We start from the raw sequence: 114,474 nt of genomic DNA, 5'->3' as shown, positions 1-114,474 counted from the left end.
CAAACATGTCACGTTTTTGTGAAGACATATTTTTCAATAATTACATTTTTTAAACGATGTACAAAAACATTTCTACACAATTTCCATATTGATTTTCAAAACACAATATTTTTTTTTTTAAAGTCTAAAAATAAATATTTGCATTCTTATGATTTACTCAAATATTTCAATTTCAGGGCCATTTTCAACGAGTTGTAAACTCTAAATTAGAAAATGGAAATCATATTGTGATAGAGCGGGGTGTGAACCTCGGACCTCTGATTCGTGGGTCCGCGACACTAGCCACGGGACCACAACCTCGGTTTAATGTTCCTAAATCCATTTCACATGTTTTTATCGGTATTCGCAGTACGCGATATTTCCCTATCCTCAAAGGTTAAGATAAAAATAAAGGCTTCAGCTCTTTAACCTCACAAAAGTCAACAGGTGGAAGAGTCGAAGAAATTTGGATGTTTAAACATAGGCAGAATGGTGAATGTTACACAGTCCAGCCTAGACTTCCGTATTCCCTTCACAGAAATGTTTTCCCTCTCTGTTGCAATTGATTCCAATCTTGATAGCTCCCTAGGGAGTGGAATCCAGCCGAGTCTGCAGACATTTGGACATACTCAAAATACTGTCGAATAACCTCACTACTAAACTCGAATGATTAGAAAATTGACGTATTGTCTAGAAAATGGCGCCCGGAAATCAACAGGTTTACGATACGCCAATAAATATGGTAAAATTAAAGTAACTCATGTATTCGAGACAGTGTATCGCTTAAAGAACTAGGAACCTATCATTTAAAATAGTTACTTTACAAATTGCAAATTGTTACTTTAATATTACAGGCAAAATTTACACATTTTTAAGACTTCATAATGAGTGATAAAGAAATTTATAGCGGGATATCAAACGTCCAGTTCACCAGTTAGACAAGTCCAAACAACCGCATAGACTCTTAAGCTGTCAGTTTTCAATGTCAACTGCATTTAAAACCCTAAAACTGGGTTTTAAATGTACCGAATAATTCCAAATTCAATGGGACTAACGCGTTAAAAATAGTCACGCGGCAGTCATTTTGCATCTTCTGATTAATAGGTTTAAATCATAATGACAAGCTTACATACAACACAATTATTGTTGACTTAATCATTGACATATTAGATGTTAACATAAGTTGTGTCTGTTTTTTTTTTTTTATTTAAAAATGAGCACTAAAAATAAAACAAAACAAAAGAAAATTTTCTGCCCTCTAGATATTGTATGTCAGCGTGTTTGCCTACCATGCGAGAGGTCTCGGGTTCGATTTCCGACATTGTTTATATGAAATATTTATTTATTTAAAAATGGTGTTTTTGCACTAAAATATTTTATAATCCCTGATTGGACTGGTACCTGAAGTGTAAGACTGAGCATCTTACCTTCATGTAACAAAAAAAATATGCTGCGATTGGTGTACCAATGCAGTGCCCTATGCACCATTAGGTGCGGAAAGGAAATGATGATGAGATATTGTATTAGCTTTTAAGTTACGTATATTATTTTATTTGGTCAAAAGCCTTCAAAACGTAATGTCACCTTTTCTGTTTGCATTCGATCAGAGGAATAAAGCTGCTCGCGATATTTGATATTTTATTTGATATTTTCGAATCTTTCTTTTTCATATCATACTGACTGCTCGCGTTTCTTCAGCTTTGCCCAAAATTTAAAATACGTTTTGCCAATGATTGGGCGTATATTACGATATTTTGATAGGACACACGGGTGCATACTGTAATTAACTTGGCATATTTAACTCAAATCTGTAAAAATCATTACTCAGCATGTTTCTTCCGCCTACCCTTCATATGTAGAACTGCGCTTGGCCTAACCTCTCTGTAACTACTCACTTTGCAATGTAAAAAAAGTATCACTATAAAAAAGATTATTTAAAACTTCATTACTGCTAATTCTGGTACCCGATCATAATAAAATGCCGATTATTCAACTCTTCTATGATGCCAATACTCCTGTATGGGTGCGAATCCTGGCACCTTACCGAAGCTCAAAACACCAAACGGCCGAGTTTGAGAGTAACTGTTTGAGGAGAATATTAGGTATAAGATGATTCGATTTCATTACCAAGAGTAAAGCCCGAGAACAACACAGCAGACTCCTATTACAAGCGTTTCGAGGGTGTGGCAGTGGACCTGGCTTGGACACGTCCTACAGATGCCTTGGGAGCACGAACCCTAGTTCGCTTCTAGCCTCTTCTTCAAACCTACGGGCTCCCGCCATCCTCGAGAGCCGTTGATAACGATCTTTCGGCGAGACAGAGGGATGCGGATTGACGTGAGAAGATGGGAGAGTGCTGCTCCACTTGAAGCATTGCCGGAAAAAGAACAATTTCTAAACTTATAACTTGGAGATGTCTGATTATTGAACTGGACAATCGCATTTGTAAATTTAAGCGTCGTAAATAACATATCTCTATAAATTACAATATCACGCATGTATGCGAAACAATTTTTCTAAACTTCTATAAGTTTTGATATCACCATTTTGTATTTTACCCATGTCGTAAAATATATTATCATATTCGATTGGAAGATGTGAACAATTTATTAATGGTACAAAAGAACCATTTTGGGTACAAACTAAGCTTTGTACCAAAAACATAAGTTTGTCACAATTGTAATGATAAAAGTTAAATTTTTGGTTATTCGCAGTGCAGTGGTTAGCTCGTTTGAATTCCATACAAAAAGCCCAGGGGACGATAAAGATCAGAAGATATAGAAGCCGTATTACAGTACAGTTGAAGATAAACTCTCTGGAGCGATTACAAAGACACACTATTGATCCAGTACATCCCAGTTTTGTGGTGAAGACATTGATAGCTATCGAGAGCATCAGTACCTCGTCATCATCATATTCCTTTTAAGCACCTAATGGTGCATAGGGCACTGCATTGGTACACCAACGCAGCATATCTTGATCAATTTTGTTACATGAAGGTAAGATGATCAGTCTTACGTTCCAGGGACTATGAAATATTCTAGTGTTAAAACACAATTTTAAATAAATATTTCACATCAACCGAAACCTCTTGCATGGCAGGCAAACGCGCTGACCACTAAACCCGAGGCCGATAGCTATCGAGGGCATCCGTACCTCACTCGATATTTAGCTACACACTGGAAATGACAACAATCACGTTTGATCGAGCAGTTTTCGCTTTCATTGCAATTTATTTACACTTTAAATCGTTTCGAGATGGCTACTTTGTATCGCAGAAGCCTATTTAAACTATGAAAAAGAAATAAATAAATTTTAATTTGACATTGAGGGCGGAGCGGTTAAGAGCGGTTAAGCGGTTCTAGCGGTTAAGAATTGAAAATTTGAGATGGTCACAGCGCATGCATCAGATCATTCGACGTTTGAGATTACATAATGCGCATGCGACGTGTGCCATTGGGCAACACTTCAAATGAAACATTACCACTATAAAAAAATTATATTACCATTTCTTTTATACTTTCAATAACCATAAATACAACGTCCGCCTTGTGGTCAAGTGATAAGTGATTCCTGACAGGGTTGAAACGAAATATTTATTTAAAAATTTGTTTTCACACTAGGGTTTGTGCACTAAAGCAGTGCCCTATGCATCATTAGGTGCGGAAAGGGAATGACGATGATGAACCACTAATATCTTCCTGAAAACACGTCTAGACATGTTAATAGAGCCGGCTTCGTAATACCTCAGTAGACAGAGATAGAAAAATTATGTATACTGTCTTGATACATATCGATTTAGAAAACATTTGTTATCGCCCACCTGGGAGCTGAACACGGGACCTATTGCATGATGACTTTAGCCCTAACCACTACACGGCGTGCTGGACAAAACAATTACACTAGGAAGTCATGTTCACACCATGTTTCTGCTGTTTGGAGTCATGTCACAGTGGAAGTTCCGGACCTTTGTTTATGATGGAGATTAGTCTAAGAGTCGGAGTTTCGTCCTTGGAAGCCCTAGCCAGAGTCGTAACCGGGGGACGATCGGCCCCTCTCAGCGCTGAGACTGCGCCGACGCGGGGGAGATGCTCCTGAGCTGTTGTCTCCCGAGTCCACGGACCTGTCTACCACCTGAAGATAAAAAAAAACAAACACAATTAAATTTTAAATAAATATAAAACTACTTTGTTTTTAACCACTTTTTTATTTTTATTTTAATTTTTCTACCGACCGATTTTATATTTTTTTATTTGCATAATTTTCAAATGAATCTCATCATATTTTATTTTAACGGTGTTTACCAAATATTAAATCTGAATATATGGCGGTAATAAGTAAAGACTTTTTGTCATGTTGTTCTTGTAAAGATGGGAGGTGTGGAGTGAGATGGATACGATCTTTAAAATTAGACAGGATTGGACAAAAGAAAATATTGTTTATTTAATTATTTATAATTTTTTTCTTAATCGCTTTTTTAATTTCTAATATTTCAAAATTGTCTCATTTGAACATTTTATTTTTAAGAAGAACTTTTAATCCATTGTCTTTATCAGATGGTTTGCGAATTCAGAAAAATTATTATTATTTAGACAACAACGTTTTGAGTATGTCCAAATGCTTGCAGACTGGCTGGATTTCTATTTAAATTTGTTGCAGCAGAGAAGGAAAACATTTTTGAGAAGGGAGAAAGGATGAAAGAATTTAAGGAATATAGATGTTCAATGGGCAAATGGTGAATGTTACACAGTGTGTAAAGTGGTCACTTAAACCAGCCAATGACAGGTCATAAGCCCTGTAAACGTCTAGACTTCCATATTCCCTTCTCAAAAATGTTTTCCCTCTCTGTTGCAACAAATTTAAATTATTTAGACACCTTAAGTGTTTTTTTTCTCTAGTTTTAAAGTTTAGTTTTTCAATCATTACAATTTACTTGGTATATGCCAGATTTATTATTTCAAGCGACTTTATCTTTGTGATAAAAAAGAAAATTTACAATTCAATTTATTTAATTTTCACAATATTTAATTTCATAATTTATTTAACTTCATAATTTATTTAATTTCATAATTTATTCGATTTCATAGTTTTATAATTGATTTAATTTCATAATTTATTTGATTTTGTCATTTATTAAATTTCACAGATTTTCATGGCCGTAAATAAATAATGTAATGTAATAATAACTCGGAGAGGATTACCTTGAGGACATCGTGAAGGGAACTCATACTGCCCAAGCTGAGCGGTGTTATTGAGCGATCCAGCAGAAGGGAGCCACTTCCTTGAGATCCGCCGCCCATAGATCTAAAATATTATCCATATTTATATTATAAATACGCATTTAGGTTTTTGTAAAAGTTCCATAAACAGTTCATTGTCATCATTCTCATCAGTTGCGCATAGGGCACTGCATTGCTAAAACAAATGCACATTTCAACGATTTTTGTAGGCAGGCTGGATTTTTTCCTTGGGGAGTTTGAATTTTGAACCGTGAACAATCCTTGTTTTAAAAAATACACCTTAAAACTAAGCCTAAAAATAACCTAATATATATATATTTATAGTTTATTATATTTCATTAGTAACCAATATGAATTATTGAAATTAGGGAACAATATACACTTGTTTTACTGTTTATGCATCGCCTCTGTTACTTCAATACTTTTTTTATTAAAACCCTTTATTTATTTTATTATATAAATAAAAGACGAGTGATACTTCCACAAATTTGGAATATCCAGTGACCGGTTTCATCGCTTTCGCGACATCTTCGAGACTGGTATCATTTTTAAGGATAGATACTTTGTTTATTGTTTATTTGCTGCATACCTATGTTATAATTTCTTATTTATTTTTCTTTATTGTTTCCTGCCGATTTTACTTCATGTATCTATATTTTCTATACTTGTGTACAGGTGTTTTGTTTCATTATAATTGTTTTTCAAAATTATTTTATACTTTGTCAAAGGCGTAAGCCGTTGAAATAAATAAATAAAAAGAGTATTGTGTTTTAAAAAAATTATAAGAGGTTTTTTAGAATTTTTAAAGCTGGTTTTTACCATATTTTGGAGTTTTTTTTCAGGTAATTAATGCGACTAAATACTGGCTTTAATTATTTAATTTAAAAATGATCCTCAATTCAGATTATTATCATCATTATTATGACGCCTTTCATACAGCATTCTTCAGCAGTAATTCTAGGTTAGTATTTTGAAATAATAAGGAGCTTATGGTGACGTACCTATGGTCAACATACCTGTCCATGTTGTCTCTGGAGCCAGCGGCCGGGGGACAGTCGGGGGTGGCGGGGGGCTGCTCCTTGGGCCGGACGGGCCCTACTCTCTTGGACCCTGCAAACCCCCAACAAACATCGCCATTAATTAAGTTAGTTTTGAGTGACATCCAGAGATGGCGCCGATGCATACAGCTCCAGTTCCGACCTTACCCCAGATAGCGCACAGTTTTTGCTACATATAAATTCTCTGCACTGAGGAAGTTCAGTGCTATGGAAAATTAGAAATACGGAGAAGTTTCTTGAAAATGTATGAAAAAAATAACAAAAATGATTTCAATAAAAACAAACTACTTTGAACGACGTCGCTAGCTCTTTCGAATCAACCAATGATAGTTGTGATAGATTTCCGGTTTAAGGTAAGCCAATTCACCATCAGCTAAACTCACCGAAGAGAATGTGCGATGTCACATGCGGAGTAATTTAAATTATATTGCGATAATACGATTCATTTCAATATTAAAAAATAGATAAACCTCGAATTATATTTATATTATTTGTAGTGACTGACTGAAATTTCAGTTTCGGTTTTGGACAGTTTCGGCCGAAACTTCGGTTTGGCCGAAACTTCGGCTCAGCTAAAACCTGCAGTCGTGATGGTCGAATTACGTCGGTATGGTCAATAATCCTGAGATTATGATGAGCATCGATTTGAATGTTCCTGATAATTACCTAAGACAGCGTCAGCATAGATTGTTTCATATTTACACTAAAAATGCATTATGTAACTTAGTAGACATTATAATAATGTATATGTACATCTCCCTCCCCCTCCTTATCCTCTCTTCAAGCATCCTTGTCCTAATCCCGCCCAATTTACAATAACTTACTGTTCTTAAAAAAAATCTTTAAAAATTCTTTGATTATCGAAAAATATTTACGAGTACATGAAAATAACATTTTTATACGTATAAACTTATATGTATTTATTTAATATGTAATATATTTTCTTTACTAACTTTGTATACTTTGTGGAAATCTGTTATTGGTTCTGAGTTTATACACTATATCTGTTTGTTTACTATAAATATGTATGTAAAACCGTTGATTTCCCAAATAAAATAAAATAAAATATTCCGATATGCAGGACCACCCTGCCGTTGGAAGGGCTGAACAACATCGCTCTGGATGCTGATCTGTCCCACGTATCTACACTACTTTGATTTTCCTACTACTTTGACACGAGTCTCTTTCATGTATTTTTTCATTTTTTATAACATGTACGTATTGAATGTACATTTGTAATGTATGTGTTATTTTTAAATAAATTAATTTAATTGAAATTAAATTCAGCTGTACTCGGGTGCATCTTACGGCTCGTGACTCGGCCGTGCGACCCGTAGTTTGTTTCGGCTCTCAGCCGGTGAGTGGGGTCAATTGTCTAGTTAAATTTATACCTTTTATTTAATTGTGTATTTATTTAAAACCTATATTAATGAACTTGTAAGGTTTAATAATAGAAACGGCTAATTTTGGGAGTTTCGAAGTGACTTTTAACTGTTTAAATTTATTTCAACAGAGAGGGAAAACATTTTTGAGAAGGGAATATGGAAGTCTAGGCATTTACAGGGCTTATGACCTGTCATTGGCTGGTTTAAGTGGCTACTTTACACACTGTGTAACATTCACAATTCTGCTCATGTTTGAGCATCCACATTTCCTCAACTCTTCCAACTGTTGACTTTTGTGAAGTAAAAGAGCTGAAACCTTTACCGTTTTCCCTCTCTGTTGAAATAAATTTAAATATGAATAACTCCCTAGGGAGGAAACCCAGCCAGTCTGCAAGCATTTGGACAAACATAAACATTGTTGACTTTTAACTGATTTAAATAATAGATTGAGTTTTTCTACTCATATTTTTTGGTGGAACTGCATTTTAATTATAATAATAAAAATATGTATATAGTTTTATTCCACTTTTATTTATAATATTTTATTATTTTATGTCGGTCATGACGAAATCCGGTCACTGGTAAAATATTATAAATAAAAGTGGAATAAAACTATATACGTATTTTTATTATTATTCTTTATTTTTTATTTTTTTTAATAGTATAATTATACATTTTTACAATTAAAATTTTTTTTCACTTGTTATATTTTTACTAAAACTAAAATCCCACCAAGCCACTTTCTGTAGCTTGTTGGTGGAGATTATATTTATACTAACTTAAAAATATTATTTACATTTATAAAAACAATGAATAACATGTATAAATTAACAGCCGGAAAGATCAGAATAAACATGTTTATACAAATAATAATATATAAATTTATTTTTCAAATACAAGAAAATATATGAAAAATTTACACCTAAGCTACTATTCATATATAAACTCTTGATCGAGTAGCCACTCTCTTATTTTGCTCTTGTTACAATGTAAGTTAAATTTAAGTTCTTTTGGTAATAAATTAAAAATTCTAGGTACTAAATATTTGAGAGTTCTATTTCCATACTTATTACATACTTTTGGTACTACCGAGCTATCATTAGACGTGAAGCGTGTATTATGGTTATGTTTGCGAGGAAACTTGAATGTATTACTATTAAATTGTTCCAAAATGATGCAAAGCCACAGTAGTCCTCGAACAGGCAGAGTTTTGATTGTTTTGTACAGGAGATCATTATTACTTTGCAGGTACAATTCGCTTAACTATAGAGTACTGTAGACCCTGAATCATTTTAATATTATGTATAAATATAATTATGATTTAAATAAGTTTTGGTTTCAGCCCAAACTAGGACCGAAGCCAAAATTCAGTTTCAGCCTAAAATCTTGTTTCAGTCGGTCACTAATTTATGTGTGAAAAATTTAAACTGGGTATACGTAATTTTATTAATAATTTTTGTTATTTTTTCAAATAAAATAAAATAAAGAATAACCATAATCTTGTTAAAAGTATGAATATTCAATAAAAATAGAATAATATAGGAGATTAGTATCATGGTGTTACCATTATAGGAAGCCAAATGCTGGTTAGGGTGTGAGATGTGTGAGACGGTTAGAGGGGATGTCCGCTTTTCTCTGTTGGAATATATCTGAAAACATAATGTACATATTAATGTTAGTAAGTCCGTGTCTTGTCCCTTTACCCTCTTCTCTATGATTACCGAATGGAGCGTCTCGCTACTATCCGTGGCCCTGTTACAGGTCCTGTCGGATACACAGATCCGGTGGCTTCCAAAAAGAATTTCGGGGCTTTTAAGAAGTTTTGTGATCATTTCCTAAACCTGTAAATGAAATTTGCTACCAAACTTTGATGTCCGAGTTGAGGTTACCATCGCTCTCCACCAGAAGGACGATTGCTAACCTCACTCTAATGCGCAAAGTGATATGCACTATAATAGATTGCCCAAAATTACTGCCCCTGATAAACTCTCGTGTACCCATGATGACCACCAGACTCCGACACATGTTCCAACAGTGTTAATAGTTTATGGGGGGGTGTTTATTTTATTTTATTGAAATAAACGGCACTTAGTGCCTTTTGCATATTAGTTGCAAATACAGTTAAATATAAATACATACAAATTAAAGTATTGTAGAATCTAAAATAAATAAATTTATTTGCAAATTAAGAAAGCCTAAGATAAACGATATAAAATTTGTATTATCAGTTATAAAAATATTGATAAAAAATAATTATTTTATAATAGAAATATTTTGGGCCAGTAAAAAAAAAAGAAAATAATATATATTAATAAAGAAATTAAAACAATTTTGACTAACACTAAACGATAAAAATAAATAAATTATTATGTGTATTATTATTTAAAACTGCTACTTAGATAAATAGTATATATTTATTTATAAAAATATATATTGATTTTAGGCTAAACTAGCAGTTCACAATGGAGTTCTAGTGCCAACTCTAATGTATGGGAGCGAAGTATGGATTTGGAAAAATGATGATGAAAGTAGGTTGAATGCTGTCGAAATGCGATCCCTTAGGCGAATGTGTGGTAAAACGATGTATGATAGGTGCACAAATGTCGAGATCCGTGAAGTGTGTAAGGCTGAGACATGCATTAACGACAGAATTAAGAAAGGGGTGCTGCGTTAGTTTGGGCATGTAGAGCGAATGGACAGCAAAAGAACGGCTAAAAGGATCTACGATGCAAATGTTGACGGATGCAGAAAACAAGGAAGACCGAGAAAGACATGGCACGATCAAGTCCATCAAATACTTGACGATGGTCATGTCAAAAGTAGGAATAATCGGCGTGCGTGCATGAGAAGATGTATGAATGTAGAGGAAGCGAGGTCCGTATGCTAAGATAGAGTGTTATGACGTTCTATCCTCTCTGCCTACCCCTACGGGGAAATGGCGTGATGGTTTGTTTGTTTGATTTTTAAAAATTGATAAAGATAAATATTTTAATAAAAAAACATTAATAAACAATTTTGCACAATACTAAATGGTAATACAATCCATTTTACAAGTATTAGCAAATAAATTTAGCAAGTAATGAGGATTTCCATATAGACAAAGAAAAGTAATTAAAAATCAATTAGGGGAATACTGAGAACATTTTATTGGGTACCTATATTATGGGTATATTGGGGAAGCCTTAAAATTTCAGTATATAAAGAAACTTCGTAAATATTTAAGCTAGTTTAATAATGTGCTGACAAGACAAAACGGGTCACATTATAGACTCTAGTATATTTAAAAACTGAAAGTAGAATTAAATCTAATAAGAAAAAAGTGAATGAATGCACGGAGAAACCCACGAGCTAAAATGTCAACTGATTTTTCCTCATTATATCCGAGATCTCGCCATTTCTGTGATCGTTCAACCGAGTCCAACTGTGCCACATACCTTCGGGAATTCCGAGTGCGTACGGTTTCAGTAAACGCAGGAAATATGATAACACCGCAGGAAGTGGTCGTACACAGAGACATTTTAAACTTCATTAGACCCGGGCAAAAAAATGCCAATATCATTTATATAATAATGTTTTGAGTTTGCCCAATTTTTGTGCACAAGGATTGTGGATTCAACCCCCTAGGGATCTGTTAATATTGACATATTACAACAGAGAAGAGAACATATCTGTACCGCAGAGGCAGACGGATGCAAATCCAGAGTTTGATGAAATGACATTTCGATTTTCTTCTCCAGTTCATGATCATGTCCATTGATTTTGAAAAAATGTAAGTCTTATAATGAAAGAACCGATGAATTAAGATACTGAAAGTACAAATGAATGTTCTGAATTATTATAAATCACTTGGAGAATGTAGATTCTTTAGGCTATTGTTGAACATTTGACGTTTGGATTTGCATCCGTCTGCCTCTGAGGTACAGATTCAAGTCTAGGCATCCACCGGCTTATGACCTATCATTGGCTGGTTGAAGTGACCACATTACACACTGTGTAACATTCCCCATTCTGCCTATGACTGCAAGCCATAACATATCATAATCCCTATAAATGCCTAGACTTCCATATTCTCTTCTCAAAAACGTTTTCCCTCTCTGTTGCAACAAATTTAGATCTTAATAACTCCCTAGGGCATACATCCAGCCTGTCTGCAAACATTCGGATAAACTCAAAATATTGTTGGTAAATCCACCCGGTCCAAAATGTACCAAAATTAAAAAATATTTTTAAGCGTTGCCGTTGTAGGTGTAATAATTCAATCGGATGAATTTCGCCCGCATCAATAAAGGTTTCAGCTCTTTAACTTCACAAATATCAACAGTGAAATTACATTTCACCACATACATGAAAACGTTTTAAAGACCGTGGGTCTTTCTATCGGTTTCACTCATTATTAAAAAAAAAAAACATTTTTTTTTGTCAATAAACGAGCTACTCTTTTCCTCAATTTTAACTGTATTTAATTCTACTACTTTCACTGCCCCTTTCACTGAGAGTTTGGCAAATTATATGGAGGGCTTTTGTCGCATATCATTCATCCTCATGACCATATTCCACAAACATCAACAGACGGAAGAATTTAAGAAATACAGATGTTCAAATATAGGGAGAATGGTGAATGTATTTTTTTTCTTTAATAAAGGAGTTGCCTATGTTTTGCCTTGCTTATTATGTACAAGGCTTATATTGACTGCAAAATGTATGTTCCTTTCAATTTCTGACTATGGTGTGAGGATCTGGTGGTGGAAACTCATACAGGAGAAGCCGGACTATTGACATGCATCAACAAACCTTCCGTTCCACTTTGAGAGCGTTCGGCATTTTGTGTCCCATTTTGATTTATTTCAACAATCACCTTTACTATTTTTACCATGTATGATATTACCTCTGGCGATCAGTCCTTATGAATATACGATATCTTAGAATGGTGAATGTTACACAGTGATTAAAGTGACCACTTAAATCAGTCAATAGCCCTGTAGATGCCTAAATTTCCATATTCCTTCTCTAAAGTGTTCAACATCTCCTTTGTAATAATGTTTAGTTAGAATGTTAAGTTTAATAAACTACAGAATTATTGTGAAACGCCCTTGAGGTGATTTTCGACAAAGGCGGCGCTGCATAAATTACCTGATGAGAAGCAGGGCGGTGGTTCCGGCTCCTCCCGGAAGCCTCCAGAGCAGCGGGCAGCTCCAGGAGTCGCTGCATCTGGATCCCCTCACCGGGACCCATGTGCGAGATATGGTTGAAGTTGGATGGCCCGGAGATCAACTTAGATCTGCGTTCCGACCTACAAAATTACACTTGAGATATTATATTTTATTCCTCACTGTATATATTTTTTGTTTATTATTCATGTTTTAAGTATGTCCAAATGTTTGTAGACAGGCTGGATCTTGGGATCTAATGTTGCGAATATAAATGTTGAGATCCGGTACATTATGTAAGGCTGGGATAAACATTTGCGACAAAATCAAGAAAGAAGCTCTGCGTTGGTTTGGCCACGTAGAGCGAATGGACAGCGAAAGAACGGCTAAAAAATATTTACGATGCGAATGTTGATGGATGCAGAAATAAAGGAAGACGGAGAAAGACATGGCATGACCAAATCCAACAAATACTTGAAGATGGACATGTTAAAAGTCAGAATAATCGGCGTGCGTGCATGAAAAGATGTAAGAATGTAGAGGAAGTGAGATATGTATGCAAAGATAGAGTGGTGTGGTGTTTTATCCTCTCTGCCTACCCCTACGGTGAAACGGCGTGATGGTTTGCTTGTTTGGAAAGTTTCTTGAAAATTTACAAAAAAAATTTTTTTATAAAAACCAACCACTTTTCATGGAATTGTTTTTGTCTGTATGGGCGACTCTAGTAGCCAGTGGCGTGTTATTACTCTGAGGTATAAACACTCCTGAAAAATTGTTGGTGACTTGTGAAAAACAAAAAAAAATATTTTAAATAAAATATCGAACCCGAGACCTCTTGAACGGTAGGCAAACGCGCTGACCATTACACCGCGAGGTAAATGTTGAAGATGGACATGTCGCTGAAATAGTTGAAGATGGACATGTCAATATTAAGCAATAAAATTGTTTATAAATATTTGGACGTGCTCAAAATATTGAACAGTATCTCTAAATGAAATGAACACAATGTAATTTGGATTTTTTCTAACAGTAATTTAAAGATAAACTCAATGATTACTTTTGCCCTATGACATTATAAAAAACTTTAAAAATTATGTATACATAATACATTAGTACGTTTTATTCATAACATTCCATTTAGTTACTAAAAATTAACATTTAACCCTTTCACGCATTAATATTTTCTTAATAATATATATATTTTAAAATTTTAGCTTTTATTTTTTTCATTCTTTTTTCACATTCTACAATAGGTATACACAAGTTACAAATACAAAAACAACTATTACATAAACACAAATAAAAGCCCACAAAGGCATGGCCTAATTTCTTAATATTGTTCTTTCTTCAACAATGTTTGAGTTTGTCCAAATGCTTGCAGACTGGCTGGATTTTCTCTGCTGGGCAGAATGGTGAAATAAATTGTTTTTTCTTAACAAAATTTTACTATTTTTTTATTTTTTTTACATATCTCTATAATAATACGGACTCGTGGTGTAATAATCAGCGCGTTTGCCTACTATGCAAGAGGTCTCGGGTTCGATTCCCGACATGATTGACATGAAATATTTATTTAAATGGGTGTTTTTACACTAGGATATTTCAAAGTCCCTGGACTGGTACCTGAAGCGTAAGACTAATCAATCTTACCTTCAGGTAACAAAAATGATCAAGATACACTCTGCGATTGATGTACCAGCGCAGTGCCCTATGCACCATTAGGTGCGGAAAGGGAATGAAAAAGAAAGTGACCGACTGAATTTGGTTTCGGTCAGAAATCAGCCGAAACCTGCGGTCGCGATGTGTAGGATTACGTTCAGCTTTACTCGGGTGCATCTTATGGCTTGTGACTCGGCCGCGTGACCTGTAGTTTGTTTCGGCTCTCGCCGGTGAGTGGTGTCAATTGTCACAGCAAGCAAACCGGTAATCTTCCATAACTCTCTCATCATTGGTTGATTCATATGAACCAGTGACGTCGTTCAAAGTAGTTCATTTTCATTAAAATGTTTTTTTTTTGTACACTTTTAGGAAACTTTGCTGTACAATTTAATGCTACAATTTTAACTGTGCGCAAGAAAACATATTTTGAATCCAATTTCCCGTAGGGTTGAAATTTATCATTGTATACAGTAATATGTTTGTTAGTCTACATATTTTTGTCAAAAAATATCTCTCGCTACACTATTTACATGTGTGAAGATCTTTGCGACAGACATCCCATCGATGATAGGTGATAGGTAATAAAGAACTCACACGACAGATAGTACATGATCAATTTAGTGCAGGCAATTGGTAAAATAAACCAAAGTAGGAAACAAAATGCCCAACACTCCTCTAGTGGAACGGCAGGCCTGTTGACTGCTGCCAACAGGCCGGCTTCTTCTGAAGAGTTTTGAGTTGTTGTCTCTCCACATGAGCAAATGCTGAGAAGTTCCTGATTGGCCCACATTAGTATATCCCTCCTGATCCCAACAGTTTAGATAAATTTAAAGAAATTTAATTAAAGAAAAATCCACTTTTCATATATAAACCTTGAATATTATGCTGCCGTCATAAGAAAGAAGGACGTTTCTACATAAAACAAAAAACGGAGAAAATAAATATTTTGTAACTCGGAGATTGAAAAATTCGCTGTTTGAAAAATACTACAAAAATTAAGTATATTATTGTGCGACAGTATATATTATGGTTTGGCCCAACGGAATATTTATATTAATTTTAATAAATTTTGCGTTATATACATATTTAAAAATTGACATTTTGATCTTCTTTTTAGTAAAAAAAATACAAGAAAATATGTTATACTGCAATAAAAAGCGTTTCTAGCTAGAAACGCCCTTTTTATTTAGTTATTTATTCTATTTATTTTATTTGTTTTATTTGTTTTATTTATTTTATTTGTTTTATTTGTTTTATTTATTTATTTTATTTATTTTATTTATTTTATTTATTTTATTTATTTTATTTATTTTATTTATTTTATTTATTTTATTTATTTTATTTATTTTATTTATTTTATTTATTTTATTTATTTTATTTATTTTTTTTATTTTATTTATTTTATTTATTTTATTTATTTTATTTATTTGGATAACCAACAGCAAATGTCATTAGGTAAATGTCTTTCTTAGGGTTAATATTTACCGCTTTTCAAACTAGTAATGTCGATCTAATAATCAATTAACTTCGAAATTACTATCAGATCTTAAATTTAATTGAATACGAGTACCTACATTCATTCATTACCTACATTCATCAGTCAGAACAGCCGTATTTAGTAATCTTTAAGATATTTTGCAGTTAAGTCTTATTTATTATTGAAAATAATAGGGTTGTGGTTATTTGAGGAAGATAATTCAAGTACCAGTAGATGCATATTTTTTCCTGATTCTGAATATGTATTTAACTCATTTTCGAAAAAAATGTTAAATGCATTCTGCCTTCTTATGGCGGCAGTACAAGGAAGGTAAAAAATAAAGCAACTCCTATAAAAAAAATAATTAAAAAACTATTTGTATGCGTGCAAGGGTCAAGCAGCGTTAGGCTAGCAGGTAGTTATTTGAATAATCAATTAAAAAGATGAGAATAAATTGATATGTGAGTCATTTCGATTTGTGATTAATGAGTCAAACCGGTTTCTTAACACAGGTAGAATATTGTGGGAGCCATTAGTATCGTCACGAGCCGGTGAGATTAAACTCGTCTTGGTAAAATCAACATGGAACGTGCCCATCCGCATACATATCGGTTAACAAAGAACACGAAGCCAAACATAACACTTGTTCAACCGTGCTTGTAATTTAAAAAAATATTTATAACGTTGCGTTTAATTAAATCAGACCTGAATGAGAAAGTTAGGCGGTTTTTTATAATTTTTTTATTTGTTTGTAGACTATTGACTCATCGTCATCATTCCATCCACACACCTATTGGTGCATAGGGCACTGCGTTGGTACACCAATCACAGCGTATCTTGATATTATTATTTTTTGTTGCAAGAAGTTAAGATGATCAGTCTTACGCTTCAAGTACCTAATATAGTCCTTAAAATATAGCTTGATTAAAATGACAGCTTCCAAACTAATATGGCTAGTGATGGGAAAGTACTGATCACTGACCATTTACCGATCAAATTGATTTTATCAGTGTATTCATGCAAACATAATACTCTGTTTCCGAAAATCGATATAAAAACGCAAAAACAAGCCTATTATTGTGTGTTTAAGACAATTATTCACCAAAAAATAAGACATTTTATACTTTTTTTCAACATCAAATAAATGTTTTTTTTATTCGATCGATTTACATTGATAAATTTGTCCCATCTCTAACATTTTTGCAAAATGATGTAACCTTGTAAGAACGTCGTAAATAATTAGGTATATTTTAGTTTTGTTTTAGTTAAAAGGTGATTTTAAATATTTATGTTCATTTATATGTCAAGCATTGTATTAAAAAAATTAATGAACATGCCAGATATTAATGATTTTTTGTGTGTCAATATAAACCACTCCTTAGACGTTACAACAAAGTTATGTCGTCACTTTTGCTGACAACTGCCATTCTAATCAAGCTATATTTTAAGGACTGTAAAAAGGTGTAAAAACATCCTTTTAAATAGCTTTTTCATATCAACATTGTCAGGTTTTCACTCTATTAGAGAGGCAGCAGTTGTAGCCAATTGTAGGGTATCTAAATCATTTTTGTTACATGAAGGTAAGATGATCAGTCTTACGCTTCAGGTGACAGTCCAGGGACTATAAAAATATTCTAGCATAAAAATACCTCTTCAAATCAATATTTCATGTCAACTATGTTGAAAATCGAACCCGAGACTCGACTCTTCTCACCAACAGGGGTACACTTTATACATAAATTTAATTTTCAAAAATGTATTGAATGTCAGTGAATATTATTTAGTAATAACAAAAAAAATCAACATCCTTCCTTTTTTTTGTACATGCATTCTGGTAGGTCGATGAAAAAATGATTTGTGATTCTAACTATTTTTTTACACATTCGATTGAAAATTTGAATATCTACGAACACGCGCAGCGCAAAGATCTACATTTTGCTGAAAACCACACGTTAATTGGTTTAGTCGTTTAGGAGAAGTTCGGTGCCATGACAGAAGAATTATATATATACAGGGTGTTCTTTAAACCCTGTCACATCCGAAACCACGATGATCAGTATGTGCAAGAAGACATATTAGCATATTTAAAAAAATATTTAAAACAAAGAAAATTTAAAAAAATAAAATATTTAAAAAAACAAATGGTTGCTTCCTTCTGCAGGAGAGAAGTAAGGGGAGCGCGGCGCAGTATCAGATTCCTTCCTCCCTCTTCTCGCTTCTCCCCTGCAGAAGTTAGCAACCATTTGCTTTTATTGATATTTTATTTTTTTAAATTTTATTCATTCTAAAAAATTATTTTTATGTGCCAATATGTCTTCTTGCTCATACTGATCATCGTGATTTTGGATGTGACAGGGTTTAATGAACACCCTGTCTATATAAAGATGAATAAATAAAAAATAAATATATATTTTTAGCCGGGTTCCAATGTGTTAATACATGTTTTCGAGGCGTACACAAAACAAGATTTTATCTTAGTCTCGTTTAAACATTAGATAGAAACGTTTGAACCAGCTAACTCGATACATTAAGGATATAAGTATGAGGTAGGTGATTTATTTGTTAGTTTTTTATCAGACTGAGATTTTGAGTTTTGTCCAAATTCAATAATAAAGTAATAAATTTAAATATCTTTTGATCTTGACAGGGAGGGGTGGTATGGCCGGATACCGGATATCGGATATTCGGCAAGCCCCTAGAGCAGATATCTCGTTCATTGTTTAACTCTTGTGTGGCTGTGATGTCACACTAGGCTACATACAAAATAAATAAATATTTATTTATTCATATTTTACTCTTACAAACTATAAACAATAATAAAAATAATGTGACCTCACTGGGGTTACCCGTGCCGAGGACACTTAACTATATACTTTTTTTAAATGTTTTTACTTTTGAGAATAAACAAGAAGACTAACTTAATAAACAGAGATAATTAACAAAATATTCAGACATCTATATTATTTATATTACAAAATGCACAATGAAAATAACAAAAACCTAACATAAGATTCAATATTGGTTTGGGCGAATGAGACAATCCATTTTACTTCTACCTAGCTCCACTATACATTTTTTTATAGCCTTTTTAAACATTTTCTCGTTACTAATTGTTTTAATGGATAGTGGAAGTAGGTTATAGATTTTAATTGAATTTTTTTTTTTTAGAGTCTTTATTCAATAAAATATACATATTATTACAATATTAATACATTATAAAGAAAACAAAGTATTAAGATATATTTTGTCCCAATAAACTATTCAATAATAGTTTGTCATCGGGTGCTCAGACATTAGTTTTAATTAATAATCAAATAAGAAGAGTACAGACATAATACTGTATATGTATAAAATAATAAACATAAAAATAGTTTAAAGATTAATTTTTTTTTTTAAGTAAGAAAATAGAGTAAAATAGTACAATTAAAATTGAAGAATAGTAATTTACTTAAATATATTTTAAATATAAGAAAAAAAATAAAATAATAGACACATATATAAATAGTGTGTGCTCATAAATGTAATCAAAACAAGATAAAAAAATAAATTAAGTAAAGTAAATCGAGAATTTCAATTCATATCTACAGAAAAAAAAAAATTAGTAAGAAAATTAAAAGTACATATTAAAATTAAGATCTAAAAAATGTAAATGAAATAAGAAAGTAAGAAAGTTATAAAAGAAAAGAAAAGGTTAACCCAAGAAAATAACAAAAATGTATTCAATGAGGGATATTTTTTTTTTTTTTTTTTTTAAATGTATATATATGTAAAAAAATAATAATAAATAAAAAATTTAAAAAATGTATTACATAAAATAATACTCAAAATCCCTTTGTGCGAAAGTGGTATTAGTTTGTATTTGTTTAAGTTATCTTTGTATTGAGGATCTAGTGATTATGATACAAGACTTTATTAATGGGGGTATTAGAACCAAACTTAGAAATCACCATTGAAGGAGTTACAGAGATATTTGCAAAAAACTTTGAAAAATAATTGTGAGATTTGTAATGATGCTTCACCAACTCAATGGAGAATGCTAAGTTTGCGGTGTCAAGTAGTATAATTGAAATCTGTTTTTGCAAGATTTAGAGACGGTTTTGAATTACGCTATTATTTAGGTAGATAGGTTTTTATGAACGGTTTATTTTGGTATCAATAACTAATGTTCAGATTTCAAACTTTGCTTCTAGTACCCAATATTTTTTTTAATTAGTGGAAAAATTAATTATTGTTTCACGTTGCAAGGGAGCGAGCGACTGACATATTTTTTAGCATAGGGAAAGCTGGAGGGGTAAGAAGTAAAAAAAGATACTTATTTTTCACCCCGAATTGAAAAAAATACATATCAACGATGAGCAACATTATTTGCATTATAAAGTTTTTCTCAATTGAAAATGTCAGTTTACGAGTAAAATTCTCGTCACTTGCGGGAGGTTTTAATTTTCTGCTTCAATGTGAAGAAATCTGCGGGTGGAGCTCATATTATGGTCTCAAATATATATGTTATTATAATTAGTATGAGCTCACCAGCAGAGATGTTCATCCATTTGTACTCCTAGATTGTTTACGGATTTCATGTATTGAATATTATTACCATTGACATTAAGAGGATTAAGTGAAGATACGTCTAGCTTACTAAGCAATCTTTGACTACCCGCAAACATAATTTGTGTTTTAGATGGGTTTATTAGTAAACCATACTCTATTGTCCATGTTGACACGCATAATAATAATGTCTTTAATAATTCAAATTTGTTATATTTCTCAGATTATTTTTGATGTGCGCGATGCTTTGCGCAATCGCACAGAGATCATCAGCCGACGACAGCAAATGCATCTCGGAAAAGTTCAAAAACTCTTTCTACAAAATACGGACAATCCGCCAGTTCTCCGGAGGGAATATAGACTGGGTCGCGTATCAGAACGGGACTCCATACTACAGTCTGAACGGAAAGACATTCAACGTCGCCGACGCGTCCAAAGATGACGTGATGCAGAATGATATACGGCCGAAAGGACAGAATCCCATACAAATAGACGCAATTACCGCAGTATTTAAATCTAACACCGACTTGTTCATCAGCAAAAATAATAAAGACATAAAAATAATCGCAAATAATTACAGTGACGATTATTTGTTTGTGTATTCGCCGAATCAAATCGTGTTCATCTTGACATTCAATAGTGGAGTCCAAAATGATTACCGGGGGAATCTGTATTGGTTCGCGACTAACAAAGTTCCGAGAGGCCGCGATGCCATTGACGCGACGTTCGTCAGGCAGTTTGCGGGCAGTTCGCTATCTTCTATAGACGTGGACTCAAAAACGAACAACATATTAATCGGCGGAATTAAAAACGGAATCGGTAGCATTTATCTGATGGAGCATTTCGATTCGGATCCGTGCACGCAAGAAGAAAAGAAATGGCAGAAGATAAACGAAAACGCGGAACAAGACGCGATGAATTTTATACAACAGGCGCACAATGATTACACGGCGAGGTCTACGCAGTTACGATGCGAAAGCAGTTTGAATCTACAGCGGAACTCGAACGAGACTAAAAGGGGGAGCCAGGGTGGCAAAACAACGACGCGTACATATACCGCGCAGTTCAGCGATCCGAACAGAGCGGAGTGCATACGACTCAAGGCGCTCGACGGGTTTTTCAGGAAGGCTAGGAGAGCCGTGATGTTCCTCGTCGACGAGCAGCGAAAGGCGAAGACGCATCTCGAGAATCAAAAGATAAAGCTGGAAGAGTCGTACCAGAGACTCAATGGGTTGTTCAACACGGCACTGCTGAACAAACAGTTACCTACATCCGTTTTCAGTGTCAAAACTCCGCCGGACGAGGTGCCCGGCGACTTGGGCTTCAGATATATATGCGTCACGAAGGACGAGCTGGAGAGAGGGGAGAAGGAATTAGATATAGGAGAACAACTGTCGTACCTCAAAAGTGCTCTCGAAGTGGTGAAAGGAGATTTGGAAGACATTCAAGATGACAATTACAAACATGAAGCTGAGATCTTAGGTCCAGCGGAAATCGATGTCCGATTTTCAGCGTCCTAATATACAAAGTTATTTTAAACAATAATTATTAATATTAAACTTGCTAAATAATACTTCACAAAATATTCGACTCTTTATTTATTTATTTATCTCGATACATTAACCGATTAAGTGCTATAACGCGCTCTGTTTTCGAACTCGGAGGGCCGGCCATACAAAAATAGCGCGTAGCTATATAGTACTAGACTACGTGACTGACTGAGAGTATACTTTTGATGATATTTGTAATTTATCCCCGATTTCCGATTAAATGTTTTTTTTGTAACAAATTATTTCAGTCGATACATAAATGTGTAATGGAGGAGTACTGAAAATCTAAACCCAATATTGATTATATTCATAAAGATATTATAGTCATTAGACGCAATGTGTACTAGCTACACATCACCGGGGAGAGAGGGTTGACAAATAAAAAAAATCACTGAATTTTCACTATAATATTATAATTTGAATCTATAAATTGGACTAAGCAAAAGGGGTGCGGTGTGTGGATGACGGGCAGGAATATTTTTAACGAGCTCAAAGGGTCAAGAATAAAATAATGAAGGGGTACTCACAAACGATGGTGCGCACTGGACGCTGTGGAAGCCTGGTCTCGAATGGAGAATCTTCTACGCGGGCGACCGCCGCGCGCACTCTCGGCACCGTCGCGCACCGTGCCTGGCATCTGGACATTCAGCTCTTCCGCTAGATAAAAAAACACCGCATTTCAAACACTGTTAAAAAACATTTTCCCTTCCGGGCCCAAGGGGCGTATTTAGGGTAGCATATTTTTCCAAAAACATTTTTTTTAATCTTCAATTTGATTTAATTTTTTGCATAATCCTATCCTATAATGTTAAGAATGTATCGTAATTAAATCAAGATTCGTGAAATTGTTCTACACAAATTTCATTGGCAGGAACAAACGAACATGAATCGTGACGTATTATGGGCGTGGCCAATGGAATGACCGTTTTTGCGGGAATTCAAAATTACAAATTTAAAGGTATTTTTTATGCTACTAATAATTATCAAAATAATATTTATAGACCTTTATTGCTTTAAAAATGTTTTTAAAAAAACCTGATATTCCCTTATTGTTTAGACCTATAATCCTTAAAATATAGCTCAATTAGAATGACAGTTGTCAGCAATAGTGACGACATAACTTTGTAGTGACACATGAAAAATAATTTTTATCTGGCGTGTTAATTAATTTTTTTAATACAATGCTTGACATGTAAATCAACATAAATATATAAAATCAGCTTTAAAACAGTTATGTGGTCAAATTTGGAAAGATAAATATAATACATACAGACATTCTACAATCATTCCAACTTATGAAGCATTTCAGATACGAGTATTATAGTCCTTAAAATTTAGCTTGATTAAAATGACAGCCGCCAAACTAATGTCAATAGTGATGGGAAATTACTGATCACTGATCACTGATCATGTACCGATCAAATCGATTTTATCAGTTTTTTCATGCAAACACGAAACTCTGTTTCCGTAAATTGATATAAAAACAAGCCTATTATAGTGTGTTTAAGACAATTATTCACCAAAAAATAAGACATTTATACTTTTTTCATGAACAAGATCAAATGAATTATTTTTATATTCGATCAATTTACATTGATCAATTTGTCCCATCTCTAAAGTTTTTGCAAAATGATGTAACCTTGTAAGAACGTTGTTAATAATTAAGGTTTATTTTAGTTTTTTTAGTTTTGCTGATTGCTGAAAGCTGATTTTATATATTTATGATGATTTATATGTCGGGCATTGTATTAAAAAAATTAATTAACATGCCAGATAATAATGATTTTTCGTGTGTCAATATTAATAATTCCTCAGACGTCACTACAAAGTTATGTCGTGATCGTGGCACGTGTCATGCGTCATATCGATCGACTTTCATTACATATCTTGCGATCTTACCTCTCCTGTTGCTGGAGACGTAGACCAGATGCGGCTGATCGTCCAGGGTGCACAGGCACAGGGATCCCGAGGAGTTGAGCGGGCGCGCTCCTCTCAGGTTCAAGGTCTGCACCCACTCCCCCGCCTGGCAGTCGAACACGTCCACGTGCGTCGCAGAAAACACCAGCAAGTGGCCGTCGTTGTACGCTGAGAAAGAAGGAAGAAAATTTAAATCTTTTTATTCAACATAAAAAAATATTTTTTTTGTTCATGGACACTTTTCGTAGATTCCTAGACTATTATAATTCTATGCCCGAAATGGTGAATAAAATCAAGGTATAAAAAAAAGGGTAAATTATTGTCTCAAACTAAATTCAAGGTAGATGCAGTGTAATTGACCTTTTTGTTTAAGCCTATAATTTTATTAAAGTCTATTTTGCATTGTATTTTGATACATTTTTCGAGCAAATACCACCTTAGTGACATTCCGATGTCCTTTGTGGTTAATTTTTCATTGTTTCCTTGTACGTTTTTTTGTATTTAAAACCAAAACGCCATATCGACATTTTACCGAATTGTGACAGGCATGTTGAGGAAGAATAAAGTATTTACATCAATAAATTATGATGCAGAATGTTTAAAAATGTAGTAATAAAAATATTATTTGAAGTTATAGACATAATGTGAAAAGAAGATAGTTTAAACAGTAATTACAAAAGTGTGAAACAGTTTTGCCGCGATATATATGACAGTTGAAATTCTGTGGTGCCATAGTAAAAAAAGTGATACCATATAAATAAAATTTCCCAACATTTGGGGAAAAAAATATTGTATGTATTTTATGCAAATTCAAATTTTCATTTAGTCAGGTGTTTTTGAATCTAAGTACCTACTTAAAATTATTCAAACATGTTTATTTCTTAATTCAATAAAAAAAAACCACCTTATAATTGCTGTACCTCAGAGGCAGACGGATGCAAATCCAAACGTCAAATGTTCAACAATTGCCTAAAGAATCTACTTTTTCCAAATTCTAATAATTCAGAACATTAATTTATATGTTCAGTATCTTAATAAATTGGTCAATTCATTATAGGACTTACATTTCTTCAAAATCAATGGACATGATCACAAACTGGATACGAAAATCGAAATGTCATTTCATCAAATCCTGGATTTGCATCCGTCTGCCTCTGAGCTACAGATATTGATTGATAAACATGAAATATTTTTAATAAAATCCTTTAAAATAGATTTAAAAATATTAATAATTCCCAATTATGACAGTTTTTAAAATTTTTCTGGCAGTATAATGTCTAGCACATAATTTTATTTTCATGTAATTCCATTTTTTCCATACATTTTTCATTTCCTCACTTAAGCATTTTCCTCATTTTTATACATTTTTTGTTGCTCCCTTGAAAAACGTAAAAAGGGGTTATTACAGTGTATTGTCTATATAGGTGCGTTAGGACTATGGAGTACAGTGAACAGAAGTGAGAGGGAGTGATAGTCTCTCCGCTGTCTAATTTTGAGCCATTTCAGTTGCCTGCTAAAATCAGAAATGTGATCTTATTTCATATACCTCGCATGTATTCTGAAATTGTTCAAGTTCATTTTGATCATGTGGAAAAGACTAAATCAAAGAATGAAAAATTAACAAAAATCTAAACCCTATCTGATAAAGTGGATTGTCAAGTCTGGCGATCCACTTTATTACCAACGAAGTATACATACCATGATGAGTAGGCACGGCCGGATACATGAGCTCCCTGTCTCTCGCCTTGAGGCCTCGCCGCGTCGCGTACACTGCCAGCGTGTGGAAGGCGAGCAGGCACTCTCCGCGAGCCAAGGGCACGGCGCGCAAGGGCACCGCGCCCGAGTAGCCCAAGAACACTTGCACCTGGTTGTCCGGGTGGACGAGAGCTGGAAACCAACGGGATGTTGAGATATCACATCGTTAGCGCAGGGCCAAAGTGGGTTCCCTGTGGTACCCCGTACGAAAATTGCAAAAGCCTCTAGGGCATTATTTTTACTCTGAATATTGCGGGTCAGTGCTATATAAGCCCCTGACGTCACTGCGACCTGTGTAGATCTATTGTGATGGGTCCCTGTAAATTAGTTCTTGCCCTCTAAGCCCTGGTATTTAGAGAGCCTGGCTACTGAGTGGAAGGTGTTCTCATATTGCTACATCTGCCCCTCCGAGCCGGACAAGCGCTCTCCGAGGATGCGGCATCCTTTGTATCACAATAAAGCATCAACTTCACATAGAATGTGTGTAGGTGTTTCATCATCTGCACTCCTGAAAGGACTCTAGTGATAACCCTCCCTTGGTTTTGGCTAAGTTTCATTAGATAGAAAGCAAACCTTTGTGGGTTAAAAATTGGAAAATTAATTTAAAGTATTTTTTTAGATTAACAAATTACATCAGGGATGGAGATCATTTAAGAGAAGTCAATATTCCCTTTTCTAAAATGTTCTCCGACACTGTTGTTATTTGTTCATCTTAATGACTGTAGAGTCTTTTGTCTACAAACATTTGGATAAACTCAAAATATTGGATTTTTTGGCATTCAGAATTTTACTCACAGACAGGAACATGTTCTCCCGTGAGCGAATACCGGCTGAACCCGCCCTGGTAACCCACTATGAGGGAGCCGTCCTGGACCTGCAGCGTGTGGGCAGCGCACGGGAGCACGAGTTCGCGCAGCCGCTTGTGGCGCGTGCGCGTCCGCGTTATCTCGTACACTATTATCTGGGACCCGTTCTGGAAGAAAAAACATTCGATTGATGCGAAGCTTTATCTCGTGGATAAAATAATTAGCTGATAATACGATACATACAAATAAAATCATTATTACTGTGATAGTGATATTAACAAATTGAAAACCACTGAACTTCTTCGTTGGCTTTCCAATAAAATAAAACATCACCTGTCTCTTGAGGGCGACGACGAGGCAGTAGACCCCCTGCTGGACGCAGCCGGTGGCTAGGGTGACACAGCCCTTGGTCTCCGGAACCTTGATCCACTCCACGTCGGGACTCTCCAGCGCTCGGATGGGCACCAGTCGTACCTGACGATGCTTGCCCGACAACACCACTGAGGAAAAAGTAAAAGAAGTGAGAAGGTTGTTGATAAAATTTAAAAGACAAAAGTAAGAAGGTTATTGATGAAATTTAGGGGAAAAAAATAAGAAGGTTTAAAATAAAATTTAGAAGACAAAAGTAAGAAGATAATTGATAAAATTTAGATGACAAAAGTATAAAGGTTGTCGATAAAATTTAGAAGCAAAAAGTATGAAGGTTGTTGTTGAAATTTAGAAGAAAAATGCATAAGGTATTTGATGAAATTTAGAATACAAAAATAAGAAGGTTTTTAATAAAATTTAGAAGACTAAAGTAATAAATAAGGTTATTGATGAAATGTAGAAGACAAAATTGTTGATGAAATTTCTTAGATTTTTACCTTACCGAAACTCAGCATCAAACTTCTGAGTTTTGCATGAAGAGAATATTAGGAGTAAGGTGGTTCGATTTTATAACTAAGAGAATGGACGCAACAGCCTCCTATAACGAGGGTTTTGAGGATGGGGCGGTCGACCTGGCTTGGACACGTGCTGTGGATGCCCCGGGAGAGCTGTAATCCAAGTTGACTCTTCTTCACACCTACGGGCTCCCGCCGTCTCGGAAAGCCATCGATGACGATTATAGTATTTAGCGGTGCTTCAGAACGCGGGATTGACTTAGCGGGAGGCGAGAATGCTGGCTACTAAAGGCGTCTGGTGTTGCCCACATGCTTCACTTAGGAACGAATGCGAAAGAATAAAAAGACTTTTAAAATGGCTTCTATATGTGGAGAGACTGGAAATTCTCGGTCTCACAACGCTGCAGGAACGTCGAGAAAGGGGTGACCTGATAGAGACATACGAGATACTCAACAATCAATTTAGCTGCCCAAATTTGGATCCCATGTTCGAGCTTAAACAAGATGCTCGGCTTCGAGGCCACAGTCTCGGGCTGGAGAAAACGAGATTCAATCGAAATCCACGGAAGCATTTCCTGAGCAATAGGGTTGTTGATGGTCGGAATAAGCTGCCACAAGAGCTGATCTCAATGTGTAGTCTCGATGGGTTCAAAAATGGACTAGATTTGTTTGGGAAAAGTTCAAGTGCGCCAACAACTAATTTTTGTTCAAATAGATTTAAGCATATCATATAATAATAATAAGAAAGTATGATATTAGCAAAGCATAGAATGAATAGTTACCGAGCAACTGCTCCTCAGCGACGAACTCCATGCGGTGTATGCGCTTGGAGTCGGGCGCCGGGCAGCGGGTGATCTCCCCGCACTCGAGGTCCACGCAGCACAGCCCCTCCTCCCCGCCCAGCGCCAGGCGCTCCGCGTCCACGGCGCATGCGGCCGCCGCGCCGCGCACGCCGCCGCCCGCGCCCTCCACGATCGTGCGCACGCGGAACACCTGCCGGTGGAGTAAGGGAGATTGTGAGAACACTGTCAACTAGCTGTGGATGAGGCGGCTTAAGCAATATACAATCCGTAGCCGAGTACTGCTAGCTGAATTACTAGCTGAATTACTGAAATGGGAGATTCTCAGGGGTGCACCATAATATAGTGACCGATACTTACACACGAAATTTTCACACATTTGCCTGAGAGATCACATTGTGCCAGCATTCAACCTACTTCATCATTATTTTTCCAATTCCATACTTCCACTCTCATACATTAGGGTCGGCATCAGAACTCCATTGCGAACAGCTAGTTTTGCCTCCTGTGACAAACATTTGTTTACCGAGGTATATTTCAGTACACTGTTCACCCTGTTCCTGGCACTCACCCCCCTTTCAATATCTTTCTCAGTCATTCCATTTCTAGTAAACATACTTTCTAGATACACAAATTCTTCTACCTAATTTAGAATATCTCCGTTCACACTGATCTCACATTTAGTCATACTTTCATCCCTTTCCAACCATAGTGACATTACACATCCCTGTTTGACTCCCGTAGGAATGTCGAACCACGATGTGAATGACCCATTTACCCTCACACATGCCGTTCTGTCCTCATACAGTGATGCAATAGCCCGTGTCAGGTACTATTCATTCCATACTCCAATAAAACCTTCCACATTTTTTCTCTATCAACCATGTATGTCAAATGCTTTTTGCAGATCGACAAATATTTATTTATTTATTTATTTATTTATTTATTTACGGACAAAGTCCATTATAAACATTACAATTAAAAGAAATTTTTACAAAGGAATAAAAAAATATAAGGAACAGAAATAAGCAGCAAAGACAGATGATAGATTTTTTAGATTAAGTAAAAAGCATAGGCTAACTATACAGATTCTTTAGCTGATTTGTAAAGAAAGACATCCTTACACCATAATAATCAAGATCTTGATGATCGTTCACCCGCCTGATCATTCTGGGCAAAGGCGACTGTGCACCATAATTGGTCCTGTAGTGACCGAGGAAAAGCATTTCATTATTTCTTAGTCTACGGGTGGGAACGTTAAAAAGAATCTTTTGCAAAATTTCAGGGGCATCAATGAGACAGTTCATAATTTTATACATGCAGATTATATCTGCAATGCATCTGCGTTTTTCAAGACTTGATATGCTTAAAAACCTCTCCATATCAGAATATGAATAGTCTCCTCTTTCCAATCCCATCTTCCATGCAATTTTTCTTATAAAACGATGTTGAACTGATTCAAGGCGCTTGATATGAACAGCATAATGAGGGGACCAGATTACAGATGCATATTCAAGAATAGGGCGAACTAAAGAGCAATAAAGTGTTTTAAGTGTAAGCATACTTTGGAAATCAGACGTAGTTCTATTAATAAAGCCTAAAATTTTTAAGGATCTGTTTACTATATTATCAAAGTGTTCCAGAAAAGTTAGTTTATTATCTAGGATCACTCCAAGATCTCTTATAGAGGTGACAATCGAAAGAACTTGGCCATTAAGTTTATAATCAAAAATAAAAGGATGAAATATGCAGGAAAGCTTTTGGTGTTCAGCCAGAAATTTATCTGTCATATTTCGCAGAGCAAATATTTGATCCAAACATCCTTTTGCATTCATAAAGCCACTTTGTATATCTCACACTCTGTCTTTAGTCACTTTTCTTACTCTTTCAATCAGTATTCTACCATTCATTAAAAAGCTGATAGCTCCGAAAAGGTAAATTTACCGCGGTGTTAGGCAGGTTATTTCTCTTGAGGATGCGATGCAACTCGCTCAGCGCCACCACCCATTTGGTCTTCTCCGACTCCGTATCGGCCAACATGAGCGTGTGGTTCCTGGGGCCTCCCTCCAGCAGGGATGTTGATATCTGGAACATATTATTCAATTAAAATCTATAACCTACTTCCGCAATCTATTAAAACAATCAGTAACGAGAAAATGTTCAAAAAGGCTATAAAAAATGGATAGTGGAGCTAGGTAGAAGTAAAATGGATTGTCTCATTCGCCCAAACTAATATTGAATCAACTGCTCCACAAATGTATAAATTATGTTAGATTTTTGTTTTTTCATCGTGCGTTTTGTAATATAAATAATATAGATGTACAGAAACTAATTATTAAAATTATACTTCACAAAAATTCAACTTTTCCCTTCAAACAAATTTTTCTTGAAGCTGAACTTTTGAAGCTACGAGAAATCTATTGCCAGCAATGTGTAAAATATGTTTTTATGTGCCAACATTTATTTCCTAAAAATTTTAATAGATCTAGTCAAAGATCAAATAGTTTACTTGAAATCTCTTACTGTAAATTCAAACTCGGGCAAAGACAATCATTTTTCATACATAGCTCCAAAACTGTTAGATGCATTTTATGTGGAAGTATGATAGATATTAATTATTTGAATATATTAGGCGGCCTCCGTGGTGTAGTGATAAAGACGCTTGACTTACGCACGGAAGGTTCCGGGTTCGATTCCCGATGAGAACACAAAAAAATAAAATGTGATTTTTCTCAAGCCTGGGTGTTCTGTGATGTAATTGGGCCTCCTGGCCTGTTGTGGTGCAAAAAAATGAATAAATAATATATTTCGATTTAAATTTCGCCATTCTTGCAGCGTTGTGAGACGGAGTTGCCAGTCACTGCATGAACGGAAGCCGTTTCAGCCTTGGCAATACATTATGAAGTTTTCTCACTCTGAATATGCAGGGAATGTCTTTCTTGGTGGCGTGGATGACGTCCGACTCTCTCACGGAGCTGACGCTGAACTCCGCATCCCGCATGTCCAGAACCTGTGACACGTACACGGCTGCCAGCGCATTCCTAATGGGACAAATTTGTTAATTACAATTAATGTTTTTTTTTTTTTATTGCGCAATTTTTAAAAAACATTTGTTTCAAAGTGACAAAATCATGATTTCCTTATTTATCGTGCATTTACCGAACTACAGCCTTAAACGTGTCTTACCTATCGGGAGATATATCGTAGAGGAATAACTTGAAGTCGCAAACCACCACAAACTGTCTTATCCAACCTTTTTTGACTCCCCCCAACTTCGGTACCTGAAAATATTACATAAAAATTGTTATAGAAACCGAGAAATGTAAACCTTAGAAAAACCGTAGATCATACGGGTGATGTAAAACCATTGGAGCTATGTAGGACAAATATTAAAAAAGATTTCAATGTGAATCACATACTACGAATAATATATTTTAAAAAAACAATCAGCGTGCCGCCTGCGTTCACGCACCTTGACATATCCCTCGTAAGCCGTCCCTATGCCCCTCGTGGGGTCGATGCCCAGAGGGCGCCGCCCGCGATCCGCGGGCACCGGGCACTGCGCGGGCACGCGCTGGCAACACGCCGTGTGGCAGGCGAACCCGCACAGCTCGCAGACCACGCCCTGCCGGGTCAGACCAACCTGGTGGGAAAGAATACAAGTTGATATAACATATTATAATGAACAATATTTTGAGTTTGTTCAAATTTTTGTAGACAAGGACTGGATTCAACTCCCTGGGGAGCTGTCAACATTAACATATTACAACAGAGATGAAGAACATTTTAGAGAAGGTAATATAGAAGTCTAGCCACCATGGCTTATGACCTGTCATTGGCTGGTTTAAGTGGCCACTTGACACACTGCGTAACATTCACCATTTAGCCCATTAATTTTAGGCGTTGCCTAGTATGTAGGTGAAATAATTCAATTAGATGAATCTCACCCGCATAAATAAAGGTTTAAGCTCTTTAACTTCACAAACATCAACAGATGAAAGAATTGAAGGAATATAGATTTTATTTTATTTTATTTATTTAGAATACAAACGAATAAAATACATATACATCCAATTATATGTATTCACTAAATAATACTGTAATAAAGCGACGACAGCTTGAAGTTTAAACTATATAAATAGTAAAAATAATATATATTAAAATAAGATAAATATGGACAAAACAAGGAGATAGTGGAAAGGAAAAGAAGGAAATTGATAAGGAGTGGTAAAGGATGATTGAAGGAAAGTAAGAGTGAAGAATTGCATTTGATTTATGAATGAAGAGCATGAATCAAGCCTATTAATTCTCTCCTGTACATATGTTCAAATATGAGCAGAATAGTGAATGTTACGCAGTGTGTAAAGTGGCCACTTTCATCTGCCGTCGTTCATCGTCCATGAACAATGACCTTCGGGAGATAATGAATCTAGAGGCTGGCAATGCTGGCCACCAACCCCGCGTTCGAGGCATTCAAGTAGATAATGAATCTGCCGATTTGATTACACTGGCAGACATCCCTTCATCTTGAAAAGGTAATCCCAGCATCGGAACACAACTGTCCCCTCGTGGTATTGGCCGGACACTGCCTTACCATTAAGGATGTGCAGTGATTGCATTTGGTGGGACTGCTGAAGGTCCTGACTAAGAACTGGTGAATCTTCTGCTTTCCGGGAATTGTCGGGGCCCCCTGAAGTCCGGGACCGGACACAGTTTGTACACCGTGTTCCTACAATCAAACAATTCACATCTTTATATATTTATATAATTCTTCTGTAAAAGTGATGTCACTGAACTCCTCCCAAACGGCTTAACCGATTCACGTGCGGTTTTCAGCGAAATGTAGCTTTGCACTGCGCGTATTCGTAGATATATATATACGAGTATGGTGAAGTTGATATATTTTGTCTGTCTTTATATAAATATAGGTTAAGTATTCAAAAGGTTATAAATTAATTTATGTAAAATTTCTTAATATTTTTCTTTTTTTACTATTTCTTTTTCTCATGTATCTCTTTAATAATGTATAAACTTATATGTATGTATATGTATGCGTGTATGTTTTCATATGTAAATTTTTTAAATATTTTTCTATGTACCATATACCTATGTTGGTACATTTCCTGATTTTTACTTATTATTGTATCTTTTAGCTTTTCTTATGTTATCTTTTATTTTTACCAAATTTACATACTTATGTTTCACTGCTGCACTTAAATGTAATTTCTAAAATATGTAAAAGCCCATTGGGCGTGTAAATCAATAAATAAATAAATATATATATATAAATGGATATATAAAATTTTCAATCGAATCTGTTAAAAAAAAATTAGAAGCATAAATCTTTTTTTCATCAACCTACCAGGGTTGCAGTTGGTGAGAATGCATATACGAAAAAAATGGAAGGATGTTGTTTTTTTGTGTTTAAAAAAAGTTAGTTTTTGTATGGAACACTTATGTATGGAAGTGAAACATGGAACTGGCAGAGGAAGGATGAAAGCCGAGTGAACGCGGTTGAAATGCGATCTCTTAGACGAATGTGTGGGAAATCAATGTATGACAGGGTTACGAATGATGAAATCAGGCGAGAGTGTAAATCTGAGACAAGTATAATTGATAGGATTAAGAAAGGGTCTCCGAGATGGTTTGGTCACGTTGAACGAATGGACGACGAGAGAATGGTAAAACAAGTATATATGGCAAAAATGAACGGCAACGTTAGACGAGGACGACCGAGGAAGACGTGGCATGATCAGATAAACCAAAATCTTAAGTCTGGTCATGTCAAAAGCAGACAGAACCGAAGGGCATGTATGACAAGATGTATGAATGTGGAAGAGGCTAGGAGTGTATGCCAGGATAGACGTGTGTGGCGGTCCATTCTCTCTGCCTACCCCTACGGGGAAATGGCGTGATGGTAGTAGTAGTAGTAGTAGTAGTTTTTGAATGTTTCCAAACAACTTTTGCTGTTTATGAATCCCAATCAGATTCTTTCCCAACATTCCTTATGATTTCTTCACATTTATTTCTTTTTACTAGATTTTTGGTAACACTAAAATATTATTGACTAACATTCAATACATTTTCGAAAATAGCATTCATGAACAAAGTGCACCCCTGTTGGTGAGAAAAGCTGAGTTTGACATTTGCAAAAAGAATTCTATATGTGAAAATTAATTATTTTATGTTTTGGAATTCAACCATAAACAAGAACCGACTTAAATTAAATATTTGAATATTAATAATTTTTAATTTTGGAATTCAATCATTAACGAGTACCTAGGTACCTACTTATCAATGAAAAGTCTTATTCCAAGATAAGAATATAGAAATGAAACACTTTTAGTACGTTCTTTTTACATGGCATTGCGCAGAATGATTCTCCATGTAAATTGGGAGTCAGGTGTACTGAGAAACTGCCTTTAGTCTGACCCGTGGAGATTTGACAGTTATAAATCATATCATTTTCCCCTTCTCTGTGAATACCGAATAGAGCTTCTAGCTACTATCCGCGACCCTGTTATAGGCTTAACAGATATTCACACTGTCCTTTGAAGTAGTTATCACGCGCCATTGTTCTTGGACTTTGCAACAATGGTGATTGGACTCATAAAGGTAATAAACCCAAATCAGTGATCAAACATCCCATTTCCAAGACAAGCAAAAACGATTTTCTCCGAGTACCTTAGCCTTGTACATGACGCGTAAGGGACGCGTAAATACAGGGGTCCAAATAGATATATATAAAAATATTTAAAACCGTGTTATAGGTCTCAGGTAGGAGACTTAGGTACTCAGATGCGGTGTGCGAAATTTCGGTAGGCAAGCTGTTGTTATGAAAAATAGTACTCACCATGGACAATTCGCTGAGGTCACTCTTGGAGCTGGTGATAGACGCTGCTCTCAAGTCACATTCGTCCTGGGAGTCGAATGATGCGGATCGTTGCTCTTTCTGGTGCTGCTGCATCTGTAATGACGAGATCTAATTTAGAAGAAGAAAGCCCTTTAACACTTTTTAGTCACTGATCGCAAATTTAAAATGAGTAGCAGAAGCAGTTGCCGTTTCACAAATTAAAAACAGCTTAAAGCGGTGTTGGCAAAAATTTGATACTGCTACAATTGTTTCACAAAAAAAAACTTAACTGTTTCAATTATATGGTATTGACTTGCGAGTGCGGATTATAAAGATTAACGTGGATTAGATTTGAAATATTTATTACTAGAAGTTACACACTATATCACTATATAATTTATCAAAAGGAATTCACAATATACGTAGTTAAAACTGGCCAAGGGCCCTGCGTGCAGAAGAGATGAGAGATCGAGAAGAAATGCAGCGAGCGATGTTCTTTCAAGTGTCATATAGAACCTCGTATAGAGTGAAGTTAGGTTCGCATCAGGTTTGCCAACTGAAAAAGGCGTTCTAGTGTTGGAAACCTGATAATTTTTACACAATAAAGAAAAACTAGTTGGGATTATTAATTAACAAATTAAACTGCTATGTGAAACTGTTCAGCAAAACCGCGTCGTCTCCTAGGATTGCATTTTTGAAAAGTTGCGGTTTGAGCCTCGGAGCTCTGATCCATAAGTCCCGGACACTAGCCACGGGACCGTGACCCAGTTTTTATACAAAACAAACCATCACGCCGTTCCGTTGGGTTAGGCAGAGAGGATAGAATGCCACATCGCGCTGTATTTGCATACAGACCTCGCCTCTACATTCATACATCTTCTCATGCACGCACGATTATTATGACTTTTGCCATATCTTACTCGGTCTTCTTCGTTTTCTACATCGGCTGCTCTTCCGTGTCCATTCGCTCTACATGTCCAAATCAACACAGAACTCCTTTCTTGATTTTGTCTCGATCGACGAGCGTGCTTGTCCCAACCTTACATGATACACGGTTCTCGACATTTGTGCGCCTGCCGTACAAACGGAGATTGTAATTTTGACAGCATTCAGCCTGCTTCCATGCTTATTTTTTCGATTCCATAATTGGTTAATTTTGCCTCCTGCGACAAACATTTATTTGCCGATCTCTCGGAGAACCATTCTTAAATCTAATTGAGTGTTTCGAACCCCACCGAAGATTAATGTTGAAGTTGCGTGGTGTAAAAACAAAAGGTGGGTTAGGGAAGAAAAATAAAAGGAAATAATACCTTGGCGTAACAACACTGCCTGGAATAGTAGTTTCTCTGGACGTGAATTAATGGAAGCGAAGGGTGCTGGTATCAATAGAAAGCAAATAAAACGGTTAAACAAAAACCAACAAAACAAAATATATTCACAAAAGAAACACCTTTTTTTTTCCTGGATTTCATTTTATTTATTTGTATTTATTTTATTTGTGCCTGTATGTATTATAAGGATTTGTTTTGGCCATTTTTTTAATAGACTAAGCCTGTTAATAAATAAATCAATTTGTTTTCATTTTCTGCTTCACTAAAACATTCAATAAAATTTATAATTGGAGCACTACCTTTACAGTTTATTATTTCTATTCAATTACTGGCCGGTTTCGGAGCAACACATGTTCCTTTAAAGGCCGTTTACACGTAGACAATACAGTATTGCTTCATCTTAGGATTCGACCATTGTGATCCACAATTGTCCCGAGACATCGCCACCGAGATAGGCGAAATATAGATAGGTGAAATATTCTAGTGTAAAAACACCATTTTAAATCAATATTTCATATTAACCATGTCGGGAATCGAACTCGAGACGTAGGCGAACGCGCTGACCATTATACCGAGGCCGACAATATACACGGTTTTTCAGGGCCAGACCGCTAAACTTCAGAGGAACATTCCTGGTGGTAAGCTTTAAAAAAATCCTAATAAAATTTTACCAAAGTCATTTTTTAATGTTTTTTTATGATCTCAAAATGGGAAAATCTTTAATGTCTCAAATTAGCATTCCTTCCGCAAACCTCTTACCCCTCCCCGACAAAAAAAAATGCGATAAAAACGTATTTGACCAACGAAGCAATACGCACCAGACGCGGACAAGGGAAGCGGCTGGGTAGGAGAGGGGTAGGGGTTTGTGGAGGGACTGCTAGTCCGAGAAAATAAAGATTTTTTTCATTTTGAGATCATAAAAAAAAAAAAAATTTTTAGGATTTTTCTTAAAGCTTACCATGGGGAACGTTCCTCTGAAGTTTCGCGGTCTGGCCCTGAGAAACCGTGTACATGTGTTATATGTATATGTATTTATTTTAGTACCACAACAGGCCAGGGGGCCCAATTACAGTGGTGAAATATATCACAGAACACCCAGGCTTGAGAAAACAATTCACATTTCAATTTTTGTGTTCTCACCGGGAATCGAACCCGGAACCTTCCGTGCTAGAGTCAAGCGTCTTGACCACTGCACCACGGAGGCCGCCAATATTCTTCAATGCAACAAGAACAAGAAATATGCTAACCTACCTAAATACGTTTTTGTTCATAGCTTGTCTAAAATTATACCTGCGTAGTTTTGTTTCTTTTGTGAATATTTTCCAAGCAAAACTTATTTACTCCTTTCAACGTATGAAGACTTCTACTTTTTGTAACAAATAACGCAGATAATTGCAATGGCGATGTTTTGATAAATTTTATGTCAGGTTTTAATTAGGGGCTGCTGGTTGGGTATTGACAATTGGCTACAGAGTCTTAAATATATTTTTTTTGTTTGACATATTACAACGGAAAACATTTCAGATGAGCTACAGAGCGCATGGACGGTTGGGGTCTAGTTGATGTTTAATCCTACAATGCCCAATGTAGACGATTCGCCACATACCGATAATCGGTGTATAAAAGTTATTTCAAACATGTTTATCACTCGGCAACTAGTTCATTAACAATGTTTGACTATGTCCAAATGCTTGCAGACTGGCTGGATTTCCCCCCTAGGGAGTTGTTCATATTTAAATTTACTTCAACAGAGAGGGAAAACATTTTTGAGAAGGGAAGGGTTCAGCCGGATGAATCTCACCTACGTGATAAAGGTTTCAGCTCTTTTACTTCACAAAAGTCAACAGATGGAAGAGTTGAGGAAGTGTGAATGTTCAAACATGGGCAGAATGGTGAATGTTACACACAGTGTGTAAAGTGGCCACTTAAACCAGCCAATGACAGGTCATAAGCCCTGTAAATGCCTAGACTTCCATATTCCCTTCTCGAAAATGTTTTCCCTCTCTGTTGAAATAAATTTAAACTAGTTTATTATATTGTATACATACTAGCCATTATAATTTATTTTTGTAAAAAGATGTTCATAAGAATTGTTATTTCTTGATTTCCATATTATATTCTCGTATTTATTAACCTTTTTTTTTTTACATTTTTTTTTTTTGCACCACAACAGGCCAGGAGGCCTAATTACAGTGGTGAATTACATCACAGAGCACCCAGGCTTGAGAAAAATCACATTTTAATTTTTGTGTTCTCACCGGGAATCGAACCCGGAACCTTCCGTGCGTGAGTCAAGCGTCTTGACCACTACACCACGGAGGCCTCCAAATTTTAGCATATTGCCTACACTTATCTGGCTCAAGAGAAAGACGTCTGCTGAAAATCTGGCTATTAGGAGGTGGTTTTTTTTATATTGAAATTTTTTTGTGTTTTTCTTTTTTATTTTGACCTTTTTTTTTATTTTCGATGTACATGGTAATATATATATTTTTTTTTTCCATGTTCATAGAATTTAAGAGATAAGATTATTTTATTTACTCAACTTTTTGTACATAATGTTATTTTTTACATTGGCGGGCTTATTGCCGAAAAACTGAAACTGAGCTGAAACCTTTATTTATGCGGGTGAGATTCATCTAATTGAATTATTTCACCTACATACTAGGCAACGCCTGAAAATATTATTTTTTCAATTTCTATACTTCTTCATGGACCAGGTGATTTATCAACAATATTTTGAGTTTGTCCAAATTTTTGTAGACAAGGACTGGATTCAACTCCCTGGGAAGCTGTTTATATTAACATATTACAACAGAGATGAAGAACATTTAAAAGAAGGTAATATAGAAGTCTAGGCATCTACAGGGCTTACGACCTGTCAATGGCTGGTTTAAGTGGCCACTTTACACACTGTGTAACATTCACCATTCTGCCTATATTTAAACATCTATATACCTTCTTTATGATTATGTATATATATTTAACTTAACTATAAGCACCTGCTGACGATCTGCATTTTATGCAGTTCAGTAGGACTTGATAATTTATACGTTAATTTTTGTATGCTTTTGATAAATACTTTTTTTTTTAAAAAACTAAAATATGAAAATAAAACTGAAAAAATTTAACTGATTTTTTTTTCATTTTTTTCCCAGTATTTGCGTCAAAAAACATATATAAAAATATATTTTTAGTTCGCATTAGAAAAATTGAACAATGAATAGTTAAAAAGAGATAGAAGCAAAATTCCAGCACGTCTAGCAGCTGCAGAGCATCTGGGTGGATTTCATCACTGACAATTTATGACAATACAAAAATGATCAGATACATTATCATCAATTAAAATAGAAGTCTAGGCATCTACAGGGCTTATGAACTGTCATTGGCTGAGTGACCATTCATTCTGCCCATGTTTGCCATCCATATTTCTTCAATTTCTTCGTCTTTCGACTCTTGCGAACTAAAAGAGCTGAATCATAATTTTTATTTCCAAACGAAACCGACAAAAATTTTATCAAAACAAAGCGGCTTCGATGAGTAAGTGAGTCTTGCTTGGTGTTTTTAAATAAAATTAGAATAAAATCATAAAAAAGCAAAAAAGTGGGGTTAAAAGGGGGTTAAAAATCAACAAAAAAGTATAACGCAAAAGGGGAATGTTATTTAAAAATATATGTGGCGATACGTATTGTCTTATTAAGACATCAAATAAACTTTTCTCCTACTATTTTGACAGGAGTTTCTTTATGTATTTTTTGTCTTTTTATAATATGTGCGTCTTGAGTTTTAGTTTGTTATGTTCATGTTATTTGAAATAAAATTAATTGATTGAATTAAATAAATTAAACAGGGTAGACATTTTGTTAGTATTGCCAGGGTAGACGATTTTTTTACCCGGCTTTCTATTAATCAACCTTAGTATAATATTAAATGGTATTAATTTACTTATGGTCCTTAAAATTTAGCTTGATTAAAATGACAGCTGTCAAACTCGTGTCAACAGTGATGGGAAATTACTGATCACAGATCATGTACCGATCAAATCGATTTTATCAGTTTTTCATGCAAACATGAAACTCTGTTTCCGAAAATTGATACAAAAACAAGCCTATTATAGTGTGTTGAATACAATTATTCACCAAAAATAAGACATTTATACTTTTTTCGTGAACATTATCAAACGAATTATTTTTTTATTCGATCAAATTACATTGATCAATCTGTCCATCTCTAATGTTTTTGCAAAATGATGTAACCTTGTAAGAACGTCGTTAATAATTAGGTTTATTTTAGTTTTTAAGCTGATTTTATATATTTATGTTGATTTATATGTCAAGCATTGTATTAAAAAAATTAATTAACTTACCAAATACGAATGATTTTTTGTGTGTCAATATAAATCACTCCTTAGATGTTACTACAAAGTTATGCCGTCAGTTTTTCTGACAACTGTCATTCTAATCATCTTATATTTTAAGAACTATAGTGATTATTTCATGTTTTTTTACGTTTGTCTAATAAAAGCATCTGTTTTTTTACAGTCCAGTCAGTCAAATATTACACAATTTACACATTACACAAAATTATCTTATTCGCGCGTTGTTATTATTATTGTTCGCAGTCTGGTAACACGCGGCCACTTCACGCACGCGCGCAGACGGGACGTCAGACTTTTGGACACAGTGCGATGAATGCAAACATCATTCTACGCGCCTTCTCGTATATTATAATTCTACGGTGGCTAGCAATGAATGTTGTGAAAAGCTTTCAGTAAATAAATAAAAATGTGTACTGTGAGTGATGAAATAAGGAATGGCCATCCCACCAAGAAATGTCAGTAGGTAAAATCAACGCATTAAGGACATATTAAACCTTGATGGAGTGCGCGGAGTGGTAATGTTGTTCCGATGAAGACGATCTCTCGGCGGCGGATTGTTGAGGAGTTTGCTGGACCTGCTGCCTCGGTATCGTCTCCGACGCCGAACTCTCTTTAAGAAACTGGTCCAAGTAGCTCAGCTGCGAAGACGGGCGCTCCAAGACTGGAATCATATTCGGCCATTTGTAATATATAGCAAAATAACATTAAAATACACAGGTATTTGGTATGCTAATCTTATCTGTTGTGTACCAAACTTGAAGTGCGATGAGGCAAATAAATGTAAAAGGGTGAATTTTGGATCGCGAGTTTATACAGGGCAGAGCGCCCCGAGGGCTGTTAAAAAAGGGCAAATGTTTTAAATGAACTAAAAACAATTCAAAATAATATATCAGTAAATAAATTGAAAGTAAATCTAAAGAATTTTTTTGAACACGTGTAAAAATGCATTAATGTTAATTAGTATGAATGTGTTATTTTTTTATGTTTTTTTCTTTATATATTCTATGTTGTTTTTTTTTCTTATATTCTTGTATATTCAAAATTATATAAACTCTTATAAATAAACAACTACAACAGTGTAAGCCACTCTCCAAGCACAAGAGTTAGTCTCTTTTTTTGGAGAGTTGCAGTGATAACATTTACTAGATCTATAAAAGTAGATCTGTATAGAATTTTTAAAAAACATGTACCTTTTATGAAATTTATTAATTAAAAAGAAAAGAAATTGGGAGCCGTTTCCGAGATATCATTTTTGACAACAGTGGCGAAATCAACTATAAAAATTTATACCTCAGAAAGGGTTCAGAATTTATTTGAAACATTTGCCCTTTTTTTTTACAGGCCTCGGGGTGTTCTTGTATACTTCTAATGTATTATGACAATAACAACAGCCCCTTAGAGGGTTGAATCCAGTCCTTGTCTACAAAAATTTGGACAAACTCAAAACATTGTTGATAAATCCACCTGGTCCAAGAAGTATACAGGATGTTCTTTAAATCCTGTCACATCCGAAACCACGGTGATCAGTATGGGCAAGAAGACATATTAGCATATTAAAAACCCTTTGCTCTTTATATTTTTCACGCAAATATATCATTAATTAAAAATATATTTTTGATAAAAAAAATATTTACCGGGTAAATTATTTTTGGAAAAAATCTATTTTTCAAATAAAGAGAGTTACTTCCTTCTTATAGATATCAATTTAATGGCGTTGATTTTATGAAATTTCGTCTCTAATTTAAATTATTTATATTTAGTATAGAATACACACCAATTCTTTATACAGAAGCCTACGAATCTTAAATCGTGCAATGGTTTGCTTATTAATTATGTAGCGTTGATTTCTAAAATTATGCCACTGAATCAAATTAATAATAATAGCATAACACCGCCACTTGCATGCTAAATCATAGGAAAGGATACACAATCTGGAAATCAAACATGGAAAAAACAATTTTAAATGCTTAACTTACATGTCTGCACACAGGATTTGTGACACAACAATGGATGATACAATAAAATATACATGTATACACACTATGCGCAGTTTGTATGTTAGATCGCTTCACACAGCATGAAAAGGACGCGTTTACATGGAATGTTTTACGTTCGTATCGTGCCAATCACATGCCAATCGTGTGCCAATCATGTGCCGACCGTGTGGCGAGACCATGACGACCGTGAAACCCTCGCGTGTGAACGCGTCCAAGATTAGCCAGAGACAAAAACTCAAACGTTAGGATGTTAAACGGATCTGGATCTAAACAATTATGATTGCATTTATTTTTGTAGCACTAGCTTCGTGGTTTAATAATGAAATTTTAAAAAATATACACTTTATTTTCAAATAATATTTCATTCTAATGGCCGTTAGTACGAATGCATCCCTATGGTGATACATGTCACAACCATTTTAAATGTCTGTACACGGTGAGTCCTAAGCACATCAAGTATTTCCAGTCTTTAAGAGTTTCGTTGGTTATTTTTGTTTAAATAAAAAACACACAAACCATCATGTCGTTTCCCTGTAGGGGTAGACATAGACGATGGAACGCAATATCAATCGGACTTTGCTTACAGACCTCGTATCCTCTACATTCGTACACCATACACGCCCGCCAGTTATTCCAGCATTTGTTACACTGGGTCATGCGTCATTTTCTGCGTCCATCAACATTTGCATCGTTAATACAGTAAATCCCCTGTTTTACGTTTTTCAAGAGAGCAACAAAAAAGTGTAAAACTAAGGAAAAAGTTATAAAATGAAAAATGTATGAAAAAAAATAAAATTACATTGGGGATTATTTATATGTACCAATAATATAATTAAAAATATTTAGTATTTTTTCAAACCAAGTGTTATTTTTTATTGAATTAAAAAAAATACACGTATAAATAATTTTATCTAGGTACTTAACCTTAAAAACACAAAATAAAATTTTGAATTTGCATAAAATTCATACATCAATTTTTTCCCTAAATATTGGGAAATTTTATTTACATAGTATCACTTTTTTTAGTATGGAGAATTTCAACTATCATTTACATCGCGGCAAAAATGTTTCAGACTTTTATGATAACTGTTAAAATATCTTCTTTTTACATTATGACTAATATTTCTATTCCCAAATGTTTAAACTTTCTGCATCGTAATTTATTGATGTAAATACTAAATTCTTCCTAAACATGCGTCAACTGCTTATCACTATTTGGTAAAATGTCAAAATTAGACACTTGAACAAAATGGTCAATTAAACTGCACCTACTTTGAATTTAGTTTGAGACAATAATTTACACTTTTTTTTTCTACCTCGATTTTATTCTCCATTCACGCGGCGGAGCGCGGCTGTCTTTTGACAGATCAAACGAGTTATGAAAAAATTTCGACGTAAAACCGGGGTTATAAAAAACGTTAATAGGGAGGAATATTTTAATGAGAATGTAAGGAAAAAATGGGACCTAAGAATTTTGACAATAAAAGTTTCAGCTCTTTAACTTCACTAAAATCAACAAATGGATGAATTTAAGAAATATGGATGTTCAAACATAGGCAAAATGGTAAATGTTACACAGTGTGTAAAGTGGCCACTTAAACCAGCCAACGACAGGTCATAAGCCCTGTAAATGCCTAGATTTCCATATTCCCTTCTTTAAGGTATTCTCCATCCCTGTTGTAATAAATTTGTGATCTTTGTTTAATCCTCTGAAAGAATTTCTAACATTTTCCCCCTAAAATAAGTTGGTGACCTTTTTTAGTCTTTCTACAAACTATTTCTACAATTTTTACCCTAAAAACTTAATGACTCCCGAGGGGGTGAAATCCAGTCTTTTGTCTACAAACATTTGGACAAACTCATACATTGTACATAAATATAACTTAATTTTTATTAAAATACTCATAACTCCATTTTGACAAAAAACGAGATACGCCTTTTTGAAAGATGGCTGACGATAAGTGTCATGGAACGAATGAAAATATTTTTAACAAGCAAAATAAACCATCGTAGAGAAATAGAACGCCATATCATTCTGTTTTTGCATACAGATCTCGCTTCTTTTACATTCATACACATACATCTTCTAGTGCACGCGCGCCGATTATTCCAAGTTTGGACGTGTCCATCTCATATAATTAAGCATAGTCCAGAAACCGCATACGAGCATCAAACAGAAAGCGACTAAACTACTCGTAAATGAGTAGTTTTACGTTTTGACTCATTAGATTCTTTGTAAACGTCGCTCAGTACGCAACCTTGATTTGAATTCAACTATGCCATGTTGTGTCATTTTAAAGTGTAGAAATACTGCTAGGATCTTAAAGAAACAGGATAGGATCACATTTCACGTGTAATTAGCAAATGAATATGTAAGTAGCAAATGCATTACGTAAAAATTGAATTATTTTTCCATCTGTCAGATTGTCGAAGAAAACAAAATGGAAATTTCGTAAGTGTTGCCAGGGTAGTAAATTTTCTTACCCTACTTTGCTCATCTAATGAGGGAACTAATGAAAATTGGACCTCGGATTAAACAACGCCGTGGTGGACATTTGATCGACATTATCTTTAAAACATCAAATATTATTTAACGTGATATAAAAATATCCGTTTTGTGTAAAATAACATTTGTTTTATATTTTATGTTCCAAGTTCATTTATTCAATTACTCTTATTAAATGAGCCTTTACTTGTATACTCTGTTGTGTCAATTGCTGTTTCCACGTGTACAATAAAATTTTAGAGAAATTAACAAATTGCTTTTTTTTACCTTACATTTGTGTTATGATTATATTTTTCCCCATCTGGCAACATTACACGGTGACTTCAAGTAGGGGGATTTTTGGACACAGTCCGATGTATTCAAATATGATTCTACGCTCCTTCTGGACTATTCTTAATTCTGTGGTATATCTTCAAGTATTCGTTAGATTTGATCATGCCATGTGTTTCTCGGTCTTCTGCGATTTCTGCATCCATCAACAGTTTTATTAATAATATTTAAAAATGAAGTGTATATTCAGTTGAAGTATAATTTATATTATTTGTAGAATTATTTACATTTTTTTGGGTTGTAATTTTTATCCGAAAGTGCTGAATTTCTATGCAAATACATCTAAAAGCTATTTATATCAAGATTTCCAATCTCAAACAGTTTATATTTTAATAAATTTTCCAAATACACATTTTTTCCTATACTACCAAAAAAGTAGGTGACATAATTCAGTTAGCTGAATCTCACAGCATCAACAAACATGTGAGCTCTTTTACTTTGCAAAGGATAACATATTAAAGGATTGAAGAAATACGGCAGTCAAACATAAGTAGAATGATAAATGTTACGCAGCGGGTAAAGTGGCCAATTAAACCAGCCGATGACAGGACCTTTGCTGGTGCATACAGAACTGTATCGGTACACCAACCTGGGTGTATTTTTTTGTCGTACTCCACAATATTTCTTAGTCCCTGTAGCTCGATCACAAATAATTATCAACGTGCTAATAAGCGACGTGATGACAATTTCACACCATGGTTGTTTATCGTATTCGCGATCACAATGAAACATCCGTGAACACCTAATATTAAATGTCAAAATATTTACATTTCGCGACGTAAAATCCTGCTGCGCAATCACATATTTGAATTTCACCGGTGTAAATATGGAAAATATTCCAAAACTGCTATTTTTATTTATTTATGTAATATTTATCACGCTATTCATTGCATTTAGCCGGCGGTCGGCAAGCCAAATGTCAAGAAAAGCAGTCGCCATAGTAATTGTAATTTAATATTCACTTTTTTGTATTAGATACTCCTTACTATTTTGCAAATGCAATATATTGTATTATTTTTATAGTAAACGCCGATTTTTCGCCAGCGGACTGTATTTATTTACGAGGAAAACAAAAAAACAAACCGACACGAGCGTTGACTTAGAGATTACGACGCATTGACTTATGACTGCGATAACTTAAGCATGTTCATTATTGCTGATTGTGATCGCTCAAATCCTTGGCACGTTTTAAGCACGCCGATAGTTATTTGTGATTGAGCTACTGGAATGGTACCTGAAGCGTAAGACTGATCACCTTACCTTCCATGTAACAAAAAAGATCCGTATACACTGCAATTGGAATTCCAAAGCAGTGTCCTATGCGACGCCACGATTATATTATTTTTTCAACGCAAAATATGTACTCATTTAAAATATCACCTGAGGGAGTTTTGAGGTAGCCATATGCTCCATCTTTGGAGCAGACATGTAAAAAAGAACACATTTTTATATTCGGGGAAAATATTATAAAAATGTAATTCAGTTATGTTCTGTGTAAAATATATTATAAATTATGGATAACGTATATAGCAATATATGTATAAATAAATCACTGAAATTACTAGGCTTCATTAACAGAATATCCTCTGATTTTACTCATGTCCGTACAATCAAAACTCTTTATTGGTCAACTGTTCGCCCTCTTCTAGAATATGCCTCCTAGAATAGTGGTCTGGTCTCCATTCTACGTCAATCGCATAAATCACATTGAATCAGTCCAACATCGCTCGCTTCGAGAAGTAGCGCGGATGCTTGGACTAGAGAGAGGTAACTATTCATTTACTGATACAGAGTCGATGTTAAATATTTCTAGTCTACGTCTACAGCTAAGCCAAACATTCATGGAAAAAACTCTCGTTGACCATTTGGTGGGATTGGCCTGGTGTCGTGTATTATGAATTGCTCAAACCGAACGAAACCATTAATGGAGCTGTCTACCGAACGCAATTTTATTTTATTTAACAAATTTACAAACAATGTCCAATTTAAACAAATTATAAAACGAAAAATATAATAATAGAGTAACAAATAATAAAAGAAATACAGCCAAGAAAAGCAAAGGCAAGTTAATACATTAGACAGGCATTATGGAATCCAGGTTAATTCTACAAATATATAGTCAATTTATTAGGAATATTTATTCAGCCTATTTGTAAAAAAACTCAATTTACAATCAAAATAATTTAGATCTTGATTTTAATTTACAAATCTAATCATTCTGGGTAGAGGCACATGGAAACCATAATTAGTTTTATGATGACCGAGGAACAGAATGTCATTATTTCTGAGTCTACGTGAAGGAACATTAAGAGATATTTGTTGGATAATAGTCGGGACATCAAATAAACTATAGTATCTTGAACATGCAAATCAGATCTGCATTAAATCGACGTAGTGAGAGACTTATATTCAGGAATAGTTCCATGTCAGTACAGTTATAGTGATCTCTTGTGATTCCTAGTTTGAACGCAATTTTTCTTATAAATTTATGCTGAACTGATTCGATGCGATTTATATGAGTAACATATGAAGGAGACCATATTACGGAGGCGTATTCAAGAATGGGACAAACCAATGAGCAGTAAAAAGTTTTTAGAGTTGTTATATTTTCAAAATCGGATATAGCTTTATAAACAAATCCAAAGAATTTAAGAGATTTGTTAATGATATAGTCAATGTGTTCATTAAAATTGATGAGATTGAGTCGAGCACTCGAGGAAAAGCGCGCCTACACTACTCCAGACACGACAAAGTTATTCTGCTGCATGATAACGCTCGTCCGCATGTTGCGGCGCCGGTCAAAACCTATTAGGGCATTGCCCCTTCGGACTACTGCTTGTTCCGATCGATGGGACATGGCCTGGCTGAGCAGCACTTCACATCATATGAAGATAACAAAAATATGCAGTATCCGTATGCTGCCAGAAAGATGGGAAAACGTAGTGGCAAGCGATGGACAATACTTCGAACAAAACACAAGGTTCCGTTTTTCTACAGTAAATGCCCAATTTTTTTATAAAAAAACGGCGGAAACTTATTTGTACGCCTAATACTATATACAAACAAACTATCACACCATTTTTCTGTGGGTTAGGCCGAAAGAATAGAACACCATTCATACATCCTCTCATGCACACATGATGATTATTCCGACTTTTGACATGCGGTTCTTCAGGTATTTCTTGAATTTGATCACGCTACGTGTTGTGGCCAGCGGTTCAATTTATGCGATATTTTCCCTGTCAAGAAAAGGTAAATTAAATCGATTCAGGCACATTTAATTGCATTCGCTAATTAAATGTGTACTCGAATACCGTGCCGGGAGATTTGCCGTTTTTGTTCGGTCGGGAATGTAGGTACGATCGCGGCCGACGAACATCAAAACTGTTTTTCAAAACGCGGTCAGAGAGTTTTTAGATCTGCTCTGACTTGTGTTTTTCAAGGCAGACTTCTTCTTGAAGATCTTCATGGCTGCAGTGTGCTGATCCGACCCAAATAAACAACCCCATTGAAGTGCTCAACGAAAACATGGATCATAGTGGATCAAGTTCAGTTTTCTATATCTTTTTTTTGACTGGAAATAGTTACTCGTGTTGAACTGCTGACAACAATTATTGTACGACATGTTTTTTTTATATGAATTTTAAGCGAGCAGCTTGAAGCTGATATGCTTAAATTCATTTTAATGAAAGTTAGCTGTTGGCGCACTATAACTTTTCCGAAACAAATCTAGTCATTTTTAAACCCATTTAGACTACACATTGAGATCAGCTCTTGTGGGAGCTTATTCCAACCATCAACAACCCTATTGCTCAGGAAATGCTTCCGTGGATTTAGATTGAATCTCATTTTCTTCAGCCTGTGGACTGTGGCCTCGAAGACGGGCATCTTGTTTGAGCTCAAACATGGGATCCAAATTCGGGTAACTATAGTGACTGTTGAGTATCTTGTGTCTATCAGGTCACCGCTTTCTCGCCGTTCCTGCAGCATTCTGAGACCGAGAGTTTCCAGTCTCTCAACGTATGGAAGCCGTTTTAGGCTCGGCGACAACTTTGCAGCTCGTTATTAAATGTTTTTGTTATTTAATATTTTTTGTTATTGAATGTGAACATTAAACGCATCGCTTAAAAGAAAGTGTATAATAAAGAAGATACTATTTACACGTATCGAAAATTATTATACACTATATCTTTGTCGGTCTTCCTCATTTTCTGCATCCATCAACAATCGCATCGTAAATCTTTAAAGCCGTTCTTTGCTGCCCATTCGCTCTTCATGTCTGAACCGACGCAGCACTCCTAAATGATTTTGTTTTTTGTTTGTTTCTAAAAGCGTGTATTACAAAATATCTCTTCTTTTGCTTAATGCAACACGACATTACAACAGAGAGATTTTGACGCACAGTCGTTGAGTTAAAGACGTTCTCCAACTCGGTTGTGAGTCGATCAAAAGGTGATAAAATTTACAGGACATGCTGGTATCTTATGAAATGAGAGAGCGGATGAACGAGCAAGAGCCGCAACTTGTAAAAGAACGGCACCTTTCTTCTCAGAATTTCCCCTTAGTTTTGCTAAACGCTGCATAAAACAAAATACGCAGCAGCGTCGGGAGGATCATTACTGCGCTTCTTCTACAGGTAAAATCACTAAAACCAACGCTGGCTGATGCAGCAAACTTCCATCGTCATCACCAAACTACTTTCAAAACGACGCAAATCTTCACCGGACACGGAGCTATGAGAAGTTATCTATATAGGTTTAAATTAAGGAATGATGACTATTGTCCATGCGATGATATTTCTTCGCAGAGTATCGAACATCTGTTATTTCAGTGCCCATTTTTCAGTTAACAACGCCATAATCTTGAAGCAGAATGCGGGAAAGATGGAATATCCTTAACAGATATCCACACTGAAGTTAAAAGTAGTTATCACGCGCCATTGTTCTTGGGCTTTGCAACAATGGTGATTGGACTCATAAAGGTAATGAACCAAAATCAGTGATGAAACATCCCATTTTCAAGACAAACAAAAACGATTTTTCCGAGTACCTTAGCCTTGTAAATGACACGTAAGGCTACTAAATACGGGGGTCCAAATATATATAATTTATTTTTTTTAATATAAAATTTACAATTGAGTGAAATGTTTTGTGACTGTTTGAGATGGTGGAAACGACATAAACAAGGTTAAGGACTAAAACAAATAACACTCGGCAATGTACAACAGGGCGGGTGGAGGCTAAGGCCTCGGGTATAACAAAACATAAACGAAAACCACTCGAAAGCACAAAAATAAGAACACAACGCACCGTCATCGCATCTCAAGATGGCCGCTGGCGTATGAAGGCGATCCACTTACAAATCCTGCCTACTTACAACTTACATAGAAAACATCATATCGCTAACATTTTGACAGTATAAAACATTATTTTGAGTATGTACGTTTTCAGCCAGCTATCACAGAGGTCTAAATTATAGTCCTTAAAATATAGCTTGATTAGAATGACATTTGTCAGAAAAAGTGACGACATAACTTTGTAGTAATGTCAAAGAAGTTATTTATATTGACACATGAAAAATCATTAGTATCTGGCGAGTTAATTAATTTTTTTTATACAATGCTTGACACATAAATCAACATGAATCCATAAAATCAGCTTTAAAACTAAAAAAAAAAACTAAAATATACCTAATTATTAACGACGTTCTTACAAGGTTACAATATTTTGCAAATACATTAGAGATGGGACAAATTGATCAAAAAAACTTATAATTCATTTGATGTTGTTCATGAAAAACGTAAAAATGTCTTATTTTTTGGTGAATAATTGTCTTAAACACACTATAATAGGCTTGTTTTTGCGTTTTTATATCAATTGATCAAGTGATCGGGTTGTGGTCCTGTGGCTAGTGTCTCGGACTCACGGACCAAAGGTCTGTGGTTCGAATCCCACTCTACCCCAACTCGATTCCCATTTTCTAATAGTGAATTATTTACAACTTGTTGAAGATGGCCCTCAAAATTAAATATTTGGGTAAATCATAAAAACGCAAATATTTTTTTATGAAAAAAAAAAAAAATTCGGAAACCGAGTTTCATGTTTGAATGAAAAAACTGATAAAATCGATTTGATCGGTACATGATCAGTGATCAGTAATTTCCTATCACTATTGACATTAGTTTGGCAGCTGTCATTTTAATCAAGCTAAATTTTAATCAGGACTAAAGTCATATAAATAGCAATGGCTTACCAACCCTTGTGAGGCTCGCATAACACAAAATGCAAGACTTTTCAAAAAGTTGAATAAATGCCCTGGGGTGGTACCCTGAATCTTCTCTACCCCCTAGAGAGTGATTAATTTACGGATTTTTATTTTTTGCATGCGTTTTCATTTTGTTTCATTTCTGGCCACACTGATGATTAAATGTCAAATAAATATGAAAACAAGAAATCAAACATGATGATTTTCATTAAGAACATTATTGGGACCTTGAGCATTACCCAAAACACTTAATTAAGTTGAATTGACCAAACCGCATTTAATTCAAACAATCATTCTATGAAGCGTCATCTCTATTCAATTATATCTCAGTGGATTAATCCCATATTGTCAGAATGCCAGCGATATTACCAATAATACACAATAATAATATAATATTAATTTAGACAATATTTACGTAATTAGGCAAAAGTTGGTAACTATTGGTAAGTATTGTCGGACAATATTTCTTACTCATATCAGAGCCATAAATTCAATCAATATAATGTTAAAAATATCATTTTATGACAATTCTCAGTTACCAACTTCTGTCAGAAGTCACAAAGGAAAAGGAAACATTCCAATTTTAAAATTATTACATTATTACCATATGTATGAAAATAAATAATTTTTCCAGTACCTACTTAAATGATTAAAAAAATTCTTCATTATTTAAATACAGAAGTGTTTTTTATTTTTTTATCATTAACTAGTGTACCTACGTCAAATAAGTTTATTAACCTATTAATTATTTATGAATGAAAATTGCAACATTATATTTTATTTGTTGCTTTAATGTGAGAAAGCCAATTTCTTCATGCATTCTTCTTCTTCTTCTTAATTGATCATTCAACAATGTTTTGAGTATGTCCAAATGTTTGCAGAATTTGCTGGATTTTCTCCCTGGGGAGTTATTTAGACCTAAATTTCTGTAAGAAGTATAAAAATTGAAAAATTGTTTTCAGGCGTTGCCTAGTAAGTGAATTAGTTAAGCCGGATGAATCTCACCCACAGTTTCAGCTCTTTTACTTCACGAAAATAAACGGGTGAAAGAATTGAAGAAATATGGGTGTTCAAACATAGGCAGAGTGGTGAATGTTACCCAGTGTGTAAAGTGGCCACTTAAACCAGCCAACTACAGGCCCTGTAAAATGCCATATTCCCTTCTCAATGTTTTCCCTCTCTGTTGCAACAAATTTAGGTCTAAATAACTCCCTAGGGGGAAAATCCAGCCTGTCTGCAAACATTAGGACATACTCAAAACATTGCTGAAGATAGCTGTATTTTTTTATATTTATATTTTAAGCACTAACTTTGTGGTTATTCATTATAATAAAATAAACATAACACAATTTTGTTTTTAACCACATGTTTTTTTTTCTACCGACCGGTTTCAAAGCTACACAAGCTTCTTTATCAAGGTATACAAAATTTCCTTCAGTCAACTCTTGTCTAGTTTTAAAGATCGTATACATGACACTTCACCCATCTTTAAAAGAACAACCGATGTAATATTTCGTAATCACTGTTAAAATAAAATAGGTAAGAATTAATACATTTTCGAGAAAGGAATTTATTTATTTATATATACGCCCAATGGGCATTTTTAAGGACATATTTATACAAAGAAAATTATTATAAAAGAAAGTAGAAAGACACAATGGTATATAGTAGACTCGGTGGGAGTGGAAGCGGGAGAGAGGTGTATAATGGAATTTGATTCAGTGATCATTTGAAAGAAGACAACTTGTTATCAAAGAAATCAAGACTGGTATGTTTGTTGGCAGACCTGAGAATTCTGATAACCATAGAACTAACCATAGTTAGTTCTATGGTTATCGGTATGAAAGAGTAAGTTTTGTCTGAGGTTTCTAGTTGGGATATTTAATTTTATCGAGCTCAGTAGTTCAGGCGCATCAAAGAATGAGTTGAGAATTTTAAATAGGACTAGAAGGCAGGATTTATTTCGACGGTCTTGAAGAGGAGATATATTTAAGCTAGTTTCTAACTCATTATACATATATTGGTCTCTGGATAAGCCCAGCCTCCAGCCTATCTTTCTCAAAAATTGATGTTCAACTGATTCAATATTCTTGATGTGAACATCATAATATGGAGACCAGATAACAGGAATATGGAAGTCTAGGCATTTACAGGGCTTACGACCTGTAATTGGCTGGCTTAAGTGGCCACTTTACACACCGTGTAACATTCACCATACTGCCAATGTTTAAACATACACATTTTTTCGACTCTTCCATCTGTTGACTTTTGTGAAGTAAAGAAGCTGAAACCATGTGGGTGAGATTCATCCGGCTGAACCAATTCACCTACTAGGCAACGCTTGAAAACAATTTTCCAATTTTTATACTTCTTCTTTTGTCGGTTAGTTAATTTAACAATGATTTGAGTATGAAAATCCAGCCAGCCTGCAAACATTTGGACATACTAAAAACATTGTAGGAAAGAATTCATTAGTTAAGTATACCTTGATAAAGAAGCTTGTGTAGCTTTGAAACCGGTGGGTAAAAAAAATATATAAAAAGTTGTTAAAAACGAAGATGTTTTAGATTTATTGAAGATAACTTTATTTACTTCCCATTGTTATACTTAATGTTTTTTTATTAACATTTATGTGTATAAGAATCAATTGAAAAAATAGCCATTAAGAAGAACTTTCTGCCGATATAAAAATATATAAAACAGTAAAAACACATAAACATTTTTATGTTTTAATAATAAATAAATTAACAGAGAACAGAAACAATAAATAATTATGTTACATTATGAAATAGTGTTTGTATAACAAAATGAAAAGTGTAAAAAAGTTCATTATAGATAGGTACATATATTATTATATTTTATATATACATACATTGCCATTTTATATTATATAAAATAAGAAGTATAAATTGAATGGCTAATAATTATTACAGTCACTATTTGGCCAAAAGTCAATAACTGATAACGCTGTAAATGCTTAAAAATTCATATCGTGGAGTAATGGGCAATTACCATTGATTTTTCTATTAGCTAATAAATTAATCTAAAAAACCACAAACCGATCGGTACTATTCTTATGAAAATCTGTTAAGAAATAAGGGAGATGTAAAGGATTAAATTCTAGTCATTTGAATGGCGCCAAAAACAAACAATTCGTGACGTCATCAAGTATGACATCTTCGGATGTTTTGTGACGTCATTGGATTTTTTTTTCATCAATGTCTATGGATTTTATATATAGCTATTGAGTATTGTAGATAGCTTCCTTTTTCTGTGTCGTTTGTTTACATTTACGGCGTCCTGTCACTTATCAAACGCTTCTAGTTGTGATTTATAATTTTCATGATAAATTGACTTAATTTATCATGAAATTTTTTTATTTACCATTCTCCCCATAGAATCCAGTCCATGTCTACAAAAATTTGGACAAACTCAAAATATTGTTGATAAATAGAACCTGGTCCATGAAGAAGTATAGAAATTGAGAAAATAAGATTTTCAGACGTTGCCTAGTATGTCGGTGAAATAATTCAATTAGACGAATCTCACCCGCATAAATAAAGGTTTCTGCTCTTTAACTTCACAAACATCAACAGATGAAAGAATTGAAGGAATATTGGTGTCCAAATGTGGGCAGAATGGTGAATGTTACACAGCGTGTAAAGTGGCCACTTAAAACAGCCAATGACAGGTCATAAGCCCTGTAGATGCCTAGAGTTCTATATTACCTTCTCAAAAATTTTCTTCATCTTTGTTGTAGTATGTTACTACTAATAAGTAACAAAAAAATATTTTTTTACTGGACAGTATTTCATAGACCTTTATTACTTTAAAAATGTAATAAAAAAAAACGTTCCCTATTGTAGAAATTACCCCACAATATTCATTTATATTTGAACCAAGGGCTGTTTCTTAAAATGATGATGAGTACAGTGCGTTGCCATAAGCAGTGCCTACCCTATTAGAATTTCAATAAAACAATAACAAAAAATAATATAAAATATGCCAGTAACTATTGGTAAAATTTACAAAATGCGCCAGATATAATTCGGTTAAGTACTGTATCGTACCAATCGGTGCGCCGCCATCGGCCAGGGTCGGCTAAGGCACAAACTACAAATGCTTATTTTGTTCATATTGCAGCTGTTGTTTACATGAACAAAACGTGTAAGTGTGGGTTTTTTTTCAGTTGTAATTACGCGTGAATGTATTACAGTGCTTTTCATGAACGGTGCATTGTTTTTTTCAATTTTTATTTAATAAAATACGTTTAAAGATCAAATGTCAAATAAATAACCTCAAATGCCAAAAATTGATTTCTTTCGTACAATCAAGAATATGGTCCACGCTTATTTTGTTAATAAAAAAAATGAAATGGAGTTCTGTGAAACTTGAGATAGTGACAGGCATATGTGTTTAACCCTTTTAAGAAACAATGCGTTTTTACGGTTATCTTTTATGGACAAAAACCCAATGTGACGAGTTAAGGAAACTGTTTGGTAAGATTTAATACTTACAAAATGCCTACCGCATTTTTTCTACTGCCTGCCCTAGATAAAAACTATGTGCACGCGACTGATTGACGCCATTTTGAGTTAGCCGACTATCAGTTAGTGACTTTTGGGCCGATGAGGATATTTAAGTATAAACTTAATGTTTGATAATATATTTTCACTAAAAATGCAATATAATTGCGCAATTATAAATAAAAATAACTAAATATTATGTACGATAACAGAAAACAACATATTGGGGCAGATAGTTCATTATACTTTTTGAACCAGACAGATTTTTCAATTCAATATGACTAGATATATTATGATAAATATTTTATCAAATGGGTTTTATCACTAATTGGTAATTGGTTTTCTTTCAAAACATTGCCACAATTTAATGGTTTATCCAACAATCCAGATCTCTGCATATCCGGATAACGTCCGGGATTCGTCAATTCAGATAATTCGAGTTTTACTGTAACTTGGCGTCATTAACAAATATTAAATTAAATTACACTAATTTACCTAGCTAAAAATCTTCAGAGATCTTAAATAATTAATTGACAAAAGCTTTTTTCATTCAAAAACCAATTCAAGGTGTTTTAAAATTATTTTACATCGCCAGATCTGAAAAATTCTCGAAAAAATATTTGTCAGTTGGAGAAAACTTAAGTTAATAATTTTGATACAACGTGATCAGTGAAAACCAAATGCCGTCTATTATTATTAATAATAATACACTAACAGCTATTAAACTGATGCGTGCATATCAAGTGTACATGTTTATTAAACATTATACATTGCTGTGTGCATCTAGTTAACATTCACTGAACTAGCACCAATCACTTTCTCGAGAAGGCCATTCCATTTCTCCACAACTCGGTTTGTCAGGAAGTTCTTCCCGGGGTTGGATGAGAAGGAGGCAGCGTTGAGTTTTAATGAATGATCTCTGAGATGGCGGTTTTCATTCATTGTGAACGTTGATTTGCTCAGTTAAGATTTTGAACTTTTCAATCAAATTCAAATTATTTGTTCACAAAGTAACATAACAAATAACAAAGGATTGAAGACGTTAAATTGGAACTCTATATCAAACCAAGAACCCTCGAGCAATGGTTCGACATTATTAAGGTATAATACTCTCTAATAGCAAGAGTATTTGCCTCTTAAACATAGTTTCACTAATGTGAAAGGTGTCGATCTCCAAAATGATAATGTTCAGCTGCTTGACTGCTCTTCCAATCGGCATGACCAGAGGCAGGTTGGTTCAGGAAACCGGGAGGTAAAACAGTCTGTGCTGACGCTGTCGGAGATAGCCATCAGGAACATAAAAATTGATACTCTCTAAAATGGCCGAGTTATCGATGAAACCCCTTAACAGTCTGAAAAAATGGGTCAGTGTAGACCCATCCCTTCTAAGTTGCAAACTATTGGTCCCAAGCATACCCAAGAGGAACCCAGTGGGATAGAGCCACGGATAACTACCATACTCCCTCATGTAGAGATACCCTCTCCAACATGAGGGAGTATCTCGCTTCGTGCGGACTCCATATCACCGATGCACTCTCAAGCCTCGAGCGAACCAACGAGTTGTACAAAATTCTGAGTGCACGGGGATTCTCAAAAACCCTTCCAGTTCGGAGAATAAAAGCCAACATCTCTAGTGCAAGGTCACATGTTCAAGTCACCTCGCTGCCTCCGCTCTTCCAGCGAACTTAACCCGAGCTCCCTATATAATGCCTTTCTTTTTCTTTCTTCTTGAGCCTTATTCTCTCCACTGCTGGATGGCGGCCTCTTTCAAACATCTCCATTCCTTCCTATCACCCGCTTTCATCATCCGTGTTTTACCGGCTATCGAGGCAATGTCATCGACCCATCTTTTCTGCGGCCCCCCAACACATCATTTGTTTGCCCACGGTCTCCACTTTATTATTCTGGGTGTCCACCTGCCAACATTTTGCCTCGCCGAGTGTCCTGCCCACTGCCATTTTAATTTTGCTGCACGGTCCGTGTTATCCATGTCTCCGATTCGGCGCCTTATTTCTTCATTTCTTATTCTGTCTCTTAGACATACACCGAGCATCTGTCTTTCCATGGATCGTTGCGTGCATTTTAATTTCTGGCATATAACGCCTGCATAACACCTCTTCGTGGCACCTCACTAGGGCCCAAAACAGCACCCAAGCGCCCATCCCATCACTTTATGGTCAGTGGCTTTGGCCTGAATGGCGACAATATTGTAGGAGCTCCCTGGGCGTTTCATAAATAACGATTTTTAAAAAAAAAAAATATTTGCGTTCTTATGATTTACCCAAATATTTCATTTTGAGGGCCATTTTCAACGAGTTGTAAATAACTCACTATTAGAAAATGGGAATCAAGTTGGGGAAGAGTGGGATTCGAACCACGGACCTTTGAGCCGTGATTTTGAGACACTAGCCACGGGACCACAACCCGATTCAATTTAAAAACATTAAAAGAAAAGTGTTTCTTTCTGTTATTTTCAAGATTATAAAGAATATAGAGTAAATAACTCTAACAACAACAACAAACCATCACGCCGCTTCTCCGTAGGGGTAGGCAGAGAGGATAGAATGCCATATCACTCTATCTTTGCATACAGACCTCGCTTCCTCTACATTTATACATCTTCTCATGCACGCACGCCGATTATTCCTACTTTTGACATGTCTATCTTCAAGTATTTGATGGACTCGATCGTGCCACGTCTTTCTCGGTCTTCCTCGTTTTCTGCATCCATCAACATTCGCATCGTAGATCCTTTCAGCCGTTCTTTCGCTGTCCATTCACTCTACATGTCCAAACCAACGCAGCACCCCTTTCTTGATTCGGTTAATACTCTAATGATCCAATCAAAATTGATCTATGAGGGATTCGACTCCCTTTCTTCAATCTGGCTAGTTTAATCTCCAGACTCATTGTAATGATAATTTTATGAATAAAAATGGCAATTTTGATTGATACTTTGTATCAAAATTATTATGGTTTTTTGAGAAATATATGTGAACAACCTAGAATTAGTTTGAATAGAAAAATATCCCACATTGTCAATTCAATAAATTTGTTCATACTAACAGTTATATTATGGACTAGTACACGTGACTAGGATTGTAATTTCAATACATTAAGTAATTACATTTCATTTGTCGAAAGATTAAGCGTAACGACAAAAGAGTCCGTTCTTCGTCAAGTATATTTAGTGAACACCTTGCCCTATAGTAATTGTATGCTGTACTAAAAAAATATTAATAAAAAGTTATCAAACGTTATCTACAAAAAAATAACTGTTTAGGAGGCGAGTCTCTCTTAAAAAATACAGAAACCTGTAAAGAGTTCAGTATCTGTACACATAAGTGTATTTTTCATCTACCCGGATACGGAGAAACTTATTGAGGTTAGGTTATATATTTATTTATTTATAACTGTATTATTAAAATATAAAAAAACTATATAAAAGGGTGGGACGGAGCCGACTGAACAGTTTTAATGGGCTATAAGGGGTGTCTGCATCGCACGCATTGGGGGGATCGTATCAAAGGGATTTTTAAATTCTTTGTATAGTTAGTCATACGAGTGCGTCCACTGATCCGCATCGGACGGATACCGACGCAATGGGCAATTATCATGGGTTTTTTATTAGCTAATAAATTAATCTAAAAATCACAAGCCGATCGGTACTATTCATATTAAAATCTATTAAGAAATAAGGGAGATATAAAGGATTAAATTCTAGTCATTTGAATGATGCCAAAAACAAATGATTCGTGACGTCATCAAGTATTATAATTTTCGTCACATTTTGATGGGTAGGCTGCGATTTCAATGGAGTTGTGGGATTTAATTATTAGCTTCAGAAAGATGAAAATAGGCCTCGTCACTACAGAAAAATGTTGCCCTCAGAGGTCAACATTTTTCAGGCCCTAAGCATTCCCTGACAGAGATTTCAGTCTGATTAGCAATTGAACGCAGTTATGCAGAAAGCAGCCAGTCCACAATTTTGAAAAAATAAGATATTAATGTTATCAGGTGCAGTAAGGTCAATTTTATGTTCTGCTAAAAACAGTCAGACCGCTTTCATACAAAAAACTGTATTAATCACCTTCTGAAAATGGTGTTGATTACAAAAACGACATTTTTCAATTTGCTAAAAACACCCACAGCATTTGAAAAATCTAACGGTTCTTTAAAAATAATTGAAACTGGTCAAATACATTATTAGATTCTTGTTTGTCATATAAAAAAACTAATGTTTTCATTGTTTATCATTTCTTAAAGTCAAAAACATTAAAACTGTTGTGTAGACTTGATTATTCAGTCTTTTCACAAAAGCGCTATTATCTCTGTTTCACTTTTCTATGGCTGGCTGCTTTCTGCATAACTATGTTCAATTGTAATGTCTACTTTATCTTAGAGTACTTCCAGTTCCTTCCAATAAATTGTCAACTCTAAAACTTGATCGTATTAGCAGAAATGACGCTTGACTCACGCACGGAAGGTTTCGGGTTCGATTCCCGGTGAGAACACAAAAAAAGTCATTGTGAGTTTTCTCAAGCCTGGGTATTCTGTGTTGTAATTCACCACTGTAATTGGGCCTCCTGGCCTGTTGTGGTGCAAAAAAAAAAAACAAAAAAACAAAAAAAAGGACAGAATTGGCGCGCAGGATGCCAAATTGTCAAAAACTTATTTTGCGTGGTGATCACTGTTTATTTTCGTAAAATGCGCGCACGACTAAACCTCGTTGCGCTTCAATCTTTATCATTGTAAAAACCAAAAACAGGATGATAGTGGAAACATATTAAAACTACACGCGTTTGCCTACCCCTCAAAACTACTCGGTCGTCTCCACCCCACCCTGCACTTCTAACAGTTTTATGATTTTAACATTACCCGACGATATTCGGATTTTTTCATAGATAATGTTGTATAATAAGCCCTCAAAACAAAATAATAATGAAACGATGTAAATGCATGCTGTGAATAAAAATAATACTAATATTAACAGTGGCAAAACAAAAAAAAAAACAAATAATCTCGTATAAAGATATGTGTGACAGTAGAACATGTTTTAAAGCGCCATTTTCCTAAGAAAATCACCTCAAGGGCATTATGACTAGTCAAATTTTAATACATACATTTATTTTGCATTCACAATTTCGGCGATCATTTTTCAAAACATGTCATTTTATTGTAAATAAAAAGGAATTTAAGAATAATTCATCGTTGTTAAACAAGCAAAACCATTTTGACTGTATTCGGGACAAAGGCTAAACCGCAGCAGCAAATAAATAAGCAAAAATTTACAACGGTAACAGTATTGTTATTTTTTCACATATTCATGTAGTTTTTACAATGGTCGAAAATACCTCATGATAAAAATAAACAGGAATATGGCAGTAAAACGCTAAATTTTAATTATCAATAAATCTTATTTATGTTTAAAGCATTAACTTCATGGTCAAACATTTTGTAAATATTAGTATATGACAACTTACCCGTCTCTTCATCGGGACACTCACTACAGGTGTAGTGTAGTGAGTGTCCTGACGAAGAGAAGGGTACGTCTCGAAACCGGTAGACTAAAAAAGTCGGTAAGTGGTTACATACTAATATTTACTAACATTAGTTCATTAAAATTCTTTACTATCCCCTTTAAAATACTCGCCATTTGCGACGATACATTGATGCCGACGCTTAATCCAATTGTCCGTGCACTTTTTATAGGCCTGCAAAGGCCACGGCCTTTAGCTCTCGCAGCAAATTCTCTTTTATGCCATCAATCATCTCATTTTCAAACGAGTTTGATGTGGTTTTTTGAATTTTGGCCCATTTTCAAAGCACGATTCGGAAGATTGTTGTTTGGCCGACACACCAAACTCTTAGACGTTACTGCAAAGTTACGTCGTCACTTTTGCTGACAACTGTCATTCTAATCAAGATATATTTTAAGGACTATAGTTGTACTAACTACCCCACGGTATTATGTTAAAGGTGACAATAATCAAAATTATAATATCCTAAAACATTTTCCGACTCTAGCCGCTTGACGTTTCCCATAAATTAAAATCACATTATTTACATGGTTTGAAAATTGATCCGTCGAATTACAAATTAAACATGAAATAATTGTAACATCATAGTCTTTCATTCGCACGGGAAAAAAATCAGCTTTTGAAGCTGTAATTAACAAAATGCACGCTTTTCGTTTTGACAGATTTGTAACATTTATTCAATATTAAAATGTGGTCAAATCGAAAAATACGTGCGTTTTATTATTGGGTTTTTCCTCGTCGAAATATAAAGTAGCAGAAGGAATAAACACACGTGTCAGTAGAATATCTGATAGGCCAGCAGAGCAAAGCCCCAAATGCAAGAGGTGATTCCGAGCAAGAGGGGCAGTTTCTTCATCCACGGGCCGTCTGTGTTGCCGCAGCGGGGAATTCGATCCCCCGACGGATAAACATTTTTTTTATTGCAGTGGCGACATTTTGGGAGGCGGAGTCAGTAGAAATAAAGGAGGGAAAAGAAAATAAAATGGTTGTATAACTGACAAACAAAACATAAATAAAATATTCAAAATAATACAAGAATAATGACACCTAGTAAAATAATATGTTATACAGTTTATGCGGCTCACAGAAATGATTATTTGGGAAGGAGTTGGTAGATTTTTATTTCGGGTAATGATCAAAATGGTTACTCAATGACAAAACAAAAATGTTCGATAGAAAATTTCCCATTATTTCTTCCAAGGAAACTGACAATTTAAAGAAATTGAGTGAAGAAATATGTAGGAAAAAAGCCACTTTTATAACACTTAAGATAATATTTAGTTTTATATAAATTACCCTTACACTGTATAATATTCACCAGTCTGAAGATGCCCATTAGAGGGTGAAAGCGCTAATTGGTCAAAATAAATAAGTGGAAGTGTACCAAGTATTTTTTAAATTGATAACTTATATGTAAATATAAGTTATTACATCAATTATATTTTAGTTGCACAAAACTTTTAAGTATATTTTTTAACAGAAATACCTTTAAAAAATATTGTTTTTGTCTAATTTATGTTTTATATTTTTTTTATTATTGCGCGATTAAAAAAAAACATTAGTTTTAAAATGGCAAAATCGTATGATTTCCTAATTTTGCGTTTGTTTTACCAGACTACAGCTTTAACAGGACTGCTATTCTGAACCACTCTCGTGGCACGAGAAAACAGTTTTTCTCGTGTGTTTTGTATGCAAATACACGAGATAATACGGCCCCGAGAGCGTTTGGAATACCGCCCAGAATACGGATTTGAATTTACGTTCGACGCAAAGCGCGGCCGTGTTAATTTCAGCTTCAACTTGCGATAGCACGGACTCAGAATCAGACCGCAGGAATGAAAGTAATTTAAAAACTGAATTGGCGAATCAATCATTTACACAAAGAGGGCCCATTTGCATGGCAGTAAAAATGTATAAGCTTCTCAAAAAAAATTAAGGATTTAAATTGTATTAATAATTTTCCAAGAGTGTTAAACGTGTTACTAATAAATAAATGTTTCTGTACTATAAATAAATATTTGAAAGATTCAATTCAATACTGAAAATGTATATAATGTAAGCCATAGACACCATAACAAATATAATGTTTTTACTGGTTGTGTTTTTATAATTTAAATTTTTTAATTTTTAAAATATATTTTTTTTAATAAATAAAATAAATATTGGCATTCCTATAATTTACCCAAATATTTCAATTTGGTGGCCATTTTCAACGAGTTGTAAATAACTCGCTATTGGAAAATGGAAGTCAAGTTGAGGTAGAGTTGGGTTTGAACCTCGGATCTCTGGCCCGTGAGTCCGCGACACTAGCCACGGGACCACAACCCGATTCACTTATTTTTTTAAATATTATTTGTTTTAGGTCAGCCTGTAGGAAATTGCTAGTGGCAATAAGCCCTCCATTTAACCATGTATACCTTTGTATACTTATACCATGGTCAATAAAGATTTTTCATCATTATTATTGTTATGAATTATCAACTAATTTGTAGTAAAAGAATACCATAGAATTATGATATGCAAGAACCAAGTTTGTATACATCGCAATGTGTCCAAAAGTTTTACAAATACACCCCCCTGCACAACATCCCGCCTGCCCGCGTGGGTGAAGTGGCCGTATAATGCTGCCAGTCCGCGCCCAATAATTATCATAACACAAATATAAGACAATTTTGTGTTTTGTTTTACCACAAAAAATATTTTACTGACTGGACTATAAAAAAAAACAAGTACTTTTACTAGACAAATGTAAAAAAAACATTAAATGATCATTTAGTAATAATGTAAATTAATACCGTTTATCAAACTAAGGCTTATTAATAAAAAGCCGGGTAAAAAATTCAACTACCCTGGCGATACTAACAAAATGTCCGCCTTGTTTTATTTAACAATCTGACAGACGGTAAAATAATCGAATTCTTAAATAATATGTGTGAATTTGCTACTTACACATGAAATGTGATCCCACCCTATTCCTATTTGTTCCCAGCAGTTTTTAACTCTTAAAAACGACGCAACACAGAGTAATTGAATTTAAATCGCCAGTTGCGTACTAAGCAACGCCCACAGAGTAACTAATGCCCAAAACGTAAAACTCCTCATTTATGAGTAGTTTAGTCGGCTTCAGTTTGATGCGCATACGCGGTATCTGGACTATTATAATTCTATGGAGAATACATTATTGACTAATTTATTGTGATTTTTATTTTGTTTATTCATTCATTTTTTTTCCATTATAAACAAAGATTAATAATAATAAAAAATAATGTGACCTCACTGGGGTTACCCGTGCCGAGGACACTCAACTTCTCTTCATTTGGAAAAAACAGACACAACTTAAGTTAACACCCGATATATCAAACCAATGGCCCCACAAATAAGGTTGGTATTCTTCTTTTTACTCTCCAGTAAAATTCATTATTTGTAATGAGTCTACTCTTGCCGTCTATCCCTCATATAAGATGATGTTGGTAGGTACAAGGTATATTAATTACTCAACTTGTCCCACTAGAAGGTGTTCAGAAACCCGTTCTAGAACAATCTGTGAGGATAGTTTCCATCATTTCGAACCATTGCCCGAGATCAGATCAGGATGGGGAGATGGTGAGATCAGGAGGGGTGATACGACAGAACAAGCGGGTACTCACAGCCCTCCCCGGAGTCCAGGCGGACCTGCAGCTCCTTGATCTGGTGCTCCTTCCGCTTCACGTCGTGCGCCATCGTCTCCAAGCGGGAGCGGTTCTCTCGCAGTTCCCTGGAGAAAGACGGAAAAAACGGCTATTAATCATTACAGATATGGAAATTTCGACAACAAAGAGTAAAAATTTCAGTTTCTCGAAAACATACGAAAAAATTTATAAAGATAAACTATGTACTTTGAACTAAATTTGTTGCAACAGAGAGGGAAAACATTTTTGAGAAGGATATATGGAAGTTTAGGCATTTACAGGGCCTATGACCTGTCATTGGCTGGTTTAAGTGGCCGCTTTAACACTGTGTAACGTTCACCATTCTGCCTTTGTTTAAATATCTTTCTCAAAAATGTTTTCCTTCTCTGTTTTGACAAATTTAAATATAAAAATATCCATTCAGTTTCATTTCACTTTTGCTTAAAATTTTCACCAAAACCAGGTTTCGTCGTGACCAACATTGTCAGACTGGGGGAGACTAAACGAATTCTTATGACAATCAGCCCTCTCTAGGAAATCTACGCTATCTGTTTTATAAATACGACATTTTAATGACATCATCGGCCGCTAGATGACTGGACCCCTCTCTTCGGAAACCATCATTCCCTTTCCGCACCTAATGGCGCATAGGGCACTGCATTGGTACACCAATCGCAGCGTGTCTTGATCATCATTTGTTACATGAAGGTAAGATGATCAGTCTTACGCTTCAGGTACCAGTTCAGCGACTAGGAAATATTCTAGTGTGAAAACACCATTTAAAAAAAATATATTTCATATCAACCATGTCGGGAATCGAGCCCGAGACCTCTTGCATGGTAGGCAAACGTGCTTACCATTACACCACGAGGCCGACAATATATAATAATAAGTAATGAATAATTTATAAACATGGTAGTCAAATAGGACATACTTGTGCGCCGCAAGCAAGTCGGCCCTGGTCCGGCTGAGTTCCTCCCCGATGGCCTGCTTGGCCTGGATCTCGCTGTGCAGCGAGCTCTGCAGGCCCAGGAGCTCCATCTTGTCCAGCCTGCGTGAGCGCCGGTTCCTCCAGCCGCCCGAGCGACCGCTCTCGCCTCCCGGCGCCGTTTGCCCGTTGCTCGCGCCTGTAGGAAAAAATAAAAAATTTATTTATTTGTTGTTAAACTATCGGTGCTTGTCGCAGAAGGCAAAACTAGCAGTTCACAATGGAGTTCTAGTGCCAACCCTAATGATGAAAGTACGTTGAATGCTGTCGAAATGCGATCTCTCAGTTGAATGTGCGGTAAAACAATGTATAAGAGGTGCGCAAATGTCGAGATCCGTGAACGTAAGACTGAGATGAGTATTATCAACAGAATCAAGAGAGGGGTGCTGCGAAGGTTTTGACATGTAGAGCGAATGGACAGCCAAAGAACGGCTAAAAGGATATACGATGCGAATGTTGATGGATGCAGAAAACGAAGAAGACCGAGAAAGACATGGCACGATCAAGTCTATCAAATACTTGAAGATAGATACGTCAAGAGTAGGAATAATCAGCGTGCGTGCATGAGAAGATGTATGCATGTAGAGGAAGCGAAGTCTGTATGCAAAGACAGAGTGATATGGCGTTTTATCCTCTCTGCCCACCCCTACGGAGAAACGGTGTGATCCTGTACCTTAAAGCTGAAATGCTGGAAGTTACATTTAGCAAATTGTTCAGGAGAGCAGTTTGAAGTTATAAAACTGTTTCAAATGTATCTCTCCAAGTAAAAACACAATTTATTGCTGTTTTTTTGCATTTATAGGCTTTCGATAAGAATATTCAAGAAAAAAAAAATTTAAAATATGGACTATCAAATAACTATGACACTTGAATGTTTTTTGTTCGGACCGCCCGGCCGGCCCACGCCCTAATTCTTGGATGAAATATTGAATGAAAAACAATGTATTTTTAAAATTTTGTTTAAATTATTCATTGACAATTCTTGATGGAATTCCATTGTAATGATGTAATAACTTATATGTTATTAATTTAAAAATACTTGGTACATTTCCACTTATTTATTTCGACCAATAAGCGCTTTCACTCTCTAATGGGCATATTCAGACAGGTGAATATTATACAGTGTAAGGATAATTTATATAAAACTAAATATTGTCCTAAGTGTAGGTACATTTAAAAATAAGTTGAAAAAAATACAATACGCAATATTTCATAGAGTGAGACAAATTATTGAACAGAGTGAGACAAATTTGTCTCACTCTGATCCATAGAAATATTGCGTATTGTATCTTTTTCAACTTATTTTTAAATGTACCTACACTTAAGATAATATTTAGTTTTATATAAATTATCCTTACGCTGTATATAATATTCACCAGTCTGAAGATGCCCATTAGAGAGTGAAAGCGCTAGTTGGTCAACATAAATAAGTGGAAGTGTACTAAGTATTTTTAAATTAATAAATTGTATTTATAAAACTTTCTTTACGCAAAAACATGAAATTACGCGCCATTAATTAAAACATTTATTATTTATTAAAATAACAGGTCAATATAAATTCAATGACATGATATTAATAGCAATAAAACAGTAGTTGAAAGTAAACAGTATGTGGATAAAAGCAAAGTAAAATAATTAAACTAACCGTAAAAGAAATGACATAATGGTTAAGTATGGTTGATTGTGACAAAAAGACTTATACTTGGGCAAAATCCCTCACTGCGTCAGACGTAGGTTGTTATAAAAATTGTGGATTCATTCGGTATCCACTGCTTAATTACCAGCAAACCGTTGAATTTTGTTGAAAGCACGAGCATTATTACTGCACTACAGGGCCTCGATTATGATGGGAAAATAAAGACGTCATACCTTCACCTTGACGGTATAGTTGAAGATAAATTCCCTCTAGCTATTATTTTTTTTTTTTTATAGAAAAGAAATATTTGCGTTCTTATGATTTACCCAAATATTTAATTTTGAGGGCCATTTTCAACGAGTTGTAAATAACTCACTATTAGAAAATGGAATCGAGTTGAGGTAGAGTGGGATTCGAACCACGGACCTTTGGTCCGTGAGTCCGAGACACTAGCCACAGGACCACAACCCGATTTTAAAAAGATATACTACCGACCCCCCCCCCCTTCAAGTTTTAAGAAGGTACATCGATATGAATCAAGGGGAAGCGTTCGTCACGGTACACATATCTACGCTCTAAAATGACATGGCTTCAGTATGACGTCATAGTTGAAGATAAAAGTCTCACGACCGATAAAAGTACACTACCAATACCCCCCACCATCAAGTTTTGATGTAAGTACATCGGTTTATACCGAGGGGTCTAGAACCCCTCGATACGTTTATCTATGCATTAAAATATCCAAAATTTTGTTCCACGGAGCAATTTTTCCTTTGATTATGATTTATTAAATTTTTTAATCATTTTGAGGTTGGCACTTTTTTTTCTTAAAAGCCTATTAAAAATGAGAGAGAAATAAGTAAATTTTGAAGTCGAATTAAATTCCGACATAACTGTCACTTTGATAAAGCAAATGCCTAGATGTGAAAATAATGTCGTTAGATTCTGTCCTATTAACAAATAAGAGTATCTAGGCGTTAGAAAGTTACCACTCTAAAAAAATAATTTAGATATTATATTTTTTCCATCTGTTTTACTATCTTTCCGAGTGTATGTATCGAGACGTTAAAGGAGTCAGCTTTGTAGTCGATCGGTAGATACATACAGACAATTGTTAAGCATACCGTCTAGGTGATTTCCAAAAGTCATACCAAGTTCATGTTCGAGTGAGCATTTTTTGCTTGAATTGGGATTTATTGGAGTTTATAATCACTTTGAAGTGAGCACTTTTTATTACAGAAGCCTATTTAAACTATAAATGAGAACTATTTTAAATGTTAATGACGTGAGGAACGCGGACTAATTTTTTGCGGTCATTCCATTGGCTTGTTTCGATCATATGATGTGGATACGACAAGTAGGTAGAACATACCGAGGTAGATACAGATAGTACAGAAGTTAAGTATACCGTCTCGATAAATACAGATGAAGATAGTGTTCATAATCGAGGCACTGGTGTTTTAGAACAAGCTATTTTAGTAGTGGTATACCGGAGGACTCCAATGTTTTCAGCATTAATAGAATCTGAATATATGAACAAAATGACATTCAGACTCAATTTTGCAAAAAATATGACTACCAGCCTTTCCGCTTTCAGGTACAGAGTCTATCTGTCACATAAGTAATTCAATATGATCCTTGATGATTTTCTGAATATATGACCACCTTTTTTCTCTGTTTGTGAAACCAAATGTTTGAGGCTGTTTACCATATTGATGTAGCATATATTTATTTTACAAAATTATTATTATGTTTCTGATCCTATACAGGGTGTTCTTTAAACCCTGTCACATCCGAAACCACGATGATCAGTATGAGCAAGAAGACATATTGGCACATTAAAATAAATTTTTAGAACAAATAAAATTTACAAAAATAGAATATTAAAAAAAACAAATGGTTGCTAACTTCTGCAGGGGAGAAACGAGGAGGGGGGAGTCTGATATACAGTCAACCGCTCGGCGGCGCCCCCCTCGCTTCACCCCTGTAGAAGTACGCAACCATTCGTTTTTTTTTTATATTTTCTTTAAAATAAATTTGTTCGTTCTAAATATTTTTTTTAATATGCTAATATGTCTTGTTGCCCATACTGATCATCGTGGTTTCGGATGTGACAGGGTTTAAAGAACATCCTGTATATAATATTTTGGTGATACACTCAACGCAGGACTTTTAGTCCCATGGAGTTGGGACTCGTGTCTCAAAAAATGTGCAGTAAACTGTTTATAAGTAAATAAATAAATAGTACGATCCGATCGCAATATATGGAATAAAAGAAAAACCGTTAAGCTTATTTACATACCATGTTTAAGGAATTCTAATTCTTCAGTCATCTTGGTGGCGAGAGCCTGTAAGTATCCTCGGGCATCCTTTTCATCGGCAACCCACTGGATGATTTCAGTGATCTAAAAAAACAAAAATCCGTTAATGTCGAGTTGTGTTCCTGTGGGAGTTTTGCCTACTCCATATCCTCTGATCCAAGTTTACTCTGCAAGCAACGATCACGATGTTTCACCTTAGGAATTTTGTTCATCCATTCGCATTGTAAGTAATTTTAGCCATTTCACTGTACATTCATTCCACGTGTCCAAACCAACACAATTTGCCTTTCATAATGATGTCGATAATGTGTGTCAGGCTTAGAGGGTAATGAAAAAAATAATTCAGCAAATATTTTTTCATTAAAAAAATTGTGTTGATGCAAATAAACATTGCATGCATTCTTGTCAAATGCAACCCTGGTGATGGATAAAGAATACATTTTCGCTCCTAACTTTTTTTCTGCTTAATAAATTGAAGATTTTAATAGCCATTAATATGCTCGTGGCAAAGATCTACATTTCGCTGAAAACCGCACTTATATTGCTTCAGTCTATCAAGGACACACATACGAACATTGCTTTTTATATATGTCGATTATTAACAATATTACACCGGAACCTATTTTTACACGAGGGATACGTTTCACGCAATACTGTGTGAAAAAAATGTAAAAAGAGTATACTAAAAAAGGAACGATTGTGGTTAGGTTTTGATAAGTACAAAAAAAAAAATTATACTCCACAGCACTTCATAGGCCATTGTAATTTAAATGTGATATTTCCCTATTCAACAACACTATGACAACAAAATTCTTAGTAAAATTGGCAAAGCTGGTAGAGTAATGGGCTTGAACATCAATGTAGATGCTGGTGTTTAGCCAAAACCCTCACAATAATGCTGTATTGCGAATAAATGGCCAAACAATCGAAAGAGTGGCTAGCTTTAAATACCTAGGCAGTCAAATCACTTCTGATCTGGATCCAGATAGGAAAATTAGATGCAGAATAGAGATAGCACGATCAGCATTCAATGGCATGAAATCATTCTTCTGCAGTGATAGTCTCAATTTTAAACTGAGACAGGGGATGGTCAAGTGCTATGTGTGGTCAATACTGCTCTACAGGGTTGAAACGTGGACTCTCAAGGTGAACTCCGTGAACCGATTAGAGCAGTGTTTCCCACGGTGGGGCACCACGCCTAAGAGATGAGACACGTCGGCATTCCACATATAAAGGGGAATACTCATCGGTCATACAAAAAATGCCTGAGATGTACAACATTGAAATATATGCCAAATTGTACTTAAAATAGAATGAAACCCGTTACAATTTCAATAATTATCTAAAGACACAGAAACTGTGCAGGATTTAGGGATAATGGCATGGATTTGCGAAGAAAATAACACAAAATATCCTAATATTACTTTGCATGCCAGAAAATGATTACTACCCTTTCCTCATCTTATTTGGTGGAATGTGGTTTTCGCGCCTTATGTGATTTACTCATTAAAAAACGCAATCGATTGGATAAAACTAATTGGGGTGATTGAGGTGATTTTCACAAAAATGGCGCTTTATAAATTATCCAACTATATATATATATATATATATAGGGGACCTCAGACTGAAATTTACTAAGTTAGATCCGGACAACAAATTTCTTTGTAGCGAGCGTAACTGAATTTAATAATGAATTAGGCTAGGCGTCAAGATATGTGTGTGTTTGTACTAAATTTCAATTGTCACTTGTGTTTTATTATTGTTTTGATTTTTATTTTATTCTTCTTAATTACATTTTCAATTTGTGTTTTGTAATAATTTCAGTTATAATATGTGTATTAGAATAGGTTTTATTTCGTTTTAATTAAGGGTTCATATTTGATTTGAAAATTTACCTGCTGTTCAATGAAAAAAGATGCAGGTGGGGCATCTGACTTTTGAAATGACTACGGTGGAGCATGGCATAAAGAAGGCTGGGAAACACAGGATTAGAGAGGCTTTTGAAATGTGGCTTCACCGGAGAATGCTGAGAATTCCGTGGACAGATTTAGTGACCAACGTGGAGGTGCTGAAACGAGCCAGTGCCGAAAAAGAACTACCGTCCTCAATAAAACAGAGAAAACGCGCGTATCTAGGCCATATCATGCGCGGAAGCAAATATGCGCTTCTACAGCTGATCATGGTGGGGAAGATCGAGGGAAAGCGTGGAGTTGGAAGGCGACAGATGTCCTGGCTGAGAAATATCCGCGACTGGACGGGAGTGCGCGGGGTCGAGGCGCTGTTCCAGTTGGCCCAGGACCGGAATGCCTACTCTAGAGCGATCGTCAACATCAGGGAGACCTGATATAGCACAGACAGAAGATTTCCCTATTATAGAAGTCAAATACATTGATTTATACAAAGACAGGTAATACTTTGTGCATCACTCATCTTTTATTTGTATGCAATAAATTATAAACTTCCTAAAACATTTTTACAAGAGTCTCCAATAACCCGAAGAGCTGCTTTTCTTAGTTGCCGTCGTCTAAACAGAAGTTGGCAGAAGAACACTACACACCTGGTTCTCCCATTGGTTGATGGCATCCTTCTTGTTACGAAGGTCGTCGTACTCCGTCTCCAGTTGGTTACGTTCCCCTTCTAGTCTTCTCACCTTCTCAGTCATCTGAGGACACAAAGAAAAGAGTTTTAGCTTCAGAGTACATTTTTTTTTTATTTGTCATTTAAAAAATCACATTTACATAGTACATAATATAAAATACAATGCTTACGGTAAAAAAAGAATATTTATAAATTTAAATAGTATATTTTTTATCATATTAATATTTTTGGTTGCTTATGTGTATTTACCTACTTGTTACTTTTGTTATAGTTATGCAATTTTATAATTTTTTGCTAGTTTTTATGTGTATTTTTTTTTTTTCATATTTATGTTCAATATAATGTTAAAGGCAATTTATGCCGTTTATGTAAAATAAATAAATAAATAAAAATAAATAAATAAATATCAAATACATAAAATTATACATTTATACAAAGTTACTTTGACTGTCTAACTAGGGTTATTTACCCCATTTTAACTCTCGTGTGGCTGTGATGTCGCACTAGTCGACATAGGACACGAGACTTGATATATCTCTCTTATTTTTTTAAATGATGAACTCGTATGTTTTGTAATCTTCAAATGGACATTTTTACACAGAAAGTAAAATTTGTATGACTATTATGCTGGATGTTAATACAAAAAGTATTTATCCTTGCTACGCCATGAATGAATATCGGCTAATTCAGCAACACGCCTGTATAAGAGAGAGCACGAAGATAGAACTCATAACAAGGAAGACAGAGACGCTGTTCTGTGGCGGGTGTTGTGTAAAACAGATTCAGTCTTCAGCCGGTTGATGACAGAGATGGGGGACACATGAGTGTAATATAAGCGGCGTGTTTGTGATTTTTAATTTATTTTGCTGTAACAGGGCTAAATTATAAGTTTATTTGCAAAAATTATGGAAAAGGAATTATTAAACAGTATGTCAAAATTATTTTTTTTTCAAATGTCTGAACTTTAGAATATGTAGTGGTAACACGATGTTACAACACCGCGCGCAAAGGGATTATTTACCACAGTCTTTTAAGAGTTAAGACAGTCAAAATATATAAAACAGTAATCAATAAATAGAAAAAAATGAATTCAAAACAATGTAGTAATTATTTTTGTTAAAATAGATTTAAGCATATCAGCTCTAAACTGCTCGCTTAAAAATAATATAGTAATAATAATAATCTTATAATATAAGAAATCAAACATTGATTTGAGTCTACTAAACACTTTATTTTATTTCTACAAATATAAAAACAAAAAACTCGTGACAATTGTTTCGCCTTGTTAGGGCATTTTCAAACGAATGTGAAGATAAGATGAATTGAACGTCAATGGAAACATATGTCACGAAATTTTTGTTTTTATAATTGTAAAAATAAATTAAAGTGTTCAGTAGACTCAAATCAATGTTTGATTTCTGATATTATAAGTATAAATATGGAATTCTACAAAATAAACCGCAAATCAATTAATAATAATATTTTTTTTTTTCTCAATTGGTCTGGGTGTCGCCGTGTACCTGTTTTCCACAACTTCCGTCCACATCCCGTCTGTCCCACCTGCTGACAAGCCTCTAAAATAGAGGCTCAGCGGGTTATCTCTCTAAAAAAAATATTTTTTAAACTAATATCTAAAGAGACAAAAGCGAAATAAATGCCCTGAAAATTAAATAGAGAAATGAGACAATATTTATGTATACACTATTCGCAAATAATACGCAATATTCCTCACCGCTTCAAGTTCAGCGACAAGTTTGGCGGACTCGTCTCGTAATAATTTCTTCTCTCGGTCGTTTCTCCTGGACAGTTCGGCGAGGGCCTCTTCCGAGTCGGTCATCGACTCCAATCTACTGGCATCCAATTTATCCTTTGCAGAGTGTACCTTTGAATAAAACAATATTAAATTTATTCCAAGGTACGATTATCAAATTTGTATTAACCATTTTATCTCGTTAATACAGCGCGCCCTGTTGTATAAATATTGCAAGAAAGTTCTTTGCCCAAATTCAGAGTTATTTTTCATTTATGGCTAAATTCATTCGACACAATTTGGCATACAAGTTTCAAACTTAATTACAATATAAAAATAGTTAAATAAACATCAAAAAATAATAAAAGAAGCATTGACAAACATAAGCAACATGGAGACAAGATCTGGACTTCTTATTTAGTACTCGTTTAAATCGTTATGAAATTAAACCAAAAAAGTCCAGATGATCGTGTCTCGAGTTAACAATACGACAAAGACGGGTCATTGGAGAATTAAGGCCATAGTTTGTTCTATGCTGATCGATGAACAGAACTCCATTGTTTCTCAACCTACGAGTCGAAATATGGAATTTTACCTGTCCCAGTAATGATGGAACATCGATTATACCATTTAGTATGCCGAACATATATATATAGAGTCAATATTATTTCTAAGTTTTTGTAGACTAGAAATATTTAACATCGACTCCATATCAGTATATGAATAGTTTCCTCTCTCTAGTCCGAGCAATATTTATTTAAAATTAAAAAATATTTCTTTTAAATATTGCACACCAGAATATTTACAGTCCCTGGACTGGTACCTGGGTACATATTCTGATGGGAAGATAAAATTCGTTCAAAGTATGTAGTTCGTTTTTATTGAAATATTTTCTGTTATTTTTATCATACATTTTCAAGAAACTTGGCGGCACAATTTAATGCTCTAATTTTTACTGCACGTAAGAAAACATTTTTAATACCCGATTTCCCGCAGGGCTAAACTTCCTTATCAACATGTAGTGAAATCTTTTATTATCAAATTACATAACCTCACTTCCTCTAAGTAACCAAAAAGACATAGTGAGTTTATTTCATGCACAGAATATTGCGAGTGCGACATCGATAAGCTTACCTCTCTTTCTAATAAGGATCTGTGAGAATCGGCCTCTTGTAGTTGCTCTCTGAGCGCAGCCAATTCCGAGCTATACCGAGCTTGCTGCTGGTTCACAGACTCGTTATACTGGACCTAGAAACATATTTGTAATATTTTTATTTGTCTATTTATTCATCTAAAGAATATTAACGTTTCCCTAACTCCATGAGACCAAGAGCCGTGTGTTGAGTTGGGATACAACATAATGGAAAGTGGAAGCATGCATATTATTAAAGAATACTAAAAACAAAAATTATTAGGAAAACATGAATTTTCATAAACATCATAAAATGCATATAACAATTTTTTCCCTAAATATTGGGAAATTTTGTTTATATGGTATGCCTTTTTTTAGTATGGCACCACAAAATTTCAACTGTCATTTACATCGCAGACTGTTTCACACTTTTATGATAACTGTTTAAACTGTCTCCTTTTCACATCAAATAATATTTCTATTGCCAATTTTTTAAACTTTCTGCATCGTAATTTATTGATGTAAAGACTTTATTCTTCTTAAACATGCGTCAACTGCATGTCGCTATTTAGTAAAACGTCAAAATTAGACACTTAAACAAAATGATCAATTACACTAAACCTACTTTGAATTTAGTTTGAGACAAAAATTTACGCTTTTTTTTATTTACCTCGATTTTATTCACCATTCACGTGGCGGCGCGCGGCTTGTCTTTTGACAGATCGAATGAGTTATGAAAAAAATTCGACGTAAAATTGGGGTTATGAAAAACGTAAAAAACGTTAATTGGGGGGAAAATTGAATGAGAATGTAGGAAAAAAAATGAGACCTAAATATTTCAGTGTAAAAAAGAGGTTTTAATAAAAATATATAAACTACTACTACTACTACTACTACCATCAAGCCATTTCCCCATAGGGGTAGGCAGAGAGAATGGAGCGCCACACGCGTTTATCGTGGCATACAATCCTAGCCTCTTCCACATTCATACATCTTGTCATACATGCCCTTCGGTTCTGTCTGCTTTTGACATGACCAGACTTAAGATTTTGATATAAAAATTTAAAAATATGTTCCAATACATAATTTTATATTCAATACATAGTTTTATATAAAAATAATAAGTTCAATACACTCAATTCTTCTTCAATACACAACATACATCAGAGTTTTACTAGGGCTGGCTGTTTTCTGCAAAATGTACATCTTGGGTTTTGTGGTCAGCCAGACTTTAAAAATCATTAAAACTGGTCAAATACAAAATAATTGAAAAAACATATAATAAAAAAATAAAAAACAGCCTCGTGGTGTAATGCCGCGCGTGGTGTTCTGCACCTAATGGGGCATAGGGCAATGCATCGATACACCAATCGCAACGTATCTTGATCAGTCTAACACTTCAGGTACCAGTCCAGGGACTATGAAATATTCTAGTGTGAAAACACCCTTTTAAATTACTACTACTTCTACTACCATCACGCCATTTCCCCGTAGGGGTAGGCAGAGAGAATGGACTGTCCTGAAGAATCCTGGCATACATTTCTAGCTTCTTCCACATTCATACATCTTGTCATACATGCCCTTCGGTTCTGTCTGCTTTTGACATGACCAGACTTAAGATTTCAGTTCTACACGATCAAACCATCTCAGAGACCCTTTCTTAATCTTATCAATTATACCTGACTCAGATTTACACTCTCGCCTAATTTCAACATTCGTAACCCTTTCATACATTGATTTCCCACACATTCGTCTAAGAGATCGTATTTCAACCGCGTTCACTCGAATTTCATCCTTCTTCTGCCAGTTCCATGTTTCACTTCCATACATAAGTGTTGGGACTAAAACTTCGTTGTGCACTGCCAGTTTAGGTTCGGTTGACATATTTTTATTAGCAATTACTGTGTTTAGTGCTCCGTTCATTTTGTTGCCCGCATTCACTCTCCTTTCAACATCTCGTATCAACCAGGTCGGAAATCGAACCGGAGACCTCTTACATGGTAGGTAAACGCGCTGACCATTACACCACGAGGTCAACCACGAGCTGCCAGTAATCCGTACCTCTATGCCTAAATGCCACAGAATAATTAACAAAAAGTATTGAAAAAACGTTTGTTGCATATTACTCAAAACAAAAGAAAGTGGAGAATGCTGTGTCTGTTTAAACACGCCTCTTTGGCCTACTGACCTCAAGCCTCTCGACTTCGGCGCGGAGTGAGGCCACCTCTTTGTGGGCGGAGCCGGAAACGTTGTCCAACGGGGGCCCTCCCCGCGAGGCTAGAGCTTCGTACTCCGCTCTGCTCTGGCGGCACAACTCTTCTGCCCTCTCGCGCAGCTTCCTCTCCTGCGGAACATTAGCGGAAAATATTCATCAATGAAATGAGGATACACAGAGGATAAAACGCCACATCACTCGGTCTTCGTCTTAGCAAACAGACTTTGCTTCCTCTACATTCCTACATTTTCTCTGTGTCGGTTTGGACATTTAGAGCAAATGAACAGCAAAAGAACGGCTAGCTAACGAATACTTGAAAATGGACATGTCGAAAGTTGGAATAATCAGCGTGCGTGCATGACAAGATGTATGAATGTAGAGGAAGCGAGGTCTGTAAGCAAAGATAGATCAAAGTGACATTCTATCCTCTTATGTTTGAGCGAAAGTATAATGCTTTTTTTTATCTATTGATATATTTAACATGCCCCTTAATTTATTTAAACATAAATTAAGACTCATTCTTTCTGGCTGCGGTACGCTCCCACTTGCTATTTAATGATGCTTACAGACACCTGAACACTTACTCCCACCCAAATACACACAAACACACCTCTATACTTACTCTCATACAAATACACACAAACACACCCTTTTGTTGTACTACAATTTAATATGTTTGATTTTTATTTAAAAACTTTGCTGGTCTGTCTTTAAACCGCATCATTTTTATTTTATTATATCATTGTCGGCGGTTTGTTTCTGTAAAATAAAGTCGTACTGATTTTGGTATTAAATTATTCTAATTTCAGGAAAACCTCGTATGAGCATTCTGCTGGGATCTCCTCTTGTAACCGCGTGACCAGAAATGTGTCAAAGACTATTTTTAAAAAAATTGTCTAATATCCAGTACCTCCATAAATTGAAAAAATGTCTCAGATGGGAAAATTGGGGTCATTAAAGCATCACTCTAAGAATTCATTTTAGTACATTCACTAGGGGATTCATGATAGACGCAGCGCAACCTCCCCAGCCCACTATACCATAGGTAGCCACTGACTGGAAAATAGTAAAACACCCAGTTCTGAGAGTGCCAATGTCCAGATGTTCCTGAGTGAGCAGAATACATGACACAGCTTCCTTAATCTGGAGACAAGAGATTGGACCTGTACTTCCCGTTGTAGATTTTTGTCAATAATTATTCCCAGATATTATTATAGATAGTCAACTGGTTTTAAAGGCTGGCACGAGCAATCGGATTTTAATTCCAGATTAAGGTGTTAATTACACAACTGATTTCTTCCTTATACTACAGGAGCGAAGCCGGGGGCAAAAGCTAGTTGTAAATTTGAAAAAATAATATTTTGGATGTTTGTAACAGTAACTTTGTAGTTCATTGTTATATTTAATTAAATAAAAATACTTTGTCTTATGAACCACTTTTTTATTGTCACAACTGACTAGTTTCGGCGAATCGCGTTGCCCTCTTCAGGGTTATATAACTTGAGAGGAGCCATCGAGAAGAAAACACTCTCCCAAAATTCCATTCGGCAAGGAAGTGGATAATTTGAATTATTTAATGCAAATTGCATACCTTGGTAGTTTCCGAGACGGTGTCTTCAACTCTAGCCTCCAGCTCTCTCCGCAGTTTCTCAGACTTCCGGATCTCGTTCCTCATGGAGTCTATCTTCTGCATCGCCACCTCTAACTCTTCCTCTTTGTCCCTTACCTAGAAAAAAAAAAAATACTCTTAAAATATATCACACAATCAATCGGCAGACTACAGAATGTATAAATAATTAACTACGAATTAATTAATACTAAGCAAATTCAATAAATTCATTGCAACGGAGAGGGAAAAAATTTGGAGAAGGGAATATGGAAGTCTTGGCATTTGACCTGTCATCGGCTGGTTTAAGTGGCCATTCTGCCTATGTTTAACATCCACATTTCCTCACCTCTTCCATCCGTTGACTTTAGTGAAGTAATAGAGCCGCAACCTTTATCACGTGGGTGAGGTTCGTCTGGCTGAACCAATTCAAACAAACAAAACAACAAACGAACCATCAAGACGTTTCTCCGTAGGAATAGGCAGAGAGGATAGAACGCCATATCACCCTGTCTTTGCATACAGACCTCGCTTCCTCTACATTCATAAATCTTCTCATGTACGCACGCCGATTATTCCTACTCTTGACATGTCCATCTTCAAGTACTTGATGGACTTGATCGTGTCATGTCTTTCTCGGTCTTTCTCGTTTTCTGCATCCATCAACATTCCCATCATAGATTCGACTTTTGACAAGTCCATCTTTAAGTATCTGTTGGATTTGGTCATGCCATGTCTTTCTCGGTCTTTCTCTATTTCTGCATCCATCAACATTCGCATTGTAAATATTCTTAGCCGTTCTTTCGCTGTCATTCGTTCTACATGTCCAAACCAGCGCAGAGCTCCTTTCTTGATTTTGTTGATAATGCTCGTCTCAGCCTTACATAATGTACGGATCTCAACATTTGTGCATCTATCGTACATAGTTTTACCACACATTCGCCTGAGAGATCGCATTTCGACAGCATTCAGCCTACTTTCATCCCTGTTTTTCCAAGTCCATCCTTCGCTCCCATACATCAGGAAAGGGATAAGGACTCCGTTGTGAACTGCCAATTTTGCCTCTTGTGACAAACATTTATTTGCCAAGGTCGATTTAAGTGCACCATTCACTCTGTTGATAAAAGTACATACTAAAATAGCGTATCTGGGACTACTGATGTTTTCTGCATTAAAACAAAGTCGATTTTAGATTTATATTTCAACTTAAAAAAGCATTTTTACAACAACAGTGGACTTGGGTGTTTAAATAAATTTCTACTTTTTTACCTTCAAAACTGAGATACCTTTGTTATCAAACGTTTAGTTATGTTATGTTTATCCAAACACTAGCAAAATTGTTAACTCAAGACAAGATCTGGACGTTTTTAATTTAAGTTTACAGCAATTTATCTTGTCTTGATGTCCCTTATGTTTATAAATGCTTCTTTTCTTTTTTTTAATGTTTTTAATTATTCTTTTATTGTAATATTTAAACCCTATAAATTGTATAAATGGACAATGTCCGTTAATAAATAAATAAAATAGTTTATCATGCTCTTGTACAGTCTCCTCTTTCTTATGGAATAATGGGATGGGGAGGAGCCTATAATAACCATACTTAGCTTTTAGGAAACATAAAAAAACTAATTATTAAAATTATGCTTCATAAAAATACAACTTTTCCCTCCAACCAATTATCTCAGGACGCTGAACTTTTGAAGCTACGAGAAATCTATTGCCAGCTATGTCTAAAATATGTTTTTATGCGCCAGCATTTATTTTCTAAAAATTGTAATAGATCTAGGGCCTATTTCACCACCTCTGAGTAAAGTATTGAATAACTAACCATCACATAACTTAATCCGATGATTAATGTCCCGATTACCGAGCAACGTTTTCACGACCTGTGAGTATCCTCTGATTTGCTAAAAAGATACTTTGTGTGCCAACGTCGCATTTAAACGGTCTAGGCTCACGTCTGACAACGTGACAACGTCTATTGCTAGCTTTCGTGTGTTGTTTATTGTATTCGTTCATTACTTTGGGAGTCGCACGTGTTTTTTAAAAACTGTATTATAATGGAGAATAAGCTCGAAGGGAGTGTAAACTTTAGTACTGAGGAATGCGAAGTACTAATAAATTTAGTTTTGCGCCACAAAAATGTGATTGAAAATAAAAAAAGCGACAATGTTTTGTGGAAAGAAAAAATTTCCGCGTGGAAATCAATAGAAGCAGAGTTTAACGCGTGCTCCAAATCCAACCATTTTCGGTCTTACAGAAAATCGTCCACAAGCTCTATCAGTTCCATAATTTATAAAAAAACACACTTTCCAAACTAACAAATCGAAACACAAACCCTTTTTGCCGGCTGTCAAATTGTTTTGCCGCCATTTTATTTTTTCTCTAGGTTATGATTAGCAGTTAATCATAGGGAAGAGCTTTGAGTAGTTTACTCAGGGACTTACTCGCCGAATAGCGCTACTTAGCGGTGGTAAAACAGATTATTTGTTTTACTCAACGAGTAGTTCTAATCAAGACTTTACTCAGAAGTGGTGAAATAGGCCCCTAGTCAAAGATTGAATAGTTTACTTAAAATCCCTTATTGTAAATCCAGACTCGGGCAAAGACACTCATTTTTCATAGCTAAAAATTTTATTGAAATAAATAGCTTCTTTTTTTAGTAAATATCATACAAATATCATTATTATTTTCTAATTGTTATTAACAAAAAAATTGTTTGTGAATTTACAACAGTAAAAACCGCGCATACGAGCGCAGCCATCTATATTTACTAATTAAAATGCGGATAAATACCTGTCTGGATAGTTTTTGTTTCTGCTGCCTTAACTCGGCCATTCTGTCCGTGACTTCTGTGTATTCAGCCATGGCGAGTTTCCTCTGGCTTAGCGCGTCTTTTAACTCTTTATCCTAAAAAGACAAAAAAATAACATAACACTAGTAATATTTTATTTTATTCAAATAAACGGCACTTCTTACATATGGGGTGAAATTATAATTATTTAATACACATACAAGGAAATAGAGTTAAGTCATAAGTGTTTTTTTTATATTCTGTCGGCCTCGTGGTGTAATGGCCAGCGCGGTTGCCTACCACGCAAGAGGCCTCGGGTTTGATTCCCGATTTGGTTGATCTGAAATATAGAGTAGGCGTTCTGGACGTCAGGCAACTGTACGCTAGGGCACTTTTCATTCACACACATAAAAATGGTGGGAGTAAATGAGGGCATTGGAAGCAAACTCCAGTTTTGGTGTTTTCGAGAAAAATAACAAAAACTGCGAGAAAAAGAGAGTCTATATGTTAGAAATGTTATTTTCACTGAACTTAAACTTTAAGATGCTAATAAATTAGCTTTAATGGAAACACGAATTCAAAAAACTTTCTTAATATTTGTATGGCACGGCCATTTTGAAAATTTAAATCTCAAGCCTTTCATTGGTCGAATAAAATGGCTGATGGATATTGCTGTTTGCTTCCAAACACTATTTTCAAACCATAAGAAGTATGATTTTAAACTATATTTGCAACTCAACTCATGATTTTTATAAAAATAATGTTGATAAACTACAGAATGACATCATAACCGAAAAATTTTTTTTTTGGAGGTTGCTATCTTTGCTTCCAATGCCCCCAAATATATTACAGTCTATGAAACAAGATTAAAAAAGAGAACTATTCGTGCCACCTAAAATGACAACATTGTTCAGACAGAGGAGTCACATGTACCTTGCTCCCAAAATTTACAACACTCTACTCCTTGATTTAAAATTGGATACAAATAAACAGAAATTCAAATTATTTGTTAAAAAATGGCTTCTAGATTTGCATTCAAGATGGTCACCCCACCAAAACAGTAGTCTATTTGAACTCGGAATTATTATTGCATGCCTGCTATTTATAATAACATATTACAACAGAGATGAAGAACATTTAAGAGAAGGTTATTTAGAAGTCTAGGCATCTACAGGGCTTATGACCTGTCAATGGCTGGTTTAACTTCACAAACATCAACAGATGAAAGAATTGAAGGAATATAGATGTTCAAATATAGGCAGAATGGTGAAAAGGGAATGATGATGATGATTACCACATGAGGCTAGAAAATAAATACATTTTCAATGATAAAATATACAATCAGTTGTAAATACCTGCAGCTTGTACTTCTCGGAGTAGTCCACCTTGTCCTTGACGTAGTCATCTTTCTCTATACGCAGCAGCTTCACGGCCTTCTCCAGCTCCCGGATTCTGGTCACCATCACTCCCGGCTCTTGGGGTAGGCACATGTTGATCTCCTGGAACATTGTTTTATTCCCATATGTAAGAAGAATATGCAAAAAGAATAACAGTGGATATGTCTCCGGGGGTAAAGAGTGGTTCATTTGTGGATTTTCATTTTTTGCAAGCGACTACACTTTGCTTCATATATGGCTTTTATAATTTACATTTCATAATTTAACATTATATTATATCACTTAAATTCACTTAAATTCAAATTTTTAAACAACTTTCATTTATGTTTTCTTTTTCCTTCTCTTTTTTATACTTTCATAATTAACATTAGATTTAATTGCTTTCAATATGGAAACTTCACTGGTCCATTAGAATTAAGTCCAATTGTGTAAAATATTAAACTTTGTAACTGTACTGTATGTTTCCTGAATAAAAGAAAATAAAAAAAAAAGAAAATAAAAAAAATAACTGTTTAAAAATCGGAAAAAAACAAATACGGTTTAGTCAATTCAATCTAATTAAGTGTTTTGGGTTATACTTAAGGTAATGATAAAGTTCTAAATGAAAATCATAATTAACAAATTACAACAGGTATGGAGAACATTTTAAAGAAGGGAATATGGAAGTCTAGGCATTTACAGAGCTTATGCACTAGTGGCATAATCCAAAGAGAAAATATGGAAATACGTAAGCATGCAGAAAATTCAGAACGCCTTCCTCTTAAGTACTGCTAACCCATTGCACCACTAATAAACATGACATAATTAAACAATGTTTGAGTATGTCCAAATGCTTGCAGACTGGCTGGATTTTCTCCCGGGGGAGTTGTTCGTATTTAAATTTATTTCAACAGAGAGGGAAAACGTTTTTGAGAAGGGAATATGGAAGTCTAGGCATTTACAGGGCTTATGACCTGTCATTGGCTGGTTTAAGTGGGTAAAGTGGCCACTTAAACCAGCCAATGACAGGTCATAAAGGGTAAATGCCTAAACTTCCATATTATCTTCTCAAAAACGTTTTCCCTGTGTGTTGCAATATGACATAATTAGTTCATACAACACACTGTTTAATTTTGGCATTAATTTTGGCACATTTTTTATTACAATAACATTAAGACAAAATTAATATTTTGTAATATATATAATTCGAAATAAATTGTGATTTTTACATTTTATTATATCAGTAACCCAAATATACTTATTTCTGTCATTTTTATGAATAAAGTTATTGTCGTTCAGCTTTCACCTTTCCCTTACTGTCCTAAAAACACCCGCGCGTTACGGTGCTGTATAGTCGCAACACATAAAAAAAATAAAAGATTTAAAAAGGGAAAAATGGAATATTTATAGGGAATTGGCTTTAATTAACCATAATTAATTTCAAAGATGATAATATTTCAAATCTAACGGCTGAAAACATGAAAAAACTATTGGGTATCGCTAACGACTCGGGCAAAATGACTGAGAGTATACTTTTGATGATATTTGTAATTTGTCCCAGTTTCCGATAAAATGATTTTTTGCGCCTAATACGTACTTATTATTTAATAACAAATGATTTCAGTCTTCTTCTTCTTCTTTGGCTTTTTTCACCCCTAACTGGGGTGTTCTAGCCAGTGTCAAGTTTAAGTTATCTTATTAAAATATTTACACATGTGTTAGTACTATACATACAAGTTAGTGTGTTAGTATTTATATTACATACACTTTACATACTATGTAACTTATTTACAACTTAATTCCATTTATAACTACATATTTACATAAAATTTTAAATATCTGTTTATTGGGTGGGGACAAGAGAGTTAAAATATTAGTGGGGAATGGGACGCTGATTTTGGAGAGGTCAGATAGGAACTCGGGATAACAATCATTTATGGGGCATCCAAAGAAAACATTATTCAGATCTTCCTCCTCAAGCTGACATTTGCACATGGCAGAGTCCCGGACAAGGATTTTAAACAAATGAGAACTATTGCAACAATGTCCAATGCGCATTCTGCATATAGAAGATGTCTCAAATTTGTTCAGAATCACTTTGGAGAACCAAGGCTTTTCTGTTACATTTGGTTTCAATTGGAAAAGGTGTCTTCCCTTGGCTTGGGAAGAGGCTACCCAATATTCTTGCCGTGTGTGAAGTTGCTTCTCCTTTGTCATAACGAGGATGATTTCAGTCGATACGTAAATGTGTAATGGAGGAATACTGAAAATCTAAACCCAATATTGATTATATTTATAAAGATATTATAGTTACTAGATGCAATGTGTACTGGCTACACATCACCGGGGAGGGAGGGTTAATGTAAAAAAAAACACTTCAAAGACAAACCGGCGAATCGCCGGCTTTAGGGGTCAGTGACAAATTGACCTTGGCCAGCGATTCGCCGGCTTTGTGTTGCAATGGGTTAAATCAATGAATAACAAAAACAGTTTTTTCAAAGGTATTTTGAAACTGCATAAAACGAGAGTTTGATGCATTATTTATTCTGACCGGACACGGGGACTTTCCATACCTGATCTAGATTAGTATTAGCGTTGGAATTGTTCAAGTTGATGCTGTTGAGTTGCTCAACACACTTCAGTTGGCTCTCGAGCTCCAAATTCCTTTTGGTCAAACTGTTGATTTCGTCTTGGAGTTTCTTGCCATCTGGAAACACATCATTTTGTATATTAGATACTTATACTATAGTCCTTAAAATATAGCTTGATTAGAATGACAGTTGTCAGCAAAAGTGACGACATAACTTTGTAGAAACGTCTGAGGAGTGATTTATATTGACACATGACAAATCATTCGTATCTGGCATGCTAATTTATTTCTTTAATACAATGCTTGACATATAAATCAACATAAATGTATGAAATCAGCCTTAAAACTAAAATAAACTTAATTATTAACGACGTTCTTACAAGGTTACATCATTTTGCAAAAACGTTAGAGATGGGACAAATTGATTGATGTAAATTGATCGAATAAAAAAATAATTAATTTGATGTTCACGAAAAATGGTGTAAATGTCTTATTTTTTTGTGAATAATTGTCTTAAACACACTATAATAGGCTTGTTTTTGCATTTTTATATCAATTTTCGGAAACAGAGTTTCATGTTTGCATGAAAAAACTGATAAAATCGATTTGATCAGTAATTTCCCATCACTAGTTACATTAGTTTCATTTTAATCAACTTATATTTTAAGGACTATAGATCCGAAGGATTAAATCTTCTTTTAGTACATAGATATCGAATTGTGGCTTATGATAAAAAGGAACAATGTTGCATTGGGTTTCCATTTAAACTGTTGGATGCAACTATCGTTTGGGAAAATTACTACATTTCTCACTGTGGCGATGTAAATTAAGTAATTTTTGGAAATAATGATACATTGATCAAACAAATAATCATTGCACATAAAGCTTCAATCACTCTTTGATGCGCCTGAACTACTGAGCTCGATAAAATTAAATATCCCAACTAGAAACCTCAGACAAAACTTACTCCTTCATACCGATAACCATAGAACTAACTATGGTTTTCATTTCCCTATGCCCAGAATTCTCAGGTCTGCCAACAAACATACCAGTCTTGATTTCTTTGATAACAAGTTGTCTTCTTTCAAACGATCACTGAATCTAATTCCATTATAAACACCTCTCTCCCGCTTCCACTCCCACCGAGTCTACTATGTATATACCATTGTGTCTTTCTACTTTCCTTTATAATAATTGTCTATGTATAAATATGTCCATAAAAATGCCCATTGGGTGTATACAGCCTGTAACTGGGGAGGTGGATCATCGGTGGCAGAGCGATGGGGGACCTCAAAGCCCTTAAAAGTTAGTTGAAAAATTAGGTTTGCATATTTTTTGGAAAAGATTATTTTTTATTTGGAATTAAATCAAATAACGACTCACAACTGTATTGTAAGATAAAAGACCTACTATTGAGCTACTTGTAAAAAAAATAAAAATATTGTAGACTTAATAATTTGACTTCACTTGGGATATCCAGCCTAAAATCGGATTTTTAGTAAAAATTCTTAAAAATCTGAATAACTTTTAAACGACTGAATATCGCTGAACATACATGAGGGTTAAATCAATAGGTATTGAGGTCCCCCATCGCTCTGCCACCGATGATCCACCCCCCCAGTTACAAGCTGTATATAAATAAATATGCAACAAGTTCAATTATAAGTTACCGACAAAGATACTTTAAATTTTCACGCAAATATACTAATTTTTGTACACAAATATCGGTTTTTCTTTATAGACAGTCGAAGATAATTCTGTTAACTTCCCATTGTATTCGGGGCCCTGATACGAAGATCCTCGACTGTTTTCGAGTATGCGTGGGGAGTGCTTTCACTGTGGCGATGTAGGACGACTCACCCAACGAGGCAATGGTATGTTCCCCGGTATCCATGTTGGCACTGTGTGACCTCAGTTCTGCCAGCGACTGCGCTAGAGTTGCGTTCTCGTTCTCCAACACCTTTATCCTCGCCTTGTCACCATTGTTTGAAGGCAACACCTGAAATAAAAACCGCATAATTAATACATTATGTTCACTATTTGGATATGCAAACTCTTTTGTTATTTACAGTAAAACCCTTGTTTTACGTTTTTCAAGGGAGCAGCAAAAAAGTGCTAAATTGAGGAAAACGCTCAAGTGAGGAAATGAAAAACTACAGAAAAATTTAAAAAACTTTAGAGGAATTTAAAAATGAGGTTTTGTATTTCATTCAAAACCGTGAATGCTTTTATATTTTTACAGAAATATTTATTTATTTAACGCTTTAAAACATATACAATTTATAAAAATATAAAGGCAGGCATATTGCCTTAAGGCAATTTCTTCCTACCTACCCAAACCGTTCAGTTTGAGAAAATTACAAATACATGGACATATTGAATCTTATGATTTTATACAAAATTAAAAACAAAACAAAAAATTAATACTTCATAGTAATGAAGAGAGGAGAGGGGATGGGAAGGAAAGAAGAAAGATAAAGGAATAACTTAAATATTTAGATAGTGACATTTCAATCTTGATTAAATGTATTTTATTTTATTTATTTAACTTTTTGTACATAATGTTATTTGTACATTGGCGGGCTTATTGCCAAATGGTAATTTCTTCCAACCAACCGATAAAATAAAGGTTTTATTTTTATAATTCAAGTCACAGAACATATTAAATAGAAAAAAAAATTAAAAAGCTTAAGATATATAAAAATAGAAATAAACGTATTTGTTTATAAATTACCTTAAATCGAAACTATTATTCAATGGGAAAAAGGAAAAAAGAGGAAAAAGGAAAGGAGGAGAGATTAAGGAAGAGAAAGATGTTTCTTCAGATGTGATTTAAACAGAGATAATGTAGTAACATCTTTGATGGTAGATGGGAGATGATTCCATAGTCGAGCCGCATGGACACTATATGAGTAAGAGAAGAAAGAGGAATGTAAATAAAGAAGGGGCGGCGTCTCTAACATTAGTGGGTAGATTATTCCACAATCGAGCAGCTACTATTGTTAAAGAGGAGGCAAGAAAATTAGAGCGATGAAAGGGTATTAAAAGGGTTCTCTCGTTACTAGAACAAAGAGATAGTCCGTGTTGTGATAGAGGTTGGAAGAACTACAAGTCAGCTAAATGGTGTAAAAATACAAACAAAATTAAGAAAGGGGTTCTGCGTTGGGTTGGACATGTCGAGTGAATGGACAGTGAGAGAATGGCTAAAAGATTTTTTTTAAAAGGAAGTGTTTCTTGGGATTGAGGTGGAACTGGGACGATAGAGCTTCATTTCGGTAAAATGATTTGAATCACCTGTCTGGCGGGCGCATTCTTGGTGGGGGACAGCGAGGCCGGATTGCTCCCTCCGAGGTCCGACATGCGACTCCCCTGGGTGAAGGTGAAGCCCACAAAGGGCAGGTGAAGGCCGGCGAAGGCCGCATTGGCTGTCGGCGGCACGGCCTCTGATAATCTGCAATGGAATCACAATCAATGAGGACGTTCAGTGGAAATAATAGACCATTAAACTAAGCCAAATAAAATTTTATTCAATTTCTATGTATCGTATATCAGCACTATGATTTTCTAAAGTTTTGTATTTCTGAAATAACTGTGCGTGTGATGTCAGAGGTTCTCTTCCGCTTATTCTCGATCAGTTCTGCCCATTGGTCCATTAACGGTAAGCAAACTGGAAATCTTCCATAACTCTCTTATCATTGGTTAATTCATATGAACAAGTGATGTCATCCTAAGCAGTTCGTTTGTATTAAAATATTTTTTATAATATTTTTCGTACATTTTCAGGAAACTTTGCTGTACAATTTAATGCTCCCATTTTAACTGCGCGCAAGAAAACATTTATTGTATCCAATTTCCGTAGGGCTGAAGTTCCTTATTCTGTTTTTACTAACCCTGTGAACTCCTCCGCTTCAGCTCCTATGGCGTGAGTCTCCCGCTTGAGAAAATTGACATGTAAAAAATGCCATAACTTTCTTATTTTTTTACATAAACTGATACCAGCCAATGATGGGTCATAAGCCCTGTAAATGCCAAGACTTCCATATTTCTCTAAAATGTTTTCCATCTCTGTTATTATTAGTTAATATAATGATACTATTACTACTATCTATTGGTAAAATAAACCTTTTAAAACTGAAGAAAGATACTAGTCTCTATGATCAGTTTCGGGAAAGGGTGGGCGCTTTCATTATCCACATTTTGTAAATGTGATGCGTTAAATACACAAAAGAAGCCCCAGCCTCAGAGGCCACTGCTTAAACCTAAGGATATAAGAGTGCTCGTCCTAGATAGGCCTAAAAACCCGATACTTTAATAACCTGAACTTAGAGGAGGAGATTTAGCAATATGAGAGCACTACTCGCCCTCCACTCAGTAGACCTAGAGTCGGATGGGGATGAGAACTAATTTACGGGGACCCATCACAATAGATCTACACATGGCATGAGCTTAGTTAAAGATATTGGATGTAAGACAATTGTTTGTAAGGTGCCTACTACTTAAATTTTATGATAAATTAAGTGAGGTCAAAAGAACCCAACAGAATATAAACACTCGTTCAGCAACACAAATTAACTGTATTGTCCCATTTGTATCAACCGCCTTTGGTAAAAGGCAATATAATGTAATGAGGAACTTCAGCCCTACGGGAAATTGGATACAAAAATGTTTTCTTACGCGGGGTAAAAATTAGAGCATTAAATTTTACAACAAAGTTTCTTGAAAATGTACAGAAAAAATAATAAAAAGTATTTTGATAAAAACACACTACTTTAAATGACGTCACTGGTTCATGTGAATCAACCTATGATCTGAGAGCTATGGAAGATTTCCGGTCCGCTTGTCGCTTCTGGACCAATGGGAAGAACTGAATGAGAATAAGCGGAAATGAACCTCTGACGTTACAAGCGGAGTTATTTCAGAAATACAAAACTTTGAAAAATCGTAGCGCCGATAATACGATATATAAAAATTTAAAAAAAAAAATTTACTTAGTTTAACAGTCTATTAACAAATAATTTTTTTTTTAAAAACCACTGAACTTTCTCATTGCTCCAAAAATATTTAATGATTTATTGCCAAATATAAAAGACTCAAAATGTAAAACAAATTTTAAAATAAAAATAACTGCACATGTAAATAGTGTAGCGAGAGTTTTTTTTGAAAAATATATGTAAATCAATAAACGTACTACTTTATATAATTGGTACACATATTATTTATATTTTTATGTATTTCTTTGCCTTATATTTGTTTTATTATATATTATACTATATTATTTATGTTTAAGTAACATGTATTCTTGCCACATATATATACTTTATATTTGTATAATAATGAATTTTTAATTTCTTACATTTGATTAGCTAGGCATTTATAATTAAGTAGTTTTAGTTTTTCTTTTTTATGTTATTGTTTTATTAGTATAGGACTACTTACGCTCTAAAGATAAAAAATCTCCATCTTAAAACAGGCTGTGCCATGTTAGATGGAGACTATCATTAACAGAGAACACTCCGTTTTCATTTTACATTAATTGGTTTTATATAGATTCCCTGTTATTAAGTATGTTTGTTATTTTTTTGCAATAAATTTATAAATAAATAAATAATAAGATTTTACCTTATGTCTGTATCATCCACGTCGAAGTTAGAAGTGTCCGTTGGGCTCGACACATCCGGCACATAGGGAGCTTGCATTTCCCTAATGGTGTCCCAGTCCAGGCCACCGAACCACTTGTGAGACTGAAAAAGCAAACAGAGGTGAAAATTTGTAAAAATCTGTCAGATTTATTGAATTGGCGATTATTTTGCACAACTCATTATTATAATTTTAACATTGAAATCTACTAATTTTGTTAATTGATTGATTTGGTGTTTATTTTGTAGAACTCCATATTTAAACTTATAATTAGAAATCAAACACTGATTTGAGTCTACTGAACACTTTATTTTATTTTTACAAATATAAACATATAAAAATAAAAACTTTGTGACAATTGTTTCGCCTTATTAGGGCATTTTCTTCACATTCGTTTGAAAATGCCTTAATAAGGCGAAACAATTGTCACGAAGTTTTTATTTTTATATGTTTATATTTGTAAAAATAAAATAAAGTGTTCAGTAGACTCAAATCAGTGTTTGATTTCTAATTATAAGTTTTAATTTTGTTAATGTTATTTTACCTTCAGCCTGCTTAGACTTAACATGTGTTTGACAAATTCGAAAGCAAAACAATTGTCTGCTTTTTTGTTTAAATTTTTTTTTTTTAAATTGTACATTCAAATCAGTGTATGATTTTAATTTTATTTCAACAGAGAGGGAAAACATTTTTGAGAAGGGAATATGGTAGTCTAGGCATTTATTTATTTATTTATTTGACACTTTATATACATATACAATAAATATACATATAAGGGCGGGCATATTGCCTTATTTATTTATTATGGATAACTTATATAGCGCCATTTTCGTAATAAAATACCTCAAGGGCGCTTTACATGGTGATTCTATTGTTAAGTTAATTTAATTGAAGCTTTTAAATTTGTAATTTAATTAAAATAATTTATTTTGTTGTCACGTGCTACGGATTTATTCAAATGATTTAGAGAACAAGTGGGTTTTAAGTTTTTTTCCGAAACATCACTTCACTTTCACAGCCTCGCACCTCTGCTGGGAGAGCATTCCATGCCATAGGGCCTGCGACCGCAAACGCGCGTTCACCAAATTTGGTGCGCTGTTTGCGTAGAGGTATAATAACTTTTCCTCTCGCCGTAGACGTAGCTGATCTAAGCGTGAGACGCCTGTCAGCTAGTTCATCTGGAATGTATAGTTCCCTTAGATATTCCGGAGCCGAGTTGTGCAGTGACTTATACATAAGCCAACAGAGTTTGTATTCGACCCGGCAATTTCTTCCTACCTACCCAAACCGTTCAGTTTGAGAAAATTATAAATACATGGACATATTGAATCTTACAATTTATACAAAAATTAAAAGCAAAGATTAACAAAAATAAATATATATATATATATAAAAAAAAAATAACACTATACTATGAAGAGAGGAGAGGGGATGGGAAGGAAAGAAGAAGGGTAAAGGAACAATTTAAATATTTAGATAGTGACATTTCAATCTTGACTTAAATGTAAATAATGAAGGGGCGTCTCTAACATTAGTGGGTAGATTATTCCACAATCGAGCGGCTACTACTGTGAAAGAGGAGCGATGACAGGGTATTAAAAGGGTTCTCTCGTTACTAGAACGAAGAGATAGTCCGTGTTGAGAAAGAGGTGGCTTTTAGGTAGATTTACAGGGCTTACGACCTGTCATTGGCTCGTTTAAGTAACCACTTTACACACTGTGTAACATTCACCATTCTGCCCATGTTTGAACATCCATACTTCGTCAACTCTTCCATCTGTTGACTTTTGTGAAGTAAAAGAGCTGAAACCTTCATCACGTGGATGAGATTCATTCCGCTGAACCAAATCACTTACTGGGCAACGCCCGAAAACAATTTCCCAATTTTGATACTCCTTTTACCAGGTAGTTAATTCAACAATGTTTGAGTATATTTGACTTTTGCGAAGTAAAAGAGCTGAACTCTTTATCACGTGGGTGAGATTCATCCGGCTGAACCAAATCACCTACTAGGCAACGCCCGAAAACAATTATCCAATTTTGATACTCCTTTAACCAGGTAGTTAATTCAACAATGTTTGAGTATATTTGACTTTTGCGAAGTAAAAGAGCTGAACTCTCTATCACGTGGGTGAGATTTATCCGGCTGAACCAAATCACCTACTAGGCAACGCCTGAAAACAATTTTCCAATCTTAAACCAGCCAGTGACAGGTCATAAGCCCTGTAAATGCCTAGACCTCCATATTCCCTTCTCAAAAATGTTTTCACTCTCTGTTGAAATAAATTTAAATATAAATAACTCCCTAGGGAGGAAATCCAGCCAGTCTGCAAGCATTTGGACATACTCAAACATTGCTTGATTTGAATATTTAAATTATATCTATCAAACCTGAAATAATTCCCGAGTTACTTTTTTTAAATTATTTTATACCATAGAAATTATTTGATGTTTGTTCACTTTTAATGACCACTGGGTTCTTATTATGAATCGACAAAGTTCATAAAACATGTGTTGTTATTTTAATACGGCTCTAAACGTTGGCCAATATTTATTTATTTATACATCAACGGTTTAAAGAACCTTTTACAATAAAATGTTTTACAGAAATAATTGTTAAATAAATAACGGCATTTATCAATACTATTCCTGGCCGATTACCTTTCGTTCCCATCCTTCCCTTGATCCATCCTTATGGTACCTACCTAACATCAAGATAGAAGATATTCAAAATTATAAGATTCGGATTTAGAACAAAAACAAAACAACATTTTTGACTTCACATAAAATCAACAAAAAAAAGTGGTTGGAATCGTCGCGCGTCGTGGAAAACATTGCTATATTTTATAGATCATTTTGTGATCCAGTGCCAGGAATTGAAGAACATTCAGATTATATTTATGGTAGGTATCCATTCCATGTTACTATCTTTTCTCAAATATTTCCCAATCACAAAATTAAATGAAATTTGATTTTCATTTACAGTCCGCATTTTCGTAAACAATAATCACAGCAGTGAGCAATTCGTTATGTAATACATAATAATAATTATAATAGAATAATTAAAACTAAAGAATTTAGTGAAAATAACATTTTTAAAAAAAACAACAAAAAAGTAAAAAAGAAACGTAACATATCTAAGATGACAAATAAAAGATAACAATTAACATGAGAAAATTTTATATTATAAATATAAATATAACATAAAAGTAAAGTTGAGAATAATTTCACATAAAAATAAAATGGCTGGTATTTGTCTAGGTAATAATGAAAAAAAAAATGCTACAACAATACTTTATAAATAAGAAGTTTTTTAGAGCAATATGAAAACATAAATTATCTGAATAACACCTTTATTTTATCAGTTGCATTTTGCCTTATTAGAGCATAAAAAATGCTCTAGTAAGGCAAAACAATTATCAGAATTTATCAAAAAAAATTACATAAATACGTAGACTCAAATCAGTGTTTGATTTAATATTTCATTCGTAGTGCTGTAAAATACAATGATCTATTTTTTAAAACGTAAAAAACTAATTTACCTGGAAATCAACAATGCCATTCCTTCCTAATCTTGTATCTGCACCACAAATCAGTCCCCTGATGAGATCTTTCGCTTCTTCCGATACCTGCAATAAAAAAAAAATTGACATACCATTTAATCTGAAATTTGTAGGGAGATATTGCGTACAATTTTCCTTCATTTTATGCCAATAAAGGATATATTTTCAACAATATTGCAGATTTGTGTAAAGCTGATAATGTTCCACTTTTATAAAATTAATTAATCTGATTAGATCAACATATATTTGTAGACATCAATATAATATTAAAATGCCAAAATTTAATACTCATTTTGAAAAAAGTTTTATACGGGGGTCGGCACTCGAAGTGTTACCAATTAAAATTTCTGTAATTTTGTCAATTTTGATTTTTTTATTTTAAGAACTTCGGTATATCTTAAAAACAGTCCAATTTTAAAAATAAATATTGTTCGTTGTAGCCACAGATAAAAGCATTGAGTCTGTCCAAGAAGCCTTCACACGCTGCACGAATGCGGGCTGATGGTATTTTGTCCCATTTTCGGCAAAGAGCAATCTTTAAGGCGTCGACCGTCTCATATTTTTCAGCCGATACTTTGGCCTCTAGAATGGACCATATGGAAGAGTCGATCGGGTTTAAGTCTGGGGAATATGGAGGCCACTCTTGTGATGAAAAAGCTGGGAACTTTTTCTTGTAAAAAACGTTGGGTTTTACGAACTTTATGGGATGGTGCCGAGTCTTGTTGAACTGTCCAATGGTTTCTACAAAATTTTATTATTATTTACGCATAATCTATAAAAATCATCAGACATATCGTCCATTAGCTGACAACATCGCTTATCAGTTCATGGATTACCTCTTCGTTCTCATTCTCAAGGCACTCTCTTAATACCCATACACAATTCCTCTTTCTTCTCTAACTCATATAGTGTCCATGCGGCTCGACTGTGGAATCATCTCCCATCCACCATCAAAGATGTTACTACATGATCTCTGTTTAAATCACGTCTGAAGAAACGTCTCCTTTCTCTTCCTTAATCTCTCCTCCTTTCCTTTTTCCTCTTTCCTCTTTTTTCCTTTTTCCCATTGAGTAATAGTTTTGATTTAAGGTAATTTATAAACAAATACGTTTATTTCTATTTTTATATATTTTTAACTTTTTAATCTTTTTTTTTCTTCTATTGAATATGTTCTGTAACTTGAATTATAAAAATAAAACTTTTATTTTATTGGTTGGTTGGAAGAAAATGCCATTTGGCAATAAGCCCGCCAATGTACAAATAACATTATGTACAAAAAGTTAAATAAATAAAAAAAACATCGTGTAAGTCATTTTTGTTCTAGATAGAACACAGGTCTGTAAATACAGGCTGACGAAAAAACTATTTAATTTGTTGAAAGCTCAACTAAATTAAGCCTTTAAATTAAATGATCATCTATAAACTGTCGCCTATTAAAAACTCTTCAACAAAATATGCATGATAAAATATGATGCATTAAAAATATTATACATGACCCTGTAGTAAGAAGCCAGTTAGAATATGGGTCCTCAGTTTGGTCTCCTCATTATGTTACCCATATAAACAGTGTGGAGAAGGTCCAACACGAGTTTTTAAGATTTACGAATTTCAAATCAAACATTCCAATTGAAGAGATTAACTATAAATGTTTGATGAAGCAGTTAAAATTATAGTCGGGCCAATTTAATAAGGTCACATTTGACATTTGTCGGTTTTAGCTTCATAGTGAGGTAAACTGCTTAAAAACATCGATTAAAGTGAATGAATCGATTCGGACTTCAAACATAATATATGTCAATTGAATTCAGTTGCTATGAAAAAGTACTTATAGGTACTGTAATTTTATTTTCAAAATCATAAGTCGAATCCCTGTCCCATTATTATTTTCTATCTTAAATTTAAGGAACAAAATAAGATAATTACATAATTTAACAAAACTATCAACATTCGATTTTTCTGGGTAACATCCCTAGTGTTTAAAAAGAAAAAGGGTTCACTGATGCAACATTGTAACGACGTTTAGAACAGAAAAAGTTTATTATGTTTAGAATGGTTTATTAGTGAAAGTAAATCATAAAATTACCTTCTTTTGTCATTATTACAATAAATATGTAATCGTAACTGAAAAAAGTTAAGCAATTGTGCAGTTCTAAATTCGAAAAAATAAATAATATTTTACTACCGCCCTTACAAGGTTATGTTGTTGAATTTTAATGAAGTGTCAAATGTGACCTATTAAATTGGCCCTACTATAGTATGTATTGGTGATGGGAGGGAAATTTCAAATTTAATGCTGCTTTTCAAGTTATCAAATAATGTTCTTGACAGTCCCGAACTTTTAAATTGAGTGAATTTTTTTGTAAGACAGCGTGGGACGAGACAAAATACTTATTTTGCTGTTGATTTGCATAGTTCAAACTATGCTAAATACTCACCTATTCCACGGTTCCACATAGCAAACAAACGTGGAAACTTAGGTTTATTTAATTTATCTTTATGCCAATTAAAATTATTACTTTTTAATCACTTCTTTTCTAAATTATAAAAAAGTACTAAGTGTTGTATTTGTTTTACTGCTTATGCTATGATACATCGCCTCTGTTACTTCGATACTTTTTATATTTAAACCCTTTATTTATTGTTAATTTGCTGCATACTTATGTTATAATTTCTTATTTAATTTTTCTTTATTATTTCCTTATTTTCTGTTAGATTTTATTTCATGTATCTATATTTTCTGTACTGTGTACAGGTGTTTTGCTTCATTATAATTGTTTTTCAATATTATTTTTAATACTATTTCAAAGGTGTAAGCCGTCGAAATAAATAAATAACATAAGCCGTTTTTTCATTGTCTTGTAAAAATAACAAAAATGACTTGCGCAGTATTGTTAGCTAAGCGACAACATGGACTTACCTCCATTGCTAATGAGTCACTTGGTGGAAAATCAAAACTATGTCGGTGGTTCATTATTTTTCCATATGTTTCTACGAGAGATTCCGCGTAGAACGGTGTCTCTCCATACAGCATTTCGTACATACAAACACCTGGAAACAAATAAAATTCATTATTTAAGTTTTAATTTTTAAACATCGTATTTATTTGTTAATATATTACTAAACTAAGCCAAAAAAAAAAAAAAACTATTTTTTATATATCCTATTATCAGAGTTTGAAAGTTTTGTGTTCCTGAAATAACTCCGCATGTGATGTCAGTGGTTCTCTCTTGCTTATTCTCGATCAGTTCTGCCATTGGTCCATTGACGGCAAGCAAACCGGAAATCTTCCGTAACTCTCTTATCATTGGTTGAATCATATGAACCAGTGATTTCATTCAAAGTAGTTAGTTTTTATTTTAAAAAAAATTTTTTTTTGTACATTTTCAGGAAACTTTGCCGTACCACTTAATGCTCCAATTTTTACCGCGCGCAAGAAAACATTTTTTGTATCCGATTTCCCGTAGGGCTGAAGTTCATCATTCTGCGGTTCTCGAAAACGAGAGTTATTTTAAAATCAGTTTCTGCCATTTTTCAACAAAAATCTGTTATTTCAATGCACAATTAATTGAAAACAAAAAAACTCTTATCCTCAAACAGTGTGTGTGAAGTTGTGAAAATAAAAAACTGTTATTTTAACCGTTTTTGCAGTAGTCATGTTAGTTAAAAGCTCACCTAAAGACCACCAGTCGCATTCGGGTCCATATTTTCCTTGGCCATCTTCCATCGCCTGGAAATTCACAACATTGTTAAATATATAACTACTAATAAGTTTGTCTAATAATAATGTAAAAAATAAATCAAATTGAGCAGGAATTTTGCATACCCATTATAAAACAAAATAATACAGACTAAAATGGATACTAAGTCGTTGGAACAATAGGCGTCTTTCACCCCTCCGGCAACACCAGACCGGACCATCTTCCAGGAATTTAGTAAACAACATGTGTTTGCACATGTGCGACACTGCGACAGTGACTAGTGACTACCCAAAATCTACGAAGGCTACCCTTCGGATATTTTTTATCTGTTATGTTATCCATAGTGTTGAAACGGTGCTTTATCTGTTTAGTTTTTTATTGTTGACTTTTTAGCATGGCACTTAACTAATTTACTATTATGCTCAATGTTTACTTATGTAAATTTATTGTATAATTATCGGTATAAATTTAAGTTGCTAGAATTTCACTCGCCCATGCACTTTGTAGCTGCAAGACGATTAGTAATCTAGCTTCAATAGGTAAATGTTATCAACTATCAAATTATCAAACATAGTAAATGGGGTCTAGGATTCCAACCGTTCATGCGCTCAGTAGCTGCAAGACTTATTGTAATCTAACTTCTATTTTTATAAATTTGTTTTTTATTTAATTTTTTAAAATATTACTAAAACTCTAAACTTCATTGTCAATTTTTTTTTTTTTTTTAATGTAAACAGGCTAGATTTCCTATTGTCCATGCGCTCTGTAGCTGCAAGACGTGCTGTAATCTAGCTCCTATATATCATAATTGGAGATGAGGAACTATAATCCCAACCGTCCATGCGCTCTGTAGCTGCAAGATGTGCCGGGATATTTATTTTTTGTACAGCGCCCTTGAGGTGATTTTCACAAAAACGGCACTATATAAATTATCCAAATATATATATGTAATACTTGTCACAAAAGTGGATACATTTAGCCATGGGAACGCCTGCAATGCTCCGACAACGCGCCTCTCCCAGCTACAGTGTTGAAATATTTTTTTATAATTTATTTTTTTTGCTTAGTACCTAGATTATAAAAACAATAAAACACTTTGCACTTACAGCTAATCTGCTCAACAAAATGGATTTTTACCCTTGAAAATAGACGCACTATATCTGAATTATGCTATTTATATAAATTATTAAATAATAAAGTAGACTCTTTTAACCTACTCTCCAAAATTAATCTTAATGTCACCTTTCGAGTGACAAGAAATAAGTATTTATTCCATCTGCCAGTCTGTAGGACTAACTATGCACAACACTCTTTCCTCTATCGTTCTTGCTTCAACTATAATGCTTTTTTTATCAATTGATATATTTAACACGCCCCTTAATTTATTTAAAAATAAATTAAGATTCATTCTTTCTGGCTGCAATACAATCCCACTTGCTATTCAATGATGCTCACACTTACACACACATGAACACTTAATCCCACACAAATACACACAAACACACCTCTACACTTACTCTCATACAAATACACATAAACACACCCTTTTGTTGTACCACAATTTAATATGTATAACTTTTATTTAGAAACTTCGCTGGTCTGTCTTTAAACCGCATCTTTTTTATGTTATTATATCATTGTCGACTATTTCTGTAAACTAAATAATACAAGGCTAGCACAACGCGAAGGCTTGTCAGTACAGAGGTTTTTAAACAAGTATGGCCAAAGAACACTTCATTATATAATTCCTAAAAGTTGATTTCGTATAGTATTAGTATTGTATATTACTCAAAACGAAAAAAAGGTGAAGAATCCTGTGTTTGTTTTAACACATCTCACATGTTTCTCGATCTAAGATGTGCCAAACTTACCCTTAATATCTCTGGCGATATGTAGTCGGGAGTTCCCACAGCCACATTGGATTGGACAGAGCCGTCATCTCCCAGTCGGAGACAGGAGCCGAAGTCAGCGAGCCTGATATGGCCGTTGGCATCTAGCAGTACGTTGTCGGGCTTTATATCCCTAAAAAAATACACTCATCAATAGGGAAATATCACATACTACGAATACCGATAAAAATATGTGAAGGAGTTTCATAATGAATGATATAGTCCGGAGCTATCTGAGGAAAATTGTGACAGAGATGGTTGAGGGAAAATTACCTATGCACATATCTGAGTTGGTGTATGCTATGAATGGCTAGGATCATCTCGGCTATATAGAACCGTGCCATATCCTCGGGAAGTCGGTCCTCAAACTTGGACAGAAGAGTCAGCAAATCTCCTCCGCAATAGTAGTCCATCACGAGATACTAGAAACAAATATTATTATTATTATGGATAACGTATAAAGCGTCATTTATGTAATATTATACCTCTTGTGACTATGAATATTGACTTTAATTTGACCTGGGAGGTCCTTTATTTCTGATGCTTAATAATTATAGTCCTTAAAATATAGCTTGATTAGAATGACAGTTGTCAGCAAAAGTGACGACATAACTTTGTAGTAATGTCTAAGGAGTGATTTATATTGACACGAAAAATCATTTGTATCTGGCATGTGAATTTATTTTTTTAATGCAATGCTTGACATATAAATCAAAATAAGCATCCTTGTCCCGCCCAATTTACAATAACTTACTGTTCTTTAAAAAAATAAAAATATTCTTTGATTAACAAATTACAACAGGGATGGAGAATACCTTAAAGAAGGGAATATGGAAGTCTAGGCATTTACAGCATGCATTGGATGATTATTGAAAAATATTTACGAGTACATGAAAATAACATTTTTATGTGTATAAACTTAGATGTATTTATTTAATATGTAATATATTTTCTTTGCTAACTATGTATGCTTTGTGGAAATCTGTTATTAGTTCTGAGTTTATACACAATATCTGTTTGTTTACTATATATATGTATGTAGAACTATTGGTTTCCCAAATAAAATAAAATAAAATAAAACAAAATAAAATAAAAGAAAAGAAAAGAAAAGAAAAGAAAATAAAATAAAATAAAATAAAATAAAATAAAATAAAACAATTATATAAAATCAGCTTTAAAACTAAAATAAGACGAGACAGGACAAAGTGATCAATGTAATTCGATCGAATAAAAAATAGTTCATTTGTTGTTTTTCATGAATAATTGTCTGAAACGCACTATAATAATAGGCTTGTGTTTGCCTTTTTATATCAATTTTTGGAAACAGAGTTTCTTCAGACAGAGTTCAGAGTTAAATTATTTAAAATAAATTAATGTTTCCGACTTACCAAGTTACTGTCATCCTGGAAAGCGTAATGCAAGTTGGTGATCCACCTTCTGTCTCCAAACACCAGAACATCTCGTTCTTCCTGGAAGCACGCGGTCTCGGCTCGCTGGAACAAATTTTTAAAAATTAAATCTTCCATTACTATCGAGAGGAAGAATCATAAATAACCAATTCCTATTCTAATTTATTTATACTTTAACATTGTTTGTATTCTTTTTTTTTATACAGAATAATATTCCCTCTGGGTGTCCTGTGCCGAGGGAAACATTTTACAAAAAGTAAAACATGCCTTAAATTAGCTATTTAACAAAGTTGACATAATAATAACAATAAAAAAAAACGTAATTAATCCAATTAACCTAATTATCATTAACATAATAAACAATATAAACTAAAATAATCATAGAAAACATAACCAATTTGTATAGACCAATAGAACAAATTTCATAAACATTACACACATTTTACCTATTTGGCTTGATCCACTCATCGATCCGTGTGCAACCCACCTCCACTATCCATTTCTTAATGGCAATTTTTTATTTTGAGAACTTACTAATTGTCCTTATGGATAATGGAAGTAGATTGTACACTTTAACCGGCCAATCCTCTTTGACCGAAGGTTGTATTTATTTTTTTGCCGCATCAGGGTGGAGTATCTAGTAACTCTTGTATTTGTAACGGAAGGTAGAGAATAATGTTTACGTGCGTATAGTAACAGAGCTTTTACATAAAGTTGTTTTATAGATTTTACATTGATTCAGGTTGTGGTCTCGTGGCTAGTGTTGCGGACTCACAGACCAAAGGTCCAAGGTTTCCACCCCAATCTACCATAACTTGATTGAAAATATTTGGGTAAATCGGGAGAACGCAAATGAAATGAGAACGCAATTAAATAACTAGCTTTTTTACCCAGGTTAAATATGTAAAATAAGTCAAGTATGCTGGCAAAAGAATAGCAGAGCTGATGTGGAGTTGGGCGGGTGATGTGTCTCGGATGTCGGATTGTAGATGGACGACAAAAGTGATGGACCGGGGGCCGAGAACAGGACGCAGAAGGCGTAGGAATACCCCAGGCCAGATGGTCTGACGACGTCAGGAGGGTTGCAGGTATCGGACCTCTATATTAGGTAACATACATGTCATCAGTATTTGATTCAGGCAGAGGAAAACTTGTCAAAATCCAGCACCGCCACTATAGTCCTTAAATATAGCTCGATTAGAATGACAGATGTCAGCAAAAGTGAGGACATAACTTTGTAGTGACGTCTGAGGAGCGATTTATATTGACACATGAAAAATCATTCATCTGGTATGATGATTTTTTTTTATACAATGCTCGACATATATATCAATATAAATATATAAAATCAGCTTCTAAACTAAAAAAAACAAAATAAACCTAATTATTAACGACGTTCTTACAAGGTTACATCATTTTGCAAAAATGTTAGAGATGGGACAAATTGATCAATGCAAATTAAAAAAATAATTCATTTGATGCTGTTCATGAAAAAAGTATAAATGTCTTATTTTAACATTATAACTATAATAGTAACATATTACAACAGAGATGAAGAACATTGTGGAGAAGGTAATATAGAAGTCTAGGCATCTACAGGGCTTATGGCCTGTCATTGGCTGGTTTAAGCGGCCACTTTACACACCGTGTAACATTCACCATTCTGCCTATATTTGAACAACTATATCCCTTCAATTCTTTCATCTGTTAATGTTTGTGAAGTTAAGCCTAAACCTATGTATAACCTTCTCCAAAATGTTCTTCATCTCTGTTGTAATATGTTAATATTGACAGCTCTCCGGGGAGTTGAATCCAGTCCTTGTTTACAAAAATTTGGACAAACTCAAAATATTGTTGACACTATAATGATTGTTTTTGCGTTTTTATATCAATTTTCGGAAACAGAGTTTCATGTTTGCATGAAAAAACTAATAAAATCGATTTGATCGGTACATGATCTGTGATCATTAATTTCCCATCACTATTGACATTAGTTTATCAGCTGTCATTTTAATCAAGCTACATTTTAAGGACTATAGGTTCGGAGATCGTGCTTTTGCTATTGCCGGCCCCTCTGCCTGGAACCAATTGTGAATCATCGACAGTCCCAGTCAGTTCAGATCTCATCTGAAATCTCATGAAAAATCTTCGTTTATCGTATCGTTTTCGTTTATTGTAAAGCGCCCTTGAGGCAATGGCGCTATACAAATCAGCTAAATGCTATTATATTTAGGTGGCAAAGGGTGACGGCTGATAGGGAATCGCGGAGGTCCAAGCGGGAGGCCCTTGTTCAACACTGGACCCAAGATGAAGGCTGCGTAAGCGAGGATAATTGTATATGTGGTCATGTATGTTACAATATAATATACCTTGAGCATTTCCCATTTGTTGAGTATCTTCATGGCGTAGACCTTCTCGCTGCCGGCCATTCGCACGACGCACACCTCTCCGAACGCCCCCCTCCCGATGACCTTGATGACCTCGAAGTCATCCCGGGACAAGCGCAGAGACTTGATGGACTGGGCCACTGGTTTTACTGCAAATACAAAAGGCACATTACTCGATAGGTACTTTTTGATAAAGTTCCATGGTAAATAATTGAAAGTTGTCTTTTTAAATTTGTAATATTTATTAACAAATTACAACAGGGATGGAGAATACCTTAAATAAGGGAATATGGAAGTCTAGGCATTTACAGGGCTTATGACCTGTCATTGGCTGGTTTAAGTGGCCACTTTACACACTGTGCAACATTCACCATTTTGCCCATGTTTGAACATCCACAATTCCTCAATTCTTCCATTTGTTGATTTTAGTGAAGTTAAATAGCTGAAACCTTTATTGTTGTGAAGAGATTCATCTGACTGAATTATTTCCCATACTAGGCAATGCCTGAAAACAATTTTTCAATTTTTAAACTTCTTCTTGGACCAGTTGGTTTCATTACAATATTTGAGTTTGTCCAAATGTTCGCAGACAAAAGACTGGATACATTCGGACAAACTCAAATATTGTAATGTAATCTTTATATTTTTTTAATTTCCTTTTTAAATTACTATAAGATAAAAAAGTACCTTCTAATCTTTTACAGAATATTTTCTTTTCTCTTTCTTATGTTACACAAAAATATTATAACTGTCTATTTATTATACTAACAGGCCATGCCTTTGTAGGATTTTTTGTTTACTATTTTTACAGTCAATATGTATTTCATTGCTATGTAATTATCCTTTATTTTTTTAATACTCTGTTTTACCTCTTACGTATATTGTAAAAAAAACAAAAAAAAAATAAAAAATCCCAATTGTATTAAATCAAATTAAATGTTGGACCTCACCAAAGTCTATGAAGTCGGTGACAGTTTTCTCCCTCCGAAGGCTGGAGTTGCAGCACTCATCGTACAGCACCAGAAGGACATCGATGAGGGTCTCCACGCTGAAGCTGTGTCCGCGGCCCTGTAGAGAGACAAAGGGTAAACTGAAAATACTTCATTTCTTTGGCAGGAAATAGCAATGCTAATCTAATCCACAATTTAATAAATGAATGTTAAAAGGTACCTAAGTGTATTATTGAAACAACGGAGATAGTAAAAAAAAAAACTTTTTATCAGCATTGAATTTTCAAAAACTTAATTGGACACTCACTACTCTTAGACCCTCCCCTTCCCTACACCTCACCGTAACCCATTCTCCAACAAACGACCTAATATTCCACTCGTCCATGCGCTTTGTAGCTGCAAGACGATTGGTAATCTTGCTTCAATATGCAAAGGGCTATGTATAGCGTGTGAGCTCGCCAATATATGACAGTAAAAATTTTATTGTCTTTGAATTTTCTAGAGTTTTAACCGTCGAAAAAAAAGAAGATTGCAAATAAAATCAACAGACAATGGAAATTTGATGTGTATTATTTTAATAGATTGTTTATAACAGAAAAATACATAGAGAATTAGCATTTTTATTTTTTGTAATAAAAACAGTCTAGTAAATTCGAATAAATAAAAATACGCTTAATATTAACAATAATAATTAAAATGCAAAAATAACATTGAATACTTGAAAAATAAATATTACTGAGTGTTACAAACATAATTTAAAAAACGGATAGCGATTAAAAGTAAAAACTATCTTTAGTTTAATTCTTATAGCGATAAATACATAAACATTATAAAACAGGAGTTATACAAATACAAAAATAATATTGTAACTAGGTGGCTACCTACACGGTTAAATTTCGAAATACCACGCAATTTCTTATCTCGGCTACGCTATGTAAAATGAAAAAAAATATTTAAATTAATAATTTCATCACGTCATGAAGTCGCCCCTGGGTAGCGCCTGCTAACGTCAATCAACAAAAACATCCTCGTTTTAATTACAATATTTCGGCTACGCCATAAATCTCTTTTTTTAAATAATTTCTCACGTCACAAAGTCGCCCCTGGGTAGCGCCTGCTAACGTCAATCAACAAAAACATCCTCGTTTTAATTACAATATTTCGGCTACGCCATGAATCTCTTTTTTTAAATAATTTCTCACGTCACAAAGTCGCCCCTGGGTAGCGCCTGCTAACGTCAATCAACAAAAACATCCTCGTTTTTATAACAGTATTTCGGCTACGCCATGAATTTCTTATAAAAAATGTCAAAACGTCACAAAGCCACTCTCGCTACTGACATCATTTACAAAAACATAATTATTTGTGCTTTTTTCAGGTACGCAACATTTTTTTTAAATACACCTACCTAACCGATAAAATACTATTAGTAATTAAACCAAGGTGTGCTTTAAAGTTCCGTATGGCCAAATAATATTATTTATTATTAGAATATTAATGACATGTAGTTCAAGCATTGCTGCATTCACGTTGCTTTACTTCTGAGAGCTCAACTGCTATGTTTTTCTATGGTTATGTTAATGTCATCTGTCATGTATTGGCGAGCTCACAGGCTATACTTACGCCTATGCAAATGTTATCAACCATAAAATACATCAATTTTGTAAATGGGGTCTAAAATTTCAACAGTCCATGCGCTCAGTAGCTGCAAGACTTGTTATAATCTGACTACTATTTTTGAAAATGTTTTTTTTTTATTATTTTATTTATTTATTTTTATTTATTTTATTTAGGAAATCAACAGTTCTACATACATATTAATAGTAAACAAACAGATATAGAGTATAAACTCAGAACTAATAACAGATTTCCACAAAGTTAGTAAAGAAAATATATTACATATTAAATAAATACATATAAGTTTATACATATAAAAATGTTATTTTCATGTACTCATAAATATTTAATATCATTCAAACACTAAACTTCATTGTAAAAATTTAAACAATGTAAATGGGCTTTATCGGCCTCGTAGTGTAATGGTCAGAGCGTTTGCCTACCATGCGAGAGGTCTCGGGTTCGATTCCCGACATGATTGATATGAAATATTTATTTAAAAGGGTGTTTTCACACCAGAATATTTCATAGTCCCTGGAATGGTACCTGAAGCGTAAGACTGATCATCTTACCTTCACGTAACAAAAAAATATCTAGATACGCTGCGATTGGTGTACAAATGCAGTGCCCTATGCACCATTAGGTGCGGAAAGGTAATGTTGTTGTAAATGCGGGCTAGATTACTTACCGCCCATGCACTCTGTAGCTGCAAGACGAGCTGTAATCTAGCTCCTATCTGTTATAATTGAAATATATCATGATTGGAAAGGAAGAACTTGAATCCCAATCGTCCATGCGCTCTGCAGCTGCAAGATGTGCCAGTTTATTTATTTTTTGTACAGCACCCTTGAGGTGATTTTCACAAAAATGGCGCTATATAAATTATCCAACTATAATAATAATATTAACCTAATTTTTTAGTGCATGTTCAGACACGGGGCATTTGCATACCCTTTAACTCATGCAATTTATTTATTTTTTCATAAATACTATTACAGGGTGTTCTTTAAACCCTGTCACATCCGAAACCACGATGATCAGTATGAGCAAGAAGACATATTGGCACATTAAAATATTTTTTTGGAATGAATATTTTTTTTTTTTTAAATATAAAAAAAAGCAAATGGTTGCTTACTTCTGCAGGGGCGAAACAAGGGGGGGAATGGGGGAATCTGACGCTGCGCCGGGCTCCTCTTACTTCTCCTCTGCAGAAGTAAGCAACCATTTGTTTTTTTTCAATATTTTACTTTTTGAATTTTTCTTTGTTCTAAATATTTTTAAAAATATGCTAATATGTCTTCTTGCCCAAACTGATCCTCGTGGTTTCGGATGTGACAGGGTTTAAAGAACACCCTGTATATTATACAACATTGATGGTAAAGGTGAAAGTGTATTTTAGTATTTACATGTTGGTGTAATGAGTGTCCTGACGAAACCGGTAGACGTAAAAAGTCGGCAAGTGGTCATATAATAATATTTACTAACATTAGTTAGAAAAATATTGTAACAAACCTGAATAGGGCCACCTAGAAACAGTCCCTCCAACTGCTTGAGGCGTCGTGAACCATTTATGCCTAGAATAAAATTAATATAATTTATGGACAAAATCAAACAAAAAAGTGCCGCGTTGACAGATGGGAGAGTCGAGGAAATACAGATTCATCAGATTTCACATTTTTATTTATTTAATACATTTTTGTAAATTACAAAAAATACATACAAAGTGTACATGCATATCATGAAAAAAATTAACAATGCAATTTGAATGTGAAAAATTGGTCAAATAAAAATAGCCAGTAACTAGAGTGAACGGAAGTTTTTCAATATGAACTTTCAGTAACATGAAGGATGTCGATATCCGAGTGTATCAGACATCGCCGCTTGTATAGAGAAAGGAGGCGGAATGCGGCCTACAACGCGGCGACACGCGCCCAACATTAAAAGTAATATCGAGCCTGGCAACCCTTGTTCAGGCTCATAGACGCGAGAGCTCCGGAGATGTTAGCTCACGGGGAAAAGGGCTCGACTGAGCGTTGAGAGCTTCGCGAATTGATTGCTAGGCTGCGCTAGCGGCGCTCGAACATAGAAAAATATACGAGTGTTATTGTAATAATTCATATGTTGGTTTTTCTCGTTTATATCGGCTATGAGTCTTGATTTTGTAATCGAATGAACGGTTAATTATGTCACTTGTGGGGGCAGACGTTAGAATATCAAGACTCTAGTCACAAATATGTATGGGATTGTGAAGTACTAGGCCTCACAAAATCCCACTAAAACTTGTGTCACCCTTTTAATAAGTATGTAGGAGCTTTCCCCTTATTATGTATGCGACAATTGAAACACGGGTAAGATGCCTATATGCTTAATTCATATGTCAACTATATCTAGAGAGAAGAAATAAAATGTAAAAACGTTACGCCAATATGAGAGCGCGCTACGAGTTAATCCAGGACAGCTCGATTCCCTCTCGCTTTCTCTTGCGGCTTATACCTGCTGTCTCGTACCCTGTCCGACCACGGCACAGAGAAAATAAATAGATAAAACCTGTATATTTTTTTGTAAATAAATTTTGTATAAATGAAGACTAAGCGTGTTTTATTGGAATTACGCCCTCTCTGCCTTCGACTTCGCTGCCTGCCCTTGGAAGATATCAACGCCGACCCAGCCAGAGAAGTCTATCTCATCCGAGATAGTGGTAAAAGCAGCTGCAGAGCCACCCCTATTCTACAGTTCAACTATACACACGGCGAGGTGTCGTGTATACAATTGAAGGACCAAAATGGACACCAAGTCGTTGGAAAAATAGGCATAATCCCCCAGTAACTACACACGTGCGTTTCCAGAAATTATCAAGCAGCCAGTGGGCCACATGGCGATGGTATCTATCTACTGTCTACAAAAGCTTCTTTTCGGACATCTATCTCCCTTTGTTAACCATGGAGTTGAAACAGTGTTTGATTTATTTAGTTTTTCATTGCTTACTTTTGGCATGAACACTTGACAAATTTACTACTATGCTCTATTTTTTGTAAATTTATTGATATCATATTAATTTTGCTAGAATTCTACTCCCCCATGCGCTTTGTAGCTGCACGATGATTGGTTATCTAGCTTTCATATATCAACTTTAAAATACCTAAATTTTGTAAATGGGGTATAGAATTCCAATTGTCTATACGCTTAGTAGCTGAAAGACGTGTTGTAATCTTACTCATTTTTATTATTCATATTTTTTTTTTAAGTTTCATTAATACACTAAATTTATTTGTCAATTTTTAAAATGTGTAAATGGGGGCTAAATTTCTAACTGTCTATGCGCTCTGTAGCTGCAAGACGTCCTGTAATCTAGCTCCTATCTGATTGATCTTAATTAAAAACGAGGAACTAGAATCCCAACCGTCCATGCGCTCTGTAGCTGCAAGACGTACTGAGATATTTATTAATTGTACAGCGCCCTTGAGGTGATTTTCACAAAAACAGTGCTATATAAATTTTCCAACTATATATATATACAGTTGGATTCAAAACAAGGACCGCTGGATTTAAAGGAAGATGGAATGATACTCAATTTAAATATAAACAAATCCGAAACATACTTGGGCGAAAGCGCTCATTCGTCAAAGAAAATAAAACAATATAACTTAACTGAGGAATTGTGCTGTCATCTTTATGAAAATCACTAACTATGAATTTTCATTAAGAAATATCAACGAAAAACAAAAATTATTGATTATCATCTCACCCGGCATGGTTCCTATTAGGGCTAAGGAGCCCTTATCAGGAGCAGAATCTTCCTCTTCAGACATTTATCTATATTCTCTCTCTGGCCAACTAAACCGACAGTAGTCCCTCTACGCCAGGCCGACTTCACATCATAGGGTGGCCCGGGGATCGGCGGGGGAGGGGGCGGGGGCGGGGCGAGCTTCAGGGAGAGAGCGGGCGCCCTCGGGAGTCGAGAGAAGAGAGAGTGAGAGTGTGAATGAGAGTGAGAAGGAGAGGAAGCCGCAACATATTTAGTTCACGTGAGGCTGCATTGCTGTGGGCTTGCGAGAGATTCGGTCACTTCGGTATCTGAAAAATTTATCAATTAGTGTCCTGACGAAGAGAAGGGTACGCTCGAAACCGGTAGACATAGAAAAGTCAAAATATATACAATTATTTTCTGTATTGTCTACGTGTAAACGTCCTTTAAGGCTTTAGGAGCCAGTCCAGGGACTATGAAAAAATATTCTAGAATAAAAACACCTATTTAAATCAATATTTCATGTCAACCGTGTCAGGAATTGAACCCGGGACCTCCTGCATGGTATGCAAATGCGCTGACCATTAGACTATGGGGCGGATATTATATTATACTTTACAAAAATCTAAATGATACCTGTAGAATCAGGCTTTGAATGCTTTCAGTATACAGGTGTTAAAATTAATCAAATATGGACTCACAATTATAGGCAGAATGGGTCATGTTTAGCCAATGATTTCCGCACCTAATGGTGCATAGGGCACTGCATTGGTAAGTACACCAATCGCAGCGTAACATGATCAATTTTTGTTACATGAAGGTAAGGTGATCAGTCTTACGCTTCAAGTACCAGTCTAGGGACTATGAAATATTCTAGTGTAAAAACACAATTTTAAATCATATTTCATATCAACCATGCCGGGAATCGAACCCGAGACTTGCATGGTAGGCAAATGCGCTGACCATTACACCACGAGACCGATTAATGATTTAGAGAGGTTTTATTTCGAAATTAGCTAAGAAGTCTAATCATAGTGGAAAATTACACCACAGCCTTGAAAATCACATTTAATTAAGGTGATCCTATTGGAAATCGAACTTAGAATTCCTGTGCGTGAGGCAAACATCTTAGCCATTAAACGGGGCCGCCGACAACATTACAAGGTTGTTTATCCATTGTTGAGAAAATTACATCTCTTTTTTATTTATTAAATCATACAAAAAAAAAATTGTTCTCCCAGGAGTTACAACAAACTCATTTTGGGACAGAAAAATATTTACATTTAGGTATGTTAACAATTTTTTTTTTTTGGTTAGATTGTGTGGAGGAACCAAAATATTGAAAGAAAACCACCAAAAATAATGTTAAATAAAGAATCTAGGCATGAAAATCACAATACAAGAGTGGTTGGACGCATTTCACAGCATTCCTACATAAATTTGCTACTGTAAATCGCTTCCACATAAATAATTCATTGGCTTCAAACATGGAGAGCAGAAGGACAAGTTCGGATATGAAAAATGCTAATTAATTACAACCGGACGTTAAAATAACAACATTGTACCTGTAATAACATTATAATTCACACAAAATACCGTTTATTTTCACTTTTTAACATTTATATAAGAGATTTGGAATACCGTCATATTCGTGGTACGGTGTCTGCGCGACTTGAACAAACGTCAAACGGTTTAGATTCACTCGAATAAATATATTTACGCGTATTAAACACTCGCAAAGTAATCGAAAGATAGATAAACTCGATACATATGTTCTAACTCTAGTGCCCGAGACTATCTGGCGGAAATGACAAACTATAAGGACAAAAAAATGTCATCTGACATTTGCGAAGTAGCCATATAACATAAGCATTGGGAAATAAATGAAAATCGCTCGAGCGGAGTTTTCTCTACATTTCAAAATATTCCGGTGAACACGTTCGCGTCAATTTAAATTAACATTTTAAAACAAAGGCGAAACGAAAACAATACCTTTATTTTATGACAGATCATTCGATAGCGTATTCAAATTGAAAGTGCAAGGACTTTTGCACGGCTCTCGTGCGAGCCAGCGTAATATTTAAAACTAAAATAGACACTAAACTTTCTTTACACTCCACAACTCGCGACACAAGGGATTTTAAGTATTTTTGCCATAGTTTTTATCTCCTATTATAGATTTAACCTATATTTTTTAGACAATAGAGGAGACATTATGCAAATCGATAAAGGGCTACAATGCACGGGAAACAAACTAATGGCGAGATAATATTCACCTTTTATTGTATTCATAACTTAAACATATTAATCAGCTGCACATCCGAGATTCGCGATAAATATATTCGTTTTAGCCCTGCGAATCCCTCCGCCAGAGTAAAATTCAGACAAAACCATTTCCCATTTTTCACTATGGCTGACGAATGATGAATAAGAACGCGAACGGCAATGTCTATATTTAAATATTCTTTTCCCGTCGATTTGGACGGCGGGAAATGATCACAAAACTCGTTGAAGACACAAAATTTGACTTTATTATCGCTAAATCGTAATATTGCTAATAATCAGTAATAAAAGATTTTAGGTTATGTTTTTGTTTTCGCATCTCTGGCGGACGATTGTGCAACTACTAGAACACTAAAATCGACCATTTTGCTAACTTCGGAAGCCACACCTCTTCATTCATTTGAATAAAATTCCTTCTCTCGTAAAAATGGTCGAACGTATAATTAAAATATTATGCCTATCATCCGCATCTCTGCAAGATAAACCGTGTATTAAAAACTAAAAAATATTTCTTGATTATTCGTGGTATTTAAAATTATCAAATAAATATTGCATGTGTTTATAAACATTAATTTAGTCCCTATTCCTTATATTAATTTTATTATGAAATCCACGCACCGCAGCGTTGAAAATATTAGTATTGTTCTGTTATTATTAGAAAGTTGTTTTATTTGAAATAATATTTTATTGATTTTTAA

At 34.6% G+C, this 114,474-nt stretch overlaps 2 protein-coding genes across 2 annotated transcripts; one reads left to right on the top strand and one right to left on the bottom strand.

Annotated features, from left to right (window-relative positions):
- Window positions 1-3,568: 3,568 nt before the first annotated feature.
- On the bottom strand, window positions 3,569-114,193 carry gek (serine/threonine-protein kinase gek). The gene is made up of 44 exons (XM_088242850.1): window positions 113,770-114,193; window positions 111,494-111,822; window positions 109,261-109,322; window positions 106,132-106,249; window positions 105,164-105,330; window positions 102,774-102,878; window positions 101,659-101,807; window positions 101,368-101,518; window positions 99,471-99,525; window positions 98,716-98,846; window positions 95,778-95,864; window positions 92,218-92,339; window positions 89,893-90,049; window positions 88,459-88,597; window positions 86,582-86,715; window positions 83,988-84,131; window positions 82,635-82,748; window positions 79,824-79,958; window positions 78,206-78,361; window positions 76,020-76,133; window positions 74,868-75,017; window positions 73,095-73,199; window positions 70,519-70,621; window positions 66,527-66,719; window positions 65,572-65,678; window positions 41,256-41,422; window positions 36,366-36,431; window positions 35,056-35,169; window positions 32,797-32,931; window positions 31,675-31,845; window positions 31,389-31,483; window positions 31,117-31,243; window positions 30,147-30,287; window positions 28,185-28,395; window positions 26,852-27,018; window positions 26,508-26,685; window positions 25,656-25,844; window positions 23,940-24,125; window positions 22,568-22,697; window positions 12,793-12,952; window positions 9,227-9,311; window positions 6,236-6,329; window positions 5,181-5,283; window positions 3,569-4,113 (listed from the first exon to the last, which is right to left on the bottom strand). Exons 2-44 carry the CDS (start codon window positions 111,555-111,557, stop codon window positions 4,000-4,002), a joined length of 5,595 nt encoding a protein of 1,864 aa, XP_088098976.1. The 5' UTR covers window positions 111,558-111,822; window positions 113,770-114,193; the 3' UTR covers window positions 3,569-3,999.
- On the top strand, window positions 18,422-22,279 carry LOC148283988 (uncharacterized). The gene is made up of 2 exons (XM_088242852.1): window positions 18,422-18,491; window positions 20,714-22,279. The coding sequence occupies exons 1-2, from the start codon at window positions 18,487-18,489 to the stop codon at window positions 22,008-22,010; spliced, it is 1,302 nt and encodes a 433-aa protein (XP_088098978.1). The 5' UTR covers window positions 18,422-18,486; the 3' UTR covers window positions 22,011-22,279.
- Window positions 114,194-114,474: the final 281 nt, after the last annotated feature.

The sequence above is a fragment of the Micrasema longulum genome, unplaced genomic scaffold, assembly GCF_059751315.1.
Source record: "Micrasema longulum isolate JH-2025_06_02 unplaced genomic scaffold, ASM5975131v1 h1tg000172l, whole genome shotgun sequence".
NCBI lineage: Eukaryota > Metazoa > Arthropoda > Insecta > Trichoptera > Brachycentridae > Micrasema > Micrasema longulum.
Note: the sequence above shows the minus strand (reverse complement) of the source record. Positions and strands in the feature narration are given on the sequence as shown.

Coding starts and splice junctions, on each gene's coding strand:
- gek (XM_088242850.1), bottom strand. CDS start 111,557: ATGTCTGAAGAGGAAGATTCTGCTCCTGATAAGGGCTCCTTAGCCCTA. Junction 105,331..106,131: donor CACCGACTTCATAGACTTTG/GTGAGGTCCAAC, acceptor TTGTATTTGCAG/TAAAACCAGTGGCCCAGTCC. Junction 88,598..89,892: donor AGAATGCGCCCGCCAGACAG/GTGATTCAAATC, acceptor TTTTTATTTCAG/GTGTTGCCTTCAAACAATGG.